At 48.5% G+C, this 108,665-nt stretch overlaps 1 protein-coding gene and 2 long non-coding RNA genes across 6 annotated transcripts; 1 reads left to right on the top strand and 2 right to left on the bottom strand.

The window, feature by feature from the left end:
* Window positions 1–21,498: 21,498 nt before the first annotated feature.
* LOC148119734 (uncharacterized) lies at window positions 21,499–34,881 on the bottom strand. The gene is made up of 3 exons (XR_015735024.1): window positions 34,738–34,881; window positions 25,089–25,193; window positions 21,499–22,876 (listed from the first exon to the last, which is right to left on the bottom strand). It is a non-coding gene; the product is annotated as an uncharacterized LOC148119734 (long non-coding RNA).
* A 9,880-nt stretch (window positions 34,882–44,761) lies between these two features.
* Tent4a (terminal nucleotidyltransferase 4A) lies at window positions 44,762–78,446 on the bottom strand. Of its 4 annotated transcripts, none has more exons than XM_085676571.2 (13): window positions 77,662–78,443; window positions 59,610–59,733; window positions 58,739–58,785; window positions 57,613–57,733; window positions 56,559–56,666; window positions 55,188–55,316; window positions 52,863–53,076; window positions 51,225–51,351; window positions 50,395–50,495; window positions 49,690–49,862; window positions 49,054–49,212; window positions 47,882–48,046; window positions 44,762–46,923 (listed from the first exon to the last, which is right to left on the bottom strand). In XM_085676571.2, exons 1-13 carry the CDS (start codon window positions 78,381–78,383, stop codon window positions 46,732–46,734), a joined length of 2,382 nt encoding a protein of 793 aa, XP_085532697.1. In that variant the 5' UTR covers window positions 78,384–78,443; the 3' UTR covers window positions 44,762–46,731. The 4 variants fall into 4 exon arrangements, with proteins under 4 accessions (XP_085532697.1, XP_085532696.1, XP_085532699.2 ...); XM_085676570.2 differs by having other exon boundaries at window positions 44,762–46,926; window positions 77,662–78,441; XM_085676573.2 differs by lacking the exon at window positions 49,690–49,862 and having other exon boundaries at window positions 77,662–78,446.
* Window positions 78,447–92,118: 13,672 nt separating this feature from the next.
* On the top strand, window positions 92,119–96,306 carry LOC146891528 (uncharacterized). The gene is made up of 2 exons (XR_014996981.2): window positions 92,119–92,174; window positions 94,500–96,306. It is a non-coding gene; the product is annotated as an uncharacterized LOC146891528 (long non-coding RNA).
* The last annotated feature ends 12,359 nt before the right edge of the window (window positions 96,307–108,665 follow it).

Genomic DNA, 108,665 nt, shown 5'->3' on the forward strand with positions numbered 1-108,665 from the left:
CATTCCTCTAACATGTGTGTGTGTGTGTGTGTGTGTGTAGTTTATGTGTGTATGTGTATATGTATGTATGCTTGATGATTTGTTCTCTGCTCTTTCCAGGTTTATCATCTGTAGCCATCATTTTTCTTCTAATGTGTGTGTGTGTGGTGAGTTTATGTGTGCATGTGTATATGTATGTTGGTACTATTTGTGTATGTATGTATCTATATGTATATTTGCACTATATGTGTGTATGTGTATAAATAAGTGTGTGTAATGTATGCATTTGTGTGAGAGTGTGTATGTATGTATATGTGTGTATGTGTGCATTGTGTGTTTGTGTGTATATGTATATGTCTAAGTGTTTATGTGTGTGTGTCTATATTTGTACTATGAGTATGTATGTGCCTGGTATGTATATGTATATATGTGTGTAGTGCATATGACTGTGTAATGTGGGTATGTATGCATGTTTGTGAGTGTGTGTGTATGTGTGTGTAACTGTGTATGTATGCGTTGGGTATGTTATGCTTGTGTGTGTGCATGTGTGTGTGTGTGTGTGTGTGCGTGTATTTCAAAACATTCCCTGGAAGATACACGTCAAGGAAACCTAGCTCTTTATCTTCGGATGATTTGCAAAATTACATAAAGCACGTGAGTCTACACTTGGCGCTTGTCGCGGGCCGTCCTTGATGTAAAACTTCAAGGGCTCTGAGTAAAAGAGACAAGAGAAAGCTATCATCTGCTGAAGCCAGCGGTCACCAAAGCTTACTCCTGTAACTGAGGACATCAACCTGACCAAGCTGGGCTCTTCTGTGGGGGGGGGGGGGTGTGGCTAAGAAGTCCTCTCAAACACAGGAGTGAGTGGCCCTCAATCAGATCCAGTCTGCTGCTTCTAGATAAAGCCAGGGAAGTGATAGAGAGCAGGTGGTTTAGTGGAGAAGAGGCCGAGGAGCACCAGAGGGTGATGTGTCTTGATGATGGACAGTCACACTGAGTCACTGTCCCCATGGATGGACGGTCAAGCTGAGCCATCCTCTTACCAGAGCCCTGCACAAGGATGAACTGTCCTTTTCGTCACCTCAGTGATGCTCCTAGTGAATGCTCAGGGAAACTCAAAAGCCATGAGGCTCCTCCTGGGATCATTTCCTGAACCTCTCTGCCCGCTCCTGGGGCACTCTCTTCAGACCTCACACTTCGACACCTGAGGGCACAGTCTTGGCTGCACTTAATGTTCAATCAAGTGAGTCCTCTAATTATAGGGAAGGGTTTCCTGGGTGCACAGATTGGACTAGCGGTAAGGTGTGAGTGTCATTCAAGGTGAAAACTAATTAAAACTCAAGGGTAAAGGAAGGAACCTGCACTTCATCTCCCTAATTCGTGGACACTTCGCACTTAGTGAGGTATCACTGCCCTTTTTTTTTTTTAGTTAAGTACTAAACTCTTGTCGCTGTGAGGAAATTCCCAACAGGAAGCTGTAACATCAGCACTACTGTTCTGCACTTTACACACTATGGTATAGGACTATGCCTGTAGTGTGGCACCTATACTACAAGACGGTTCGCGAGTCTCAGGCAGGGGCCTGGAGATTGAAATACACAAACACACAGGGACAGAGACACAAGTCATCCTTGAATTCCCCCAAGAATGCCCCCTTGATTGTCAGCTGATACAGTACTCTGGTCATGCCCTGGCTCTCAGGATCGTTCAGCTGCAGGCCCATCAGAAACCACTCCCCTGCCGTCAGGCTTCTGCTCAGAGAAGCTGCAAGCAGAACAAGGTGTTTACAGGAAATTCGGAGTCCGGGGGTCCACAGTCCCCAACAGGAAGCGACTTAGGGAGGAAGAGGGAAGGGCCTGCTTTAGCTCACAGTCCAAGAGGATACAGTCCATCAAGATGGGGAGAGCGTGACAGCAGGAGCCTGAGGTGGCTGATCACATGACATCTGAGGCTGCACATGACGTAGGATCCAGCTATAAAACTTCAAGACCCAACCCCTAGTAACCCACTTCTAACAAGGTCCCACCTCCTAATGGTCCCATAATGTCCCCAAGCAGCACCAGTAACTGGAGACCAAGTGTCTCACACACACACACACATACCAAACAAGAATCAATCAATCAAATAAATAAATAGGTGGAGAGCCATTGAGAAAGACATCAGTTGTTGACATTCTGATGTACACACCACATACATACATACATACTCCTCAACACATATACATAACAAAGAGAGAAAAGAAGGAAGGGATAGAGGGAGGGAGGGAGGGAGAGAGAGAGAGAGAGAGAGAGAGAGAGAGAGAGAGAGAGAGAGAGAGAAGACATACACTAAAGGATGATCAGGTCAGATGGAAAAGCATACTACCCTGTTTCAGGGGTTTAAAGGAACAAGCAAACCATGAAATGAATAGTAGATTAGACACATCATTGCTGGGCCACAGAAATCAGGGTGGGCACTGCTAAGGCATGGCATTAAAGCAGCTGTCCTCCATCAAGGAGAAAAAACAAATTACCAAAAATAAAAACAAAAATAATTTTAAACCATTTTGAAAGCCTGGGGAGGAAAGAAAGCAATATATTATGATCCTTTACTAAAGAAGATTTTCTGACTGGTCACGGAACTCCAAGGGGACACAGATAAATTCCCAACATGAATATTTCAAATGTACATCTGACCAAAACAATTTCGATAAGATGAGAGGAGCCATGGAAAACACAACAAAGTGAAGATTACTATCCAGGACATAGATCAAAAAGTTACTTTGTGCTCAAGATGAAAACCCACCTCAGGAACATGAGCAACATTAAAACCGCAAGGAAGAATGAATTCTAGTAGAACGGTCTGACACAGACAGGCTTGGAACATAAATCTTTCGGTACTATGAAAATAATAATGACTACAGAACAATATGCAAATCATGAGATTATTTACACTTTATAGTGAGGCCTATAAATGCACTCATGTGGTGGTGTGGGAGTGCTTATTTGATAAGTGTGTAAGAGTGTGTGAGCTCAATAGTGTAGTGCGTTCATGTGTCATGAGTGCAACAGAATGTGTCTAGAGACTTGTAGTCTCCAGAATGATCTAGAAAGCAAGATTTTTGTAGTGTTCCTTCTAAGAAAAAAATTGGGAGGTCACCATACGGAGAAAATAAAACCATTTGTGTGTAGTTGGGTTTTTGTTTGTCTGTTTACTCTTTGCTCTTTGGGGGTCCCACCACCCAACTTCTAATTAAATATACAGAGATTTATTCTTACTCATGAATGCTTGACTTGTTTCTAGCCAGCTTTTCTTAAATTATCTCATCTACATTTTGCCTCTGGACTTTTGTTTTTTTCTATTCTATATTTCTTTCTTTCCCTCTTACTCCATGGCTGGTTGTGTGGCTCTGTGGCTGGCCCCTGGTGTCCTCCTCTCTTCCTTTTCTTACTTCTCCCCCTTCTCCTCTTTTTCTCCTTATTTTATTCTGTCTGGCAGCTCCACCTATCTCTCTTTCTCCTGCCCAGCTATTGGCCATTCAGCTCTTTATTAGACCAATCTAATAAACACCTAAACACCTAAAATTAGGTGTTTTAGACATGCAAAGAAACACAGCTTCCCAGAGTAAACAAATGCAACATAAAAGAATGCAACACATCTTTGCATCATTAAACCATAAACATAAATAGCATAAACAAATATAAGCATCTTTGGCTAATATTCCACAACACTTGTTCCTTGCTCTAATGTGAGGAATCATTGCATCTGTAAATATGTCAATAGACTTTATTGTTAGAGAAAATTTTGGGTTTTCAGTTAAATTTACTATAATGTAGAAATTTCCCATATGCTCCCTGACCCCACACTTGCCAACACCCTACAGTCTTCACTCTCTGCAAACCAACATGACACTCCACTGTCACCTAGGAGCCATGGTCTACAGGGTGGTTCAGCTTTGGACATTGGATAACCTTGTAATGATGTTCATCCACTCCTGTAGACTCCTACAAAACAGTTCCTCTGCCCTTGCTGTCTCCATGCACTGCTGAATTTGTCCCTCCCTCCGTGAACTGCTGACAACCACTGTTCTTTGCTTTCATAGCACCTGGACCTTTCCCAGCATGCCCACAGAGCCAAAGTCAGTACAAATGCATATTTTAAGTAAACTATCAAAACTCCAGAGCTGCAGTGTATTAGTTACTTTTCCATTGCTGTGACAAAGCATCATGGCTGGACAACTTAAAGACAAAGGGGTTTATTTAGTGATATGGGATTTCCCTCTGTATGCTGTGATTACCATTAATGAATAAAGAAACTGCTTTGGACCTATAGCAGGGCAAAACTTAGTTATGCAGGGAAAACTAAACTGAATGCTGGGAGAAAGAAGTACTGAGTCAGGGAGAAGCCATGAAGCTGTCGCCAGAGACAGATGTGCTGAAATTTTGCTGGTAGGCCACGACCTCATGGTGGTGCACAGATTAATGGAGATGGATTATATTAATATGTGAGATTTAGCCAATAAGAAGCTAGAGATAATGGGCCAAGTAGTGATTTAATTAATACAGTTTCTGTGTGATTATTTTGGGGCTAAGTGGCCAGGAACCAACAAGCAGCCTCCTCCAACAGTTTGGGCTTATAGTTCCAGAGGAATGAGCCCATCACCATCATGGTGGGAAAGCCTGGCTGCTGATGCAGCAAACTAAGTGCTCAGATCTTGAAGTACAAGCAAGGAGCAGAAAGAAGTGCCTTTAACCCTAAAGAACCTGCCTCCAGCTCCTTGTTTCCTTCAGGAGGTCCACACCCCCTAAACTTAGTACCAAACAATACCAATAACTGGGGACCAAGTATTCAAATATATGAGCCTATGGGGGACATTCTCATTCAAACCATTACCTCCAATATCTGGAGTTTTCCATGAACGCAAAAACAAATCACTAAGGCAATCGAGAGATGTCAAAGGGCAGAAATCTGAGTGACAAAGATCAAAGATGAACTGGGAAGACCCAGAGGAAGGAGGAAAGGAACACTCAGTGTGGGAAGAAGGATAGACACAGCGGTGCCACTCGGTGTATGGACAGTGTGCATGACCCCTCTGAGAAGACAGACAGGATGGTGCCACTTGGCGTGCACTATCCAGTAACGCAAAGAGCCAACATTGTATGTGTCAAGACAAGAGGCTTCGTGACACCCAGCATGCAGGAAAATTTCCTGTAAGATTTTTTTAAATAAAAATTAAATTCGTAATAAAGACAAAATTAGATGAAAATTGTAAATAACAAAAAAACCTTGGCATGCTAGAAACAGAAGCCAGGATAAACGTAGATTGTGTGTGCTTCATTGGAACAAAACTTGTCAGGGTTAACTTATTAAACCGTAAGGATAAAATTCATTATTCTTTCATAGGCTAGGAACGGAGGTTTCTGAACTAATTAAATACAGCACCTGGGGTTCCTGCAGGTTATAAACTCCAGCATAGAAGTGGATTCAGTTCAAAGGAACCTAATTAACCACCAAGGACTTGGGGGGTGGGGAGTGTTAATTATGAAATGTTGTCGGATCGTTTATAACAAGCCAGAGGAACCCCTCTCTAAAACCAAGCAGCTCAGTTCTCGCACTGAGAGACAAGGATGTTGTCGGGACACCATTTCCAAGGGCAAGAAGAGCGACACATTTCTGTGTGTGATTCTGAAAGACAAAGGCCCAGCCATTTAAACAGGAAGGGTCCACCAAAGGCTCATGTCTCAGAACAATTGGTCCCCACTTGGTGGTGCTGTTTGGAAAGGCTGTGGATCTTTTGGGAGGTGGAGTCTTGCTGGAGGAAGCACATCCCTGGGCTCAGAAAATAATACAAGAGCTTAACACGGAGGATATATTACATGTGACAGAGGTGAGGAGCCAACAGGAGGCTAAGACAATCCCACGCCGAGCACAACTGCCATGCTGCAGAGACGGTGAGAGAGGCTCCTCGTGGGAACCATAAGCAAATATCTCTGGTGGACACAGGTCTCAAAGTCAAAGACACTGCCACTGTAGTCCAAGGGCAAGCACCTGGTTTATCTCTCCAGGACCTCTCCTTACACTCATTCATCCAAACCATCTGGGACCCTGGGACCACGGAGCAGTGTGTGGGAGAGATAGAAAGTCCTTTCCTTGGGGAAGCACCCAGGCTGGGGAAACTGGCCCATCAGAGCCTTGGGCTCCCACCACTCAATTTTCCTCACAAGCGTGGACACAACTGGTTTGGTTAATATCCTTGGGTAGACAGCCATGGTTTCACCCCACTCTGAAGACAAGAAAAACTCAGAAAAGCTGTCTCTAGTGAGGACCAAGGAAGTAAAGATAGCAAAAGATGACGGGGCTCAGCCTGGCTGAGGGAGAGGCCCCAGCCAACGGCAGAGCTACACTGACCAAGAGACAGCTGTGCCACATATAGAAGTCAGAGACTGGTCTAAAGCAGACCCTCCAGGATTGAGGAGGTGGCTTAGTCATGCATCATAAACATGAGGACCTAAGTGTGTCCCTCAGAACCCATGTCAGCAACAGAACACAGCAGCACACACCTGTAATCCCAGTGTCGAAGAAATGGGAACAGGCAGATGCCTGGGGCTCCGTGACCAGCATGCCCATAGGTCTAGGCTAGTGAGAGTCCTAGCTCAAAATCAAAGGTGCCCGAAAGATGATGCCACAGGATGCCCTCTGGTCACCATTCATACTTATGTGCACATATATCAATACACACACAAACACACATGTGCACACGTATGTACACATATAAAGCATAAGTAAATATAATAGATATTCCAAAAACACAATGCAAGCTATTCTACAAGTGACGAGAGGCTGTTTTTCTGCACTGTGTTTTCCTCCTCCTGTGCAAACGCTACCAGCTCACCACTTCCTCAACACAACAAGGGCAGGGAGTCCTGCAGTCAGAGTGAATCATGGACTCAGTGCTGCCCCCCACCGTCTTCGAGGCACAAGACCTTTCTCAAATGTTGGATCAGCCAAGTGTCATGCTTGGAAGCATCAGGCTGTGTTTGCAATTAAGACACTCTTCATTTGTTCCTTCCTCTCTTGCTCTGAAGTGTTCTGTGGGACCAAACATTTAGAATCTGGATCACACACACTCATGAGGTCAACAAGCCTCTGGTACACATGTCAATCAACACCTAGATGCTTGGATTCAGGCCCTTGTCCGTCTCTCCTTAACAGACATTCACGACGGTTAGCTAAGGCTGATGGGCCACTAGTTTTCATAGCCTCTGTCAGTCACTAGCCTAGTGACGGCTTTGCACCACACAAGGTCATCTATGTTTTACATGCTGATGCAAAGAGAGCCTGCCTTAAAGCAATCGGTAGCCCCATTTGACGGCAGGATTGAAGATGGGGCACAGGGAAGGTCCTCGGTCACTTTAAGTCCAACCCTGTTTAGTTTATGGTGTCCACACCTTGCCAACGTCTGCTGCTTTCTGTTTTCCTCGGGCTGAGTTCTGTCCTGTGAACATGAAGTCTGAAACCAAATGAGACAGCTATACAAAAAAAAAAAAAAACACCGTGTATGTATGTGTGTGTGTGTGTGCGTGCGTGCGTGCGTGCGTGTGTGTGTGTGAGAGAGAGAGAGAGAGAGAGAGAGATCTGTTCATCTCCAAAATTTAAAAAAAATCAAGTTTTTCAACCCATGGCGATTTGGTGGCCAGCCAACTGGCAAGTGCCCAGTTCTGTCTCACTATCAGACTGAACAAGAAATATCTCCCAAAGTTCTGTGAACAGGGTGTGCCCTAGAAGTCACCTGATGAACCACACCCTTATTCATGGCCAGAAACTTCAGTCAGATGTGCTTGTACACCCTGCTTGCGGAGCCTACTTTCCCAATGTTGGTATTCATTACAGAAATCGGAGAGAGGTTCCTCAAAGGCTGAAAGTAGAATCATCCCATGACTCGGCTACGGCGCTCCTGGGTGTCGAGGGGACGGCAGTGCGCAGTCACGTTAATGGTTACATGTCTGTAAGAGGAGGTCTCGCTAGCCCAGATGGCCACGTCTAGATGAACCAATAAAGAAAACATCGTATGTGCACACCATGGAATTCTATTCAGCCATAAAGAAAACTAAAATCATGATATTTGCAGGAAGATGGGTAGTCTGGAAAATACTATATTAACAGAAGTAATACAGACTCAGAAAGACAAATATTGTGCTTTTCTCTCATATGCCTATCCTATATTTTAAATTTTACATACATGTAGAAATTCATGAAGGGGTATAAATCATGAAACTAGAATGGATCAGGAAAGAGGGGAAGGAGTCTGAAAGAGGGGGTAACAGAGTGTGTGTGGCAGGAGGGTACAAGGGAAGCTGCCAGTGGAGGGATGGGGCTGGCAGAGCTGGGATGAAGAGATTGAAGAGAGGAGTGGGAAGGGGAGGGAAGGGAAGGGGAGGGGAGGGGAGGGGAGAGGAGGAGAGAGGAGGGAGAGCCCACAAATGCCATAACACAACTGTAGCTTTGTGTGCTGACTGAAACAAAAATATAACATGTAATGTGTTGTTTACATTCCAAATAAAACTATGGCATAAATTATAATAAATGAAGTGAAATAGAAAAGTTTTCATTTAAACAAGGCCTGGCACAAATCACTTAAGAAATCATGAATCATGGGCCAGCTCTAAACAATATGCAGTTCTGTAAACACTTTAGGAAAGGGTTATCTAAATTTAGGGAAGAATTTCAGCTGCGCCCCCCAACAATAGTTTTAAATTTTCTCCAAATGAAAACTGCTTTATTTCCTAAATGTAGAAACAATTAAAATCTCTTCTATTAAAAGTCTTCTGATTTGCAGCCTTCCCAGTCACCATCAGGCTGTGGTGGGACGATAGCGACCCCTGGAGGCCAATGGTGAAACTGTCTGGCCTGAAGTTCCTGGCCATGGAAATGCCTCTTTCCTTTTCAACTATCCTTTCCAATAAAGAATAACCTTCCCACCTATTTCTATTTATGAATAAAATGTTAAGATGCCTCCGTGCTTAGAGATAATATCAAGGTGCCAAGGGGAAGACAGCTGGAAGTGACCTAGAAATGTCACCAACTGAGACCCCTTCCTAGACACCCCACAAACCCTGTTGGGAGCTGTGAACCCCCAGATCCTGAATTTCTTGTAAACAACGTGTTATGCTTGCAGCTGCTCTGAGCACGAGACCCTCAGGAGTTCCTGATGGCAGTGGAGTGGTTTCTGGTGGGTTTGGCTGGGGCATGGCTATCAGTTAAGGATCCCTATATAAGCTGCCCCTGGACACAATAAAGGGGGCATTCCTGTTTCAAGGATGATCCGTGTCTCTGTCTGTGTGTCCTTGTGTGTTTAAATCTCCAGGCCCTTGCCTGGCTCGCGAATGGTCCTGTAGCGCAGGCGCCGCAACACAGGAGAAGTACCGTACTGTCACGTAGTACAGGCGGGCGGTACAAAACCCTATTCCTAAGCTGGAAACCATGAGTGGCATCGTCCCTACTCTATTTCTTAGCTACTATGCATGGAGTTGCTTGACATCTAAATGCTTTGTGTTCTCAGAGTGCAGGGGAGTTGAGCTGCGGCACAAACTAACCCGGAACCTCCCCGCTCACTGCACACAGAAGCTTAGCCCTAAACCTGGAACCTCCCCTCTCACTGCATCCAGTTCCTTAGCTCCAAACTCACCTGCCCCATAGTCCTCTGTGATCTCAGCCACTCACTCCCTAGGGGCTGTCCTGCCCATGTGCGTTCCTCCTTACAACTGCTTCAGCTGGCCTGCAGAGTCCAGGTCCCCCATCTGTGATGAGGGAGCATATCCACTCCTGGCTGTTGCAGAGGGCTGCAAGTGAGGCCCAGACCTCACTCTTTTGTCCAGAGCTTGGTGCTTAAAATTCCCTCTAGAATAAAATCACAGAGGTCCAGTGGTTAGCCAGGGACCCTTCTTTTGGGAGCCATGAGCAGGTGTGAAGAAAGACAGACAACATCTGTGAGCCGCCAAGTAAGAGCAAAAACCACAGAGTACAGTACAATCACCTGCCAGAGAAAGAAAGCATTCTAATGCTGAGTCCAGGGACGCCTGGGTAGAGAAATAGCGCCTCCCAGTGTCTCTTCCTTGAACCATCTGGGTTTCAGTTTGGGTTTAGTCCTACAGCCTCTGTCCAGAGAGAAAAGCTGCACCCTTGGTCTTACTGAAGCAGCTGACCTCAAGCGCGTGTTTCAACATTCGAAATTCTTCCAGAAGACCTGATGAGCATAGGCACAATCACGATGTCTCTCACCTGTGATTTTTCAAGTGGCTCTTGGAGGTGATCAGTGGCACTTAAGGAAAAATGAGGTAAGGCATGCTAATAGTCCCCGCTCCCACCACACATCCGTGAGGTGCCCAGCAGAGCACAGAAGAGGATGTGTGAAAGCCGTGTATGAAAACAACATTGTGCAGTGGGCTTGACTGGATTGTGCAGACACTGACTGCTCAGGGCTGCTTCCCTGAAGGACAACTCAGTACAAACATAACATGGTAAGTAGGGAAGCTTCTCTGCCGTCTGCATGAGGAGAGAAGCAAGTTCTGCTTTCTTCCCCACAGACACCGTGAAAACTCACAATTGCACACACAGTCCCACACGGGAATGGTCCAGGAAGCCCAGGCTGTGATAAAGTGCCTGGCTAATTGAGAGGCATCCAGGTGAAGAAGGAAGAGACTGAAGCAACCTTGGCATCTAGTGAGTGACCTGTCACTCATGGCTCTTCTCTTCTTGCACACAGACACTGTCACGGAACACAGAACCTGGGACAAAGCAAGATCATGCCATAGTTTGTGTATGTGCAGACTAAGCAAGGTCACTGTTCCTCCCATATGTACCAATCACTCCCCGCACTCCACGGAGGTGAGGGACAGCTCAGCCTCGCTGCACTCCGCCCTTCCTGTAAAGGAGATGCATTAACATGTCCACAAAGATGTCTGCCCCTTTTCCTAAAGCATCCAGTCTATAGCGAGCACCTGCTTCCTCAGGCCGCCCCCTCAGAACACTCACGTGACCAGAGTCAGAATACTATTCTGCACTTCCTGACGCTCTCCTTGTGAGAATGAATTGTACTGATTTCCTAACTTGCGAATGGGCTCCTAGCGGCCGCTGCTGTTGCTATAGGTGTAGGACTGAGGTCTGAGAATCCAAGGCCAGTGGGCTGGTTTCCTGTCACTCTGCACAACTTCTGCCCTTCTAGAAGATGGGAGACCTAAGCAGACTAAACGAGAGGAAGAAGGGAGCTGGCAAGCAAAACAAGAAAAGCGAGGTCTCCCCGTCCGTCCACTGAAAATGCCTGGCCCTGCAGCTCTCCCTGGCTGCTCTGGGCTCTGGGGTCAGTTTCTGTGCCCTGCAGCTCTACATATGGAGTGCCCCGGAAGAGGCACAGGGAGAGATGACACTCCCCGAGTTGAGGATCAATTGTGCTTTTTATCTCCAGACTTTACTTTTGGATACAGAAATCACTCAGTGCTGAAGACTGTCAAGACTGGAGCTATTCCCAGTGAGCCCTTCCTTCACACAAAGAACGGGAACAAAGCAACAACACATGTGACAGTCTTGTCTGATTGCAGGTAGCTACGGTGGGGATGCTGTACTGGGGATACAGCCCTCTGCTTCCGTCTGCGCTGCCTCCAAACTTCCTCCATAACATCCTAGGCCTTAATGTAATCATCCCAAGCAACAATTAGTCTGAGCTGCCTCCATTACCAGGCACGGCTTCCACGATACTATCTCCAAAGCGTGCACTTGACTGAGCCATCAGGCAAACTTGACATATTAGGGCAGAACTATACAGCCACCCCAATGTTGCTGAGCCACACAATCAGCTAAGCTGCTTTTCTAACCAAAGAGGATCCTAAACCTCTGCTGCAGCCCACAATCGTACTAAGTCACTCATGTGCAGGGCTGTCTCCATCACTGAGCAGCCTCTATGCTCACAAGGCACAGATTAGCTCATGTTGCCTTTGAAACCAGCTGAGCTCACCTGTGGTCCTTTGAATGAGAATGGCCCCTATAGGCGCATATGTTTGAATGCTTGATCTGAAGGTAGTGGAACTGTGTTGGGGACTACTATTTTCAGGTGTGAGACTTTTGTTTACGCTGCATTTGTTTAACTCCGTGAAGCTGTGTCACTGTGTCTGTCTAAAACACCTGATGGGCCTAATAAAGAGATGAACGGCCAATATCAAGGCAGGAGCAAGGATAGGCGGGGTTAGCAGGCAGAGAGGATAAACAGAAGGTGAAATCTGGGAGGAGAGAAAGAGGAGCAAGAGAACAAGGAGAGGAGGACACCATGGACCAGCTACCCAGCCACCAAGCCAGTCACGAAGTAAGCAGGAAAGAAAGGCATACAGAAATAGACAAAGATAAAAGACCAGAGGCAAAGGGTAGGCAGGATACTTTAAGAAAGGCTGGTAAGAAACAAGCCAAGCTAAGGCCAGGCATTGGTAACTAAAAATAAGCCTCTGTGTGTGGTTTGTGAGCTGGGTGGAGGGCCCCTCAAAAAGTTAAAAGAGTAAAATGCCTCACAATAAAACTGTTTGGGAAGGGCTAGGATGTATGGCCTTGGAAGAGGTGTGTCACTGGGGGGGGGGGTAAGTTTTGAGGTATCAAAGTCCATGTCAGGCCCAGTATCACCCCCTCCTCCACACGAGCACAATGCTTGCTTCCCTTTCACTATGCTCCCCACCGTGATGATGATGGACTATGACCCTCTGATCCCGTAAGTACGCCCCAATTAAATGACCTCATTGATCAGCTGCCTTTGGTCTCTGTGTCCCCTCACAGAAACAGAATAGGAACTAAGACACCACCTAATTGACACCAACCACTGGGTCCAGATGTGTGTTCTGCACACTGTGCTTCCTGTGGTCACAAACTTGCCCACTCACTAAAATCACTGCTGCCACACATACAGCGCCCACCATGCTCTCCAGTGCCACGCCTCCAGTTTCAGTACCACAGTGGCCACGTAAAAAGCCCCATCCACACTGCTTCTGCCTTAACTCCTGAAGGAAAAGGAGCTCTCTCACTAATCACCACGCACACACTGAGCCCAAACACGCTGATTATAGCTGAGGGATTGATCACGATGTGGCTGTCGGCTACCTTGCCCCTCAGCCCCAGTCACATCACCCAGCTGGAGTCAGACCATACTGACACCCAAGACTTGTGCTTTTAAAAAGCTTACAAACGTGGTAGGGAGCAGCGATCCAGTAGATAGTCCGACCTCAAGGTGGAGTCCAGAGAGGCAAGGAAGGCACCAGAGTGGAAGCCCCCACCCACGACTCCAGCAGCAGAGCTCAAAGGACATGGAGGAAGTGGCGAGTAACTGATCTGGGGAATGTTTAGACGGAAACAGAACAGAACCAAAGACAACAAGACCTGATGATGTCATCCCACAGGATGAGGAAAACGACTAAAGATGGAGATGGGACTGACGTCATCCCATGGGATGGGGAAAAAAAATTTGAAATGTAGATGAGAAATTCAGCAAAGGCATTGGGATCCTGAGAAAGAACTCAACAAATTTTGAAAATGAAGAACTCAATAAGCCAAGGCAATGGGTATTGAAAACCTCATAATCAGCCTGAGCCACACCAAAGAAAGAACCTATGGATGAAAGAAAGACTTAAAAAATAAACCAGACCAATGAGAGGTGGGGAGAGGGGAGGAGGAAAGAATGAGAAGAAATATATAAATGTACCATGAGAGCCTTTGCGAATTTTTTTGACACGTTAAACAAATATTCACATTTTCACAGACCTGAAAGAGAGAAGAGGATTTAAAAATATACTAAATAAGATAAAAGACAGAAGTGTAATCATTCTATCCGAATGACTCACAAATACAAGCATCACACACCAGGTTTAAGGAACTCACTCAAATACTTGCCCAACCCCAAACTATACATTTCAGTGAGTTTCCTTCCATACAGAAGGACAGCTGCTGAGAAGCAAAGGGGCTTCGCTTAGGGTTTTAGTCATTCACTCAATTACAATTTTTTCACTTACGCAAAAAAAAGTTCTTAATCTTGGTAAAAATGTAGACAGTCGAGAACAGAGACCTCTAGCAGTCAAATAGACATGACCCCAGGAGATCTTTACTGTGACATACAGCCAAATAGTCAACAGCAAAAACAGATCAATAACTCTAAAATGGCCAGAAAAACAGCACCAAGACACATCTAAGGCTATCCACTGGACAACAAGGTCCACCAGAAGCCATCCAGGAAGAGCAGCAATGCACTCAGTACTCCTGTATAGTCCAAGCAGCTGCTCACGTCACCCCAGACATCGCGCCTTCCGTCGCATGTCTCTCAGCAGTGCTAAGGATCTCACCAAACTGCACGGCCCTTACTAACCAGCATGCAATCTACTATTCATCTATTTCTGAGTGCACAAATGCAGAAAGATACAAAGCGTGAAACAGTCGGAGCTGGAGATCACCACATTAAGTGAAGCAGGCCAGTCTTACGTAAACAAGCAGCATGTTTTATCTCATATGGGGGATTTAGACAGGGTGAGACATTGCAGTAAATGTTAGGGGATTTTAAGTGTAGAGGTGGAGGGAACTCGTGATAAAGAAAGGGCATGGGGTGACTATGTTCAAAGTACACTACATGCATTATAGAAAGGTCACAATGAGACTTACTATTTTATTAATAACACAGGCTAATAAAAGCATAACATGAAGTGAAAGAACACAGAGGTTAGTATTTATCAAATAAGATGCTCCAGCAATATTGTGTGCTTTTAAATCTTAAGAAATGTTAAAATTATTATCACCAGTAACTGCTGAAAAGTTTGGGGGGTTGGAGAAATTGCTCAGAGGTTAACAGTACTTGCTTCTCTTGCAGAGACCTAGCACCCTAGTCAGACAGCTTCCAACCAAGGACTCAATGCCCTCTTCTGGACTCTGTGGGTAACTGCATGCCTGGAGTGCACAGCTAGACAAGACAAGAAAGTGTGTGTGTGCGCACGGGGAGCACACACACAAATGGAATTGAAAAATAATTCTGATGATCTACAGAAGTCTGTGAAGTCATCTGCTATTCGTATTTATAATTTTGAGTTAACTTTCTCTGGACATAAATTAGGAAATAATAGGACCTTACTTCTTGTCCTTCAAAGCTCAAGATTGTCCCATGGGCAGGAACATGTTTGACTTGTTTCATCCAAGGCCAAAATGAAGGTCTCATTGACAATAACCAGAACCTAACACCATACCAAACTGCCTAAGCACGTCTCAGAATTGCTTCTAAACCACCCTCTGTAGAACCACAGGCCCATCCACGTTACCTGAAGAAGAGACATATCTCACACTGTTGCACCTAAGTCACCGTGAGATCAACCACAACCAATACATTCATTATTTTAAATAATGTTGAATTATATGTGGCAAAAATTCAACTGTCCAAATTTTTAGGAATTTATTATACATTAACTTGGGTTGGTGCTAGAGTAGTTCATCCAAGAACAAAGTCTTTCAAGTGCCTACTTAGACACAAAATTCTGTGATTAGAGACCTTTAAAAATCTCCTTTCCACATAGAATAGGGGATTGCAGCCCCCACTAGATGCTGAACTACCATGGTCTTAGGAGTCTCTGAGCAAAATTAAGAACTGAAAAGCCTGGATGTAAAAATACAAGATAAAGGTGAGGCCAGAACTATGTTGGCCACACAAGAACAGGCTAGAATGGTACACAAGGCATGGTGGGTGTTCAGCTTGCTGCTCATAGTTGTCTAGATATCGAGTGTAGCGTCCGTACTATGGTCCTGTAGCACCTATACTACGAGTATGCACTACGCAGAATCGCTAAGGTATTGCTAGCTAGTCAGGCAAGGGGCTAGAGATCAAACACACTGAGAGGGGGGGGGGGGTCATCCTTGAATCAAGAATGCCAACTTTATTGTGTTGCAGGGCAGCATATATAGGGTCTCCTTGACCAATGGCCATGCCCTAACTCTCACCAGAAACCACTCCCCTGCCATCAGGAACTCCTAAGGGGCTCGTGCTCAGAGCAGCTGCAAGCACAGGCAAACAAGTTGCTTGCTCAGAGCAGCTGCAAGCCTTGTTTACTCCAGCAGGTGGGGGGGGGGGAGTCACAGGAAATTCAGACAGTCCCCAACAGTTGAGTCTTCATGGAAACTGTGGTGACTCTGACCTCAGGCACAGGTGGCTATCAGAGAGCATCTGGGCCAGATGTCCTATACTTGGAAGGACCTGTGAAATTTAATAAATTCCCAGCAGTCACTTGCCCATCTTTCCTAGGACGGGTAAATTCCAATTTCAAGTAGGATTTGAGCAGGCAAAAGACTGCTTTACCAAGGGGATGTTGCATAATGGAAATTGAATGTTCCCAAAAAACATGGGTTGCAAGTTTCATGGTCAGCCAATGGTGCCTCTGTGAGCCAGTGGAACCATTAGGAGGTAAGCCTAGCCGAGCAAAGTGAGTTCATCGGGTGTGTGCCCTTGAAGAGGATGACAGGATACCCACATCTTCCTGTCTTTCTCGTTTTGCTTTCCCAATACCGTGGATAAGTAGCCTTACTGCATGGCGCACCCTGACATTGCCAAATCTCAAAATACACAAAGGCAGCCAATCACGGACTAAGTCCTCTGTAGGTAGCAATAAAAGGAAACCTTTTGTCCTTGAAAGCTGCCACCTTGGGAATTTTGTCACCATGGTGGTGAGCCAGCAAACTCAGCCAGTGGCTCTGTTTTCTGTTGTTGAGTCTTTTATGCAAATCCAACCCACCTCCTCACTCCCTGGGTGTAATGGCTGTGCTACTACGTGTACTACAGTCCTGTCGCATCTGTACTACATGTACTAAGGTACTACGCCTGTAGCTGCTGCCTGTACTACCGACCATTCACTGGGCAAGGGGCTGGAGATTGAAACACACACAGAGAAACAGAGACACAGGTCATCCTTGAATTCCCCAAGAATGCCAACTTTACTGTGTTCCAGGGCAGCTTATATAGTGCCTTCCCTGACCAATGGCCACGCCCTAGCTCTCGGGATTTTCAGCTGCAAACCCACCAGAAACCACTCCCCTGTCTCATGCTCAGAGCTGTTGCAAGTATAGGAAAATGAGTTGTTTACAGAAAATTCAGGGTCTGGGGATCTACAGCCCCTAACAACCGGGGATTCATTCATTGGTCAGAACTTTGTCTGTGTGCATGGCTGACAGTCAAGCAAATGTTTGATACAGATTAATAATTAAAAATAATAATAAAATGGAAAGGTGGTTAAAGAATTTACTGAGATCTGAGGGTGTAACTCCATGATAGAGCTATATCCTGACATGCATAAAGCCTGGGGTTCAATTCCCAGCACCAAAAGATTTAAAGAATGAGATAAATATCAGAAGGAAAATATTAACAAGCAAAACAGACATAGGGAATTCATCGTGTTGAGGAAGACCAAACCCGAGAGGGAGGGAGAAATGGCACAGATGCCTAGATATGAAAGAAACGTGATGAGGGGAAAGGAAATGCTTGAGCCAAATCCAAATGAACAGAGTTCAGAGGGAAGGCAGGGAAAATTAAAAATGGACTCGCAATTGTTTGAAAAAACTAAATATGAACCCCAAAGAACTTCATTTTAGAATGCAATAGTTCCTACTGGGGAAGAGCAAAGAGTGACAGAGGAACAGGAGTCAGGAAATGTTAATGAAATTTTACAACACCGAAAGGAAACTCTGTTCAGTCTACAAACTATCTCTGTTTCACGCAGTGAAGCAGGGTGAGGAGGGATTGATGCTGAGCTTTTAGCTGCAGTGGATACAGCAAAGCAGTGGTCAGGGTTTTTAAACTCTCAGCAGCCTTAGAGTGCTCTGTGCAGCCAAACCATCTGCAAAATAGAACATCACACAGTTTACGAGACCCCAGAGAATCTGCCGGCCGTAGCGACAGAACATTTCGGTGAATCGCTTACAAGAAAGAACCAAAACCAAGAGCTGTTTCAGGTTACCTGGCTGGACGCAACAAATGCAATGCAGTTGTCTGGTAATGTTTGTTATCTTAAAACGTCAACAGGAACAAAAGAAAAAGATAAAATATACCCTAAGTAATATATAGTCTATAACATAGATTCTCATTGCCCAGCATGGTAGCCATAAGCTTCAGGAGGCTACTAAATTTACTTTTTAATCTATTCAAGTTAAATAAAATTCTAAAACCTGTTCCTCCGATTGCACTAGCCATACTTTATAGTCTTATGTGTCCACTGGCAGCTATATGAGACAACATCACATTTCTGTCATCAAGGAGGGTGCTATCAGACAGCCACAGGGAGCATCAGTGGGGTGGCAGGGGGTGCTACCATACACGTGTCTCAGTCTGTGTCATGAAAGCAAAATACTGAGGTGAGGCAAACAAAGTAATGCATTCAAATGGTAGAGGTGATTTACTATACCATAAACTACAGTAAACATAAATGGGCTTAATTTGTACTTAAAAAGAAAAAATTAGAAGGATTTCAAAAGCCCAGCTGGCAGACATACAATTCAGCCACCCTAAACGAAGAATGTGCAGCCATGCATTTAATGCCTTGGTTCAGCCATCTGTAACTTTCACTCCTGTAGGTCAGTCAAGGACATATGTTACCAGTTCTCTATATAAAAATACACATTTTTCTCAGGTGCACATATGTAACAACCAGTCACAGTGAGAGCTTCTTTATCACTCTGGATGGTGGCGTGAACCTGGGAGAGAGGGGCCACAAAGAGGCAGACTAAAGTCTCACTCAACAGCCAACTTTATTCAGAGTATCAGGCAGTTTACACTCTGGGGGTTAAAACAAGTCACACGTGGTAAAAATGTTTTCCGTAGAGGCATATAAGTAGCCACAGCTGAAGCAAACTCACTTCTAACTGCTACACCGGAGGAGCATGAAAACACTCCAAGAACAATTCTGTGGCTTTTAAGAAACGAACATCACAAAGCTCTTGTTTTTCTTGGAGTTTTCTCACAATCACTGAGAATTCTCTCATGACTCCCTTATCAGACTGTGTCCTGACAAGGGCTGGCTGAGGAGAGCACAGTCAAGAGCATGGCCTGGATAGGTGGTTCTTCTTTACTAGTTCAAGTGCTCGGAGCTCAGCAGGAAGCTCTTGGGATCATCAGACCCACCCTCCATACAAGAGATGCCCACAGGAATTCCCTAAGCACCCCATGAGGGTGCGTACTCAAGGCTTGGCTGCACCCCACACAGCTCTCTGTCTCTCGTCTCCATGCATCCACCCAAACAGACTGCACAACAACCTGCCATAGCCTCGCAGGGCTGGGCTTAAATGGAACTTCTTTTATATTCTAAGAATTTTGGCTGAATCCAAAGATTAATGAGTACACCTTCAGTCTAACATGTAGCACTGAATATATCTGGGCTGAATGTGTTACAGAGAAAATAATCCCAGAATCAACCCTGCCATATAGTCCCAAGGCCCATTGCTCATCTCTAGAGATGACCCAGAAACACGCAGAGGAGACCTCACAATCCTCACACATTCAGCGTGGAGATATATAGCCTCTGCTCCATTTAACCCACCAGGGAGGCCAAGAAATCACTCTGAGAGGCCAGGGTACCTGCAGGAGGTCTCGGGACGACTTCCCCGGCTGCAGTTCTGCCACGTGGGCTGCAGAAATGACCAAGCTCATCTTATGTGGCTCTGTCTCTCAGAAGACATCGTCCCAAAGGTGGCTATTTCAGGTCCCGGGAAGGAGGAGGCTGGGGGTCTTTGGGATTTCTCAGAACAGGGGACCCACATGACATATGAGTCTGTTTCCTCCCAGCTCTGACCACATGCCCCATGGTACGAAGCGTACACACCTCAGATACACAGCTCTGCTTGCTCTCACAGACCTGCCCGAGACTCCCTTCTGGAAAGAGCACCGTGGGAGGAGGAAGATAGAAAACCTGTATGTTGGGGGACTAGTCTGTGGTTCTCACCTGGTACCCTGTTCTTTATGCAGAAAACCCTAAGTGTTCCTTCTGTATCATGATCCATAACTTCCCACCCTTCCTGGGTGTTCCCCTCGGCCTCACATAGTCTGTCAGTGTCCCTCAACTAGGGACCTGTCCCCAAGTCGCTACAACTTCACCCTAACGGGAACCAGGGAGTAAAAGCAAAACATAGTCGTGCGTGCCTGTGATTCCAGCCCTCAGCCAGAGGACAGCAGGCTAGACCTCAGCCAGAGGACAGCAGGCTAGACCTCAGCCAGAGGACAGCAGGCTAGACCTCAGCCAGAGAACAGCAGGCTAGAGCCCGGCCTGGGCTTCGTAAGACACTGAGGAAAAGCCTAGCAAAGATAGCGGGGGAAAAAATCACTCTTTGTAAATTTTCTAAAAATTTTTTTTTAATTTTTAAAAAGCCAACATTTTTTTCTCATCAAAGCAATCCTAATTACTGAATCTTACAGCATGAAATAAACAGGCCTAGCAACATCAGCTAAGCCAGGTTTCTTTCTCCAATATACTCAATATTTTTCTTTATTCCAAAAGCTCAGTGACTTATTAAAATATGGAAAAAATACAAAAGATTTAAAGTTCAAAGATCTAGGTATCATTTTCTAAAAACTGCAATTAAGTCACAATAATTAAACTCTTGCCTTTCTGGGGTATTTTTTTTCTTAATTCTCACCAGTTTATGTACTTTTTTCCAGAACAACTTAATTGGCTCCAAAAATAGTCCATTAGAGAAAAACAGCAAAGGGAAGTCAATAATTTTTTGCATACAAAAAGGCCCAGAATCTTATAAATACATTATAAGTAATTCCCGAATACATGTCTATCTAAAAGACTTTTTGAGTGACTTCTCTGTTTCGAAGGCCCTGGATTATGGCTCTATCACGTCCTGTGACTGCAAGATGAGGAAGATGTCTTGCCGTCTACCCAGCCTTTCTTCACAGCTAATTCACTGTTCAGTTCTGTGGGTCCCAGCAGGAGGACAGCTATCCCGTGCCAGTGTAGTGTGAACAGAGCCGTGCTGCCTCCGTGACAGCCTTGGTGTCCCTCCCCAGGACGACAGGGCACCAGAAGGACCAGACCCTCAGCTCTGCTGGATCTGTAGGAAACCTCAGCCGAGTATGGATGCCAGAGGCTCAGATGACAGAGAGAGCCTGAGGGAGCTTCCTGGTGTCACACTGCTCCACCAAGGCAGCCAAGTAGCGTCCATGTCTCCACACACGCAAAGCACGAAGCCAGTGGCTCCAGAGACTTCCCAGCACAGTGTCTGGATGGTGGACAGAACCCAGAGGTTGCCAGGAAAAGAGGAACTTTTCTCAACGGGGAGCTGTAATGATCAGGCTGGCCCATGAGCATGTTTGAGATCAGGCTAGCCCGTGAGCACGCCTGTGGTCAGGCTGGCCTGTGAGCATGTTTGAGATCAGGCTGGCCCATGAGTATAAAATCTGACAGTCCTGTAATGCCTGCACTACAGGACTGGTTGTGTACTGGGAACTAAGCTGGAGACTTAAAATCACACACACACAGAGTAAGAGACAGACAGACATGATGGACACAGGTCATCCTTGATACAAGAATGCCAAAGGCCAAATGCCAAACTTTATTGTGCTCAGTGGCAGCTTACATAGGGATCCTTAGCCACGCCCAGCTCTCCAGATCTTTCAGCTGCAGGTCTCATCAGCCTACCACCAGGGTCTTGTGCTCAGAGCAGCTACAAACGAGGTCTCATGTTCAGAGCAGCTGCAGGTGAGGTCTCGTGCTCAGTTCACTCCAGCAGGCAAAGAATCTGCAGCAGGCAAAGAAAATCAAGGGGTCCGGGATCTATAGCTCCCGTCTGCTGGCCTGTGAGCATGTCTGTGATCGGGCTGGCCCATGAGCACATCTGGATCAGGCTAGCCCATGAGCACATCTGCTGGCCTGTATGTCTGAGATCAGGCTGGCCCGTGAGCATGTCTGTGATCAGGCTGGCCCATGAGTACATCTGGATCAGGCTAGCCCATGAGCACATCTGCTGGCCTGTGAGCATGTCTGAGATCAGGCTGCCCTGTGAGCATGTCTGTGAGGGATGCTTTTCTTAATCAAGTTGACTGATGAAGGAAGACCTGTTGGGACCATTTGGAGTCCTGGCCTCCAGCTGCTCTTCTCTGCTAGAGATCTTTACTTTCCTTCTGATTTGAGTTGCTGAAAGCTGTGTCAAAGTTGTCTACCAGCTCTGCTACACGAGTATGTGTTACCTTGGCCTTGAGGATCAGAGGATAAGGTTTTCACCTGTTGGCCCACCTGACTGTTGGGTATATAAGCCTCCGCGGTGCAATGGAATAAAGGACTTCTTATCAGTGACTAGAGGTCCGTGTCTCTGTCTCTGTGTCTGTGTGTTTTTGTATGTTTCAACCTCCAGCCCCTTGCCTGAAGCTCGCGAAGCTGCTAGGCAGTGCATAGAACACAGACAGGCGTTGTGCACTGCAAAGACCCAGTCCACAGTGGGCAACACCATTCCCTGGATTCGGGTCTTGGACTGTATGAGAGTAAAGAAATGAAGCTCAGCAGAGACATGCATGCATTCATCTCTCTCTGCTCTTGACAGGGTGTGTGATGTGCCCAGCTACTTCCAGCTCTGCCCTCTTGACGTCTCTACAAAGAGGAACTCTAGCCAGGCACTGGGAGCTGAATTAACTCTTCTCCCTAAGTTGCTCTTTGTCGGGGTCTTCGTCGCGGTAACAGATACGAAACTAGAAACGTCACAGCAGTTGCCTTGGTGCCCAACTTCCATCCCCAGACTGTATGACGACTCCGTGACTGGCAGCTTCCAGTCCCTTCGCTTCCTGATGACTCTCTCCACAGTTCTTCCAGTTAACTCAGGAAACACGCATTCAGTCTTGAAGTCAGCATACACTCTACAGGACCCTCAGACTGGAGCTCCCATCCTACGGACAAGATCCAGGAGACTCTTGAAGCTTAGCTGCCATTTCCAAGTCCTTTGTGATGTTGTTCTTCCCACTAACAGTGTTCCCACGGCCTCCCTAACTCTTTCTGAAGTTATCAGATGATTAACCACTGTGGTGTTCTTGCTTAGAACAATGTATTTTCAGTGTCCGCTGTGGGTTCAATCAACTGACACAGGAAGAAGCACAGCAGAAGCGTTAATGCCTGCTTGGTGCTCTCCAAGCCCTGTGAACCTCTTCAAAGTTTCACAGCTCAGAACTTGCAGATGGGAGAATTTAGCCTAGGGAGTAGGATCGGACACAGGGATTTAGGCTCAGGGAATGCAAGGGCAGAGGCACATCCACACCAACTCCTTTTCCCCTCAGAACTTTGGCTGCCCACAGACGACATCTCAGTCAACAGACTACACACGTACAGCTACAATTAGAGCAATGGAGAGAAGCATACCTCATGCTACTGTAAAGACTGGGAATCACAATGGCGGGCCTGGTAAGATACCCTCAACAGTGCAATAGAGACATTTTTATCTTACGGCAGGGGAGATTAGTAACTGTCTAATTAACCCAAAGCCTCACTTGTTAGGAGGGGATTCGTGCCTGGCACTGTAAATCTAGCCAGCTACCTGTGGCGACGAATGTTACGGACTGAAAGGGGAGCACTTACTTCTGCCGTTTTCAATGGTATTCTAAATTCTAAACGGTATTCTAAATACTTATCCTTATATCAAGATGTAAGTATGGATCGATCTTCTCATCAAAGAGCTGCTTCTTGCAGTGCCTAGAGACTGTTACAGAAATTCACACAGGGTCAAAATACAGAGGATAAACGACTATGGCCTGCCTGGCCCCAGTTGATACGTTTACACCTATAGCTCAGGGGAAATTGCAGGATATGGGGTATTGTAGAATAATGTTTTAAGATGTGTTGTATTCATGTGTGCTGTGGAACATTTGTTTAATGATACAAAAACGTGTTGCATTCTTTTGATGCATGTATTGAACTCTGTGAGGCTCTGCCTTCCTAAAACACCTGATTGGCCTAATAGAGAGCTGAGAGGCCAATAGGTAGGCAGGGGAGGGATAGGAGGGGATATTGGGGAGAGAGGATAAACAGATGAGAGAAGAGGGAGAAGGAGGAGGAAAGGAGGGAAGGAGGATAACAGAGGCCAGCCACCCAGCCACACGACCAGCAATGGAGTAAGAAGGAAAGCAAGAGATACCAAAGTAAGAGAAGTAAAAACCCAGAGGCAAAAGGTAGGTGGAATAATTTAAGTTAGCAAAACTGTCTAGAAACAAGCCAAGCTAAGGCTGGACATCCATAAGGAAGAATAAGTCTCTGTGTATTTACTTGGGAGCTGGGTGGGGTCCCCAAAGAGCAAATAGGAAAAAAAACCTACATCCTGGTGCCCAACATGGAGCTGGAATATCCACCTTGATAGAGTCTGAGGAAGCGGAAAAAAAAGAAAAAGATACAGCCCCTTTAAGAAACTGCCATACCAGTAAGCTAGTGCTGGTGAGCTAAGTAGAAACAGCCTGCTGGGTAGGAACACCTGTGGCAGTAAAGGCATCGGATTCCAAAACCTAGGAAAGTTAAAAGCATCCCCAGTCAAATGCAGCTCCAGACGCGGGAGGAGTCAGCTGCCAAAGCCACAACAGAGGTCCTGGCAGCACCGTTCAGCCATTTTTCCCTCATGCAGACAAAAAAGACGAGAGATAGATTCTGACAGAAACAACCTCTAACTCGTCCCAGCGTGTTTCACAATGTGCCTAGGCTTCAGAAAGATGGAAAATGGATATAGACAGTCATAGAAAAAAATAGGTTAAAAAATAACAAAGTTTTTAAAGAGAGAGTGGAGTAATATAAAAGAAAAAGCCCCATAAAATGGGAAGTACACAGGGAGCCTGGATCCTGGATGGGATTGGGTCGCGTTTGTAGTGCTGATTGCCGATAAGCAAATGAGAGCTGCTGAGAGACGTGGGACTGAACGAGGGGCAGCTGAACTCCAACTCCCTGCGGGCAGAAAGATCGTCAGAGGACCAGGATGTCTGCTGCTAGACAGCATCTTCTGGGCATGATCGGGAAGCTGCACCCACAAAATCTCAACAACATGGTTGCCTAAGCAAGACCTGCGAAGACCATACCAGGTGTCATGCCAACAAGGATGAAGGGACTTTTGAAAGGTCTCATACTTACAGTGCTACAGGCATCAATAACTGCTAGGACAAGAAGAATCCGTTTGCTCCAGGGCTGAGATTCTGAACAGGTTTTTCCAATCCCAAGCAGTCAACCTAAGCACATCTACATATGAACAATAATAATAAAAATAATAATTAGAGAAGTCCTGAAGTTAGAGGGAATGGGAAGACGTGGATGGAGTTGGAGAAGAAACGGGGTAAAAATGATGCAAATACAGTACACACGTATAAAAGTCCCAAAAACAACAATTCCAAAGAAAGGAGGAGGAGGAGGGAGAAAGTATCATACATGTCAAAGGAAGGCAAATCAGAAAGGCACCTGTCTGACTTGGGAACATGTCTGCTTCTTGTTTGCCAAGTATAAACAGAGACAATTAGATGAAAAGAAGCCACTAACTTGAGCAAAGGCCACCAGTATATACTAAAAATAGAATGGCCAAAGATACTAAGGAATGCCAGGTGTGGTGGTGGCACACACCTTTAATTCCACCACTCAAGAGACAGAGGTAGGTGGATCTCTGTGAGTTTAACATCAACCTTGTTTACAAAGTGAGTTGGGACAGCCAGGGCTACATAGAGAAATCCTGTCTTGAAAAAAATAATAAGATAAAAAAAATTACTGAGGAACAAGATAACCAAATAGTGACAACATCTACCCATAGCCTCCCAGCTATTACAGTGCCAAACATCACTCTTCGGTAGTGAAAACTCACCACAGCCACTGGGGGGGGGGGGTTGAATAGGAAGGCCCCTCCCCATAGACTCATGTGTTTGAATGTTTGGCGCATAGGAAGTGGCCCTGTTAGGAGATGTGGCTTTGTCAGAGCCGGTCTGGCTTGGTTGGAAGAACCTTGTCACTGCTGGGATGGGCTTTGAGGACTTAGATGTTCAAGCTCTGCCTAGAGGGGCAGTCTCTTCCTGCTGCCAGCAGATCATGATGTAGGACTCTCAGCTCCTTCTCCAGCACCACACCATATCTGCCTGCACGCTGCCATTTTCCCCACCAGGATGATAACAGACTTAACCTCTGAACTATAAGCTAGCCCCAGTTAAATGTTTTCCTTTATAAGAGTTGCTGTGGTCATGGTGTCTCTTCACAGTAATAGAAACCCTAAGTAAGACAGCTACCTAGATGTGGTAGCCCCAAAATAACAGCACCTGGCACTGTGCAACCCACGGTGAGGGAAAAATATACTGTCAGAGTGTTTCTGCCAAGACGCTTGCATTTGAACCCTGTGGGGGACAATTCTCAGTCAAACAACTACACGAGGCAGCTAGTCATTCTATACCAACCGAAGCTAAGAACGGACACAACCCACGTCGCCAATCGGGTCCTGGTTCTAATAAAACACTATTAAAGATGATTTGGAGCGACGGGAACTCGGATTGGCATAGGTGCTATATGAGACTGGCATCTCCTGCTCCAAATGTATGGCCAAGCTTAGGCTATAGCGTCAAGGCCCCTCCTCTCTTTCCCGTGTAGCCGCCGTCCTGGAGAAACTAGAGAATACAATAAATAGCGTTAGATACGTGGTTTTCAGAAACCATCATATATTATTTTTTTCAGAGAAGAATGAGTTCCGAGCAAGCAGCCCCGTCAAGGGCATGCAGTGCTGGCCTCGTTATTGTGAGGCTTTATTCGTAGTCCACACCACTTCCAGTAGAGGAATTTGCTTCTGCTTCACTTAGGTACTTCACTTCTGCCTCCACCCCACCGCCCACAACATGACGATAGCATTAGGTATTTCACCTCTGCCCCCGCCCCATCACCTGTGGCATGAGGACAGAATGAGAGTCAATGGTGCCCACAAACCTTTCCCAATGCTAATTCCATCTATCCATCTTTCAGTAAATGCAACAGTGGTTATGCATAATTTTTAAACCAAGCAGCACAGTTAAGAAGCAGTGAAATGATCACTTTCCTTCTATGAATTGCACAAAGCCAAACAGACTTCCGGTAGAGGGTACATTCACCATGCACTAGTCTTGAATATGCCGACTTGCTTAACAGTTTTTCTATAAACTGGAGACAAATAAAAGAATGTCCTTGGTGACTTTAAAGCGACCCCAGAAACAGCCACATTTACATCTGTGAGAGAAAAATCCATCATCTGGCTAATTCCCACAGTTGATCAGAACGGGGTAGAAGCTTAACTGGCCGCTTAGGGCTGACACCCCAAAGGCAGCATTTTCATCCTTCCCAGAAGCTGCAAATGTCCTGGGTTCTGCCTTGGCTAGAGGGCAGGAATCCCAGAAGGGAACTCAGCTTTGTTCTCCCTGTGCACCTGAAGGAGCGCCCTTCCTGAGCTACATATAAGTGAGGATGTGTCTGAGACTCCAGTCCCTTCTGGTTTTGGAACTGGATCTGAGTTTCACTGTCATTGTTTTGTTGGAAATGAGTGACTATTCCCTAATTTCAGCTCATCTCCTAAGTGATCTTGGGGTGGGAGGATTAGTAGCCTCGAGGACACTGAGGATGGGCCCCGCCTCCTGTCTCTGTAAAACAACACCAGAGAGTTAAAAGTCCTGCTTCGCTTTCTATTGCTGTGATACATGACCAAAAGGAACTCGAGAAGGAAAGGGTTTGTTACAGCTAGTAGGTTACAGTCTGCCACTGAGGAAGGCCAAGGCATGATGGGGAATCTCGGCCAATCACATTCTGCTTAAGGTGTGTCCCCCTGGGGCCACACAAAACAAATAAAAGATCGAAGTGCCTTGTCACTTCCTCTCTTTGGTTCCCTGCTCATCTGGTGTTCATGGGATCTCTGGTAATGTAAGTTTTCCCCATCTATTAAAAGCTAAATCTTTTTATATTGAGTTGGCCTGGTTAATTATTGATTGCCCACGCCCCTTCAAAGGCAGGATCCTTGAGGAAGGGGCTGAAGCAGAGCCCACGAGGGAATTGTTCTTCATTGGCTTGCTCGCCCTGCCTCATTCAGCTACCTGGCTTATACAATGCAGGCCCACCTGCCTAGAGATGGCATTGCCCACGCTAGGCTGAACCCTGCTGCATCAGTTAACGCCTCATAGACTCACAGACATGACCGTGGAAGCACTCCTGTTCAGCTGCCCTCTTCCCAGCTGTGCCAAGCTGTCAATCACGTTCCCACCGTCAGCTCTGTCATTCCTGGCCAAAGCTGGGAAACCTCTGGCCCTGGGTAGAGACACAACATTCTAATCTGCTCCAAAGAGGAGAGTAAATGCAACTGGGTTTGTCAGTCACCACGCCAGGAGTCTACCTGCCCCAGGAAAGCTGCTTTACCTAGAAACATGCTAACATGGGAGCATAATTCTCCACTAGTGAGCTAAAGTGCCTGTCCTTCTCAGAAGCCCCTCCCTTGGAGGAGGCACTTGTGGAACTTCCATCATGTGACACGGGAGTCTTCTGCTTGTCCAGGTTACTCAGAAACCTGTAACCTCTCCTTCTTCTGTTTTTTCTTTCTTTCAGACACTGGCCTAAACCTGGGCACATGTTCCTTGTCCTCAACTCAGTCTTTCTCTCTGAAGCCATGTCCCTCCATCCTCCCACCACGTGGCTTGTCCACTGTCTTTGTCTTTGGTCTGTGTTGCTGTGGCCAGGTACTGACTAAAAGCACTTTAGGGAGAAAAGACTTTATTTCATCTTACACATTGCATACAGTCCATCACTAAGGAAAACCAAAGCAAGAACTTGGCTGGGAGCTTGAAACAGAAACCACGGGGGGAATGCCACTTACTAGCTTGCCCCCAGACTCACCTTCAACTACCCTACTTATACAGCCAGGATCACCTGCCTGAGGATGGTACGACCCACAATGGGGGTGGGAGGCGGCCTAAACCATCATCAGTCAAGCAAATCTCTCACAGATGTGGGCAGTTCTTCACTCGAGGCCCCCAACTAATCAGGTGACTCTGGGTTTTTGTCAGGTTAACAGCTGGGCTACTATGACATCCACAATGTAGCTGCTTACAAGGAGTGTGGCTTTCTCTCCTTGTCTTGCTGCTCCCAGCAGCTACAGCAGCTGCTTACTGGCCACTGTTGCTGCTCTCAAACTCTAAGAAAATGGAGCCTGTCCTGAAACTCACGCTGTAGCCCAGGCTGGCCTGGAACTCACAGAGATCCACCTGTCTCTGCCTCCTGGGTGCTGAGGTTAAAGGCCTGTGCCACCACCTCCTGGTTCTAATTCTTATTAATGAAATTAAGAAAACAAAATGGGGAACTCAAGTTTTCCGGGTAACACACTCAACAGGCAAATAAGAAACATGCCCACCCCCCGCCTGAACCAGATACCGTTTGGTTTTAAATACAGCCCGCAGAGCTATAGTCATTGGGGAAGCGTTTGCAGTTCTAAACACTGTTAGAAATACCAGTGACCCGAGGCACAAAAGGACACATGAACCATGATGCAGGACACTTAGGGGACTTGAAGGTGTTAAAAACCACACCTCCTGGGTTACAGAGTCAGAGGAGAGGCTTGTGAGTCGTGCCCCCCCCCCCCCCCCCCCCCCCCCCCCCCCCCCCCCCCCCCCGTCAAACGCTATCTGGGAAAGCAATGCATTTCACGCAACTCGCAACGGAACACAGACCTGACCGTAAATCAAAACAGCCAAGAGCTCGGAAACCTATTTCGCACCATGCTCCACACCAGCTTAAATAAATCTGCATCGCTGCCATAGGGTCCCAGGTCTTTATTTTCAGAAGCTCCCAGGTGAGCCTAATGTGCAGCCAACATGGTGAGATGCCGGCAGCAAACCCTTAAAGAGCTCAAATCTTAAAATGGTTCCACGTTCATCTGCCAGGCCTCTGCGGAGCCCAGAAGCAACCTGTCTAGGGGAAACAGGAAAAACCCTAACTCAAACAGAAGCTGCGGGCGCCACCCACTCCCCCACCCTGCCTAGCAGCCGCCAGCGCTACCTGCCTTGGAGCAAGGGAAACTTTTCCCTTTTCCCAAGCGCTCCTGTCTCCCATCACGGCTCACGTCCAGTTACGTAACCCAGGGAGCTGGTTTTTATTTAAAAGTTCAAAGTCAAATTGGATCCAGCACAGCAGGAAACAGGATAAATTTAGAGAGGCTCTCAGGTCTGTCAGCAGAGGCAGGCGCGCTCTGGCTCCCATTTGCTGTGCAAAACTCCCCGGCATTCCGAGGTTACAAGTGCAGCCAGATATTCGTCTCAGAGAAAAGCAACATTGGGTGGGATCTGAGCCACTTTCATTTCCAAGAAAGGTGCGTTGCCATCACACACCATCTTCGGCCTGTTTGTTTTTTGTTGTTGTTGTTGTTGTTTGTTTTCTTTCTTTGTAATAAAGATTCTGGGCGGGTGCAGCAGAGAGAATGTGCTGGGGGTGGATTTCAGGGAGGGGGACCTTTTATTAACGCCCTATACTCAGGCGCTGGGGATGACGGGGATGCTGGGATAGGAAACTTAACACCACTCAGAGCAACAGAAGTTCCTTCCGTTTAGGAATTTTAGATGGGACAGGTGTCTAAGTGTGGGCACTTGTGCCAAAGCACCCATGTAGAAGCAAAAGGACAACTTTGTGGACTCAGTTCTCTCCTTCTACCTCTATGTAGGTTCCTGGGGATCAAATTCAGGTCATCTGACCTGACAGCAAGTTCTGGCGGCTGAGCCCTCTGGCCTGCCCTCCAGTACATTTTCTAAGGTGGTATTTTTGTTTATAATCTAACAAGCAAAGCTTGCCTGAAGATCAGAGTGCAGAGCTAAGCCACTAGTCAGTCATAGAGCCAGGCAGTGGAGGCACACACCTTTAATCCCAGCACTTGGGAAACAGAGGCAGAGGAATCTCTGAGTTCAAGGCTACCCTGGGCTATACTAAATTGAATCTGTTTTAAAGAGAAATAGAGCTCACACAAAGGTGATCCTAACATTTGGGATTACGTGCCTTTGATCCCAGCACTAGGGAGAGAGACAGGAGTGATATGGCTAGGTGGAGAGAGGAATATAAGGCGGGAGGAGGCAGGAGCTCAGACTGACGATTCAGTCTAGGGAGGCAGTCTGAGGTTTCATAGAGACAGAAGTTTGAGGATTCGTACAGACAGGTTCGCCGTTTTGGTCTGAGCATTGGTAGAGGTGAGGACTCTAGTGGCTGCCCGCTCTGCTTCTCTGATCCTTCAGCTTTCACCCCTGATAATCGACTGAGTTTTTACTATCAAGACCAATTAGAACTTGCTACCACAGTTTCCTGCCACACTGGCGTAACTCGCTAGCATAAAGTTAGCAACAAAGTTAGCACTTTAAGGACTCTTGTTACTTTGATGTTTTCATTGCATAAGACAGGCATAAAGAATTGAAGAGTGTTCTCAAGGGAGAATTCCAAAACAGATCTGTCAAGTAAGCATGTCATTCTCCGCCACTGATTGGTGCCGAACCTGTTTTTATTGATACACCGGCCTCACGGGCAGACGACAACGTGAGAAACATATCTTCATAGGGAAAGGCTACAGAGGAACCTGAACAAAAATATCCCTTGTCACTTTTAGAAATAAGTTTGGGGTTGCAGAGGGACCACCACTGCAACTGAGGGTCTCAACAAAACAAAACTTTATTCTTGATCAAGTAGATGCACTTCACCCAAAAACAGAAGAGCAAGCACTCTGGGGCAGAAAACATGGCTGGGTTTCCTTTTCTAACTTTTCATTAATTCTTTGTGAATTTTACATCATGTGTCCTATAGTAGACTTCCTTTGGGGCCACCAACCAGCTCCGAAATAAAGACCTAGACTTCTTCTTAGCCTTATCGTATGCTTCTCCCACTAGCTCTTATAACTTAATTTAACCTGTTTCTCTTCATCTACAATTTGCCTCGGGGCTTTTTACCTTTCATTCTGTATGTCCTGCTCTGTGTCTGCCTGCCTGACCCCAGGCATCTCCCTCCCTTTCTCCCTTCTCCCAAGCCTAGATTCTCCCTACTTATTCTCTCTGCTCACCAGCCCCCGCCATCCCTCCTCAGTCTAGCTATTGGCCATTCAGCTTTTTATTAGACCAGTCAGGTGCCTTAGGTAGGCAGAGCAACACATCTTTACAGAGTTAAACAAATGCAGCATAAACAAACGTTACATATGTTTACATAGTTATAATATTCCACAGAAGTACTTTGACCCCATTTATCTCCCGTCCCTTCGTATCTGCCCTCTGCCCTTGCAACCTATCCTCCCAATAAAATAAAATAAAATTTAAAAGAAAAAATCTTACTGTGAAAGCTGTGGTATGGCCCAGTGAGGCACAAAGTGTACCCTTGAGCCCATACATCTCTACGTGCAAGTGTTCATTGCAATGAGTCATTTGTCTGGTTCTAGGCCTCTGGGCCCTCACTGGGACTTCTCTTGGATACACTGTTGTTCTCCTGTGTCATGGAGATCCTGTAGCTTGGGATCTGCAAGACTGGCCCCTTCACATGCTCCAGCAGTTTCTAGATGGGGTGGATATTGGTGTGGGCCAACTCATAGCCCTAGTCCTGGGCCTGAGCAGAAACTGGGTTGGATGAGGGAGAGCTGGTGCACCGACCACCCCATCTAGAAACTGCTCAGCTGAGGCTCCTTCCTCTGATGACTCCAGCTAGTGTCAGGTTGACACACAAAACCGGCCAGTATAGACAGAGTGTGAGAGACCCTGTCCATAAAGGATTGTCATGGCAGGTGGTCCACAGTGCCGGCAAGCATCCCTTCTGACTCCTAAATACCCACAGCAGGAGGAGGAGATGCTACTGGCACCTAGTGAGCCCACGGACGCTGCTGAGTGTTCTATAGCCCACAGTTCAGGCCCACACAGAAGTTACCTATGTGCCCCAAAGTGTCAGTAGTACCCAAGTACGAAAGCAGACTCTGAGGAAAGTCCCACGTGCGCACAAAAGGCCACCGCCTGGGGAACCTGTTGTAGTTTAAGTGTCTTAGCCATTGTTCCATTGCTGTGAAGAGGTAACTTACAGAAGAAAGCGTTTAGTTGGGGGCTTGATTACATTTCCAGAGGGTTATTACCATCCTGACGGGGAATGTGGTGGCCGCCCGGTGGGCAGACAGACATGGTGCTGAAGAAGCAGCTGGAGTTCATTTCTGATCCACAAGTTCCAGGTTAGAGTGAGATTCTGGGGCTGCTGTGGGTCTTTGAAACCTCAAAACCCACCTCCAGTGACACCCTCCTCCAATAAGTCCTAGAGGAACAAGCATTCAGACGTGAGTCTACGGGAGAGGGGGCCATTGTCATTCAAACCGCCACAAAGCGAAATGTCTCACAGGATCACGTATCTGAACACTTGCTTCATGGTCTTTCTCTAAAGACTGCCCACCTTCACACCGTATGACCTTGGCTTAACTTAATTATTCCTAAAACATCTATTTGCAAAAAATGTCACAGTTGCAGGTTCCAGGTGTTAGGGCTTCAGCACATGCCTGGAAGGGATACAACCCAATCTGCAGGACTCTTGATCTCTACATCAACCAACTGAACTAGCATCCCACCCAACAGGAGCTTACCAATATGGCTGTGAACTCCAAGAGAGAGAGGCTGCCCAGGCATGACCAACAGGTGAGTGTCAGTTTGTCCAGTATCACTCACCTGGGTGCCCATTGGCCTTAGAGACAGACAGAGGCCTGTTCTAATGACAAAAATTCCATCTTAGCACCACCATGGCCCAAGAAGATGCTGACCACACTAAATGAGCATAAACTATGTTCTGAGTTTGTTTACATCCGCCACTATAGCAGATACCACAGATTAAACAGCTTCTAAACAGAGACTGGGGAGAGGGGTTTGCTGAAAAAGCCTGAGATTAGGAGTTCGGACCCCAGAAACCAGCAAAAACACCAGACAGGTGTGGCAGCCTACCTAGAATGCCAGCATTGGAAGGCTGAGACCGGAGATCCCCAGAGCAAGTTGCCTTGCACAACGAGCAATATCAGCTAGCTCTGCATTTGACTGAAAAGCCCACTTACATGACTAAGGTAGAAGGACTGAGAATGACACAAACACATGCATGGTCACACACACACTTATGCATGTTGACCCACACACACGTGCATACTTGCACACATAGAGGTGGCCATATACGTACATGGTCATACACACACACGCATGCGCACACTTGCACACATAGAGGTGGCAAGGAGCTCTGCCAGGTTTCGTCTAACGGGATATCAACTTTACTTGTGAAGCTCTGCCCTCCCAATGACCTCCCCTCCTAATGCCTTGAGTAGGGGTGCTGGGATTCAGTATAGTAATTGTGGGAAGGCATACGCGTTCCGTCTACCCAGGCTACATGTCTAACCAGTGGTCTCCTGAGCGCATGCATTCATCCTAGGATGGCCGGGATGTAGATAAGGTCCTAGCGAAAGGTTGAGCACCAGCCAGGTGGTGGCAGCACAGGCCTTTAATGCCAGAACTCGGGAGACTGAGGCAGGCAAATCTGAGTTTGAGACCAGCGTGCCAGCCTTATTTACAGAGTGAGTTCTAGGATAGCCAGGGCTACATAGAGAAACCCTATCCTGAAAAACCAAATATATATATTGGACACCTCTGCTGTTGTTTTTTACTCTTTTGCTCTTAACTCTTGGGGGCCCACCACCCAGCTCCCTAAGAAATCATACATGCAGAATCTTACTGTGACTTATGAATGCCCGGCCTTAGCTTGTCTTGTTCCTAGCAGTTTTTCTTACCTTCAATTATCCCTTCTACCTTTTGCCTCTGGGCTTTTTCCTTTTCTTCTGTATTTCTTACTTTCACTCCTACTCCACGGACTGGGTGGCTGGGGGGCTCAGTGGCCGCAATCGTCCTCTCTCCTCTTTGTCCTGCTCCCTCTCCTCGGGTTTTTTTTCCCCTTCTATTTATTCTCTCTGCCTGCCAGCCCCGCCCATCCTCTCTCCTGCCTCACTATTGGCCATTCAGCTCTTTATTGGACTATCAGGTGTTTCAGACAGGCAAAGGATCACAGCTTCACAGAGTTAAACAAATGCAGCATAAACCAAAGCAGCACACCTTTACACCATTAAACAAATGTTCCAGGACATAAACAAATGTAACACACCTTAAAATAATATTCTACAGCACACGTCCTCATGTTCCAGAGAGGAAATAGCACGTTTGGTGGCACTGACAATGGGGACAAGAGCTCTCTGGAGAGTTCTGGCATATGTCAAGAGCAACAGGAAGTGTCAGCCTCCACATGGCCCCTCCCCTGGGCACCCAGTCCGCTTCTCACACCTAGGTAGCTGATAAGAGAGGGGAGCAGATGTCCAGAAGTGTGTATCAGCTCCTCTGAACTCTGCCGCACAATGAGGCCACAGTGGTGGTGGAGGGGCTGGTGAACAGAGGATCAAGAAAACCCAGTGAAGGGCCTGGACTTCTCCAAAAGGACGGGAAGCAACTGCCTTCGCTGAAGAAAATTCTTGACAATTTCCAATGGGAGAAGTCCTCAGTGGCGTTTTCCAGGTGGCCAGGGGATCGGTCCCCAAGTTAGAAATGAAACTTAACTCATACGAACGGAGAAGCCACAAAAGAAACGACATAGTCCAAGAACAAACAAACCCCAGGCTCCTTGGGAATGGAGCCTTTTGGTGAGCCTAGGAGAGCCATTCCGCAGTGTGGCCTGTGAAGAACACCTTAGGTTTAGGGCAGGTAATGGATTAGGTCTGTGGTGGGACCAGCATGGTGCCTGGAGCACCTTCTGCTAGTTAAAATAGATAGTGGTTAGGAGTGCCTGCTGTTCTTCCAAGGACCCAAGCTCTGTTCTCAACTTCCATTTCAGGTGGCTCTCAACCATGAATAATTCAAGTTCTAAGGGACCCAGTGTCCTCTACTGCCCTCAAGGGCACCTGTACACAGACAGACAGACACACACACACGCATGCACACGCACACACAAATACACACAAATAAGGCTAAAAGTAGATCTTTAAAACCTGTATCCTGATACTGGGTTAGGTTGCTGACTTTCATTCAGGTGGCAGAGTGAAGAAAGGGAGCAGCTAGAAGGCACCTGCCAACCCCTCCCTCAGTGTGCTTTAGGCCCTCATGCTGGGAGTGTCGGCCCACGGTGACCCAGCTGACCTGTGAAGCTGGCTTTCCTGAAGCTGGGCCCAGGCTCAGAGAAGCATGCAGGGCTCCTTCTGGGCCACCAAAGGCAGGCTCACAGGAACTATTATAGTGTGAACTATTTCTCTCTTCCCGCCCCTCCACCCGAAACAGACCATAGACACAAGCCCCATGTTGCATCTCAGAAAAGTCGATTCAGCCGCCCGTGTGAAAATCCCCTGCAGCCTGCAACACGGGTTTTTATCTGCTGACTTGAAAAGCGCTGGAGGGATGGTTTGATGTCGCGTCTTGCACGAAGCTCGAGCAGTCGGTGGAGTAATTCTCTTACTGAATTGCCGCCCTTCGCCGCATGCATTTCATCTTCCCTGTCTCCTGGGGAGGAGGAGAATTGTTTAATCCAAAGCAGCAGAGAGCTCCATGCCCGAGCAGCCTTGAGCAGTCACGCACGCCAAGTGCCCCGCGGTATGGAGAACAGCAACTGTTCTACCTTTGATCCGGCACTGTTGCCCGGGGACTGACTGGCGCAGTGAGGTGCTGAGGCAGAACCTCTCCCTGAGAGAGCGGTGGCGGGAACAGCTCTGCTCGCCTCCAACATGTTTCCTTTCTTCTCCACGGAGGATTTGTCCTCCCCTGTTCTTACCCTTCTTTCAGTGACTTCACTGGAAAGGCTTCCAGAAGCCGGGAATCATTTCCGAGCTCCCTGCCGTATGCCTGAGTCTCCTTCCACTGCGACAACAACGCCCAGTAGTGCGTGGGTACGTATCATGTCCTGAGTCCTCCGAGAGAATTGCTGAAAACTGGGTTGACCTTTGAAGCCCCAGTACAGTCACAAAGCCAGTGATGTTCAACTCATCCCGGAGAAAACATCAGAGGGGTGCAGGATCCACACTGACCGAGAACCCAGTATTCATGTTTATTACAGTTGGGAACTCGGTCCAAAGCCATGTGGACTGGCAAGTCAGGACCCTCTTCCCAAATCTTCTACCTGGGAAAGCAGAACCCAAACCTGTTGCAAGAAGCTGCCCTGCTGAAGTACTAGAGTCTCCACGGAAGGGAGAGGGACAGAGCAGAACCCCAGGGTTCCCAGCAGGGTAGCCAGAGGCTAAGACTGCCCTTCCTGGGGGAATGTGTTGAGAAACACAGATGTTGCCAGATAAGCCCACACTCACCCACCACTACCATGCTTGTGAAAAAGGCTATAAAGGCTATTCAAGGGGCACAGGTTTTCTGTCTCCATCAAGACACCACAGGAAGGCATAACATGGTTCCCTATTCCCTACCTACACAAGAGCCGAAAGCCCGCAGCCCACAAAGCCATGCCAAGCATCCAAACTGAGGAGGCAGGAACAGGGCAAGAGGGATGAGGGAGAGATACTGAAGAGACGGCTCCTTGGTCATCAGCACAGGCTGCTCTTGCACAGGATCTGGGTTTGATTCCAGCACCCATAGGGCAGCGCCTCAGTCTTTAACTCCGTTTCCTGGTGATCCGATGCCCTCTTGTGGTCCCTGTAGGTACTGTAAGCATGCGGTGCACAGATATTCAAATAAAACACCAACACGTGGAAATAGAAAAAGAAACATTTTAAAAGAGACACACAGCAGAAGTGTGTGACATAAGCAGGCCAGAGAGACCGTGACCCATGGGACCGTGGTCTGGAGCTCAGCTCTGTGAGATGTGGCCTTGTTTGCCTCCTCTTTTCCTGCTGCCTGGAGCTAGGCCCAGACTTGTGGCTAACCATTTCTTCAGGGTGGGGAAATGTTTCATTTGTAGATACAGCCTTTTTGTTTGTTTTTGTTTGTTTTAAGGTGTTGGATGTTGGCTCTAAGGCCTCATACTACGCTAAGCAATCTCTCCACCAATGGCGCTTCATCTCACCACCACCACCCCCCCCACTTCCCCAGCCCAGTATGGCCTTCTTGCCTTCAGGACATAAAGTCATTTTGCCTTAAGCAGCTTCACTTCAGCACTTTCTCTGAGTCTGTCAGCCCCTTCTGTCCTCTTTTGGACACACTTGACTCCAGGTATCTGTCTCATGTGAAGCCTAGGGTCCTTTGAGGTCATTGTCCTTGGAGGCTCTAGGGTACATGGTCAGACGCCATCCTGTTGGAGAAGCTCCTAATGAGCGGAATGTCCCCATGCCTGGGAGTCCCTGGGTCAAGGGAGCTGTGCCTTCTAACTCTCTCGTCCATTCAAGGTGCTTAAAAGCAACATGACCAGGATCCGCACATGTCCCCACACACTTTCAGGGTGGAAAACTTGGAAATCTGCATCTCCTCTCAAAACCTCTCGTCAGCTCACACTCCTGTCTGTCTGTCTGTCTGTCTGTCTGTGTTTGCTGCGATTCCCCATGCATTCCTGGCCTCCACTAATCACAAAACAATCACCCTACATAGGTGACCCCTCCCACAAGGCTGCTAGGCTGAAGCTCACCTCCCATATGCAAACTAGCCATCCAACTTCTTGCCTGATATGTATGCCCAAGCCAACATCCCCTACCTACACTGTCCCAGGACATTGCCAAGCCATTAGATGCCACCTCTACAGTCCAGAGTCCTGAAATTACCTCACTGCCTTGACTCTCCAGGGCACACCCCAGTGCAGACCCTGGCTACCCTAATGTGTCACGGGGCAGCCTGGTTTGTCCTGTTCTCTGGGGAAATCAATAAGTTCTCCCTTTGATAGAACTGGTCTCTGAGTTATTCAGGCGTGACTGTCAAATGTTGTCCTCCTCCCGTCCTGGGATCACCCTTCCATCTTGACTCCCTGACCTGAGGCTCCCTGTACTGAACAAGGGGAAAGAAAGGCAGGAGAGGATAGTGGGGAGCACATAGGACTTGTGACTTGATAGCGTCCCCAAGAGCAAGGAGAAGCTGGAAAAGGAGTGAAATGTTTCCCGTGGAAATTTGGCTTAAGATACATCCAACCTTTGGACATAAGGACACAGTGTCACCTAAAAAGTTTACATTTGAGAACCATGCAATCAAGTTACCAAGAAAGTTGCAAAAGACCATTATAATGTTTTCATATTGGGCAGCACTCATAGACATCCTGGGGTGAGTGTGGCCCACCCATGGGCCATGGGTTAGTCATGTGGGTTGTATGCTATCAGATGTATCAAACACTGAACTCAGGGAATGGGGAGCCATGTTCTGAGGAGGAAGCATTTAGACTTTACAAAAGCCGCATTGGGGCTGCATGGGCCACACCCACTGGAGACGAGGGACAGCTGCCAGAACTGTGGAGGGCACAGACCCTAACAGTGATCTCTAATGGTCACCCTGTCATGGTGTCCGCTTGGCTGGTGAAGAACAGTGGTCAGATGCCTCCAGGATAGGGCGTGATGGGCAAACGGGGCAGATGACACAGAAGGCATGTTCGGAGTTCATTCACTGATGAAATCTGGGATATTTCATCACCATTAGCTTAAGTCATGTCTGTTTACGGTCCATTCACCGAGTTGCTATTCCCTGAATGTGGCCATTGCATATTCACCAAAACAGTCAGAGCCCAAAATCCCTTCCCGGACCTGGTTGGGAGCAGGTCTTGTAGGGAGCCCTCCCTGCCCCCAGGCTGCAACTTTGCTTGCCCCTGCTCACACTGCCCACCCACCACAGCATGTTAGTGGCTAGAAAGGTGTCTCTCTGTCATGAGGACTTGGGCTCCGTGGCATCCCATGTGCTGTTTATCCCCCCAAGGCCCACAGAGGACAGATAATTCCAGCTATGCCACACTCTGGCTTCTGGCCCAATCAGTGCCTGGAGCCTCCATCACTCTCCTGCATCCTCAAGTGGGAAGTGAAGTGGTGCATATGTAGCCGAGACCTTCCCAAGAGCCTGCATCAAGCTGGCCAGGCAGACAGCGCCAGAGAGGAAGAGAGAGGAGGGAGGAGGCCGAGAAGCCACACCTAAAGGCCATGGACACATCTGGAGAGGAGGCTGGCTGTGCGTGGTGCTGACTCCAGAGTGCTTTACGGTGGGTTCTGCCCTCTTCTCCAACACACCCAGACAGTGGGCCGCCGCCTCTCCACACAGGTCAAAGAGCAGACGGTCCTCTGCCAGAAGCTTACAGCAACGAGCAAAGACAGGGATCCTAGATACTATCCTCAAGTCTATGCAGCCCACGTTTCTCAGCACAGCCCTTTGGGGCCTGAGTGTGAGGAAACCATCCTCCTCCGAAAGACAGAGCAGCCTAACATGGCGCTAGTTGGAGTCCCCTCCCAGCACATGGGGGACCATGATGACCACCAATGTCCTGGCCACACCAAAACTCAGAATGAGAACTCCACAGCAGGTTCTGGGGAGGGGGGTTCATTCAATGAATAATCTGGAAACACCCCCAACTTTCCTGCTGTCCTGGGGCAGTAAGAGTCGTGGCCCCCAAGAGGCAGCAGCTCCAGGCAGTCCTCACTGTCAGGATGCCACAGTCCTCTCCGTTCCTCAGCAGAGAATACTGCAGCCCCATTTCCAGGGGACTTCAAAATCCTGTGTGCCTGGCATGGTTTCTTATTAAATGTTAATTAACTCTGACTGCGTAGAGAACACCTTTGCCTGGAGGTCAAAGGCCACACAGCCTGGCAAAAAAGGAGCTCCAGAGTTCTGACACTGTGATTTGGCAAAACTGAGCATCTGCAAGATTGGAACAAGGGTGCCCTCTCTCTTCTCTCGGGGACACTACTTCCTGCAGCAGGGACAGATGTTTTGAATGCCAGCCCAGATGGGAGGTAAGGGGATGAAGGGACACTTCTGCCTGTAGGAGCCACACGATGCTGCGGGACAGCATCCCAGAGCAACAGCAGCAGCTGCCTGCGTGATTGCTGGTTGCATGCTCAGGTGGAGCTGTGTTGTGAAGCTTTACAGAGGGAGAGCAGAGAAACCAGGGCAGAGGAGGAAGTCCCCTGACCGAGATCATGGGCCCAGTCTTTCACTAGGTTAGGAGGCAGACGTGAAAGAAACCAGGATGGATAGAGACCTGCCCCTCTCCAGATATTTCAGGTGTGCAGCCATCAATATAGGGAGCTGCCCCTTCCAGGACATAGGCTCCAATCCCAGGCCCAAGATTCAGAGCCTGTGGGAGAGCTGCCTTCCTTAGCCTGAACCAAGTGGGTTCAGTAAAAGACGAAGAGGAAGGGGAAGGGAGAGAAGGAGGAAGAGGAGGAGGAGAAGAGGAAGAGGAAGAAGAGGAAGAGGAGGAGGAGGAAGGAGAAGGAGAAGGAGAAGGAGAAGGAGAAGAAGAAGAAGAAGAAGAAGAAGAAAAGAAGAAGAAGAAGAAGAAGAAGAAGAAGAAGAAGAAGAAGAAGAAGAAGAAGAAGAAGAAGAAGAAGAAGAAGAAAAGAAAAAGAAGTAGAATGGGAATGGGGATGAATATTTGGTTTGTGGGTTAAAACTGTGTTCCATGGGCTGCTAGTAGCTTCATGTCCCCCAAACCCAGGAGGAAGGTATATAGACAGAAGTTTCTGTGCCACCTGGTCGTCCCGCAGCATTCAGTCTCAAAGAAACACAGAGGTTTATATTGATTGTACACTGTTTGGCCTATTAGCTCAGGCTTATTAACTAGCTCTTACAACTTAAATTAGCTCATAGTTCTTGTCTATCTTTAGCCATGTAGCTTGGTACATTTTCTCAGTAAGGCATTCTCATCTTGCTTCCTTTGTGTCTGGTTAGTGACTGACTTTCCTCCTCCCAGAATTCTCTTAGTTTGGTTGCCCCACCTGCCTGGCTACTGGCCAATCGATGTTTTATTAAACCAATACAAGTGACACATCTTTACAGTGTAAGAGCATTATCCCACAGCAAAGGAGAGGCAGGACTTGAGGCAAATGAAACTGCTCCCCCAGCCAGAGTGCCTCCTACAAGGCTGCTTGTATTTCAGATGCTTTTCAAACACATCAATCAAAATTGTGTTCAGCTGAGAGTCCAGAGTGCCAGGCACAGGTTTGATCTTCATGTAAATGTCCCACCTGTGCCTACAAAAAGAGCTCCAGCACCCGGTTGGAGATCCAGGGCCTTCCTGTCTTCCTCCTCTATCGCTTTCCTGTGCCACCATATAGTTCGAGATGGCTGCCACACCTCTCAGCATCACTGAGAATCAAAAGGGGAAACCGAAGTACTGCCTTCTAGAAAAGATTCTGTCAAAAGAAAACACACCTATTGTACTGTAGGATCTTTGAGACGGACAGCCCATTTCAGTGGTGGAGAGACAGAAGATGGAAATCAGAGTTCAATGCTTGGTCCTTGACAAATATCCAGCCTGCCTACAAGCCACCTATGGGGATAGCAACATGCAGAGAAAGAGAAAAGGATCCCGAGTCAATTATCAAATAGGATTCCCACAGGGCGTTCTAGCCAGGGGGTTTACCAGCAAGCAGGAATGAGTTTCCTGAGTCACACACTGAGAAAGGGCCTATGCAGCATACATGCACACTTCATGTTAGGGTGAGTTCAATATGGTCAGGCAAGTAGGCCACATAGAGCTGTCCCATCATCAGGGTGTGAGTGTCAGGAGGTGGCAGCCCGAGGCCGCACAAGTCTGGATGGGAAGAGTGCACTGGAGAGCCCCCCAGCCCTGACCTGCTACACACTTTACCTTCTATCCAGATGGGTAAACAGGTGATCAGAAATTAGGACTACCTTCTGCTCTGCTTTAACTCACTGAGGAGATCTGTCTGCATGACCACCACGGGCACAAGGAGATTTCCTGTGCATTTGATTTCCCCAAGTAAAACTGAGCCCAACACATGACAGAGCACCCAACGAAACGATCCATTGATATCAAAAAACACCAAAAATCGTTCACCTTCTGTTTAAGTTCAAGTTTCGTGTTTTAAACTAATAAACCTATTAAGTGATAAAACAGCTACTGGGTCAATGGCAGTGTCTACTATGCTGCGCTAAAATAGTTCATAAATCATTGCACCAGACTATCCAATGACATTTTAAAAACCGTGCTAAATACTTCCCTTCAAATTACCCAACACCCTAAGAATCTTCAATATGAAAGAACACTAAGAATAAATGACCCAGACATTAAAATGTTTCTGTTTGGCCTGTTATAATAAATTACTTCCTCATATAAATTAGACCCTTTAAATTGATGGCTCAGCTCCATATAGCAATTCCTTCAGGTCTGACACCAGTTTACACTGACCAGGGGCCTCTCTGTGTCTGACAGTTCAGAGCTATCTGTGTGTATAGGAGTGATTTTAAAGCCCGAGGAAATGGATGCAGAGGGTCGACTGGGATAGACTGGCACACAGAAGCCTGGGTAGGTGGCCTCGATGGCTACACGAACATGCTAAGAACACTGTCCTAGAGGCTTAGTCTCTTTCTGCTGGCTCTGCGTTCCCAACTCCCTCTGGGTTTGGCTGGGGCTGTTGCTGGTAGGACTGTGCATTTGCCACCCAACACTAGCGACCCATACTGCTGGCTTCTTGCATAAAGGGTGTGTGTGTGTGTGTGTGTGTGTGTGTGTGTGTGTGTGTGTTTCGTTGCTCTGGCTCTCAGGATATTAAGATCAGGGCTTCTGGGGCTGACAGCAAACACCAGGTCTGACTAGGTGAAGCTGGAGCTGTCCATGGAAGCCTGAAGCTGCCGGGCTCCCCTGACCCTCAATATTGGGAGAGGATTCTGTCATTTATCCGCATCTCAAGTAACTGCAGGACCCCTTTCCTGAGCCCAGGGCTGAGGTGGCTAGCAGATGAACCTACTTGTTTTGTCAAGACAAAAGCTCGGTGAGAGACTGACTTGTGTCCTCAAAGCTGAGCAAACCAGATGGGACAGCAGACCAGGTGCAAAGGCACGCAGGCGGCACTGGACAAATTTTGCTGGAATTGGCTCGAGGGCAGTGCCTACCTCGCACAGCAGAAGACCAACCTCCAGCATCGGCTTCCCTGTCAGACAACTGTGTGAACCGCAAAGCACGGGCACAACTCAGAGGGGCTCTGTCACAACGGGAAGCTCCTCTCGTCTGCCATGTGGCCTTCAGCGGCAGCGAATGGCACCACAGCATCTGGCCTGACTCTCACCTTTATGACTGAGCCCCCTATACACACCCCACACAGCTGAGCCAACAGTTATGAGATAGGGGTCACATCTGTCCCCAATACCTGGACACACACGCAGGACTTGAGAACTTGCGGGTGAGAGTGAATAAGAGCAGCACACTGCTCTGCAGAAATGGAAACAGCCCACACTTCACAGCTGGCCTCACGGGCAGGGAGAATAGCCTAGTATGGTTTCCTACCTTGCCTGGAATTCACTGCAGCTTCTAAGGTGATGAACTGGTCTTTCTCTGACTCAGTCACTGAGAAAGAACGATTGTGTTAGAACGGATGCGCGCTTTGTTCACGGCCCGTGCAGTAGGCAGCACAGCGTCCTACCACACACACTGAACAGGCTGAGAGCTGAGTGTCCTGTCACAGGCATGCTTAGCAAACTCTCTACACACCAGAAACGGCAGGTGCATCATGTTTGGCAGCGTCGATCTGCACACACGCATGTTTCCCTGGGATGCCGGCCTCCAGACCACAGCAGTGGGGAGCACACAGTGACGACCCGGCCACAGGGATGAGCTGAGGATCACATTAACCCCAGCAAGCAGACAGTGCAGAACCCCCACCCCCTTCAGAGGAAAGCACCTAGTCAACACAAAGCTGGTTTCTAAAGTTTATTAAAAATCAAAGAATAGAAAAACTTTACATAAAAATATGTCAATTTTAGTGTCCACATTGTTGTCCACACACAAAATTGAAACATGATAACTATTGTCAACCTGTAGCATGTGGCCACAGTGGTAGCCAGGCCAATTCATTTGGTTCACCATTACAGGGATGGACACACACCTGCGCCTGGACAGAACTTTAAAACGCACATCTGCGGGTCACTCGCACGGCCCCACGGTGGCTCCTTAATGCAGATACAGTCAATATTGCTAATGTGTAAATTAGTACAGGCCTGTGGACTGGTGTTCCTAAATATTCTTTAGCAACAGGTTTCACAATTTAAATAGTTTAAATATTTTGGATGATCCCAATCCTCATGAGCTGCAGACCCCACGCTACTCTGCTCAGGACCGTCTCTCAGAGTCAGCGGCCCCCACGGCAGCGGCAGCGAGAGGCAGACCAGACATGCACAACTTGTCCTTGGCTAGGCGCCCGTCACATTCAGACATCAATCTACAACTCCCACTGCTGCATGCCAATCACATGTCACAGCAATCAGCTTCTTGTCTTGACATTCTCTACCAGTGGACGTAAAGATCGACCTACCTGTAGTGTTTAGCAGGGCCAGAACCCCCATTTTAGAAATGGAAGCCAGAGGGCCTACAAGATGCAAGCACTCCCAGGACAACCGTGGTGCTCCAGAGACTCGGGGTTTAGGCGATGGATATAATCTTGTTCAAAACAAGTAACAAAGACAGTGGTTGTTGTGGCAGAATACACTTGCATAGTATACTTGTATGCTGCTGACGTCAGGCACCAGCTCCTGGGCCCACGCTGGCTGGGCTGTGCTCTCCCGTGATACAATAAAATACTCCCCACGTGCCCCGAACCGTGGAGGTACTTTTCAGATATTTGCTCTTAACAGAACAGTGCATACCGCTATGCAGATTCCTCAACGGAATCAAGGAAATTCCTCTCTCCACATTCCTAATCTGGGTGCCATTGTCTGTAACGATACTCCCCAGGCCCACGGTTCTAGACCACATCCCTTCCCGGACCGCAGCACGTCATGGCCACAGTACTTTACAGTCTGTATGATGTGACCACCTCTGCTCCCTAGAGGTTTTTACTTCTGGCACTTTTAAATGCTGGATTTGCTGTCTAGTTTTTAAAAACCCAAACCAAAATGTCAGAACTTGTGGTCAGAGCAGGACAACAGCCCAAGGCCTACAGCAAGGCTGCCAGGAACGCGCTGGAGGCCTGGGAGCTGAACGCCTCACAAAACCATCATGATGACTTGGCTCCTTTACTGCATCTGACCAAAAGAAAAGACGTGAAAATAAAACCCGCAAGCCCCTCCTCCCGTGTTCAGGTACCGACACTTGACAGACAACAGCCGGCACGAGGAACCCAACTTAGAAAGTGCAAACTGGGAAAGGATCTAAGCTGTTTAAAAAAATTCCCTCCTCCCTTAAATATAACTTATGTGAAAATATGAAATTAAATAAAAAATATCTGAGTTATTGCACAAATCATAAGTTTTCAATATTTACATAGAAAAACAGTCCCAAAGTTTCAAACAAGACATGAGGGCAGTAAAACGGCAGCCTGCACACTCCCGTGAAAAAGACATGTAGCAGGGCTTGACCTCTCTGCCTGGGACAGACAGACACAGGCTGCAAACCGCAGGAGAACACGCAGTCCTTCACTCCTCAGCCGCCCTGCTGGGCACAGGCGCAGACTTGTAGGCAGGCAGACGCACATCCACGTTTAGTAAGGCTTCACAGATGAGCACAGGGAGCTGCTCTGTAAGATGGGTGCGGCCACCACACGAACATGCAGAGTGACCTGTGCTGGGGCGGCCCTCGGCAGCCCACAGTGGAGGTGCTGGATGCTGGTCTCGGTTCCCTGCGGTACCCGAGGCCTATGGGCAGTCTGGGGTGGGGGAGCAGTCAGGAGCCATTATCTGCTGAGACTCACAGGCAAGCTGTCCCTCGTGTGTGCGTGCTTTTTCCTCCTCCAGCCGGTGCGGTTGTACTGGTGGTGTCCTCGGTTGCCAACAGGAGGCCTCACGGCTCCACTACCCACAGAGCTGTAGCCGCCGCCCTGGGTGTGGTTGTGGGAGCCTTTCATAGACAGTTTCATGCCACTGTGCTGCTGCAGAGACAGAGAGAGCAAGGCTGAGGTGCAGCACACGGACCATGAGATGACAAGAACCACAGCCACGTGGTCCCTGCTGTGCTATGCAGTGGGCAGACAAGAGCATTACTTCACTCCACGTCCTATACAGATTTCTGATTTGCTGTTTCGTCACAGATATGAGAAGGTCCCTGTAAACCTGGACTGTCTGTGACAGGAAGCATACATAGGAGTCACAAATGCCTACCTAATTCTCAGGACCTTTACAGGCAGCAGTAAAGCTTTGGGCCATTTCCAAAGCAACTGCAAAGAGGACAAGAAAAGCATGAGATGCTTCTGGGAAGAGTTGGGCAAACCCACCAGGTGGAGGAGGCGGCAGTGCCGAGGGCAGGAGTTCCCCATCCCCAACGCCAGTGCACCCATAATAAGGAATTAGTGACTACGCCAAAGAGTCCCCTCCCAGAACAAAACTACGCTGGCCAACTGGGATGGGATAAACAAAGAGGAGCTACTTTACTAAGTACTGCACTGACTCCTGCATGGGTCATGGGCTGTATCTAATGCCTCAGAGGATGGGGAAGGGTCTCAGAGCCTGAAGTACTCCCATGGCTAATGAGACTTGGCAAGGCATCCCAGCATGGTTCTGCACAAAGCTCCCCACGGGCAGGGAAGCCAGTGACTGGGTACACTGGCTGATGGTGCCGCTACAGGTTGTGGCTCTACCTTCGGATTTTAAAAAACAAAGTAAGTGGTAAAGTGCACTGAAAGCCCTGCTCTCCTCCACGCTGCAGTGCCAGGAGAACGGAAGTGCTGTCACAGCGGACCGACCAGCACTCCAGACGCTGCTGACACAGGAAACCAGGGTGCGCTGCACAGGCAGACACAAAGGCCCCCTTCAAACTTTCTGGTCTCTCTGAGAGGCACAGGCCCAGCTGCAGTGACTCCTGAGCTAAGACAGACAGACAGCACTCACCTTGTGATACAGATGGGGACTGGACAGTGGATTGGGGGATGCCGAGGGGATGGCTGGGGAAGTCACATGGTGAACAGCCTTCAAAGACGTGGTTCCTTCCACGCCAGCCTGTCTGCAAGGAACAGGGGCGACTCCGAGGGTTGGCGGGGGGATGGTAAACCTGGTCTAGAAGGAAAAGCAAGCATGAGCTTCCAGAGCGGGCAGTGGAGACCAATGTCCCTATCAGAAGAAGACTATCAAGTTGACCTGGGAGAAAACTTAACAAACAACTGCCTCGGGCAGCTCCCATGTGCACTAGTTTAGGGCTGGTGGTCTGGGCTACACGGCTGGGGTGAACTGTGTCAGACACGTCAACAGTAGAGTCGTGTGTTTTAGCAGCTCACGATCTCAGAGCAGTCTGGGATGATCGCAGCAGGGCCACATGACTCCAGGAGACACATCTCTATCTTCTGCACAGTTTGCGCTTGCCCTCCATTTCAAATGCTGTTTTTACTTTTTTCTTTTTTGCCTCTCTTGATACACAGTTTGTCTTTGTAGCTCTGGCTGTCTCAGACCTACTTCTGTAGACCAGGCTGGCCTCAAACTCACAGAGATCAGCCTACCTCTGCCTCCCATATGCTGGAATTAAAGGTGTGGACCACCACCACCCAGATTGCTTTTCTTTCAAGTAAACAATGTACTGAATGGGTACAAATTCAACTGATATATAATTGGAATGTATACACAAAATTGAATATTTATATTTTAGATTGATTTTATATAAATTTTAAAAAGAAAAAATTCCCAAACAATGTGTAATTAGCAGAAGAGTACAATTCCATGCTGACATTTCAAGGGTCCGTACACTGAATTTCTGGGGGAAAGAAGACAAGTGTCTACTGCAGCGAGCAGTGGGTAACGCTGGATAATGCCTAGACCTTGCGTGCAGGGCACCCACACAGCGCCATTAGAGGCATCAGTTCTTAAGAACCGCTGCATCAGATTCCACCAAATCAGAGACTGTCTTACAGAATGACCAGGGTTGTGTTCTACAGCCACCCAAACACACACACACACACACACACACACACACACACACACACACGCCTGAAGGAGAGTCAGTTCACAGTGAACACTGATCTACTCTAGTGCACTGCTGGCTCGGATGCTGGCTCCGGAGAGGGAGCCTGTACCTGATTGTTCGTTGTCATGATCAATGTTCTGGGAGCAGCAGGCTGAGGCTTGCTGCTGGGTATTGGCAAGGCTGTAGGCAGGCTGGCCATCAGGGTGGTGGGTGCTTGTAGGCTGAACTGACAAACACTGGGAGTGGTGCAGGCGGGCGCATCTGAGTCCTAGAGTCCAGCACAGAGACAAGGAGAGCTGTGAGCAGGGTGCCACTGAGGTCACCCTCAGGGTGCAAGCAGTAAAGATCATTCTAGCAATCGGGCTGATGGTCCAAGGGTACCTGCTTCCTCAGAGTTACTTCAAAACTGAGAAAGACCAGGCTATAGGAAATACAGATGAAACACGTGTACTTCAGTTTATAAATCTCTAAACCATATTTAAACAAACAAACCAAAAAACAAAAGCACTCAAAAAAGTCCATGGCTTGGCTGAGTGCTATTACTACCTCGGTCATAGGTCGTGTGAGCAACACAGCCTGGGGTTAAGGCCTATGCCAAAGAACACCAAGCACAGACTTTGCATGCATACCACATCCAGGAAGGGACTGAGACGGAGGAAAAGGTCCTGAACTCCCTGTTAGAGATAACAAGGACACCAACCACCCCACAGGTGAGAGAGACAGTCAAGAGCAAAAACACACTCACAATATCACTTCCAGAGAGCGAGGACACGGAAGAAGCAGAGGAACCTGAGGACAGCAGCTGGGGACTGGACAGGGACAGAGTCAGGCGCTGGCTGTAAGGGGAGCCGGGCTCCCGGCTCTTCATCTGCTCCCCATTGCAAGTGTTGATTCTCTCCTTTATCTTAATCCTGTTGTCTGGGGCAGGAAAGCAAAGCAATGTGCCAGCAGCCCAGGACTGCGGAGCTCTGAAATGTTGTGTGTGCAACAAGCCAAACCTTAAATCTGAGTTAATCTAATTTTAAATGTATATTAAACTAGTTATCAGAAAGCATTAAAATATTTGTCCAATACTGGGTGTGTAAATCTTACCTGTAGCTTTTATAAACTATAACATAAAGTAAGTATTTGGAACAGAAATGTAGAATTCTGAAATACAAAGACACACTGGAATTCTAAGATTTGAAATGAAAAAATACCAATTTCAATGATTTCTGGCCATTACATGTTGGAATCCAATCAACATTAACAACTTCTGTCTGCCCCTTCCCACACTCCTACTGCAACTTCTGCTCTATTTCTCTTAGCTTAGGTCTTACAGAATGAACGGTCTGTCAGGAAAAGTAGAAAAAGGAGCCATTTTCCTGGCTTGGACAACCTGCAAGAGGGTAAAAGATGCTTCTGTGCTAAAGGGCAGAGGGCCATGCCTCACACTGTGTCAGTCTCTCACCCAGGTCTGGAGATGGGAGGATTCTGCTACCCCACTTTTCTTTGATCCACCTCCGGTAGTCAATCACTTCCTGGGTTACTTTGATGATTCTTCCTAAAGTACTGCAAAGAACAAGGTTGGACACAGACATCATGTGTCAGGTGTGAGGCTCATGAAAGACAAAGCAGTCAAGCTGAGTGAATGAGTTCTTATGTGTTTACATTCAAGTGTGCTATGAGATCATGATAAAAGGAGGTCTTAACCACCATCTGTCTAGGAAAGACGACAGCTCCAATCCAGCTCTTAGGGGGCCTAGACCCCCATTCACAGCAGTCATGAAGTGCTGATTGTTTCCCACTGCACGGGTAGGAAAGACCCCAAGTGCTGGCCTGCAACAAAGCCACAGTGCCATTCCTGGGACATAAATACACTACCAACAGCAGGCTGCACAGTCCTGTCTTCCCCTGCCTGCTGTCTGCTCCCCACCCCCACATACTATATATATGCGGCAGCTAACCTGGAGTCAGAGATAAACATGTCTGACTGGAGGATGGCTGGATACGATGCTCAGATGGAACTCGCTCACAAGCAGAGCATGCACACCCAATGGCTGCTGGACCAGCACCAATCCAGGGTTTAGAAGTCAGGATCTGCCCTCATACAGAATACCCCAGTAAAACACCACCCCATTAAGGAATGTTCAACCCTTGACCATGGGCCATCCAACAGCCATCCTGAATCCCAATCCTTATTACCAAGGTCCACTCAAGATATTGGTACCCACCAATATCACAGAAACACACAACTCCCCAGGAGAAAGAAGCCCAGAACCCAGGTCCAAGACCCATTACCTTTCAGAATCCCGATTGGGGTAAGACCTGGCGAGCGGTGACACAGCATGGCTGAGCACAATGTAGGCGTAGTCAAACACCTGCTTCACCTGCATGGCCCCATAGGAACTCCGCCCAACATCGTTTCCTGCAACAAAAGGCAACTGTCAGACTGCTTCAGGCCTGAGCATACCCTGCCACTCACACCTTCTCAAACAAGGTGCTGGGGACGGGCCTCCGACTTGAGCAGCTCATCCAACAGGCACGAGAACACAGCACCGAGAGCTGCCAACTGCAGCACACAGCTCATGTATGTAAATCATACAGGTTCAGTGTACCTCAGATGCCACCTCAGCAATCTACTGCTACGACTGGAAAGGGGGCAATCACAAGGATCCTGAGAGTTCATGAGGTCACCTAAGTCCCAGGGTAGCAGGAAAAGGAAAAGGAGAAAATACTCACAAGGAACCACCCACCACAAGGAAATCTAAGACATCCTAAGCACGAACCAGCAGTGTGGCCCTGGCATGATCAATAACCTCAGTGATAAGTCCTGACTGTCCCACAGCATGAGAGGAGAGCTAGTGGGGAGTGAGCACTCTAAGGAAGAGTGCTAGCAGTCAGAGCAACCCCAGTGAAGCTGTCCCCAGAGTCAAGAGGAACTTCAGTTCCTACACACGCTCATCCCTCGCGGGCAGGTTAGGGAGGACACGAGTTTTGTCTTCCTGGAGTCAGCTATAGCACAGCAGTCAGGCAGGGACACTGACACAGACACCTGAAGGCACGAGCTCGTTGGTCCAACAAACACTCGGAAAACCACACCTCTCCATCTATGGAATCTTTCAGACCTCTTAAAGACAGCTGAGAAGCACTGTCAGGACATTTTCTTCAATAGATTCTTAAAGAAATTAATCACAACCTAGAAGCATTGAAATACTATTAAAATGTTCATTAAATCTGAGGATAATAAAACAAATAATGAACAGGAACAAATACAAATAAAACTACAAACTGGGGTGTGGAGGTGCAGTGTGGGACAGGTTTCCCTAACACAGGGGTATAGTGTGGGACAGGTTCCCCTAACATAGGGGTGTGGGGTGCAGCATGGGACAGGTTCCCCTAAGATAAAAATCCACTGAGGACCCTGCTCAGCAGACCCAGCATCCGCACTTGCATTTCTGTGAGAAAGTACAAAGCATAGCCACCCTGTCCCCTGCCCTCACTGATTCTCACCCGAGAGGTGCTCACTAAGCCATGGGCAGAGCTGAAAAGAACAGAGTTAAACAGGAATCTGCAGCATGGTTTTACCAGACTGGCAAAGGTTTAAAGGCCAACTGTTACCACGGTGACACGAGCACCCTTACACATGCCAAGGGGAGTGAGGCTGGGAGAGCCCTGGCTCAGCCCCCATGGAAACAACAGCAACATTCATGATGACACAGGAAAGCCGGGGAGAAAGTGCTGTGGGACGGGAGACACCACCCTTTCTGGTGTGCTTCTGGAGGGCGCAGTGATTAACCTTCCCAAGTCCAGCACTCATGAGACGTGACGTTTAAAATGCAGTAAGTCAGTTAGAACAAGGACTCCTGACAGTGTCACCGCTAAGGTCTGCGGGTACAAAACCAGCACTGTGCTCCCAGGCAGAGGGAGTAAGCTCACCAGGCAACAGGGGGTCCTCAATGCACAGCATCGATGGTCGGTACCCACTGGTCATGGCTTTCATAATCTCTTCTTTGGCGATATAGGCACCTCCTTCTTTTATTCTAATACCAGTTTTCAAGTAATTAAAATTTCTTCCATAAAGTTCAAAAAATTCTACAAGAAGCATTCCAAGGTTTTCGTCAGCTCTCCGGGCATCAATTCTCGGATGTAACTGTAAAAGTAGCACAGCCACAAAGCGTATGAACTAGGGATACATTCTAAAGACACGACCCTAGCAGCCTCTCCAGAGACTCAGAGTTCCCACTCAACAGCACCTAAGAAAGTGTGAGCCATGTCCAGGAGGCCCCAGTGCACCGGCCAGCCTCTGTCAGTCACTCAGACCATGACTTCCAAACACAGACACCTGATTAGCCCCATGCTGCCCGACAGTAGGTAAGCTTTCCATATTCTGTGCGACTGTCAATTGGATGGTGGATGCACCGTTTCACATTAATCCCATCCTCCTGAAATGCCACCAATAGGTGGCAGAACAACACTGAATAGAATCACACCTCACGTGAACCAGAATGTGAGTGGACTAAGCTAACTCTGCCAGGGAACTCATCCTGCTCCCAGACACACCACTGTCAGGCCGAGCTCATCACCACACTCTTCTTCAAGCAAGCAAGCCAAAGCCTCCTACGGCCCCTCGCCTACTGTCCCGACAACTCCTCTGCACCAGTGACTGCCCACATGCAGCCAGCACTAAGGAGCGAGCACCTCCAGTCTCACTGGTCACACTTCAAGCACTCGAAGGCTGTGTATGGCTCGCGGCTCACAGTCTCTTTAGCACACAAGTGCTGGCAGCAGAGTGGCTGAAGCAGGAAGCACGGCTCCTCCAGGACAGATCCCTTGTGACATCAGAGCTCTGGGTTCCTGGGTCGAACCTCTGCCAGAGAACAGGGCAGTCTCTCTGTCTGCCTTTATTCCCTTGCCTTTGAATCAAATCAGACACTCAAGTCAGTCCAGTACAGGACCTGGCCTCCTTCCCTCAGGCAACTGTGAGATGGTCCAGCATGAGGCTGATGGGCTCTAACACAGGCACAGAAGGTGGAGAGGAAACAGCAATCCCATGCCATCTGGATGGCCCTGTGAGGTCTCACAGCCGCAAGGACCCCAGGAACAAGCACACCAGGAGGTGACATACACATCACAACTGTCCTTACAAGATAACTGAAATGTTACCTCAAATCAGGGGCACTCAAGAAACAAAAACAGAGCCATTTAGCTCAGTGATGGCAATGCTTTGTGCGCTGGGAGGCTGCACCATCACATTAGAACAGGGTGGGCTCAACACCAAAAGTTTCTTGGCTGTCACACTTCGGGGACATAAGCTTCAGGGGCAACAAGTCTGGGAGTCAAAGCTAACACACAGTCAGCATTGTAGTTTAACTTGTAGGGCAGCAATGTTGCTGAAAATGATAACCCCTCCCCAAGCACAGTGCAAAGGAAAATCATTGATATACATGGGGACATATACTTGGGTGGCTAAAATACACAGGAAATTTTTCTCAAGCAAATGTTAAATGTCATAAAACTTTAATTAACTCGGGGGCTATTTTATATATGTGGCATCATGCCTATAATCCCAGCGCCTGGGAGTCTAAGGCAGAAAAACTGCTACTAGTTTAAGGACAGCCTGAACCACACAGTGAATCCCAGGTCATCTGGACTAGAGTGGAGGTCTAATGTCACTGGCTTCTCCTATGCTTCACTCACCAGAACAAACAACAATGACACGGAACTTAAGCCCACCAATGACAGAAGGCTTGGCAGGCAGCGTGGCTCACACAGGTAATCTCAGCACCAGGAAGCTGTGTCAGGAGGACTGCCAGGAGTCTGAGTCAGCCTGGGCTACACAGTTAGCTCTGGGCACCCAGAACTAGAGCAACTTTATCTCCAAAAGCAAAACAAGAAAAACACAGAAGAAACTTTTTCCATCTTTTTCCCATGTTGGTGCCCGACCTTCACTGTGAAAGTGATAGGACAGATTACAGATAAGCACCAACGGAAAGGGCTCTACAGTTTATATAGCAATAAACCAACTAACTCTTGCTCTCTTGCTCCAAACACACAATTCACACGGTCTCAACATAGTAAAGGCTTCCTGAAAATCAGACAGACATCGCTGACAGAAGCCAGCCACAGAATCAAGATGCAGGAATGACGCTGACCAAGACAGCCACACCTCGAGCCAGAACAGAAGAAGGAGGGGAAACTGCTCACTAGTGGTGAGAGCCACCACTTATGCTGACAGAACAAGTTCACAGAAGGTCCACTCACCTGCAGGAAGCTGATGGCCATTAAGATGAGGCTGTAGGAGCTGATTCCTCCTGTGAAGACCTCGTTCAGATCCCTCTGTAGGAGGAACTGTTTCAACACTAAAATCAAGTATGGCAGAAGCGAGTACTTCTGTAAACGCAAGAAGACGCATACAGGTCAGCTGATCTGCTTTTAAAGAGACAGCAGACTGCAAGTTTCACAAGAGAAAGAACTGCTCATCCATCCTCTTGCCCCCACCTCCAAAAAAGAACTGTCTCCAATTTTAACTGTCTCCAAGGCTGAAGGATTCACACTTGCTGAGGTAGTATGAGAACGCCCTTTCCCCTCTAGCAGTGACTCTGTCAGGGAACATAGCAGGACTGCCACCAGAATCCCGAGCACTCAGGAGTAAGCAGGTGCACTCGGGCTGCGAGCAGCACCAGGGAAAGCAGCGAGGCCAGGACACGTGCAGAGGGGCTGATCCAGTGTTCTCAGGGGTGCACATGCTGAGATCAGATGAGAAAGGAGAGGAGCTGACAAAGTGGAATAGCGAGGAGGGAGCCAGACAGGCCTAGTCAGGGCTCCAGAAGGCACCGGCTCAAGCACCAAGCCAACTCCCACTCCCCGGCACTGAGTGTTACTGGCTGTCTTTTATCACTCTTTGTTCGTCTGGGGGGGGGGGGTACCCCGTTCCCAAATAAATCACACACAGAGGCTTAATATTACTTATAATATTAGAATATAACGCCCGGCCTTAGTTCGGCTTATTTCTAGCTGACTCTGGGTTTTTCCTTTCTTACTTCTGTGGATTTTACTTTCACTCTTTTCTGTGGCTGGTGGGTTCCTAGCACCCTCCTCTGCGTCTTCTCTTGCTCCTCTCTTCTTCCTTTCTCCTTCTATGTCTACTCTGCCTGTCAGCTTCATCTGTCCTTGCTCCTGCCTTGCTATTGGCCGCTCACCTCTTTATGAGGACCATCAGGTGTTTTAGACAGGCACAGTAACACAGCTTCACAGTTAAACAAATGAAGCATAAACAAAAGTCACACACCTGAAAATCATATTCCCCAACACTGAGGCCTCTAAAGGGAGGGGACCCACAGAAGGAACTTCGATCTAAACTTGTGAATGTGGCCCTGAGCAGGGAGCAAGGATGTGCACTAACAGAAAGAACATTTCCCCAAAGCTCTCTAAAATGACACTCAATGTTAGGAAGTGGTTACTCAAAGTAAATCAGAAAAACAGCTACGTTCTTCTCAAGTACCTCTAGAAACCCCATTACAGCGCACTCACAATTGAACCCTCTGTATTGCTAACAATGCCCCATTCCAAGGTTTTAACGTTCATGAGAAAAAGGAGTAACAGGATCTCACGTGGGACCTGTAATAGCAGTACCTTCATGTAGTTCTTGATGAACTCTGCCGCCCGGACACCAGTCTCCATGTTAAAGCTAATGTCGACTTTAACTTCAGTCTCCTGGTCTGTGAGCTTTATGATTGGCACCTGCGAAGATTTAATTTAAAAAGCGGCTTTGGCATCTACATTCTCCAGACAGCCATTCCCCTTCCTCTCTTCACAAAGGCAATCAGCAGTCCTCAAGGGCAGTTTTAAAGAGAAAGGCTCTGTCAGTGGTCACTAGAGACCCCTCCACTGTCCTCATTCCTGCAGGCTGACTGAAGTGGGATAGTCAGAGGGGATCCAGAGCCTGAAGAAGAAGACTCACGTGTGAAGGCCTGACCTGCACACACACCCTAAGAAACCATTACCACACATAGACGCCATTTCCTCTCAGTAGGCTGGGGGCAGGGGTCAGACACACTGAGCGGTAAGCAGCAACACTACCATACTTGTTTTGGAGCAGCTGCAGCAAACACACAGGTGCACCACACACAAAGCCCCTGCACTCCAAGATCTGAATCTATGGATATTATGGAGGATGCTCAGTAGAGAGAGCACACCCCTGCGGCAGCTAGAAAGCCTTAGACGCAGTCTCACCTTCCAGCTTCTAAGATGGAAGCCCTTTCCTATGCAAACACAGCTCTGGGTAGCAAAGGGAACTCTTGATTTTCCTCCTGCAATGTAAGCTAGCATGTTGTCTTCCCCACATGAAAACCACACAGCCACACAGATCCCTAAGCTGCACTCCAACAACAGTACAAGGAATGCTTGTTTCTCCTTAGCTACCCTCTTCTTCCTCTGACTCCTCAAACACACATGGACACAGTTCTGTCTTTTAGCATCAAGGGTGGCGATCTCACAAATGTCAAAAAGTTCAATTATCACTGGACAGCTTCTCAGCTGGTTAAGCATGAAGATGATCACTTGCATGTATATACCACAAGAGAACAATCTTTAAATGTAGGCAGTAACCACGATCAGGAAGATCAGAGGATGCTGGCACTATGTGGGGACTCCTGTTCAGGTGGAGGTGTCAGGCCCCCATACTCACTGTAGCTTTGTCAAGGACTTTGATGGAGCATGGCTCAGCCACATTGTGCTTTCGAAGGGCTTGTTCCAACAGCTGTAATGGAGGACGTTCCCACTTTCCAAAGACAACCAGGTCTATGTCACTGGTCAGAAGAGAAAGAAACATACATTGGTCACAACACACCTCACCTGGAGGCCAGCCTCACAGCATGAGGTCGCTGTACTACAAGGCAGCGGGAGAATCCCATTAAGGACCTAAGCCTTGGGTACTGAACATAGCTCAAGTCATGTAACTATGAAAACCAAGAGTGAAAAGGTCCTCAAAGCCCAGAACCACAGGGATGAAACAGATACCGCTTACCAGTCAGCTGTGCTACTGTCACTGACTCTTGCATGGTGACCTTTCTGAGGAGAACAGATTCTGGGCACTGTCTTTGTGGGATCAAGACCACTGACACATGGGTGGGGGAGTTATAGAAAGGAAGAGTTTGATCCAATTGTGGCCTCTGAATCTTGGACTTTTCAGTCCCCAGAACTGAGAGCCAAATAAGTTTCTATTGTTTACAATTCAGCCAACCTGTGGTTACTATGTTACAGTATCAGGAGATTAAGACAATGTTTAGAATTCAGCCAGACTGTGGTTACTAAGTTACAGTATCAGGGGACTAAGGTAAGTGTTGACAATTCAGTCAGACTGTAGTTACTATGTTACAGTATCAGGAGACTAAGGTTGTGTTGACAATTCAGCCAGACTGTGGTTACTATGTTACAGTATCAGGAGACTAAGGCAGTGTTGACAATTCAGCCAGACTGTGGTTACTATGTTACAGTATCAGGAGACTAAGGCAGTGTTGACAATTCAGTCAGACTGTGGTATTTATGGTATTACAGCAGCACGAGACTAAGACAGTTCCCATTCATCTTCTGTCTCCAATGCCCAACATTTCTATTCCATAAAAAATTAAATGCAAGACGAAAAAGCCAAGCAAGCAATTTGATACCTTACTAATAATCTAAAATTCACTTTCTGCCGAACATCCCTCTGTGCTCCACAATCCTTCTCCAGCTGGCTATTGGAGCCTCAGATGCACACAGAACCATCTAACCCAATAAACACTAAAGCACACAGTCATCTGAGGGGTACTTACCTTGTTGGAAGATAGAGACCTGTACTAAAGCTGCCAAATATCTGCACCTGAAAGAAAACACCCCACATTAGAGTCAGCAGGTTCCCACCTTGCAAAACATGAGTAAACAACAAACCAGCTTCGAAGTAGGGGAGGGAGCAGGTGGAATGCTACAAACTAGAAAATCTGTTTATGTTTGTATCAAAATCCAGGCACAGTTATTAGCTGCCCAGTCAGGTGGCATACTGCAGGGTCTGCACAACTACAACCAAGTACCTCATTTCCACAGATCCTTACTCATCCATGTGAAAGTGAGGTACTATAAAACACTGTCTTGTGCTGCTTTTTAAGAGGCAGAGTCTCTCTATGTAGCTCTGGCTGTCCTGGAACTTACTATGCTGAACAAGCTAGCCTCGAACTCACAGCCTTTGCCTCCTAGGTGCTGGAACTAAAGGCATACACCACCATGCTCCATTTGGACTTGCAATTTCTAACAAAACAAGTTATATGCTGCGAAATGCAGTGACTGCAGGGGGTGGGGTAGGAGTGAGATTTCTAACCTTAAGGAGATTTTTAAACAAAAATGAGGGAGAGGATAAATAAATGAAAATGAAAATATAAATACGAATGAATTTCTCAAGCTAATTTAGGTCCTCAACCAACTGTGCACTGGTGAGCTAACCAATGGCTGGACCATTCCAGAGTTTGATTCAGCAGTGCAGAGTGGAAAATGCTTTTCTAAACAGCTCCCAGGTGCTACCCAAGATTGTGCCTCGAGAGCCACTATACCCAGGGTAATGGGAAGCATGGATGTGTGTGGACACAGCAGGCAAAACAATTACAGGGCATTCACATTGACTGGTATGTGTGAGGTAACACAAAAGATACCCACATCAGCTGTTGGCCAGAGGTCTTTCACCACAGTTTCAATCCGTTTCACCACTTCCCTTCTCATGGCTGCTTCTTCAGGACAAGGGGACATGAAGTTATAAAAGTCAATTATCTCCTCATGAAGTCTGGTGAATAAAAAAGAAAAACAAGAGAGTTACAATTAAACAGAATCCTACCTTTTTCTACAGGTGAAAACATATTTGGAGCTACTCAGAATCTAGTTTCTGGGATTGGAATGATGTCTCAGTGGTTAAGAACACTTGCTGCTCTTACAGAGGACCCCACGTTTGATTTCCAGCACCCACATGGTGGCTCACAGTCCTTTGTAAATGTAATTCTAGAGGACCTGATGACCTCTTCTGGTCTCCAAAGGTACATCCATGGTACACAGACATACAGCAAACCACCATACACATAAAATAAAATTAAACTTTTAAAAGATCTAGCTTATTTAATTATCATTATTAATTTAATGTGTATGGAAGTTCTGCTTGCACGCATGTTTGCACACCACTCGTACACACAGTACTCTCAGAGCCATTAAGAGGATATCAGCTCTCCGGGAACTAGAGTTACAGACAGCAGTGAGCTGGGAATCAAGTACAGGTCCTCTGGAAGAACAGCAAGTACTCCTAACTGCTGAGGTATCTTTCTAGCCCCTAGTTTCTTTTCTATGAAAATACAGAATGAAAACTTTGGAGTATATGAGAGCTCACAGCATGGTTCAGCTCCACAGATGAACTCCTGTCAATTCCAGACATCAGTGTATTGATGACTGGCCTTTAAAGATACATTCAAAATGATGTAAGTTTGAGAGGTACACTCATAGCAAAGGCAGTTTCCAATGAACACAGTGCAGCACAGCAGCCAGCCAAAGGAGCAGACCCCAGCAAGACATCCTGAATCACACAGAATGCCTCATGATAGGCAACACCCACAGCCTGAGACAGAAAAGATTCATGAACATGCATCCCCAGGAGCCCAACAGCCCCAGGTCTCAGCAGCTCCGGATGAGAACAGTAGAGTTCACAGACTGAGAGCAAGGTTCAGAGACAGGCCAACACAGAGACAGAGAAGATAATTAAATGAATGGCCCAAAGTCATAGCAGAATACTAAGGCTAACTCACTAAAAACTCATGCATAGTTCCTAGGCTGGCTACACTCACACATCTTGTAGACAGAGAGGTTCAACGGCCAAAATGTGACTCAAGTCTTCACTAGCAAAGCAGCATATACAATCAACCTTCTTTAAGCTGTGTCTGAAATACCAACAGCATCAAACAGTCACCTTTCTGCTTCCCAGGCCTCAAGTGCCAGGCTCCCTCCCTCAGGTGAAGTTACCTGGAGGACTGTCCCTGATACTCCAGAAAGGACAGCTGGACAAGTCCTCTGGTCTACAGCAGGCACCCCACCAGTAAAACAGTGTGATCGGATGTCTGATCACTCATTCAGGGCCAAGAGGGAATGACCAGCATTTCTCCAAGGTAAAGAAGGCCACAACCTACCCAGATGCCCGAGCAAGAAGTGGTGCCCTGCAGAACACAGGTGTCCTGATTCCAGTGCTGTGGCTCTATCAGTGAGAACAGGTATTCTGTCTGTCTGAAATCATGGCAAATGAGATGCAAATATTACTGCTGCTCTGGGAAAAAGTCAGTCAAGAACATGTGCTCTGTTCTCAGAACAGGACACTGCTGCTGGACTGTCTCGGCTCCTCTGAGATGAGGGTGTGGTGGTCTGAATAGAAATCCCCCATAGACTCATGGGTTTGAATACTTGGTCCATAGGGAGTGGCTCTATTAAGAGGTGTAGCCTTGTTGGAAGAAGTGTGCCACTGAGGGGTGGCTTTGAGGTCTCAGGAGTTCTGGCTGCCTACTGATCCATATGTAGAGCTCTCAGCTCCTCCAGCATCATGTCTGCCTGCACACTGCCATGCTTCCTGCCATGACAACAGACTAGCCCAACCTCTGAAACTGTAATCTAGCTCCAGTTTAATGTTTTCCTTTATAAGAGTTGCCTTGGTCATGGTGTCTCTGCAAAACAAAAGAAACCATAACTAAGACAAAAGGGTCCAACAAAAAGCCAAGCCTGTTGGTCTTTCCTGGAAGGAAGCAGGGTCACCACGGCACCACGAATGAGTCAGTGAGGGCAGGACGCCTGATAGCAGCTGTTGACATGGGAAAACACATATGTTCTAGCCCTCCTAGGCCATGGAAGTAGCATCCCAGAGCCAGTGGGAGTCAATTTTAACCCTCTGCTGTCCAGCAGACCTGTGGTCAGCACTGTCCAGTGAGAAAAGTCACTCCTGTGCAGGCAGGTGAGCAGCTGCCACCTAAGGGATAGCTCTGAGAAACCTCTGGTGGGACTCTGCTTCCACTCCTAGATCCTGGAGCCTCCCCGGGTGCAGAGAAGGAAGAATGCAAAGCAGTGTGCTAGAGGCCTGTGTGTTCACTGTGTCAGAACCTCATCTTCACCTGCCAGGCTGCAGTTCTCAATCCTCACCAGTGCCTGGGAAGTGACTGCCACCACTACACCGTACTGGGTTCCCTGAGCATCTTGAGTTTTGTACTCCATTTGCTCTTGTTACAGTGTAGAAAAGGAGCACTGTAACCAAGGGGACCATGCTTGTCTCTGAGATACCAACCATGACTTCTGGCCCACAGGCCAGGCACAGCTCCAGTTCCATCGAGGACAGGGACTGCACTGAGCATCGCAGTGCCTGAACTGGGCACTCTGATTGTTCTGAAGAGGACAGTTTGAAACGGCCAGACCAAAGGCTTCTTGGTGAGCTTTTAGTTTTCATCATGAGAATACTAGAGAGCTGACTTTTGTTGTGTATTTTCTACTGAAAATTAAAGTTCATTTATAAAAAAAAAGATAGTTTTTGTCTATAATCGATTTCCTGAAAGTCCAAATCCATTCAAAGATAATGGCAGGCTAAGTGTGGTGGCTCATTGATGTGAGATTCCCCTCCATATGCTGTGAATATCATTGGTTAATAAAGGAACTGCCGTGGGCCTATAGCAGAGCTATATGGGAACAGAGCTAGGTGGGGAAAGGTAAACTGAATGCTGGAAGAAAGAAGGGCAGAGTCAGAGAGAAGCCATGGAGCTGCCACTGGAGACAGACAGACATGCTGAAATTTTGCTAGTAGGCCATGACCTCATGGTGATGCACAGATTAGTGGAAATGGGTTAAATTAAGTTGTATGAGTTAGAAAATAAGAAGCTAGAGTTAATGGGCCAAGCACTGATTTAAATAATATAGTTTCTGTGTGATTATTTCAGGGCTGAGCAGTTGAGGACCAACAAGTGGCCTTCCTCCAACAGCCCACATCTGTAATTCCAGCACCTGGAGACAGAAGATGAGAATGGAGAGTTGAAGTGAGCCTGGACTACATGACACCATCTCAGGACACGGAGGGAAAATATAGCAGATTTTCTCACGTCTCCTTTATATGCTCTGTCGGTTTCTGCCCTTAATACCCAAATCAGGGGCATGGAGCCTAGATTACTGGGCTGTTTGTAAAAAGAAGCAACCACAGCTACAAAGCCAAACCAAATCATTCCATAGCAAACCCAGCTACTGGGGAAAGCAATGGCCATCCTGGAAAGACAGACGGCTTCCACTATGGAAGTGCTGCATCCAAACCATCTTCGCAAATCCAAGCCAGGTACCTTGGGCTCCTGGTTCCTATGCCTTCCTCCTGCTCCTCCCTAGCAAAGCTGGTTCCTTCTCTACTCCACAAGTCCCAGAGCTTCTAGCTTGGGCTCTCCACCCCCAACCAGCACAACTTCTAAGGTGTCCTAAGGTGCTGCTCTTCTTCTCAAACCTAGGCCAGCAGCTGCACTGCATCGAGTAAAGGACACAAGGAAATGTGCAGCAGAAGCAGTCACGGCATGCAACAAGAGTGGCTTAGACACCGCAGCCATAGGAAGAAGGGACAAAGAAAACACCCAAATGCTGAGTGACAGCAATGCCTTTACTGAAAGAAAAATAGGGTTGGAGCTGAAGATACGGTTCAGGGGTGAAGAGCATCTCTTGCTCTTGCAGAGGACCCAGGTTCTGTCCCCAGCACCACATGGAGGCTCCTAACCATTTGTACTCCAGGCCCAGGAAATTCAATACCTTCTTCTGGACCCCGATGGTGTACAGACCATGCAGGCAAGATACTCATATACATAAGACATAAGGTAAATCTGAGAGGGAAGAGAAAGAGAGTGTGTGCAAATGAGAAAGAACACACAGAGATTAATGGGTGACCCTCCCTGGATGTGTCCACAGCATTTAACACACCAACTGTGAGCTGCTAGCACTTTGGCTTCTCAACTTCCTAGACACAGCTCTTGAGCCCCAAAGGTCCAAAGCTCCACAACTGTTAACGCTTGCCTCCTTTACCTAGAGAGCTCATCACTCATCAGCTCCCAGTTCTGCTGGAAAGTGATGTTAGGACCGTCCTTGACTTCAAGTGCTGATTTCCCTTCCTGGTCTTTTCCAACACAAAGCACTGGCAACATTCCTCAATTACCAATTATTCTCTCCCTTCCTCCAACTTTGTCTTCAAAAGCTTTTGTTTGGGGGTTTGTTCTTGTTGGTTTCAGACATGGCCTCATTACATAGCTCTGGTTGACCTGAAACTTGCTATGTCGCCCAAGCTGGCCTCAAGCTCACACAGATCCACCTGCCTTTGTCTCCCAAGTGCTAGCCTTAACGGTGTGCACCACCAAGCCCAGCCTCAAAAAACTTTAAAATCAGTAGCTTCTGAGAAACCAAAACCCTTTCCTTTAGGCACCACTTTAGCCAGGAAAGAGCACCTTGGTAAAAATATTTGAAATTAACTGATACACACACCCCGGTGAAGCTAACAATTAAAGTTGACTACAGTAGGCTAATACCGACTGGTGTACACAGAGCAGAAAGGAACGGTCTTGTAGCTTTCTTTGATTCCCATGGTACTGAGCTGCAGTTACCTCCTTACTAGCCAGAAGAAATGGACTGCTAAGAAAATGAGAAGTGCAAGTATGCATGAGAGAATGAATGAATGAATCACTTCCACTATTCTGAGAGCAGATAATCTTCTTTAAAGCATCATTAACTAGCATAGTTAATGAATTAACTATAAATCACTTATCTAATTTTGACACAAGGCAACTAGTGTCTGGACAAATTTAGTAAACTTTGAATCAGAAACAAATTAGGAAATCTTGAATCATACTATCAAACACCTTTTTTTAACTGCAGGCTCAAAACAAGTGGAAGGAAGTAGCCTGGAACTGGGCCCATGGGTGTTTAAACTCCCACTAGCTGCTCTCTGAGTAGCTGCAGGACTTACCTTCTACAGGGGGCTCTGAAGGAATGGGAAGGCACAAGTAGGGTGAGGGATGACAGCTATACTACAGAGGTGTGTGAGTGCTCAGGAAAGAAGGAAGGCCTCTCTGGGCAGCAGCTACTCCCTGGGGGCACCAAGAGGGGCCAGGGTCAAGTGTGATAAAAACACTCTGATCAAAACAAAGGGTTTATGTGGCCCTACTTCCAGGTCACAGGTCATCTTTATGTGGCCTGCGCTTCCAGGTCACATCCATGTCTATCAGTGAGGGACATCAAGCCAGAACTCAGCAGCCAGAGGGAGGGGAGCTTGCTGGTTTACTCAGGATCATGCTTAGCTAGACTTCTCAAACAGCCCAGGAATAGGTGCCCAGGGAATGGCTTGTCCACAGTGGGCACCTCTCCCACATAATTAACTAGGAAACAATCTTCCACCAGCACGCCCACAGGCTAATCTGATCTGGGCAATTCCTCAATTGAGATTCCCACATCAGGAGACTCCAGGCTCTAACCTGTTAAGACCAACTAGTATACACAGGGGATGAAGAGGGAGGGCTCTGAAGCTTTGTGGCCAATGTTGTCAGTCTGACTTTAAAGAAACAGATGTCCAAGAACCTTCCAGAGTCTAACCAAGGGTTTGAGAGGTGCCCATGTGCACCCTCGGTGACCCAAGTCTGTACCCCAGGCAGAGAAAACCCAAGGACACTGCAAAAGCTTCTTTCTCATAATGCGAAGCAAGAACTTAGCTTCAACAGTAGGTACATCATGGAGAAATGGCTTCAGCACCCCAGTCCCTACAGAAGGACCCGCTGAAATCAGCCCCAGTGCTCAGGCCCTGAGTACAGGAAACGCAGCAGTGGGAATGGCACTCGGATGACGACTGAGCCACTGCACTAAATCTGAGGGACACAACTCAGTTCCACTTCATGTCATAGCTACTGCAGCAAACACAGAAACAAGCACCCACTTCGCTGAGAAACACCACCTCAGAGCATCCCTTCCACACAAAGGGATATTGATTCCCAATGTTGAGGAAAAACAGCCTACAATTATGATCATAAGAAATGTTGACCTAGAACTAGACTGTAAGAAGCAAGCACAGAATGACACATTTGTTACAAGAGTAGCCCTACTATAAAATAGAAACAAACACTTGGGTCAACAGTAGGGGAATGAAGGGTAGTTTCTTTTAAATTTTCTTCAGTAAGTTCCTGCTTTTATGATACTGATCCCCCCCAAACACTAACAGAACCCTAGCTTTACCACTCTTGCCAGTGGCCACCAAAATCAAGCAGAAGGCACCCTTAGGCCTGCATCTCCATCAACACCCCCCACCTTCCACAGCCTCTACCTTATAGCTGGCTGGTGGTGTCCTTCCGGCCTGGCAGACGCCCTCTGCAGGTCCTTCGGGTTTGGTTCCCTCAGGTCACTACTATAGGAAGTCATTCCAGATGGGCCCCATCCCACTCGCAAAGCCAGGGCCCTAAAAACCTATCCCACAATTCCATGCACTGAACAGGGAGTTTAGGAATAAGCACCTGATCAAACCCCACCCCAACAGCCTAGCTGCTCAACCTCCTTAGAGACATAAGACCAGAAACGGCAGACTAGTTCGGCAGCTGCATTCAGACTTGCAGAAAGAAGCATCTTGGTTGTCCATGAGGCCCAAAGATTTCTGCCAATATTCAGAACCAAAAGTAGAAGCAACCTGTATGCTCCAGTTACTTAGTGAGGACCTACTCTGTGGCAGGTACCGCAGAGGGCAAAACAAGGCCCTTGCTCTCACTCTGCTCTCCTGGAAGGGGCTTCCTCATGGAGAAGGGTAACGAAAAAACAACACGAGCTACAAGAAACACAAAATGTGCTGTGTGGCTCAGGATGAGTTGCCAGGGACCACCTTCCAAGGAGCTGCTGCTGAGGCTGGGGCTGGAAGGAGAGGCAGCAGCCAGACAAGAACAGCAGCCCCAGGCAAGGAAACCCTGCGGGGAGGAGCATCCCTACACTGCAGACTGAGTGCAGGATCCCTGGAGCGGCTCTCTGTCCCCAGGGGCTGACTGTAAACAAGAGGCCACCAGGCCTTCTAGGAAGTCCAGGGAGAAGCCAAGAGCACTGAGCCCTGGAAAGCTGAAACAACTCAAAGCCAAGTTCAGGTCCCAAGAAAAACCTCAGTCTGCACCTCTGCTGCCCAGTATCTGGAGCCTGCAGGCCACAGAATGATCATCCTCGGGGCACAGGCAGACTTTCAGAACTGCAGGTGGACTAGGGATGGGAGCTGCTCCCACAGGATTGACAGCAAGTCAGTGTGAAGATGAGCAGTGGGGGAAAAGACGCCCTGTGCACAGGCAGGGAAAGAGGAATGGTATCATAGAAACAGTCAACCCCAAAGGGGAAAAAAATTAAAGACAGAGAAAAACCACCTCATTGCCAGCTCCACAGAAAAACCAGAAAGAACATATCACTACTATCGGAGGGGAAAGTCAGGGATCAAAACAAGGCATCCAAGGATGAACAGACATCAGATACTGCCACCCAAGGAAGGTAAAGTCAGCAACATGATAGAGCCCCTCCCTACTCTGCAGGGCAACTCAGTCTGCAGCGCACAGCATCTGAATCCAGAAAAATCTGTCACACTGGACAGAGGTGTTCTGGACAGGTGAGCAATTGGTATCTCTCTTCAGACCAGAGAAGAGGGTCCTGCTGGCAGGACAGGTGGTGGTGGCACTATTCTGAGATGGAACGCCAGCCAAGCGACCCATCAGGCAGTGCAGCACCCCTTATCCGCTCTTCAAAAATGCTCCTTCTAGTCCCTACACAAAAAAGTACTGGCAGTGGCCGCTGTGCAGTACCACCAGGCCACACAGCAGGCAAAAACCAGACACAGGGTCAGAGCACGGTAACCCAGAACTCAGCCAGAATACATGGATGCCTCGGGGAAGCAGGGCTGACCCTGCCAAGCTAATGAAAGATACAGGACAGCAACTTGGAATCTGCACAGAATCCACACAGGTAGTCCTGAGAACAGGGCCTGGGACGCTGGCTCAGTGAGGGTTCAACAAATGCTAGTAGGTGTACCAAACTCACAGCAATGCCTTGTGTACCGTCAGTAGGTGGGAAGACCCAGAGGTCTCAGCCTACACAGAGAGCAGATCAGTGCCTTGTTTCTTAAGTTTACATTCTGAGCTTTGGCAGTAGCTCTTAGAAACCTCTTTCTATCTGAAACTGCACAGCTCTTACTGAAGCAAGATAAATAATTCACCAAAGTTTAAACGAAGATGGCTCTAGTGACTCTGTTGTTGATGGTGCCAAGTCTCATCTATAGGATCTGAGAGAATGTCATCTACACTTGTGGTCACCTGGTGATTTCTGGGTGATGGGACTAAAAGCTCCCACATTTAAGAAAATGAATCAACTTCACAAATACCATGGTGGCTCAGATATGTAATTCCTGTGGGCTGGAGGCTGAGGCAGGAGAATAGCCCCAAGTTTGAGGCCCACTCTTAAAACACAATGACTAAATGAATGGGCATAAATGCTCTGAAGGGCCATCTGTAAACTGGGCAGCGAGGAAGGAGGCCACTCTAGTAGCAGAGCACAGCGCCAGGTTGTGCGCTGGATCTGAGACATTGCATTCAGAGTCCTGTCCTCTAAGCCAGGCACTCATGGCTGCATCTGACCTCTCTCCAAGGAGCCAGAGCCCAGGACTCACAGGTACTGCTCCTGTCAACCTCACTTCTCTGGCAACCCTAGCTGACCAGTGGGCCTGGGATGCCCTGATAGGCTGCCCTGACCAGCTGTGCCTCTCTGGATGGACTGCTCTGCTTAGCGCCATGCCTCCTGGGAACATCCTGAAGGGCAGCAGGAAACACTGAATAAAGGGAGGGACAACAGGCCTGATCCGGGTGTAGGTCAGCAGGGCCAGTAACAACTCCTTCTAGCCATCCTGCTTCTGTGTACGCACTAGTCTCTGGTGACTGACTCTTGAGGAAACTGGTAGCTACACTCAGAATTCCTTTGTATTTCCCAGACCATGCCAAGTGCCTGTTTCACGTTTGGACGCCATACCACAGTTGTTTCTCACTTCTTAAAATGCTGCTTAGATTTAGAGAAGATGCCTGTGACCAAAATACTCTTCTTACACTTCACCATACCTCTTGCCTCTGCCATGTCACCAAATCATGCCTCTGGCTCTGTACTCGAATGCTCCCACACCCTCTCTGGGACACACTGATGAAGTGTATGGACTTGTCAGGCAAGGAGTCTGAGCCCAGTTCTACCACTTCCTAGGTGATCCCTGGACAAGATCTAAGAGTCTCTCAAAACTTTCTCTCGTCTCTTTAAAACGAGCTGTTGAGGAAGAGTGCAGGATACCCGGCTTTTCCAGTGGAAGTCAAGTCTGCAAGTCAGCACCTTACATCAACCCTAAGATAGCCTGGGAAGCAAGATCCAGTCCTGAAGCGCTTCCTCGGTCCCCCTCAGTCAGGTACCCACACAAGAGGAGCCACAGGCAGATCCGAACACATCCATTTTCATTAGGAAAGGGACTCCTCAGAACAGTAACGGTCCCTTATGAACTTATCTTCAGGTTTGCCTAGTGTCTTGTTAAATCCTTAGCCTGGAGGAAGCTAACTCCCTCATCAACAGCACTGACCTGTATGACCAAGTGCAGAGCTCTCTGCCAGACCATGTTAGTCAATCTAGACTGTGTCTGTGTCTGTGAAACACAAGAAATAGTGCTCATTTGTGGTTGTGATCCAGAAAGTCAAAGAGGAAAATGCAGGGCTCACTAGCCTTCAAGAATGCTGTTCACAGGAGCTGCTGGGAGGGGACAGACCTCGGAGGCGATTGATGACCCGGGGTAAAATACCAATAGGCATCACATCTTTTGCATGCTGAACCAGCAGTGCTCCAACCCTCAGTCGCTCCCTGTTACACTCCCCGACTCCACGCTGCTTGAGTCATGAAATCATCAGCCTTTCATAAAAGATTTGCACTGGAAACTCAGAAACATGGATTCTAGAGCTTTCTCCATAGCAACTTGCTGAGCAACACAGTTTTTACTGCTGTTTCAATTTATTTCAGCAACTTACTGAATCACACTATTTCAAACGGACGTAGAGCTGCACAAAGTCAGCTCTGTCCAAACACAAGGCCGTTTAAATTTTAACTAAAATTAAATACGGGCTCAGGAGGTGCTCACTAGCAGAGTATCTGCCTGGCGTGCTCAAGGCGCTCAGCTTGATTCCCACTCCACAAACAAATCAATAAATTAACGTTCAACTAGTTTTTCACCTGTCCTGGCTACCCTTAGTGCTGGCCAGCACACAGCCAGTGCCCATAAGCCCAGAGAGACACGGTGTGCATCCTCTGCCCAGGACCTCAGGCCCTGCTGTGCCTTCCCTACAGACCCACTGAACTGGAATAGGAGCCATATCCTGACACACACACTCTGAGCACAAGATTGAGATCTCATAACCCACCGACCACCAGTTACACTACAACACACACATGCCATAACCCACCGACCACCAGTTATACCACACATGCACACAACACAGAACAGACTCATTAAAGTGTTGTCTGCAGTTAAAATACAACTGCAGATTTCTGGGGGGTGGGGCTATCCCAGAACTGCCCAGTGTCAACACTGGTCTCAGCTGAGTCCACATCCTCCTTCCTCCCCTCCCTAAGACGTGGAACTTTGGGTCTGTAGTTTTGTCTATTTTAAAAAAAAAAAAAAAGAGGAAGGCTTTTCCTGTTGGCAACACAAAGCCCATTTTGGGTTTCTATTTCCTGAGGGGAGAACAGGGGAAGGAGCAGCCTTTCTCATACATACGGACCAGCTCATAAGCTGACTCCAAGTCTTTGACTGCTATGACGTAGATGTCACAGGGTCTACTTTTCAGGTGGGGAAGCTGAGTTGGGAATGAGATCCCAGGAGAAACCAAAGGACGGACACAGCAGGTTCTTAAAGCCAAGTACATGCTTCCCAATACAGGAAACAAATTCAGGTAAAAACAGTAATAATTCGACTCTGTGTTTCCCTTAACCGACCTCAGCATTCCCAGGACTAGAACAGGAAGGTTATGCCCATGCTGTCCCTCAGGAAACAAGCACTGGCCAAACCCAGAGCTGTGTGAAGCAGCAACTGTGGAAAGGCAAAGGAGTGTCACAACCCACGAGAGAAGACGAGCGAGCTCCTGGAACAAGGACCCTTGAGATGCTCCCATCTAGTTGGCCTTGTCAGCTGGGAAAAGATAAGGCTGTGCAGAAACCCACGTGTCAAGCCTCGATGTAGCCCAGCCCACACTGGCTGCCAGCAAACAGCAAAGGTGACCAGGGACACTCAGCAGGTCCCCAGTTAATCTTCAAACTTACTTTTCTGTTGTTATCTATTTTTTAAAAAAAGGAAAATGTTACAACCAAGTGGGAAGTCTTTTGGATGGGACCTGCGACTTTGCAACTTGTTTTCTATCCTGTGTGCCTGTGAATGTTTTTATCCTGCCCTGCAGGTCTTAGCCATGCTTTCTTGCACCAACTAAATCAGTCCATCAGTTAAATCCACTGCAGAATTCACAGGCGAATCTTTAAAATGCCTAAGACAAAAACTAAAGTTTCCTTTACTTCTGCACACAAAGTCTACTTGTCCTTTGCCTCTTTCTTAGTATGTCTTTGGTGCTGGGAGTGCAAGCTAGTGTAGGGGGAGCTAACTCCACAGTGCAGGCTGGGGGCAGGGGGAGCTAACTCCACAGAGTGCAGGTTGGGGCAGGAGGAGCTAATTCCACATGTAGGCTGGGGGAGGGGGGGGCTAACTCCACAGAGTACACGCAGGGAGTAGTGGGAGCTAACTCCATAGAGTGCAGGCTGGGGCAGGGGGAGCAACTCCTAACTCCACAGGAACTAAACACTCAGAGGTGGGGTCAGGAAGGGACAAGGAAAGAATTGTGAGGGGTCTTCTTGCTCCTCCAGGACATGGCACATATTCTGCAACTGAGGCCATAGGTGAACCACAATTCCCATCAACCTGGCTTGCAGATCAGGTGTTGCCCACATCTTAAACTAAACAATGATGGGCTTCTTTGTAATTATCGAGTGGTAACTTAAGTGGGTCACCAAGACAATCTGACTAATGCAAGACACCTCATGGCTGGCACTTTTCAGATACAGTTTCTGTGCAATCACATGGTTCTTCTGTAAACTTTTTTAAAATAAGAAACTAAAGAATGATCCCTCTGCAAAAGACACAGAAGGCCACACTGCTCTTGTCATCTCCTAGAAGAAACAATCAAGCCAGAGGACAGGACTGGCAATATGCAAGAGTCGTTGCAATGGGCTGCTGTCCAAGCCAAGGACTGAGTGTTGGAAAAGACAACCATGGCCTCCTCTTCCCACAGCAGTGCTGTCTCCTCACTAAACAATGCCTATGTGTGACAGTCAGTGCCCAGTCACCGAACCTGTGGTTCTTAAAAAACAGTCCTTGAATCACACTGCATTACACAGCCTGAAGACAGGTGTCTGGATGGGTCTACCCAGTCATGTGAGCCCTTGGAAGGAAGGGGTCTCCTCTAACGGTTAAGGCATCTTGTGGGCTTTAGGATGGAAGGGAGCCCCTAGAAAAAGAAGAGAGCCTAAGTGCCACAAGGGCAGGCATGAGTGGAAAGCCCACCCAACCTGTCCTAACGTGACTCAAAGACCATGCCTAATGAGACAACCGTTCACAGCACTTTGCTACCCGACCACAGAAAAGTGGGGTGGTCAGTGCACACGCCATGTGGGGAGAAGACAAGGCTACCCCACTCGGTCACACAAACACAGAGCATCACCCACTTGCTTCCGCTGCAGGCTGCACCTCCTGGGCAGCCTTCTAGGGTTAGTGTGCCATCCAGCTGTGCTTAAAGGAAAAGCAACACTGACAGGCCGGCCAGTCCCGGACCTGGCCTCAGGGCAGCTCTAGCGGTGGATCCCTGGAAGGTGATCACTCCTGCGGCTTGAACTCTGGCTGCACCATCAAATTAAGTGTGTGAACTCGATCATCTTCAATAACTTTCTATGTACAGCTCTTTTCCTGCACAACCTGAAGATCTGACCCAAACCACCTCACCAAGGTGCAACCTCTTACCCCAAGGGGCACTGGTACCACTGCTCCCAAAGGCCACTTTTGTATGAATTTTTTTAAAGATGACACCTAAACGCTCACATTTGTGATCAAAAACTATCCAAGACACTGAAGCACAAGCCTTAAAATTATGTATTTTCTTCTTTTAAACGTCTATTTAAGGAGCTAGAGGGGCAGCCCACTGGTTAAGAGCACTTGCTCCTCTTCCAGAGAACCCAGGTTGTCCCAACAGCCACATCTGTTTGCTCACAATTGCTTATAACTACAGTTCCAGGGGAACCCAGCAGCCTCTTCCAGCGAATGCGGACATGTGGATGCTCGCACACATGATGCACAAGAACTCACAAAGACACATACACAAAAATCAAAACTAAAAATATATAATAACAAGAGAAATATTATAAAGTTTACTTAAAAATACTTTAAGTTGCAAGCATGCTGTTTCTAAGGTGAAAACAGCACTGTTTTTCATCCAAAGACCATGGCAGCAAGACCCTAGGACCCCACCTTCCACAGCATGGGCACTAAGACACTTCTGTTTAAAAATCACTCATGGCTTCCATTTTTATTTCTGTCTCCCCCTCCCTTCTAATCCTTTTCTCCTTGATGTTAGGAACCAAACACAGAGCCTCCCCAACTGTAAGGCCTCTCATTTTTCCAAAGGACCATGCCAGCTTGTTTAATATTCTTGTCCAAAAAAAATATACTGGCCTTGTCCTCCTGGGTAGCCAACCTGAGCAAGCGATGTGCACTAGAGAGGGAGGCAAGCAGTGGCTCAGCGAGTCTGCAGGACTCCACTCAGTCACCCTAGCAGCCATGTGGAGACTGGCCGTGGGAACATGGACAACAGTGAGGCCACTAAGCTGGAGAAGTGCTGCACAGGAGCTAATGTGGTCAGCATGACCACTCTTACCTCCCTCTTCAACCCAAGGCAGATCTCTGCACAAGAAATCCATAAAGCATGCCCACTTGTGCCACCGTCACCTGCAGGGGAGTGCTCCAACTTTCCAGGCATCAGCACCCCCCCCCCGCCAAGCTCCCAGGAAGACAGGGACAAAGGCAAAGGTGACGAGGGTGACTGCACCAGTGCTCCACACCACGCTGGCCCTCACCTGCCCTCTTCCCAGTCCCACTAGTTCTGCCAAGCAGGCAGGAACCATGCAGGAAGAGAAGGAACCTGGTTGCTCCATCAAGCTCTGACTCCCTCCCAAGAGTAAAGCAAAAAGAGCACGCATGGAGCCCTGTGAGCATCACCAACCACAACCGCGCGCTGTAGCTGCTGATCTGGAGGCTTCTCGGGCTCAACACAGACAATGGGTTCCCATCGCCGAGTGCACAGAGCACATTGAAAGACTAACCATGGTGAGGAGAGTTTCAAAGAAGCTGCACATGGCTCTGTCACTGCAGGCACACCTGGAAGGACACAACCTTCAGAGTCAACTCAGGTCATGGGGCTGCAGGAGTATGCAAAGGCCTTTCATGTCCAACTGCACTCCTGCTGGAAGACACCTGGGAGGATTTACCTAATGCATGAGGACTACACTCCACTCCCACTTAGAGGGCTTTGCTTTACCTTTAACTTGAGGCAACTTCTAAAGTCACTGAGGCTGACCATGGCAAAGGTCAGAGGTGAGCACTCAGAGGGTAAAGCAGGTTCAAAAGAGAAAGAGAGGACCCAGAGAGCCCACCCACACCCACCTCCATCTCTAGGAGAAAGCGAGGACCCAGAGAGCCCACCCACACCCATCTCCATCTCTAGGAGAAAGCGAGGACCCAGAGAGCCCACCCACACCCACCTCCATCTCTAGGAGAAAGCGAGGACCCAGAGAGCCCACCCACACCCACCTCCATCTCTAGGAGAAAGCGAGGACCCAGAGAGCCCACCCACACCCACCTCCATCTCTAGGAGAAAGCGAGGACCCAGAGAGCCCACCCACACCCACCTCCATCTCTAGGAGAAAGCAAGGACCCAGAGAGCCCACCCACACTCACCTCCATCTCTAGGAGAGATCATGCAGAGGGCATGTCTGACATTACGTGTGCCGTGTCCTGAACAAAGGTCTCACGGTTCAACTTAAACCTGTGCCCGGAGCAGTTCTCACACCGGGATCCACCTTCTCTACTCCCCAAGCTCACGCACTAACCCGTCCTCTTTCTTCATCCAGCTCAAGGTGGAAAGCAGTCTAGCAGTCCCACGAACCCAGGCCAGCAGTTTCCAAGGGCAGACTCCTCCCAGAGCCGGGGGTGTTGCAGGTGCCAAGTGTCCACCAGGCGGAGAAGCAGATGGGGTCAGCAAGAGCTGCAGACTCTCCCCCACCGTGAAAGCACTCATCCTCCTTTTGGGAGGTCTGCAGAGTCTCCTCGGGAAGGCACACCCCAAGACTAGAAAGAACACTACTCGGCAGCCCCTCACCAACCGTTCACTGGGCCACACTTCAGCTAGTACTTGACCTTAGCTCTGTCTCTTGCTAAGCACAGACTTGGTGCTGACCCACACATCGCTCTTGACAAGTTGGTGGACAAGACAAGACTCAGACAGGTCTCTTTCACGCCATCCCAAGGTCGGTTCACATACAACCAACCAGCCACATGGAAGTAGTCGCTGGGGCCACCTTTACTCCTTGCACACAGGCTCAGCTCTACTGTCCTGGTTTTCTAATTCCTCCCCACAGGAGGAACCTGACAGAGGTACCCTGCCCTCCCAGGCAAGTCAAGCTAGCTAGAGAGCTCCTCCTCCAGGATTCACCACCCAACAAAGTCATGACCTGAAACAGACAAGGAAGAGTCACCAGGCACAGGAAAGAGATGTGGTTAGCATCTCCTGGTCCAGGGAGGACCAAGGCGAACCTCTTAGCTGGTTCAGAGTCCTCTTAAGACCTCTATACCATATTGACCAACTGAGGCAGAGTCTAGGGCAACGGATAACAGAGCCCAAGCACCACCAAGTTCAGGCTTGGAGATGGGGGTCAGTGGGGGAGGGGAAGAGTACGGGGTGATGATCTTCTTGGAGTTGGGAGCTGGCAACACCTCATCCCACTGGCAATGCTGACCAATGACACATCCAGGCCACAGTTACAGAAGACACCAGGCTAGGACTGCTCAGACAGCCTCCACCAGGGATGATTCCAATGTGCTTGAGGTATGAAGAGACACACAGGTCCAGGGGACAGCATCTGCTCAATGACTGGACTTAAGAGAAAGGGTGACAGGAGCCAAGTGTAAACACCAGTTTGTATGCCAGTACCAAGTATAAGCACCTATGTAGCAACGTACACCAGTATTCAGAGGAGGGACCAGGTCTGGAGGATCAGTAAGACAACACATCACCCAGTCCAAGTCCGCCCCAGACTCTAAAAACACCTGGCCCACCCAGAAGAACATACAGAGGCCCATCAGGTTACAAACCACCACATGGGTCACTTCAAGAGCCACAGCTATCGCTGAGGAACAGACAACGCTGCTGGTTGTCTTAAGAAGCACACGAGCAGAAGTGTCAGGGGTCAAGTCATCTTCCAGGAGAAACACCATTTCCATGACAGTTATGTAACAGTCTAGAAACCTCCCTCAGGTTCACCGTCACACACACAATCTGGTCCCTGACACCTGCTTCAGAAAGTTCTACAAGCCAGCGCTGTGGAGAGAGGGCAGAAGAAACCAGACTCCGGGTCTGGAGTGCATGCTCCAGACTCCCACCGGATGCCAGGTGAAACAAGTTGCTGGATAGGCAAATGTTACAATGTAACACACGCCCATTAAAGAGTATCAGTGTTACCACACACACCTCAAACGGCAAACGGCCCCCTAAGCAGTTCCCTCAAAGGAGTCTCAGGGTCTAGCAATCATTCGGGCAGATCAGGTTGCCTGAGAAGGCCTGGGGTTGAGGGGGTGAGGGTGGGGGCTCGATGCCTTTTAGATCTGCAGGAACTGAGGCAAGCCACGCTCACCAGCCTTGAAACGCACAAAGTATAAGTGAATATTTTGTTCTAGACGCTCAGAAATGCCAACGGGTTGAACAGTTTCACAAGAGCAGTCTCACCTGAGGCAATTCCAAACCAACAACTCCCACCTTGTTGTCACTGGGGACACTAAACCCTAAAGGTCCTCTGGGATGTGTGGAAATTTTTTAAATGAAAATGACACCTTCCTGTGAGTACACAGGGAAAAAAATCTGAGAGCTATTAGGTGGCTTTTTAGACTCCCCAGGTGATGCTTTCTGTTAATGTCTGCCCAGAATTAATACGTAGTTCGTAACCTCAACACACACCACACCCCACTTGTAAATGTCCCCCGATGGCTAAGCTGCATCGCTACCAAAAAAATGAAAAAAAGAAATAAGAAAAAGAAAAAGAAAGAGAAAAGGAAGAAATACATCACCTTCAACCTGAATACACCAAAATCTAAAATACACGATTTAACTCACAGGAAAGAACGAGCACCCCAGCACGCTCCCCTGGCTTTCCTGGCCCGGAGGGGAGGAAGCCGAGAATGGCTTTCCCGTCTACCCCCGGGCCGCTATCCCGAACTGTCAATCCCCGGCCCGGTAGGTCTGGTCCTAACGGAGTTTTTAAAGTGCCCGCGTCCTCGGCGGCCCCGCGCGGGTCGGGCGGGCGCACTCACCCTTGGATGCCCGGGCTGTACGCGCGGCTCTTCCACGGCGTGCCTGGCCTTGCCGCCTGGGCCCCGGGGCCGCCCCCTCCGCTCAGCGTGGCCGCGCGGCTGCCCGACAGCAGGTAGTTGAGGCCGTACGTGCTAGCCTTGTTCTCGCGTTTCCGCCGGCCCGGGTGGAACTGGTGCTGCGGCGGAGAGCCGGCGGGCGTGGGGCCGCGTGGGCCGGGGTGTGCGTGGGCCGCGCCGTCGGCGAAGCTGAAGAAGGTGCGGCCGGCGCTCGCGCGGCTGAGCGAGGTGCTGCCGGAGGACGACGACGACGAGCAGCCGGGGCTCTCGGTGCCCGACTCGGCGTTGGAAGACGACGAAGACGACGACGACAGCGACGGGGACTTGTGCAGGCGCCGCGCGCCGTCCGCCGCGGGCCCGAGCGCCGTCAGCAGAGCCGGGGGCAGCGCGGAGGGGCCGGGCGCGGGCGGTGGAGGCGACGCGGCGGGCGCCGGCCCCGGGCCTCCCGCGGTGGTGGCTGCCGCTGCTGCCGCTACCGCTGCCGCCGCGCGTCCCGCAGCCCCGGGCGCGGCCGCCGTGTCCAGAGCCGGCGAATTGAGGCAGAAGTAGGACGCGAAGCCGGAGCCGCCGCGGCCCACGCCCTGCGAGGTCTCCCAGATCTGCATCCACAGGGCATTGGCCGGCCCCTTCTGCTCGGGCTGGATCCAGGCCACGCGCGGATCCATCCACGCGCCGCCCCCGCGGGGCCCGCGCCGCCCGCCGCGCCCCGCCCCGCCCCCGCCGCGCCCCGGGCCGGCCGCGCGGACGGACGGACGGAGACGGACCGAGACGGACGGACGGGCCTGAGGCGCGCGGCTCCGGTGCGCGCGCGGGTGGGCGGGCGCGGGCGGCGCTCGGTGGGGCGCGCGGCGCGGCTGCGGTCCGGGCGGCTCAGGAGGCGCGGGGAGGGCGAGGGGGCCGTGGCGGCGGCGGCGTTGCGTGCAGGCGGCGGGGAGAGGCCATCGGAGGGGCGGCGACCGGCCGAGGGGGCGGGCCCAGAGCGCCGGGCCGTCAGTCCGTCACGGGGCTCCTGCGGCGCGGCGCGGCGCGGCGGCGGAAAGACGCCCTCGGCGGCGGCCGGGCGCGGGGAGGGATGGGGGCCGCCGCCTCCGCTCCAATGAGGGGCGGGGAGGCGGCGCGGCGGGGGCGGCGGGGCGGAGGCGCGGCCTCCCTGGCGGGCCGCGGCGCAGTGCGCACGCGCGGGGATTTCAAATCCTCACTAGACAGCGCCGCCTTGGTTACCGCGCCTGCGCCCTGGGAGGCGGCGGCGGGGAGACGGCGGCGAGGGCGCCTGCAGACCAGACAGACAGGGCGGGGCCGGAGGGGGCGGGGCGCGAGCCGCCGCGCCGCGCGTGCGCAGAGACCTCGGGCGGCCGGGTGGAAGTTTCCGCGACTGGCGTGCTGCGGTTGCCGGTCCCGGCTGACCGGGAAAACGAAACTGCTGCGACTGCGCCGGGCGAGGGTTGCGGGGTTAGCCGCCGCCCTCTGCTCGCCAGTCTTGTGCGGTCAAGTGAAAGGTAGAGCCCTGACCCGCGTGACCCACCGCAGTCCCCAGCGCCCCGCCGAGACGCGTGGTTTGGGATGCGCCACGGGCCACGCGGCCGGTGAAATCGGAAGCAGTTCCAGCGTCCTGCGCGTTTTTGTGCGGGGCGAGCCTGGGCAGGAGGGCAGGTGCCCGGCAGATGCAGGCTGTCTTCTCCGGTTGCATTTGGCCCCGCTGCACCCCGGCTCCGCTATTTGTGAGCCTAAGGGAGCGGCTCGGCTTCTGGTCCGTACCACGGAGGAGCAAACTGTCCTGAGTGCTTGGCGCTTCTAAGGCTGTACCAACGTGGACGGGCCATAGTGCGGACTTAGTTCCTTTGGTCGGGGGCGTAAATACGAATAAATGTTTAGTCTCTGGCGTTTTCTAACCACCTGTCCATGTGGCGATCACCGCCAGTGCTGAGAGAGAGCCTGCGTTAAGCTGTGTACAGCGGTGCGTGTCTCTAATTCCAGCACTTGGGAAGCCGAGGCAAGAGGATTGCAAACATTACAAGCCAGTCTAAATCAAAGAAGCCCAGTCCCAAAGAGATAGGGTGTGTTGTGTTGAATACTACAGGAAAGAAAAAAAAAACAGTCCTTAATTTGTAATTCAATTTTAATGGATCAGGGAAAATACTTCGAGACCTGGCCCTCTTTGCCTTCCATCCCTATGCCCTATTGGCTGCCAGGCGCATCCGAAACCAAACCATTACCTTTCCTCTCCTTGTTCCTTCCAATCCCCGCTACCTTCGGTAGGTCTGTTTCCCCCGTATCCATCCCATCCTCGCCCCCTTTAGCTTCTACCCACACAGCAGGTGGTTCTTTAAGGGATTTGTGTGTTTTTATGTCCACACATGTATGCATACATATTTATGTTGTTACTTTTAAGAAATCAGATCCTCTACCTCCTTAGAATCGTCCGGGGGTTTGCTCTTTCGATGCTCTCCTTCTAGACTCTGTGTTGTCACCTGTCCCTCTTCACAGCTATCCCATAACCTCGCTTGCGCCAGCCGCACAGGGTGGGGCACACTCCTGCCCCGGAGCTTTCACACTGGCTCTTACAGCTTCTTGGCATGGTCATCTCCAGACATACATGATTCCTTCTTCCCCTTTTCATTTTCATAACTTCCAAGTGGTTGTAGACCTTGTCCTCAACTTCCCCATTCCTTTCCCTGACTGACCAAGAAAACAAGTTTTGCCCAGAAAACAAGTTTGCTCCTTCCCCGTTCTGGAGACTGGGAAGTCTGGCATCAAAATGTCAGCAGGCCCTGTTGTCTCAGAAGGTTGTACAGCAAAAACTTGCTGCTGCTTCCCAATTTCCTCTAAGTGACTGCTCTTCTTGGCAGTCCTGGGCGCTGCTCGCCTGACCACAGCACTAACCTGTCTCCACAACTGCATGACACTTTCCCTGCGTCCGTGTCTTTTCCTAGGGCACCTGTCATGTTGGACTGGGCTCACCCTGACAGCATCAGCATAACCTGAGAACATCTGTAAAATCTGTCTCCTTATAAGTCCATTCAGGTACCCAGGACAATGGCTTGAACACCTTTTGATTCTACCCACTACACCATCTAATACATAGTTTCACTGTGGTCCCTCTACTCCATCAGAATGACAGGTCCCTAGGGAGAGGAAGGCTCGTCCTCTGCTGGACATCAGCTCTAGGACAGTGTAGCATAGAGAGTAAGTCCTCCAGTGTAGCATAGAGAGTAAGTCCTCCCATGAGTGCTAGCAGAATGGCCAAGGGCGTGAGAGCACTGCGGTCTCCTTGCCAGCTTCCAGGGTCTGTCGTCCATGCTGCCATTGTTTTCTTCTTACGGTGCTTTACTGTGGGTGTTTTTTCATAAAGTGCCATGTTCTTTACAGTTGCCTTTAGCTGCCCCTCATCAGTCAGCCACCGTACAAGTTTTATACTTAGAACAAAGGTTTTGATCACAAACATTCTATGTAAAATAGAAGCCATATCTTTTTTCTGAGATTTACTTATTGAAAATGCACTGCATGTGTGCCTGGTGCCCATGGAAGCCAGAGAGCAGTGTCAGATGCCCTGGAACTGGAGCTCCAGATGGTTACACGGTACCGGGTGGGTGATGGGAACCGAACCCAAGTCCTCTGCAAGAGCAGCAGGTGCTCTTCACTGGTGAGCCATCTCTCCAGCCACAGAAGCCATGTATTCCTTCATGCTCAGAGGAAAACTCAGTCTTGGAAACCCTGGGCAGGGAGATCATTCTTCTCATCTGTTTCCACAGAGAATAAAACCAACACTTTCTTTTTGGGGCTTGAAGGGCTCACACACTTAGGTCTGAAAATGTAGACTCGAGTTCCCAGGCTGAGTGACATATTTGAGGGTAGCAGGCTGCCCTCAAACCCAATGTTCAGTATTTCTCAAAGTCAGCCTAGGGGCTGAGACAGCCAAAGGTGGGCTTTCCCAGAGGGTCACATTCATGCAACTGATACTTGGCTGGCAGGCAACGGGGGCACAAAGGCTGACAACCTCATGTGTTTCCTCATGCCACAAGATGTCACTGCTTATTTTTAGTGTGGCTGAGCGGGGCGAGAAGCAAGCAGGTGTGCACAAACTTTGAGCTGGCATGTCACCATTTCTCAACACACCGTGAGCCCAAGTTGGGTCTTTCTGTCTTAATGGATGATGCTGCAATCACACACATGGTGTGTGGATACAGGGCAGCTAATATTAGGGGCCCCACTGTCTCCCCATGTGTCTGTATCTTCTCTTATTTATTACTTTTTAAAGATTCATTTATTACTATAAATAATATAGTAAGTAAGTACTATAAGTAGTCCATGTACCCGTGTGCTCATGCATGCATGCAGATGTCTGAGGAGATCAGAAGAAGATGTTGGATATCCTGGAACTAGAGTTACAGAGATGGTATGCCACTAACCCGTGTCCTCTACAAGAGCAGGAAACACTCTTAACCACTGAGCCATCTCTCCACTCCACCCCACCCCCACCTTCTTATAAACACGCAAATCGTTGGAGTTAGGACCCATGTGGAATCCAAGGTGTTCTCATCTCTCAGTCCCTAACCAGTTATATCTATAACTATTTCTAAGCAAGGTCATGGGCGGAGGTTCTGAGAGTGAATTTTGAGAGGACTCTCTCCAGCCCTCTACAGAGGCTTAGATCTGGAGGCAGGTTCCTTTGCTCCGATTGTAAGCCGTGAGATAGCAGACCCGTGGTGTGGTGGCACAGCACCCTAGCCTGTACAGCTGGCCTCTGGTGAGGGCTGTCCCGACCGAGTCCTCGTGTTCCTACTGGGGACTTGAAGGAGAAGTAAAGGACAGTGTCCACTGCATGTGACCTCTTTGGTCAGAACAGCAATCATTTTCCAAGAAAACCTTTCTACACTTTTTTCATTACATTGTATTGATGAACTGACCATAATTATAACCATTTCAACTGCCAGAGAGGCTAAGAAATGAGACAAGAAGCCAATAGAGTCATGACTTGTACTGGGCATGAGTGGGGACAAATGACAGAAGGGGGGATCTGCTACAAAGAGAAAACCAGTTAGGGGAGGGGACCACAAAGCCAACAGATGTATCTTCAGTCTAAAAGCCTGTTCTGACTTTTTCGGGTCATCCTTAGAATAACTCCGCCAGGAGAATGCAGCCCTCTGATTTCAGGGCCCTAGGTGACACCGCCTTCTCCCCAGCAGGAATTGTCAGCAGGATTGACTGTGTCTCCACAAGAGGGCACTTTGATTGCTGTAACTGGGAGGTCCCTGTACAGACAGATGACTTGCACAGGCTCTGTGTGAGCGAGAGAAGAGATTCTCAGTGGAGAAAGTGGAGATGCACCCTGAATGCACAGAGGAGGTGGTGGGCAGAAGGGGGAGTCCAGAAGAGCTTCCAGACCAGTAACAGGGCCGATGGGGGGAGCTCTGGGTGAGGGCGATGACCCAAATGCTGAGGCCCGCACATGGTAACAGGCCTGACGAGGCGGTGTCGTGCTCTGACACTGAGGAGGCCCCCTTGAAGGTTTATTCCTAGGACAATGCAGTCTGACCGTGTTAGAAGAGCCCACTCTGCCTGACTGGCTGAGGTGACAGCAGGAAATCAGTGACAGGCGCAGGTTTTAGTGTGGAGATCATTCAGAAGGAGACAGTGAGGGTCAACAACCATGGCCACTATAGAAAGTAATCTCAGGCTGGAGGAAATAATGCGTTGGGAGCTTGTTTCTTTTCTTATTTTTTTTTCCAAGGCAGGATTTCTCTGTGTATCTTTGACTATCCTGGAACTCACTCTGTAGACCAGGCTGGCTTCGAACTCACAGAGATCTGCCTGCCTCTGCCTCTAAGTGCTGGAATTAAAGGCGTGTGCCCAGCGAGAGCTTATGTCTGGCACAACCCTGTCAGTGTGGGCCCAAGGTGGACAAGGAGTATAGGCAGGAGGACTCAGCCCCACCCAGCCTTCCAGGGATTTGGATATCCAGAGATGTGGGTGACAGAGAAGGGACTTCAACTCTACCTTGTTATCTGGGGATCAAGGGTGTAAGAAGGGGGGCTCTGCGCCACTCGGTCCCTCAGGATGTGGGTGGGTAAAGGAGTAAGTCACAAAACAAAACAATCCCACACCAATTTGGAATTATGATTAATAAAAGGGTTATTTATTTAAAGGGAAAAAACTTACAGATCACCGTCCCAGACAACAGTCTCCTGCATGACCAGGAAAAGCGTCTAATAGCCAGAAGCAGAATCCAAAGCAAGCGAGAGAGAGAGAGAGAGAGAGAGAGAGAGAGAGAGAGAGAGAGAGCTGCCACTGCTTATTTTATTTTTAAAGCAAAAGACACCACACCCCAGTGGGCTGGTATCTCAAAGGCTATTGGCTGAAGGAGCAACAGTAGCTCCCTCAGCACTTCCCCCCTTTTGTTTAAGTAAGAGAGTTCTAAACCTACTACAAAATTATGTACAATAAGAACAAATATCCTTTTTTAACTATCTTAAGTCTTGTATAATAAATAACTTGGCCAAGTCATGAGAGGAAAGTAGCTACATTTATCTAGTCTTTAACCGCACCGAAGATCTGAGAAGGGAAATAATGTTACCTGAGTAATTAACAAGAGAGAGCGAGAGGGCTGCCGTCACATATTTTTAAAGCGAAAGATACCACACCCCAGTGGGCTGGTATCTCAAAGGCTATTGGCTAAAGGAGCAAAAGTAGCTCCCACAGCAGGTGGGGAGGGGGTTCAGCTCTACCCAGTCAGATATGGATTTGAGGGCAGTGTACAGGGCTCAGCTGGAACAGAACAGGTGGGCTCTCTCTGGGCACTGGGCAGGGGCTAAGCATTGGCAAATCACCGTTAGTGCTAATAGTGAGTCCTTAAAGTTTGTAAGCCTTCCTTCCAGTGGGCATTTTCTGTAAGCCAAGACACCAGGATGGGCAACCTGACTACCTAATTAGATACCAGACTCTCTCTTGTTACCCTAGCTTCCTTGAGCAAAAGAACCGTCACCTTAACTGCCGGCAGGATAATGCTTGTGCCATCCTGAACACACCATGCACACCTTGAGATAACTGTGAAGCACTGCAGATGGTTGCCCTGGCTCTCGGAGGGACAGACCCAGACAGGGCTTGTCGATCTGTACCAGGCTTGCAATCACAAGCCTCCTCGAACCATTCCTACCTGGGAGAGAGGAAACATGTCTCCTACTAGAGGGAAGGCTATGATTTGTAACAGGACCATGACTGGTCGAAAGCACAATTTTTAATAACCATAACTGGTCCAAAAGAAATGACTGGGATTGGTCCAAACGGCCCCCTTTGAGGCTGTGTAGGAAGAATGCTTGGGTTCCCAGTGAGTTGACTGGGAGACCTCCTCCTACTTCCTGTTCAGTGTAGTGAAGAGCTGTCTTGACTAGTCTGTCCTGCTTCCAGTAGTACGTGCTGAGCTGCTGACACAATCAGCAGAAGATAGAATCGGCGTGACAGTGGCCACTGAGGCCACCTGGGCATCTCACTGACCCACTGGGATCCCAGCTCTTACAGGGGGAGACGATTGCACGTGACTGATCCCAACTGCACCCAATGCCCAATTCCTGTCTGGCCTTCTGGGTGCCACAGCTGCTCCGGCCGCATCCCAGCTCTGTGCTTCCCAGCAGAGATGGTGAGTGAGGCTGAGTCCTGAATGCAGTCACTAACACCTGAGGGCTGAACAGCCCGAGAACAGTCAGGACAAGAGGACCGCGGGAAATGGAAAGACAGTGACAGAGTGGGTCACAAACAGCCAGAGAGGGGAGCTTGTGGCCCTGGCCACCGGAAGACCTCCCCAGAACCGTCAAGTCTTCCAAGCCCAAGGGGCTCAGACCCAAGGCTGACAGTTCTAACACCGAACTTGTCCAAGGCCCAAGGGCCCCAGTACCCAAGACTTGTGTGGAAATGGTATTGCCATTGCTTTCCGCCTCTTGCTCCAACTGGCTGCTGTCAAATACCGAAGGAAACTCGCATTTGGAAAGCTTCTTTCCTATCTGTGACCCCATCCAGGTGGAATAAAAGAGTGCTCAGAAGGCAATAGGGAACTGAACGTGAGGTGGGGACTCAGCGCCATCCACTCCCTCAGATTCAGGTGTCTTCCCATTCCCTTGGCCCTGAGAGCCCTCTGCTTCCTGGTGGAGGCGAACAGGGGAGAGAGAAATAGGAAGAAGGTCCTGAAGGAGTTTGAGTGGCCAAGCCCGGGGTGATCAGTACACCTCTTGCGTCCAGAACTCAAATATGTATTCCCAAGAAAGTCTGAAACTAGCAGATGTGTGGTGCTAACTCTGCTATAAACATGTGGGGGTGGTAAAGCCACAGGATCCATGACTGGTCCAGTGTGCGGAGGCAGGAGAGAGGGCTGTTAAGAGCTGTTGGTTTCCGCTGAAGGGACTGTGGCAGGAGGGCTTGGGTGTGAACACGGCAGCCACCACTGGCATAAGTCAGCGTGAGTGATGGCGAAATCTCCATGGAGTCCTTGACACTAAACGCTGATGTCTCCGGCATGTATTCAGCTTATAAGATGTTTCTTTTATTTTTTTGGCACCGACTAAAATCTATAGTGCAGAAGACAAGTAAGTTAAAAATAAGGCAGGACCATCCATGTTTTCCCATTTCTCTTCCACGTCCCCTCGCTGTCCTGGTTGTAGTCTGAAGGGACAACAAGAAGTGATTGCTGAGGGCCAGTGTTGCACACCACAGGCCACGCTTGGATACTTCCTGCAGCTGAATCAGCCAAGCTGGCTGGGTTTCCTGGCTGAGGTCACGTCTCAGGATAGCCCGGTACCACACCTCACCACCAGTGCCAGCAGTCAGTCAGTAGAGGCTCCACCCAGGTAGGAAGCCTAGGTGAGTAAACCCAGCTTTTCCACCCCAGGGAAAATGTGCAGAACCCCCATGGGAACCGAGACTGTAATCAGGTCAACCTCTCATGTTTCCGCGAATACCAGGACCTGTGGGTCCAGTTTTTCAACTTGGACAATCTGGTAAACCTCTAACCTTGCACGCCGCATCCTCAGGAAGGGATGCATGATCCTGGTCACTTACACTAGTGTAAGTGTAATATGAAAACTAATTGTGACTGGATTTCAAGAGTGACCACCCACAGGCCCTACAAGCGGGCAACTCTTACTGCTCTGAGATTCTACAAGAAGCTGGGATTTCCTCTGAGCCTCCCAGTGTCTCTGGGCCTTTTCCTCTGAGGTAGAAAGGCAGTGCACAGACCCACACCCTGCCTCCCACTCGGGCTGGTTCTCTCCCACCAGCTATGGGGGCTGCTCTTCATCTCTGTTCCTCAGGTTGTTCTGTATTCTCTGCCCACCCTTTTCGCTGGCCTGGAATTCACTCTTCAGCCCAAGCTGGCCTCAAACTCGGGACAGTCTCCTACTTCCGGTTCCTAAGTGTGTTTACAGGTGCGAGCCATCACATCCAGGTTGTACCCATGGCGTTTACCAAGGGGCGATGGGAGTAGCTAGGTAAGCCTCCAGAGGGAAGCCGCCCTGAGCGCCTGTGTCGGATGAGGGCTTTCTCACCCACAGTACCAGAATAGGCCTGGAGAATTCTGAACCACGCAGCTAGACTGGATCTCCGAGGCCTTCTCTAGAGGGTCGTCCAGTGTGCTCCATGGACAGGAGCAGGCTGGGGACCATGCCAAGCCCGGGGAAGAACTCTGCAGAGTGGCAGTGGGGACAAGTAGCCACAGCATACATCTTGAAAAAAGCCACCAGAAGAGTTGGGCAGAGTGTAGTTTAGAATGGCTGGAGGTCCTGGTTTCCTGATTTAGGGGACAACAGGGCGAGCAAGAAATGCCCCCTGTGTGGGAGGCACCTTGAGCTAGTTGACACGGTGGCTGGCACTGAGCACAGCCGCCTGGCCAGGCCTAACCAGGAGCACGTGCAGGAAGACTCACAGTTCATGGTGGCACCAGATGAGCAGCATGCTGGAGTGGGTATGGACCTGGGGAGCCACCAGAGAGAACCCAGGGGGCTGGGAGCTTGCCCCTTGGTCTTCACGAGTAAGCCACATGGCATTCCAACCCCCTGAAGTTTCTCAGTAGGGTGGAGGCATGCTTAGAACTTTTCGAGGTCCTATTCAGTAAAATATGTGGGTCCTACTACATGAAGAACTGGCTCAGCCCCACAAAGGCCTAAAAATAGCGAGTTTACAGACCTGCAGATTCTTTCCTCATGACAGCAAGGCCTGGCGGGCCCGCTGGCTGCCCAGGAGGCACCCCCCCCCCACCCACAGCTCCAGACACAGACAGACCAAGGCTGGGCTCAAAGCCTTGCCTGCCGGGGCGTTTCAGGGGACACCGCCTACAGCAAAAACTTGGCCATGACCAGCTCTCTCTCTGGTCCAGGCATTGGCTGTCTATTGCCAGCAGGGCTCCTTCCTTCTGGATTGTTCTTCGGAATGTCACCTACTTTTTTTAACCTCAGTCATCGGGCCGATGGTGACCAGGGACGGCAGGAGAGAGTGGAGAGCAGGCAGACTGAACGAGCGTGGTGCCCCATCCCACAGGATCCAAGTTTTGAGGAGGAGTCAGTTTTGTTCATTTTAGGGCCTCGTCTTCCTCCCAGCAGAGAAATGACGCAGGGATGGCGCCTTGGCAAACATCCGAGAGAGGACAGTGGGATCTGCTGCCGCCACTCCGATGCTTTGAACTGTCAGCTCTCAATCTACCTCTGAGAGGCATCAGCACCCTTACGAGTGTGGTGACCCCACAGCCACTCTGGACCTCACCCGGGTGTGGGCGCTGGTCTGCAGCAGTATTCCAATCTCTTGGTAATCCAGGCAGGTGGCCAGGAAGGTAAATCTGCCAAAAAAAGGATGGGAGTTGGTTGTAGCTACCAGGGACTCTCCACAACTACACACACACACACACACACACGCGCGCGCGCACACACACACACACACACACACACACACACACACACACACACATGCAGTATAATGGGCTGGGGTCTGAGGGAGCATCTCTCCCAGGAGTTTGTTCTTTTCCTCTCTGGAGGGCAGTCAGATGTCTGATGGAGCACAACCGGCTCAAGGAATGAGACAAAATCCCTATTCTATGTGGCTAAGGTTCTCTAAATATGAACGACTTCATAAATTGACTTTTGCTCATTTCTTCTATAAAGAGCAACAGCCCCCAGGTCTTGATGGCTGGTCAGAAAACCATGACACAGAATGCTGGGTCTTCCCTCCGGTTCCACTCCACATCCTTCCATTCAGGTTCAGAGACTGGATTAGCAGTCTTCCTCGGTCTCATGGCTGCGGCGGTCAGGTAAAGGCCCTGCTGATGACACAGGGATGTGGTGCGGCCACCTCAAATCACATCTCATGGGCGGCACCAACCTCAGGGAAGCACAGTGAACCTCATGATGTGGGGTAGGGTGGGGTGTGTGATTCTCTGGCAGAGATTAAGGGGGAGCAGCAGGACACTCTCTCCCTAATGTAAAAAAGTACTGTGTCCCTGTAGCTGTCTGTCTGTCTGTCCATTGACCTAATCCACAAACAGTGCTCCAAGTTGGCGCTTGTCTGATTTTTCTTGCCTCAATCTGACTGACTATAAAAATAGCCATTAACAAGTCTGTGACTTCTTATCATAAAAGTATTTAAAATTAATGGATGTTCTGCCTCAAAGTTGTTTGGAAACAGGGGGAGGGGGAGAATAAGACTCAAAATCTCAGCTTTTGTGAGTTATTATCTGATCTTAGATAAATTCATCCACCCACAACATGCTAACCAGGCAACAAATCCACATGTTGTTTCTGTCCTGTGGTAAGTAATGGGTGTCCAGCAAGGAAGGGCAGGAATCCAGGCCCCTGGCACGTTTCATCAGAAGGTCAGATGAGGACTCAAGCCTGATACCCCTCCCCCATGGTCTCTAACACTGAGCCCGCGTCTCTGAGCTCACACACCCTCCCCTGTGGTCTCTAACACTGAGCCTGCATCTATGATACCTGATAGCCCTCCCCCATGGTCTCTAACACTGAGCCTGCATCTATGATACCTGATACCCCTCCCCCATGGTCTCTAACACAGAACCCGCGTCTCTGAGCTCACACACCCTCCCCTGTGGTCTCTAACATGGAGCCCGTGTCTATAATACCTGATAGCCCTCACCCCCGTGGTCTCTAACACCGAGCCCGCGTCTCTGAGCTCACACAAGGCAAATCCTTCGGGGTGCAGGTGTTCAAGGCTGTGCTGAGTTCCCGCACTGCCTACCGTGTGGGCAGTGAAGAGGCTGTGAGTCAGCTCAGGCTCTTATCAAATTCTCTGTGGCAAGAGTTTCTAAAGACTAGAAGTAGGGAGGTCCCCTGCTGGCCCATTGTCACCAGCACCATGGAAGGACACTGCATCCTCTCAGAGTGGGTAGATGCTTGCCCAGCCCCTTCCTCCCTGTCCATGGCCCTTTGTAGAATGTCTTTGTTCAGACTCCACCCTCTCCTCTCTGATGGACCCCTTGACCCCTCTCCAGCGTGTGGACTTGCTGTCACCTCCCCGATGCACTGCCATGCCCACCTGAGCGCCTTCAGCCCCATGGCTGCATCCTCCTTCCACTCTGTCCGGCATGAGTGCTGTCCTTCCTGACTGAGCTGCTCCTCTCCTTTGGTTCCATGCAAACTAATATCTGGTCTAGCTATCCATTAGGAAGCTATCTTTCCTGTCCTTGTTCCTGACCTGTGGCTAGTTCTCTTTGAGGTTACTCACTTCCATTCCTATATCTGAGGATTCTGCTGTCCCAAACCTGTACCCGGGGACAGCAGCAAGAGCACAGCCAGCACTGTCCTGCATGTTCAAACAAGAGCCTGGGGGAGACTACCCAAACATTGCTGTCGACTATGAAGTTCCCTGAGAAAGCCTAGGATCAACCCTGCAGACTGATTCACTGATTAGAACATCCCCGTTATGGGAAGATGGAGGATTACAGTCAAGAAGGTCCCTTCTTACCCACTTCGCATGAACCTCTCTTTGGCTGACCTAACCTCTGTGTCTATCAGTTAAAACCTGGGCATGTTTTACCTTAGCAGACCACTCCCTGCCACAACTCAAACCAAAGAATAAGCATCACAAGGTAACATCTGAACCGCCCTACCTGGCTCACAAGCTCCAGACCAACCTTGTTAGATAGAGCCATCAGATCCTCACGACCGTTCCACCATGCAGGCCATGAATGCCCCCTTCACCTCTGTCTTTGCCCTTCTCAGTACAATCCAAGCCTCTGAACCCAGGTCCATCGGCAAAACCTTCATAAGGGGCTCCCGGTTACACACCACTAAAGCGATGGAGACAGAGCTCTGTGGTCACCATGACAGTGACTGACAGATACGAAAACGAGCGCTAGGACTCTAGCTGCTGCCTTAATTAGCTTACTCTTTTATTGCCTAAAACATCTCATTTTCTCACTGAATATCTCACATGCACTAGGCTTTGTCACAGCAAGAGTCTTGCCTCAGGGGATCTGAGCCCTTCCTCGCCCCACCTCTGGGGCCTGCACTCAACTGACACGTGTTCCTGGGATTTGGATTCGCCCACTTGCTTCTCCTGGAGACAGGAGCTCCCCCCTCCCCCAGATTGCAACCGGCCTTCCAAGGAGTTGTCCCAGAGCAGAAAGTTCCCTAGCAGTGATTAGATTCCAGGAGGAAGCCCTAAAGTAGAGAGAGGCAACCTTCATTTGAAAAGATGGAGAGTGCGGTATCAGAAAACACTTCAAAGCCTTAGCTATTGAATGCATACCCACTGGAGGCAAGGCTGGCAGACCCTGAGCCAATCCACCATGAGACGGGGGCAGCCTGGAAGAGGAGTGGGCGTATGCACACATCTGAAACGACAATCAGTAGGCAGAAACAGTTTGCTTATGGAGAAAACCAAATCCGTGTGTTTCAAACTTTCAAGGAAACAGTAAAAAGATGTGTTTCCTTTATGGTGTTTCCAGCTCCATCTGCAAAACCATTTAAAATTCACTTACTTCTTTCCCAGTGGACTGTGAGCACTGCAGCAAACATGCGCTTGTTGATTGGTGGGTGTTCCTAACATCAAGTTACAGAGTAACTTTGTCTGGATAGTTTTTCTTCTTTTTGTCTCCACAGAAGCTATTTCTTTTCAGGAAATGCTCTTAGCATATTTCAGAGATGCAGGCCCTGGTGCATGCCTTCCAGAAGGCACAGGCTGTGGCAGAGAACAGAGAGCCACCCTGGCCGCCTGCACCTAATTTCTAAAGAGGAGCTTGTGAGCCTGGAGAGCCGGAGCAAATGTGTGCACAAATGTTGTGACAAGCTAGCAGTTAGTGAAGGCGTGGTGAGTGACAAGCTAAACAATGAAGGGCAAATCCTGGGGTGGCTCCCAGATTATTTCAGAAGAGAGAGAAAGCCTGTTCAGAAAGCATGGACTCTGCAAAGCCCCCAGAGGACTGCCCTGGAGAAGCGCGTCTGGAATGCGAGATTTGAAAATAACTTCACGTGAGTGTTGCCCACCAGTTATGATTTTTACAAGCCACAAAGGATTAAATTTGAGTTGCAACTGCTTAGAACCTAAACTCTTCTGATGTCTAAAATCCAGCATAATTCCATGGGAGAAAAAGAAAACATTTCATCAACTTGAGCCTATTTCTGGGGGAGAAGAATCTTTTAACTTTCTGTGGTCATCTTTTGTTTTATGGTTTTGCTTGGCTTTGCTAGAGAATTGAGGATCAATGAGCACACGAGTCTCAGCCCGTAGATTGGAAACATAAAGGTTTCATGGATTAGGACTGTCGAGTCAGATGAGAGGAAAGACACATGCTCCAAAGGCAAGTTTGGTCTGTTGGTGAGGTCTGTCAGTTTGCACCAGTGTGACTAGGCTTCCTGAATGACCTGTCTATTCAGAGGTCAACTCAAGAGGAAGCTTTTTGAGGAAAGAAATGAGAATTCTACAAGACAGACTGAAACAGTCCTTCTCAATCGCAAAGATCAATCGCAAAGGCAGTAGTCCTCCAAGGCGGAGCAGCCAGTTTGTGGGCAGACATCTGCTCAGGGCGTCGGCAAGGCTCTGCGTGTGACTGTGTGGTGTGGTGGTTAGCTGCCAGTCACCCGAGAGAGCCCTTCTCTCAGAGCGTGCAGCTCTGTTTGTTTTCTGTGCGATCGACACAAGTGATCCATCTTGATGATGACAACTTCCAAGTATTTTTTAAAAACAAGGGTTGACGTAAGGGGCGGGAGTTGTGGGGTGGGGCGGGGCTATCTGTGGGACACCTTTCCCCGTCTCTGAGTCACGCTTTCAGCACCTCTCCTGTTGAGTACACGTGTACATTTCCAATGTCGGCTTTTGTGCCTCACATTTAAAACTCCAATGCATTTAAAAATTTTTTTAACCTGGATGAAAAACATGTGGACACATGAGGAAAACAGGATGTAAGGAAGTCTTATTTATCTAAATGATCAGGCATTTGTCCCAATAAATGGGACTGAAGTGGTAAGAGCGAATTCTGCCAAATATGAGCGTGGGGCTCCAAGGTTCTGCCCTGCCCCAGTGACTTGCTTATTTTCCTCTTGCCAAAAATATACAGTTTAAATTAGTCTGTTGCTATGTTTACTAACAAGAAAAATCCCCAAATTGAACATTATCTTTTAAAATTATACATCCCAGTTTTGTAAGGAGGCCGCTTGTTCATTTCCCAGCCGTCCAGACTCCCAAAATAACCACATAGAAACTGTATTAATTAAATCACTGCTTGGCCAGTTACTTAGGCGTATTGCTAGCTAGCTCTTACATCTAGAATTAACCCATCTCCATTATTTTATATTTTACCATGAGGCTCGTGGCCTACCAGCAAGATTTCAGCATGTCTATCTCTGGTGGCGGCTCCATGGCTTCTCTCTGACTCTGCCTTCTTTCTCCCAGCATTCAGCCTATCTTCCCCCCCACCTAACTAAGTTCTACCTTGCTATAGGCCAAGCCAGTTTCTTTATTCATTAGCCAATAAAAGCAACACATAGACAGGACCTCCCACACCATCCTAGTAGGTGTATTAGTCCAGATAGAACACATAACAATTTTATAATAGTTAATACTTATTTTAGCTGTATTTTAATTAAATTTCATAACAATATTAGCATTATAAGTTCAAAAACAAAATTCCAGTGATTTTTATTTATTAAAATATACTGCATTATATAACATTTTATATCTATAGCTTAAATTTATTTAACTGTAACTGAATATCTAAGAATTAATGTAAGTCTACTACAGAAATGAACATTGTCTTCACTCGTTCAAAAACTGTCTTGCAATAATGTCAATTACTTCACAGTGACTGCACATTCTCCCTAGGAGGATTGCTAATTTTTATTATTGAAAATATGTAGACATGCAGTAGACATGGGCACACCGCAGAAGGGCGTTAGTGGCGAAGCATACTGATTATTTTGCCTCCTACAGCTTAAAAACAAAGATGAATCCCGTGTCTCTGACTATTTGAAAATTTGTGGCATCTGTTGGGCCTTGACCATAACGGATCTAACAGAGAGCTTCACTGCATGAACAGAGAAGAAATACTGATATTCATCAAGTTGTATTATATATATTTCCCCAGCGGGAGTGCTGGGGAAAAGCATTAGCACTGGACATGACCCACATCTTCTGCACACTCTCAGTCTGCCCAGACTCTTACTGTGTGTGGGTCATAGCATTAATGTCACTGATGTAAGTAAAGTTGTGGCATATGTTCAAAGTCCACAGAAAGGAGACCATTATTTTGCTGGAGGCATTTGGGGAGAAAGTGATACCATATTCTCATTTTCCTTTAGGACTCTGTGGACCCCGATTCCTCAGGACTCCTGGACTCCGTGGATCCCTGATGATTCCTCGGGACTCCTGGACTCCGTGGATCCCCGATCCCTCGGGACTCCTGGACACCTGCACTCACACTCACACACATAATTAAAAATAAACCTTTAAAAAATGTGTGCAAGACCTCAGTCCTGCACAGAGGACTGCAGACAACTAAGGAATACTGAGAGCAGAAGAAACAGTCTTCCCCAGGGAAGGGCAACAGCCATTGGTTAACCAGATACCAAATGGTCAGCCCTGCAAACATACATACAAGGAACACTATACAGACTGAGCAGGTAGTACTTAGATATTTAGGAGCACATATGCATATACAAATACGTATATAACAACAATTAGTTAGAAAGGAAAGAATGAATTTAAAAGTGAGCAAGGAGGAGTATGTGGGAGATTCTAGAGGGAGGAAAGGGAGAGGGGAAATGTGAAGAGTGTCTGAACACCTTCTCCATTGCCACTGCACAAAACTCACACACAAGCAGCGTAAGAGAGAACGTGCTTTTGTCAGCTCCAAGTCCCGAGAAATCTGTTGTGGTGGGGAAGTCACGGACACAGGAACTTGAAAAGACATCCGATCCACAGCCAAGACACAGAAAACTAGAAATGAACGCATGCCAGCGCTAAGCTTGCTCTCCCTTCCTAAAGAAGCCATGATCCCCTGCCCAGGGAATGGCCACTCTCCCTAGGTAGCTCTTCACAGTCATTAAGACACGCCCATGGTCCCACCTAGATCTAGACAGTTCCTCCACGAAATGTTCTTCCTTGGTGACTCTAGACTGCCTCGAGTTGCCAGTTAAAGCTCGCCATAGCTGTGCGTGTGAGCTTGGCGCTGAAGAGGGCAAACCCGGAGAGGCATATCATCTTCATGTTTCAGGAAAAGCAACGTGCACTCCACGTTTTTAGGATTCGTGGGCTCAACCGAATCCTAAGTAACACTCTAGCATGGCGATTGTTTTGGAAACTGACAAGCTGCTTCTAAAATGTTCTGCACGGAACTGCAGAAACGCCAGCCTGATAAAGAGAACCTTAGGCGATGAAAACAAAATCGGAAAGCTTCGATCTCTCGCATCCTTAGCCTCCTAGCGTCAGCTTTACCTTGTTGGTGGCATGTGTGGCTTTGTGCACCACGGGGTCACACCTCTTAAAACCCCACTTGATACAGTGATGCTTACTTAAATTCTCCTTGAATTTTCCTCTCGTCTTTCCTCTTCCTTCTTCCATTTCTCTTCTTGCTGGAACAGTACGAAAATTTTATATCCTCTGTCCTTTTGAAGTTAGTGACTTGGGTTTTGAGTCTAGAAATGATTGTAGTGATTGTAATGATTGTATTTTACTTGATTAATAATTAGCTTATGTATGGTTATGAATACTGCATGCAGTACCTGTTGAGACCAGAAGAGGGCAGAAGATCCTCTGTGGTGGGTGCTGGGAATGGAACTCCAGTTCTCTGCAAGACCACGGTGTGCTCTTAACCCCTGACCTTCAGTCATTATATTGATATTTTGTTAGGAGCTTGTCTTGTCAAGGTTGTTGGCTTCTTTTGGTATCATCAATGGCCCTTCTCACCCAGCCTTGACAAACACCTGCACATGTACCCACTGATTTGACCCAATCCCGTCTCTCTCTGCTCATGCCTCCATGTTTCTGGTTCACATGGCATCTCATACATTCTATCTTAAGTTTACTGGGTCTTAATCACAGGGCTGAGGATCGGTAATTTTTGTAAGTTACATATCTTTTTGAGAATAAATCAATTTTTTGTGTTTTGTGAGCATATGCATCTGTGGTTTGTGTACAGATGTGGGCGTGGGTGCAAAACGGTGCTCAGAGAGGCCACTGGTGATTTTCTCCATCACTCCATGCCTTATTCTGTACCAACCAACTCCCAAATCACGACACTGAGACTTGTGCGTTTGAAATGCTCGGCCTTAGCTTAGGTCTTTTCCAGCTAGCTACTTTAACTTAATTAACCCGTTTCTCTATACCTACCTCTTGCCTTGGGGCTCATTACCTCTCGTACCTCTGTGTGTCTCACTTTTACCACTCCACTGTATCTATCTGGCTGGCATCCTTGCTTCTTGCCCTAGGTCCCTCATCTTTGACTTCTCTAACGCCTATATTTATTTCGCCTCCTAATCATTCTCTCTGCCTGGGAGCCCTGCCTACCCTTTCTCCTGCCGAACTACTGGCTGTTCAGCTCTTGATTAGATCAGACCAGTCAGGTGCCTTAGGTAGGCAAGGTGAAACAGATACAACACATCTTTACACAATTAAACACACATCCTTACACGTTCAGCGAAAGCAAACGTAACACACCTTTACAGGGTTGAAGTCATATTCTGCAGCATAAACAAATGCAACACATCTTAAAATCATATTCCGCAACATCATTCCCTTAAGACAAAGTCTCTCGCCGAAGCTATAAATAGGTTGGCGGCCACTGCTGTCTCTGTTCCCATAGTGCTGGGATCACAAACATGCGTAGCCATAGCTGGCTTTTAACGAGGGTGCTGGGGATTTGAACTCTGGTTCTCATGCTTGCTCAGGAAGTTAATTTCCCCTAGCCCAATCCTTTGCATTTCAACACTCTTCTGCCCACTAGAGTGCAACAGCTCTCGATTTATGTCGGTGCCATTCAGAGCCCACCTCTATGCCACTCATGCCAGTGTTTTAAATGTAAAAACCCTGAGTATTTACTACACTTGGACAAAGTGGGTGATGACCAGTTTGGCCACTTCTGTGGGTTGAAGGTTAATTAACGTAATGGAGCAAACGTGTAACGACCAAGCAAATAGTAAACTAAGTGAAATAGAAAGTGATATGGAATAAAACCTTTTGGACTAAAACCATATATATGTTGAATCGAAAAAATGAGAGTCATGACCTTTCTCAGCCGGGAAATGACAGAGGACAGAGCTCCCGGCTTTTGTAATCACAGGGAAGGGCTCACCCGTACTGGAATGAGAGTGGGTGGCAGCTGCCGGTCCGCAGAAACAGCACAGTGCTGATATTATAGAGGGATGGCACCCCTTCCATTGGTGAAATGAATCAATGTGAAGGTGTTGAAAACGGGAAGACATGACATAGTCACCCAGGCAAAGGAATTCTTTGGAGTCCCTCTTAAAAAGTGGTGCTGTCAATAGCAAGTCAATTCAAACTCTAGCATGGACTGGAGAGAGGATCCTAAGGCCCCATCACTGGCTGCGGAACCGTCAGCAGTTGAGAGCTCCAGAAGTGATGGCTCTTTGGGGCTATGGCCCCTGCTAGGCTGCCCAGGACCCAAGGATGACCTCACATCCATTCACACGCAGGCAGCACCAATTCAACTCGGTGGGTTTAAAACTAATTAAAGAGACCATGAAGTTGGGAGGGGAAACTTAAGAGGACTTGGGGAACATTCTATTGGGGAACAAAAGGTGGACATTAACAAAATAAATTGTACATATGTAAGGAATTTTCCAAGAACAAATGAAAATATTTTTTAAGTATTGCTATGCTAGGGATTGATTCCAGCAATTTCCAAACAGCATGAAACCACTACCTTTTCATGATTCCATTTGGCCAAAAAAAGAAATACACACACAGGCATCTGCACCTGCTGTAAAGCAATTGTCATTTTGATTTATCGTGGCAGCCACAAGAAGCTGCCACAAATTTAGTAATTTGAAATCTTGTGACTTTGACAGGTCTGGAGGACAGAAGTTCAAAATCGGTTTCATTGGCTCATGTCTGTGGGGGCTCTGGAGAGAAACACATTCCTTGTTCCTCAGCGTCTAGTGGGAGACCATCCCAAGCAAGTATCCTTGGCTTGCACTTGCTCCTCTTCTTTCCAAGGGCATCCCTCCATCATCTGCTGCTTCATGCCAGCGTCTCAGGTGCTGGCCCCACTGCCTCTGCTTTGAAAGGTTCTCTGCAATGTCATTGAGTCACCTGAATGCATCAGAATAATGGGCCTTGCTATCATCCTTGCTCATGTGTGCTGAGTCCCTATTGCCATGTAAGGAACTCGTATGGTTTCCAGGTTTTAGGACAAGGACATTATTCACTTGACCACAGTTGGGAAAACATGGTGCTGTGGCTGCAGGCTCAAAGCTGTCCCCTGGGCTCTCCCAGCATCAATGCAGACAGTTCTCATTGGCTTCTCAAAAGCAGGAGAATGAAGAAGAGGAGCTGAATTCACTGAGTCTGCGATGTATATGAATGAATACATGTGCAGCTGTGTGTGTGTGTGTGTGTGTGTGTGTGTGTGAACCTGTGGGAAGCAGTGTGCAGACGTGGGGAATGCTTAAATATGAATATATGACTGTGGGAGCACAAGTGTGTGTGTGTGTGTGTGTGCATGCGCGCATGCGTGCGCATGCGCGTGGGCATGTGTATGTGTGTGTGTTGGCCATTGGAGTTGCATATGCAGAGAAGCAAATAACTTTAAGAAACAGTTGAAGGCTGGAGAGATGGCTCAGAGGTTAAGAGCACTGCCTGCTCTTCCAGCGGTCCTGAGTTCAATTCCCAGCAACCACATGGTGGCTCACAGCCATCTGTAATGAGGTCTGGGGCCCTCTTCTGATCTGGTGGCATACATGCAGATAGAACACTGTATACATAATAAATAAATAAATCTTTTAAAAAAAAGAAACAGCTGAGTCTTTGAAAATCTAAACAGAAAGTGATGATGGAAACATTCTTGGACAGGTGGTCTTAACAGTCAGCAGTGTTCTGCTGAGACCCCCCCTTCCAGTTCACGTCCTTATCCTTCACAGCTCTGGACAGAAGTATCCCCATTCACAGGTACCCAGAGTGAGGACCAGAGCTTAAGGACGCTTCCCATGATGTCAGTTTTGGACAGTCTGCAAAGCCAGTCTCTTGCCCCTTTGCTGCCCTGGCTCTATGCTGGTTGTCTGCTGTTTCTCAGCACTGGGTCCAGTCTTGCCCCGTTACAAAAGCCATCCCCAGGGTTGGCTACACAGCTGGACAGTGTTTAGGTGCATTTTCCTCTGAGATGATGGACAGAAACGTGCTTAGCCCATCTCTGATTTCAGGCTTTAGGTTTTACAGTCTACTTTAACACAGTAACAATTCTCTTGAACTTGCATTCTGAACAGGCTTGCTAATGTTCTTGGTAGAAACAGGAGCGCTGTTGTATTTGTTCTTTTAAACTTTTTATTGTTGAAGTTACAATATAGTTACAACATTTCTCCCTTCCCTCTCCTCACTCCGAACTGTCCCATAGATCCCTCCTGCTCTCCTTCAAATCCATGGCCTCTTTTATCCACTAATTGTTATTGCATGCATATTTGTATACACACACACACACACATTCCTAAATATAGCCTTTTCAGTTCTTATACTATCACTTGTATGTATGTTTCCAGGGCCACTTTGCTCAGTTGCCTACAGCTCTCTGCATTTGTCCTTTGACCCAGCTCTGGCAAAGGCCTGGTGCTGTCCAAGGTGTTGAAACTCTGCTCACAGACTGGAGAAAGCCCTGCTTTTCTGAATGACTCTGGGCAACCAACTGCATGGGGCGATTTATAGATTTTAATTTGGATTCTTAAAAAGGAGTAGGTGGGGGAGGATGAGGAGGAGGGAGAGGAGGAGAGGGAGGATGAGTAGAAGGGAGAGGAGGAGGAAGGAGAAGAGAAAAGGGAGGAGGGAGAAGAGGGAAAGGAGGAGGAGGGGGAGAGGGTCGGCAGCTACTGTTTTAGAAGGAATATGAATCTCTGCTGGCACAAGGATTTTGGCTGATCTTAACTCATCATCTTGGGTGCCCAAGAGCCTGACCAAGGCTATCGGGACCCGGACATCCTGGGAAGGTTTGGGTATTCCTGACTCTATACAGAAATATTTTACTGTCTACACAGGGTGGTTTGGCTGCTTTTTTTTTTCTTCCAAGTTGTCATAACTATCTTCTTGCACATTCAAATTGAGGCTGCCCTGTTGCTTTGCATACTAAAATGTAAAACACAGTGTCTGCTCTATGCTCTATGGTATGCAAGCAGGTAGCTAGGCTGGAGACTTAAAAACATACATACACACGGAGACAGAGACGAGAGAGACATGGGGACACGGGTCATCCTTGATACAAGAATGCCCACTTTATTGTGCCCAGGGGTAGCTTATATAGGGCTCTGGCCACCTCCCAGCTCTTGGGATTTTTCAGCTGCAGACCCACCTGAACCCACTCCCTTGCCATCAGGGTCTCGTGCTCAGAGCATCTGCGAGGCACAGGAAAACAAGTTGTTTTGCTCAGAGCAGTTGCAAGCATAACAAGTCATTTACAAGAAATTCAGGGTCTGAGTGTCCATAGTCCCCAACACTAAAACACTTAACTGTCTTTAAAATAACCCTTAATTGCAATCCCAGGAAAGGGAAGAAGGGTGGACAACTGGGTTTGCAGCTTGGTGATCTTCCTGGGTTCTCCCTGCTTGATCTTATTGCAGCAGCCTGTCGAGCAGGCTCCCCTGTGTCAGGAGCCATCTACAGAGCAGACATGGGGGCAGCTCTTCCCTGGGGGCTAGGAAGACAAATCCTCACAGAGAAAAACAGACCCACGCGGTAGTGGTCATGTACTTCTGCGGCTCACTTGTGTTCCAGAAGCCAGCTAAACTATTGCAGCACCCTCCTGATAATTAAATGCTCATGCTATGGAGTGGGCAACACCAGGTCCACCAACAGAAGTTTGGGGGTGCACAGGACCCTAAATAGCACACTCAGATGTGAAGTGTTGCCTCTAAGTCCTGGGTACCCCTGATGGAGAGCATCATCCCAGTTGCAAAGGTAATGACACTCAGTAGCTTTTCTGTTCCCAGGAAACATCACATCCCAGTGTATTTCAGACTGCTTGGTGCCCAAGACGTTATTTAGAGGGTGAGCCTGTTAGAGTTCCTGGCATGCCTATACCCTGTATCTGTCATGAACTCAAGACACCTGTCGTGGAAATCGTGGTTCCCCTCCAGTGCACAAGTGAAAGCCTTAATGCTCAATGGGTCCATTGAGTAGTTAGGTTAAGTGAGGGCATGGTGTTGGGTTTGCCTTGTAATGAGAGGAACCCCAGAGGTCCGTCTGTGGGCACAGAGAGGCTGTGCAAATGCACAGTGAGAAGAAACCTTTTCCTAAGTCAGACAGAGCAGCCTGAGCTGTTCTCCCAAAATCCAGCCCTTCTGGTGCCTAAGTAGAAGCTTCTAGAACTGTGAGCAAATAAGCCGCCATTGTTTAAGCCACCTGGGGGGTGGTACTTCATGACAGCAACTGAGCAACCCGGCACCAAGGATTCAGATTACTTGCTGACCACCAAATCCAACCTGCATGGTTCGGGCAATGAGAGAGATCAGTGTGGTGTTTCACAAGATATCAAAATAGCCAAGTTCTCATAGTTCTCACAGACAGATTAGGGCAGAGAAAGGAAAAGTGAGCATAACTCTGTGGCAAGACAGCACAGGGGCACTGTTGGGCCTGAGCGGTAAGACGAAACCTCTGGTGTTCGCAAATCAGAAGAGAAAATTGATGCACTTGTCGGAGAGTTTGCTGCACAGCAACTACCAGGAGCTTGGCTGATGCCGCCTGGGCAGGATGACAAGTGAGGGTGAATGGCTGCTACAGATGCACAATCTGAGTGAGTTTATGAAAATTCATAAATACCCAGATAACGTCTGAGAAGACCTCCAAGTAGTTCAGCGTGAATGTCTCATTCAGATTACAGAAAGAGAACGAGCCAGTTAAAGTTATTAGAAATGCCACCAACACCACCACTCCTTCGTCATTTGAGTTTCTGAAGACCTCATGAGTCACCGCAGACCACCCGGCACTGCATTCCCGGTTTTGTTTTCTTAATTTAGATGGAAATAAACATTCAAAGACACCCACTCATCCCGTTCTGTTGTACCAGCACAGGCACCAGCACCATGAGCCATACGCTCTGTCTTCCAGTTGCTGGCTGTGTACATTCCAATTACTGTTGTGAGGCATTGGGCAGGAACACCAACCAGAGTGGTATGGCCAATGGGATCCATTGTGGGATTTAGGCCAATCCCCATTTTCCATTTCCACAACACAAGCCTCTCTCTGACCAGTCAGACAGTAGCAGTATTATTTCCAGAGATTCGCATCACTTCAAAGCCATTGTCTGGTTCTTAGAAGCCTGAACATTGTCCCTGCTTCCTGCACATCTGTCCTGCTAACCACACGCTGGCCCTGCGGGAGAAAGCCTCGTGAGCTGTATGGATGCCCACTTCGCGGGATCCTTATCTGTATAAACTATTCAAAGGCAACGTCCTGCTTTGGACTCTGCACAGGGCCTGCCTGACCTGCTCGTTCTCACACTTTCAGATTCTAGCCAGATTCCTGGCACAGAGGGCACACGAGCCCTTTCTGAATGAGCAAACTAGGGTAGGCGGAAGGAAAGAAATCCATTCAGCATGAAGCCTATTTCTATTTGGCTGAAAACAGTGTCGAGTGCCCAAGTTTTGCTTCCTTTCTTGGGCTCCCCAGGGACTGACATTGTGTGACACTGTGTTAGGACCAACTGCCAGGTCTTCAGAGTTGTGTCCTGGCCATCTCACAGTCTTTATCACCAACTTTATCTTTCTTCCTTTCCTTGCTGATCCCTGCTTTTAAGCTAAACTGTACCTCAGCTCCAATGATGAGCTGGGTCCAACAGTCCTAGGCTTTCAAAGCATCAGTGTGATACCGAGGGCCAAAGCACTTGACACGCCCTGAGGGCAAAGCGGCAAGTGGATCTCTGTGAGTTCGAGGCCAGTATTGTCTACCTAGAGAGTTCCAGTCTCGTCGAGAGCTATACAGTGAGACACTGCCTCGAAATAAAATTTAAATTTAAAAAGCGTTTTTCTGGGCTCAGAGGGTAAAGCATGTGCCATGCACATCTGATAATGTGAGGGGAACCCTCAGGTCCACGATGGAAGGAGAGAAAGTACTCCAGAAGTTGGCATCTGACTTTGACACGGATGTTCTTTGTCCACGCACACACACATGTATATAATCCATTTAAAGTGCTTTCCCTAGCTGAGCATCATGGCATGTGCTTGTTACCCTCACTGCTTTGGGGACTGAAGTAGAAAATTGTACATTCCAGATCTGTCTGAACTACACAGCAAGACCCAAGACCCAGGCTTGAAAGACACACAAAAGCAAAGCTTTTTGTTATTCTCCTGTATTTTTACCTCTCTCTCTCTTTCTCTCTCTAATTTTTACTACATTCACTTGTTTGTTGTGTTTGGGTGAGGGTAAGGGTATGAACTCACTTGTCACTCATACACGGGGAAGTCAGAGGAAAACTTGTAGGAATTGGCTCTCTCCTTCTGTCAAGAGAGTCCCGGGGCTGGAAATCAGGTTGTCGGGCTTGATGGCACACACCGTCACCTGCTGAGCCATCTCACTGGTCCTGTGACTGATTCTGAGTAAAGTTACCATAGAGTCTAGATATTTATGTACTGGTTTACCTGTGCATATGAGTTCAGAAGTCCTGTGGGTAAATAGAAGCTTGTCTGAATTAAGTTTATGTTTTTAAATATTTTTTTTGTGTGCATGTGGTGTTTACCTTGCATGTGTCTCTGTACCATATGCATGCAGTGCCTGAGGAGGTCAGAAGAGGGCATCAGACTCCCAGGACCTGGTTTTATGGATGGTTGTGAGCCAGCTTGAGGATGCTGGGAGTTGACCCTCTGGGGCCTCTGCTAGAGCAGCAGGTGTTCTTAACCATTTCTCCAGCTCCTTGGTGAAGTTTTAATCTATGTTTAGTTTCTTTAGAAATTGCCAGATTGCCTTTCAAAGCCTTCATACCTTTTGATATCCTAGAACATTCTTTCAGGCCTGTATGCTAACAGTGTTTGGTTTGTTAGTGTCATGGGCCATTCAAACAGATGTGTCATGCTATCCTATTGTTCTGGTTTACAGTTCCCTGATGGTGTAGTGTGTAGAGATTTTCATATGCGTGATCCTCAATTTTGTTTATTTCTCCCATGGGCCTTTTGGAGATATTTCTGATTCAAAACAGAAAAACCTCACTTACAGGAGAAATATGTTTCTGGACCGTTTGGGCCAGACATTCCTCTAACTCATCTTTCCAAGCTGATAGGGAGAGAAACTCATGCCAACTATTTTATTTTTAGATGCTTTCAAATCCGGCAGTAGAGTTGGTGCTAAGAATGATAAGGAGTAATTATGCGCTTCCAGAGTAGTGAGTGGGGAAACATCATCCCAGTCATGTGGAGCCATTGAGAACAGAGTGTGGTTTTGCAGAGGAGGAACAACCAGCCACGCTTTGCACTAAGAGAGACATTAATTAATTTGGGATTTTTTTTCAGTTCTTTCTCCCATGTGTATATTTTAGCCTGGATTGCCTAGATTTTAAGAAAAGAAATAAAGCATTATCTCACTGATATAACCAGCTGGTTTTTCATTCTATCAGCCTTTAGTATAGAAACACTGTATTTACTAAGATGGAAGGATTCACGTACATTTTAAGGTCCACACCTTCTGTAAGAGTTGAAAAGAGCAAGGCTCAGAACCGACCTCTGGGAAGGCAAGTCTCCATGGCAAGGCAAGATTGAAACAAGCACTGCAGTAGGGATGGCTACAGATAAACAGCATGCAGTAGCCAAGAGCTGCAGCACCCAGATCGGCCATGGTGTGAGCTGTCCCAGCCCCTAGATGGACACGGGTGACTGACATTGTCCGCTTGAAGGAGAAGGAAGCAATCCTAGAACGCTGTGTGAGTACAGTGTCTGGTGGGTGGGGGCCAGTGCATGATCCTGACAAGGAACCTGCAATTGTTTACCCCATCTACGGGCTCGGCTTCTCTTTGTGATCATTCTGGCCAAGCTATAAGAAATGACATGGAAAGCCAGGCAGTAGTGGCTCATGCCTTTAATCCCAGCACTGGGGAGGCAGAAGCAGGTCAATCTTTGAGTTCAAGGCCAGCCTGGTCTACAGAGTGAGTTTCAGGGTTTCAGGACAGCAAGGGTTATATGGAGAAACCCTGCTTAGGAGAGAGAGGGAGAGAGAGAGAGAGAGAGAGAGAGAGAGAGAGAGAGAGAGAGAGAGGTGTAATGCAATGCTTGTTCTACATGTTAAACGCGACAGTTTTGTTCATGAGTTGGACATTCATGGTTCATTCTTCAAGAATGAACACTTGGTTTGTTCTTGAAACAAGAATGCCAAGAATGCCCTAAGAATGCCCACTTTATTGTGTTCGTGTTCCAGGGCAGCTTATATAGGGTCTCTTTGACTAATGGCCATACCCTAACTCTCAGCTGCAAGTCCACCAGAAACCACTCCCCTGCCATCAGGAACTCCTGAGGGTCTCATGCTCAGAGCAACTCCAGGCACAGAAAACAAGTTGTTTGCTCAGAGCCGCTGCAGGAAAACAAGTTGTTTAAGGAAATTCAGGCTCTGGGAGTCCACAGCCCCCAACATCTCCCTCTTTTCTATATAATTAGCACTAACATTCTTAACTGGCCTGGGCATGGCACAAAAATGGTAGCAATAAGTTGGAAAATGCCCTAGCAAACATGCTCATTCTACGTTTCACATGAATGATATTAAATGCAGGTACTGGCTACAAGATAGTCACAGCAGCTGTCTGGCTGATGGCAATTCTTGCTGCCATGGAGGAGGCCGCAGTGGTGATCCCAAAGTCTCTCTCAGCCAGGGCAGCTCCACCAGGCTAGGCACTGACTGGACAGGGGTGATGCACCTCCTATCGCCCCCTGGGAGGCGTACTTGGGGACCTTCTGTGACTGCTGCGAGGGTCCCTTGGGTCCTGCAGGAAAGCCTGCCACTTGCTCTGCAAACTCTTAGGTGTGCAGAGCCAGGGACCACTGCTGCCACTCACAGGGACTCTGGGAAGCAGATTCACACTCGTAAATGGCAGAAGAGGCTCAAGCTTGCCACTCGTCCCTCCTCATCAGGCCCACAATGGCAGACAGACTCCCGAGCCTCACTTCCTCCAGTAAAAAATCATTTAGGGAATTTGAGCATCATTCTCTCAACTACTTCCTGTGAAGTAATTTTGGGGGGTGTTCATGGCAACCTTTCAGTGGGTGTTGTTCCATCAATCTAGAAGAAATCCACAGGTTCTCATCCACTGTGGAAACAAAAGCAGAACCTCTTTTCCAAAGCAAAAAATCCTTAGACTCATATTTTAAAGTCAAGATACCTTTCTTAGAAGTCCCCAGGATCAAATGTCTCTCTCTCGTCAAAAAAAAAAAAACAAAAAAAAAAACCCACAATAATAAACATAATCCATAATCTAGATTCTCTGTGCACATTCCATCTTTTTGAGGCTTTTTTAAAAACTCCTTTTAATCTATCTATACTTTGTCTCTTTAAAGACTTACTCTTTTTCTTTCATCCTTTTCGAGGCCTTCAATTCACCCTCCCATCTCCCACCTCCCCTCTATTTCTTTCCTACTGGCCAGTCTTCTGGAGGGCATCCCTCAGAGAATCTCTAGTTCCCCATCTCAGTGGTGCCTAACCACTATTGGGCAAGAGTCTGGGGATGAAAAAATATGCACACATACCCATCTTCAATCCACCCTCACCATTCCTGAGGGCGATCTCTCAGCATGTCCCTAGTTCCTGATCTCACTGGGGCCGCCACTTGTAATGCAACACCTGCTCTACATGCTACATACTATGGTATGGCTCGTGAGTGGCTGGACATTGAAACACACACAGACACACAGACAGAGACACGGGTCACTCTTGAAACAAGAATGCCAAGAAGGCACACTTTAGTATGTTCCAAGGCAGCTTATATAGGGTCTCCTTGACCAATGGCCACACCCTAACTCTCATCTGCAAGCCCACCAGAAACCACTCCCCTGCCATCAGGAACTCCTGAGGGTCTTGTACTCAGGGCAGCTGCAAGCACAGAAAACAAGTTGTTTGCTCAGAGCAGCTGCAGGAAAACAAGTTGTTACAGGAAATTCAGGGTCTGGAGGTCCACAGCCCTCACAAGAAAGAAAGAAAGATAAGAAAGAAAGGAGGAAGGAAAGAAGGAAGGGAGGGTGATGGAGGGAGGGAGGAAGGAAAGAAGGAAGGAAGGAAGGAAGGAAAGAAGGAAGGAAGGGTGGTGGAGGGAGGGAGGAAGGAAGGAAGGAAAGAAGGAAGGAAGGGTGATGGAGGGAGGGAGGAAGGAAGGAAGGAAGGAAGGAAAGGAAGGAAGGGTGATGGAGGGAGGGAGGAAGGAAGGAAGGAAAGAAGGAAGGAAGGGTGATGGAGGGAGGGAGGAAGGAAGGAAGGAAGGGTGATGGAGGGAGGGAGGGAGGAAGGAAGGAAGGAAGGAAGGGTGATGGAGGGAGGGAGGAAGGAAGTGAGGGAGGGAGGGAGGGAGGAAGGAAGGGTGATGGAGGGAGGGAGGGAGGAAGGAAGGAAGGAAGGGTGATGGAGGGAGGGAGGGAGGGAGGAAGGAAGGAAGGGAGGGTGATGGGGGGAGGGAGGGAGGAAGGAAGGAAGGGAGGGAGGGAGGGAGGAAGGAAGGAAGGGAGGGAGGGAGGAAGAAAGGAAGGGTGATGGAGGGAGGGAGGAAGGAAGGACAAAGGGATGTGGAAGTGAGATGTCTTATCACTTCTGGACTTGTCTTGCCCAAAGACCTTTCACCTACCCTTGCGACTTTGCTTCATCCTGAGCATTACTGACCTCTTCCCTCCAAGTACAAGTGTAACATTCTCTATCACTCTTTCTCAAGCAGTTTATTTGTAGATACTGAAGAATCTATTTCTCCCCCCAAATCTATAAAGTAATATGATTTTCACCATCTATGGAGAAGGAACACAGAGGAGCATGCTGAGAAAGGGGCACCCACGGGCAGATTGCTTCTCTCATGTGAGCTGCATTGACCCAGCCTCCAAGTTCCTTGATCGCAGGTGTGAGGATCTCACTCCTTAGCTCCTCCCAGACTCTTCCCTAGGGAAACACAGACTATGACAACCATGTTACTAAGGGACCATCTCTTGGCAAGGTGGCAATGGCTGTGACTACCACAACCACATTCCTGTCTCCTACCATGAGAGCATCCTACAGACGATGATGCCAGGGTGTAGGATCTTCAGGGTCACTGTAGGATCAGTCAGCTCTGATCATACATCTTTCACATACATGCGGACGAATGT

The sequence above is a fragment of the Myodes glareolus genome, chromosome 15 (genome assembly GCF_982192425.1).
Source record: "Myodes glareolus chromosome 15, mMyoGla1.1, whole genome shotgun sequence".
In the NCBI taxonomy this organism is placed as follows: domain Eukaryota; kingdom Metazoa; phylum Chordata; class Mammalia; order Rodentia; family Cricetidae; genus Myodes; species Myodes glareolus.

Bases quoted from the DNA above. Each gene is read 5' to 3' on its own strand.
- Tent4a (XM_085676570.2), bottom strand. From the start codon at position 78,383: ATGGATCCGCGCGTGGCCTGGATCCAGCCCGAGCAGAAGGGGCCGGCC. The intron at 58,786-59,609 runs GTGGGTATCTTT...GTTTTCTTTCAG, and splicing joins ACCTCTGGCCAACAGCTGAT to GTGCAGATATTTGGCAGCTT. The intron at 53,077-55,187 runs GTGAGTGGACCT...CTACTTTTACAG, and splicing joins TGGCCATCAGCTTCCTGCAG to TTACATCCGAGAATTGATGC.